Raw genomic sequence first — 136,640 nt, 5'->3', positions numbered from 1 at the left:
GCATAGTCACTTCACCCCTATCTACACGTACAAATTACCTCAACTAACCTGTACCCCCGCAGACTGACTCAAATCAAATCAAATCAAATTTTATTAGTCACATACACATGGTTAGCAGATGTTAATGCGAGTGTAGCGAAATGCTTGTGCTTCTAGTTCCGACAATGCAGTAATAACCAACAGTAATCTAACCTAACAATTCCACACTACTACCTTACACACACACACAAGTGTAAAGGGATAAAGAATATGTACATAAAGATATATGAATGAGTGGTGGTACAGAACGGCATGGCAGATGCAGTAGATGGTATAGAGTACGGTATATACATATGAGATGAGTACTGTAGGGTATGTAAACATAAGTGGCATAGTTTAAAGTGGCTAGTGGTACATGTATTGCATAAAGATGGCAAGATGCAGTAGATGATATAGAGTACAGTATATATACATATGAGATGGGTAATGTAGGGTATGTAAACATTGTATTAAGTGGCATTGCTTAAAGTGGCTAGTGGTACATTTTTACATAATTTCCATCAATTCCCATTTTTAAAGTGGCTGGAGTTGGGTCAGTATGTTGGCAGCGGCCGCTAAATGTTAGTGGTGGCTGTTTAACAGTCTGATGGCCTTGAGATAGAAGCTGTTTTTCAGTCTCTCGGTCCCTGCTTTGATGCACCTGTACTGACCTCGCCTTCTGGATGATAGCGGGGTGAACAGGCAGTGGCTTGGGTGGTTGTTGTCCTTGATGATCTTTATGGCCTTCCTGTGACATCGGGTGGTGTAGGTGTCCTGGAGGGCAGGTAGTTTGCCCCTGGTGATGCGTTCTGCAGACCTCACTACCCTCTGGAGAGCCTTACGGTTGTGGGCGGAGCAGTTGCCGTACCAGGCGGTGATACAGCCCGACAGGATGCTCTCGATTGTGCATCTGTAGAAGTTTGTGAGTGCTTTTGGTGACAAGCCGAATTTCTTCAGCCTCCTGAGGTTGAAGAGGCGCTGCTGCGCCTTCTTCACAACGCTGTCTGTGTGGGTGGACCAGTTCAGTTTGTCCGTGATGTGTACACCGAGGAACTTAAAACTTTCCACCTTCTCCACTACTGACCCGTCGATGTGGATAGGGGGGTGCTCCCTCTGCTGTTTCCTGAAGTCCACAATCATCTCCTTTGTTTTGTTGACGTTGAGTATGAGGTTATTTTCTTGACACCACACTCCGAGGGCCCTCACCTCCTCCCTGTAGGCCGTCTCGTCGTTGTTGGTGATCAAGCCTACCACTGTAGTGTCATCCGCAAACTTGATGATTGAGTTGGAGGCGTGCATGGCCACGCAGTCGTGGGTGAACAGGGAGTACAGGAGAGGGCTCAGAACGCACCCTTGTGGGGCCCCAGTGTTGAGGATCAGCGGGGTGGAGATGTTGTTACCTACCCTCACCACCTGGGGGCGGCCCGTCAGGAAGTCCAGGACCCAGTTGCACAGGGCGGGGTCGAGACCCAGGGTCTCGAGCTTGATGACGAGTTTGGAGGGTACTATGGTGTTAAATGCTGAGCTGTAATCGATGAACAGCATTCTCACATGGGTATTCCTCTTGTCCAGATGGGTTAGGGCAGTGTGCAGTGTGGTTGCGATTGCGTCGTCTGTGGACCTATTGGGTCGGTAAGCAAATTGGAGTGGGTCTAGGGTGTCCGGTAGGGTGGAGGTGATATGGTCCTTGACTAGTCTCTCAAAGCACTTCATGATGACGGAAGTGAGTGCTACGGGGCGGTAGTCGTTTAGCTCAGTTACCTTAGCTTTCTTGGGAACAGGAACAATGGTGGCCCTCTTGAAGCATGTGGGAACAGCAGACTGGGATAAGGATTGATTGAATATGTCCGTAAACACACCAGCTAGCTGGTCTGCGCATGCTCTGAGGACGCGGCTGGGAATGCCGTCTGGGCCTGCAGCCTTGCGAGGGTTAACACGTTTAAATGTTTTACTCACCTCGGCTGCAGTGAAGGAGAGCCCGCAGGTTTTGGTAGGGGGCCGTGTCAGTGGCACTGTATTGTCCTCAAAGCGGGCAAAAAAGTTGTTTAGCCTGTCTGGGAGCAAGACATCCTGGTCCTCGACGGGGCTGGTTTTCTTTTTGTAATCCGTGATTGACTGTAGACCCTGCCACATACCTCTTGTGTCTGAGCTGTTGAATTTCGACTCGATTTTGTCTCTGTACTGAGACTTAGCCTGTTTGATTGCCTTGCGGAGAGAATAGCTACACTGTTTGTATTCGGTCATGCTTCCGGTCACCTTGCCCTGGTTAAAAGCAGTGGTTCGCGCTTTCAGTTTCACGCGAATGCTGCCGTCAATCCACGGTTTCTGGTTTGGGAATGTTTTTATCGTTGCTGTGGGTACGACATCGTCAATGCACTTCCTAATGAACTCGCTCACCGAATCAGCATATTCGTCAATATTGTTGTTGGACGCGATGCGGAACATATTCCAATCCGCGTGATCGAAGCAGTCTTGAAGCGTGGATTCAGATTGGTCGGACCAGCGTTGAACAGACCTGAGCGCGGGAGCTTGTTGTTTGAGTTTTTGTTTGTAGGCTGGAATCAACAAAATGGAGTCGTGGTCAGCTTTTCCGAAAGGGGGGCGGGGGAGGGCCTTATAAGCGTCGCGGAAATTAGTATAACAATGGTCTAGTGTTTTTCCAGCCCTGGTAGCACAATCGATATGCTGATAGAATTTAGGGAGTTTTGTTTTTAGATTAGCCTTGTTAAAATCCCCAGCTACGATGAATGCAGCCTCAGGGTGTGTGGTTTCCAGTTTACAAAGAGTCAGATAAAGTTCGTTCAGGGCCATCGATGTGTCTGCTTGGGGGGGAATGTATACGGCTGTGATTATGATTGACGAGAATTCCCTTGGTAGATAATGCGGTCGACATTTGATTGTGAGGAGTTCTAGATCAGGTGAACAGAACGACTTGAGTTCTTGTGTGTTGTTATGATGATCACACCACTTCTCGTTAATCATAAGGCATACCCCCCCGCCCCTCTTCTTACCGGAAAGATGTTTGTTTCTGTCGGCGCGATGCATGAAGAAACCAGCTGGCTGCACCGACTCCGTTAGCGTCCCTTGAGTTAGCCATGTTTCCGTGAAGCAGAGCACGTTGCAATCCCTGATGTCTCTCTGGAATGCTACCCGTGCTCGGATTTCATCAACCTTATTGTCAAGAGACTGGACATTGGCGAGTAGTATGCTAGGGAGTGGAGCGCGATGTGCCCGTCTCCGAAGCCTGACCACGAGACCGCCACGTTTTCCCCTTTTTCGGCGTCGCACAGGGTCGCCGCCGGCTCGGTACCAGTACCCCCTGTATAGCCTCGTTATTATGTTATTGTGTTACTTTTTATTATTTTATTTGGTAAATCATTTCTTAACTCTTCTTGAACTGCACTGTTGGTTAAGGGCTTGTAAGTAAGCATTTCACGGTAAGGTTTACACTTGTTGTATTCGGCACATGTGACAAATAAAGTTTGATTTGATATCAGACCGTATAACACGGGTATGACAAAACATATATTTTTACTGATCTAATTACGTTGGTAACCAGTTTATAATAGCAATAAGGCGCCTCGGGGGTTTGTGATATATGGCCAATATACCACGGCTAAGGGCTGTGTCCAGGCACTCCGCCGTACATAAGAACAGCTCTTAGCCATGGTATATTGACCATATACCACACCCCCTCGGGCCTTATTGCTTAAATAGATCACTGATGGATGTATCAAAACCATCAGTGGATATATTTTATTTCGGAAGTATACATACTTGTTTTTTTATACAAAACCAAATCCAATCTGTAACTGAAAATAGTTTACACGTAATTAATCAACCATACAATCAATTGACTAAACAAGCAAAATTATTATAAATATGATTGCAAATACAGTTTTATCGACAGACATTTGACCAAAGTGCACATGACCAGGTAATATGACAGGCTAAAAGATTTGACAGAGACCAAACAGTGTCCCAGCCAGCTGAGTCATACAGCAGTAGAGAATACAACCATGAAAACAGAAATAAATATGATTTACTGTCGTCAAAATATACAATGCCTTCAAAAAGCATTCATACCACTTGACTTCTTCCATATTTTGTTGTGTTACAGCCGGAATTGAAAATAGATTAAAATGTAGATTTTGTGTCACTGGCCTACACACAATACCACATAATATCAAAGGGGAATCATGGTTGACTTTTTTTTAAATTAATTAAAAATTAAAAGCTGAAATGTCTTGAGTCAATAAGTATTCAACCCCTTTGTTATGGCAAGCCTAAATAAGTTCAGGAGAAATGTGCTTAACAAGTCACATAATAAGTTACATGGACTCACTGTGTGCAATAATTGTGTTTAACATGATTTTTGAATGACTGCCTCATCTCTGTACCCCACATATACAACACAGATTCAACCACAAAGACCAGGGAGGTCCAATGCCTCGCAAAGGGTGGCACCTATTGGTAGATGGGTAAAATAAATAATCAGACATTGAATATCCCTTTGAGCACAGTGAAGTTATTAATTACACTTTGGATGGTGTATCAATACACCCAGTGACTACAAAGATGCATGTATCCTTCCTAACTCAGTTGCCGGAGAGGAAGGAAACCGCTCAGGGATTTCACCATGAGGTGATAGGAGAAAACTGAGGATGGATCAACAACATTGGTGTTACTTCACAAAACTAACTTAAATGACAGAGTGAAAAGAAGGACACCTGTACAGAATAAAACAATATTAAAAAACATGCATCCTGTTTGCAATAAGGCACGAATGTACAACAGTTAAAAATGTGGTGAAGAAATGTACTTTATGTCCTGAATACAAAGCGTTATGTTTGGGACAAATCCAATGCAACGTCACTGAGTACCACTCTTCATATTTTCAAGCATGGTGGTCATGTTAGGGGTATGCTTGTCATCAGGAAGGACTAGGGAGTTTTTTGGGGGGGATAAAAAGGAACGGAATCGAACTAAGCACAGACAAAATTCTAGAGGAAAACCTGGTTCAGTCTGCTTTCCAACAGACACTCAGAGACCAATTCACCTTTCAGCAGGACAATAACCTAAAATACAAGGCCAAGTATACACTGGAGTTGCTTATCAAGACGACATTGAATGTTCCTGAGTGACCTAGTTACAGTTTTGACTTAATGGGCTTGAAAATCTATGGCAAGACTTGAAAATCGCTGTCTAACAATGATCAATCAACTTGACAGAGCTTGAAGAATTGTTTAAATAATAATGTGCAAATATTGTACAATCCAGGTGTGCAAAGCTCTTAGAGACTTACCCAGAAGGATGTACAGCTGTAAATCACTGCCAAAGGTGATTCTAACATGTATTGACTCAGGGGTGTGAATACTTAGCCTTGATGACAGCTTTGCACACACTAAAGGTGGCTACTATGAATAATCTCAAATATAAAATATATTTTGATTTGTTTAATACTTTTTCCCCCTCCTACATGATTCCATATGTGTTATTTCATAGTTTTGATGTCTTCACTATTATTCTAGTGTAGAAAATAGTAAAAATAAAGAAAAACCATGGAATAAGTACGTGTGTCCAAACTCTTGACTGGCACTGTATGTAAATGAGATATTTTTGTATTTAATTTTCAATACATTTGCAAAAATGTCTAAAAATGTGTTTTCACTGTAATTCTGGGGTATTGGGTGTAGATGGGTGAGAAAATCAATTTTGAGTTCAGGCTGTAACAACAAAATGTGGAATAAGTCAAAGGGTATGAATACTTTCTGAAGGAACTGTATAACAATACAGTAAGGCAAGTCTAAGGAGTCAAATGGTAACAGCTGAATGACAACACTGTACTTTCATTTTCATGATATAAAAAGAAAGACAGGATTATGAAGAGAAAGCATACAGTGTTGGTCAATTCTGAAATTCCAATACAATGATGAATCCATTTTCAATTAGGGTTTTTTCTATTCTTAAATTGGAAATTCAAATCACTCCCTGAAGTGAATGAACTGAAAATGTACTGATCACCTAAGTATGTATTAATCTATATCATGTTAATAATCAATTTGTGGTTACCAGAATGCAGCTGGAGCCAACTATATGGGTTGTATAAATGCAATAATTGTCCAATAATCATTATAAAAGAACAGCAATTAGATAAAAATACATAACACTGCATTTTTGAGTAAAGGGGGAAAAGGTTCAAGACTTCAAGAAAGTGTTCTTTGTTAAGTTCATATAGGAAAACATGAGGTTATTTAAAAAAATAGATAAAGCTTTGGAAAGAAATTCGATCCAATAAAAATAAAAGTTATTCATTCATATTTTTCAATAAATCTGACTAAATATATTAGCCAATATAATAGTCTCTTCCACACAAACAATGGATGTGTTTAAAAGGAAAAAATCCCACACAATATTCTCTGTGGGAAAAAAGTATTACATCATGGTAAAGACACATCATCATGGTAAAGCTGAAAGGACGGCTTATTAAAACATGACTGCTGAAACAACAAATGAATGCTTATAATTGTCCTATTTCACACATGTACAAGTCTATTCATACGCATTTGTGATTTATTATTATTATTTTTTTCCATCTCCCAACTCAGACACCCTTGGAGAGTGAAGTCACGGCCAGGGTCTGCCATTATCAACGGCGAACATGGACCAATTAGGGCTAAGTTCCTTGCTCAAGGGCACAGACACATTTTTCAACTTGTTGGCTCAGGGCTTTGAACTAGCAACCTTTCGGTCACTGACCGAACACTCTAACCGCTAGGCCATCTGCCGCCCGTAAGCATGATCTGTAAAAATCAAACCTAAAGAAAACAGGACGTTGGTTTCAATTAATTACACAGTACATAACACCCACATCTCTCACACCTAATATCCATATACATGATCTGGAAATGCTACAACAAAACTTGTCATTCTAATAAAAACACAACTCAACATGACCATGGGACATGAGGCAGAGGCACAGAAAGAGGCATCATAGAAATTAGAAACATGATTATGAAAGTAAAGTGTAAGGCTTGAGTAAGTATGTAACAGTGCAGTTCTCCTGGTACCTAGCCAACACTGACCTATTCAGGGACAGCGCTTTACAACAGCGGTGCAGTACATGCACACTTTGGCACTACGGCCCCCATATCCTAGTACTACAGGCCATTTCTATTCAGGGCTTTACGCAAACCTCAAAATAGAAACAAAAAGCAAGTACTCTGAAGTAGCTTTATGTACAAGCTAGACATGCCTGTCACAATATGGTGTATCCACCTTCACATGTGTCTCTCTGTACATACATGTACATAATGTACTTATGGGAATCACCATGACAACCAGGCAGGTCCAAGAAATGTCCTAATTGCTTCCACTGCCATGCTTGTTCCGGACAAGAAAAAACATATCTCTGTTTCACACAGAGGTCAGGGGACTTGGAGAGGGCAAAGGAAAATAACAATCTAAAACCTTTCAATAGTTATACTACCTTCTGACGAAAAGTGACATGTTTTTTTACAGTAGAATTTGTGCGTGCGCCAACAACTTATCAGGTATTCGGGGGGTTTTGTAGTGAAATGCACAGAAAGCAGTCACTCTTCGGGGAACAACTGGTGGCTTTGGTTCAACAACAGACTGCATTCAAGTAATGACAAAAGAGTCCCCAATCCCATCTTATTGGCCATACAGATAGAGTCTCAGCTTTGTCCTGAGTTCCTGTCCCCAATCCCATCTTATTGGCCATACAGATAGAGTCTCAGCTTTGTCCTGAGTTCCTCTAAAAGACAAAACAGAATCTATTGTAACCTTTTCTTAAAAAGGTAAGTCATTGAGAATAAATGATTTGACAATAAAAACCCGGTTAACCCATCATGTATCCTCTGCTAGCTAGCGCTGCCCAAAACAGTGAATAGATTATTCAAACGTCAGATCAGACAGGCAAAACAACAATTCTAAACATTTAAAGAGATTGAACCAGATCTTTACATTTGTAACATATTGTACGAATTGGAATACGTAACATATCATACGAATTGCAGGACGACTTTTTTTTTTTAATTTCAGGAAGGAACATATACAAAATAGTTGACGTACACAGCTGTGCACAATTTTCAGAACCAGTTTTGGCTCGTGAGCGCTACTTTCTGGCTGAAATTACATAAAACCTTTGTCTTTTTCCTGCATGTCCCATGAAGTGCAGAGATGCGGTTAAAAACTAGGTCAGACACAAACAGAGGCCCATTCCACATCTCTCTAAATAAGCTCAAGTAGATCTCCAGTTCCCGTTCCACCCAGGATAGTCCTCCTCCTCACTAAGAAGGTAGCAAGCTGGCAGGCAACCTACCTGGCTAATACCTTATGGCCCAAACAGGCTTCCGTCCTCAGCTACAACCTAAGGTTTAGCTGCCAGGAGAGGCCTCAAGGGTGGTTGAGGGGTATGAAGAAGTGTTTTAAAAAACATAATACTGTACAACTAATAACTTTAAATGATTTTTTTTATACTATCAATATTATTAAAAGTTCAAATAAAACTAAAATAACACTTAGATGAGCATGCACAGACATACAGATTGTGTGACAGAGGGAGGGATTGTGAATGTAACAAGGACGAAGGGCTGAGGCGTCAAACTCATTCCATGCAGGGCCTAGTGTTTTCAAACTCAAGTCTAGACCTCAAAGCCAGTTCCACTGCATTTTTCATAGTTCCCCTCTAATCAGGGACTGATTTAGACCTGAGATACCAGGTGTGTGCAATTAATTATCAGGTAGAACAGAAAACCAGCATGCTCGTAGAGTAAGAGTTGAATAACCCTGGCCTAGTGGTTTTTGTTTTTTCCTTTTAATTAAGACCTTGACAACAAGGTGAGAGGAGTTCTTTACTAATTAGTGACCTTAATTCATCAATCAAGTACAAGGGAGGAGTGAAAACCTGGACACTCGGACCTCCGTGGAATGAGTTTGACACGTGGGCTGGGGTGTTGTGGGGTTTCCCGCTCTCCAACACACTATAGACCAGTAATGGGCAACTCCAGTCCTCGGGGGCCTGATTGTTGTCACACTTTAGCCCAAGCTAACACACCGGACTCCAATAATCAACTAATCATGATCTTCAGTTTAAGGCCAGGCACCACAGGCCGAAGTGACATTTTTGCATCTACCTATCAATTTTGAGGTTTGTTGGCATTTTGGTTAATTAATTTTAGTATTTTCAAGAAGTAAACTTAAAAATGTCGAACTTGATAAATGTATATTTTCTTTAGTTGATCATACTACCGTCATCAACATTATGAATTTTAACCACTTTAAAATTGGACATACATCAATCATTTTAAAGTTCACTGAATTACACAATTTCGAAGCTCATTTCATAGAATGTTCCAAACTGGACTACATGTAATAACTTACTTTGAAGAGATGGTGATTTGGTCAGAATAGGCTTTTGGTATTCTTAATTCAGTGTACTTGTCTTTACCTGCCATTTCCAAAAAGTCAGACTCTTCCCACCGCCAACTTATTTTTCTCAGCTTCAGAAGCATCTGCATTCGAATTGTGTGTAGTTATCCTTAGATATATTCTCCAGACTTGCCCAGGGGGAATTGTTGATGTAACTTTTTAAAATTCTAGATAACATTTGGAAAATTGCACAAAAAAATGAATTTTTTAAATATACAAGTTTTTAAAGATAAAAAGTTTATCCAGAATCTGCTCTGGACAAGTCAGGTCCTGGAGTGTCTTAAACTGAAACAAACATTTAGGCAGAATTCATCCAGCATCTATAAAAAATTAATTTGTATGGTATGTAAATATGTATACTTATTACCTAATTTGCATATCTTAATCTTTCAAACATTTATACAAAACTTTGTCTATATTCAACTAGGAAAAGTAGATTGTTATATGATTAAGATAAAATAAAATAAAATCCCCAATAGGGTATGGTGCCTGGCCTTAATCAGTTGTGTTTGCTAGGGATGGGGAAAAAGTGGGACAACACTCCGGCCCCCGAGGACTGGAGTTGCCCATCCCTGCATCTAGTCCGACGGGGTGTCCACTTCCTGTCCAACTACAAGTTGAGTTTCTTCAGCTGCTCGAATGTGATGAAGAACTAAATAGCTCTGGTTAAGGACAACAGATGACGGCAGCCTTGAAGTATATATAGTCTTGACATTATCTCTGCCCATACAAAAATAATCATAATACATTTAAGACTTTACTGAATAAAATTAACAGTTGGTATTATTCAATATCACTGTAAATATACTGAACAAAAAAGTGTTGATCACATTATTCATGAGCTGAAATTAAAGATCCCAGAAATGGTCAATTTGCACAAAAAGCTTCTCTCCCAAACTTTGTGCAGAAATGTGTTTCCATCCCAGTTAGTGAGCATTTCTCCTTTGCCAAGATAATCCATCCACCTGACAGGTGTGGCATATCAAGAAGCTGATTAAACAGCATGATCATTACACAGGTGCACGTTGTGCTGGGGACAATAAAAGGCCACTCTAAAAATGTGCAGTTGTGTCACAACAATGCCACAGATGTCTCAAGTTGAGAGAGCGTGCAGTTGGCATGCTGACTGCAGGAATGTCCACCAGCGATGTCGCCAGAGAATTGGATATTCATTTATCTACCATGAGCCGCATTCCAGCGTAATTTTAGAGAATTTGGCAATACGTCCAACTGGCCTCACAACCGCAGACCACGTGTAACCACGCATGCCCAGGACCTCCCAAATCCGGCTTCTTCACCTGCAAGATCATCTGAGCCCAGCCACCCAGACAGCTGATGAAACTGAGGAGTATTCTGTCTGTAATAAAGCCCTTTTGTGGGATAAAACTTATTCTGATTGGCTGGGCCTAGCTCCCCACTGGGTCGGCCTGTGCCCACCATGGCTGCGCCCCTGCCCAGTCGTGATATCATAGATTAGGGCCTAATGAATTTTTTCATTTGACCGATTTCCTTATGAACAGTAACTCAGTAAAACCGTTAATTGTTGCATGTGTTAATATTTTTGTTCAGTATATAACAATGTTCTATCCTTGCATATTTTGCTTCAGTGCATGTATTTGGTGCCTTCTACTGCTAGGAATAGTGCTCTACAATGTCTATAATTAATCAACAAGACACAAGGAGGTGTGGTATATGGCCAATATACAACGGCTAAGGGCTGATCTTATGCACGATGCGTTGCGGAGTGCCTGGACACGCCGTGGTATATTGGCCATATAGCACAAACCCCCGAGGTGCCTTATCGCTATTATAAACTGGTTACCAACGTAATTAGAGCAGTAAAAATGTAATGTTTTGTCATACCCGTGGTATACCGTCTGATATACCACGACTGTCAGCCAATCAGAATTCAGGGCTCGAACCAGACAGTTTAAAATACTCAATATGACCTGAAGCAAAACTGAACTGACATAACAGAAATCGATATATGTAAATGCAGGGAGTGAGTATGAGAGGTGTTCGGATGGTTCAGTTATTTGGATCATAGTGCTGGCAACACAGTGTGTTTGAACTTTGATTCCACTGATGGAAAGGATACAATGATGTTCCATGGCCCCAGCCGCAGCCAGTTGGGCCAGAAGCCCTTGTACAGGGCAAAGAATCCCTCGTTCTTCCATGTCTGCATTACTCCGTCCAGCGTGCCTTTATACATGGGGTTCCCTGACAGCACTCGCTGGTTCATCATACGTGTCCGCACTACGTCCACTGGGTTGGAGGCTAGCGCCCCCGCCAGGCCACACATAAAACTGGAACTGCAGGAAGAGACAGAAGTGGGAGAAGCCAGAGGTTCAGGTGTAATATGCTCACTCAATATAAAACCTTTTTAAAGAGAGCATGTCGGGACATAAGGAATAACAAATAGTATTTCTATAGATGCATTATCCAATATTGATGTCTAAACTCACATAAAGTGTGTGAGTATGGTGTCTCCCATGGTGCCAGACTTGATGAGGTGCTTCTTAGTGATGTCATAGACAGGAAGCTCCACTCCCACTACGATGGCTGCCCGCTGAGCTGTAGGGATGACGCCCTGAGGATGACAACAATATAAATAATCTGAGAGTACCAGTCACTCAACGGTCTTCAGATGGCCTAAAAAAACAGCTCTCTCACTGGTCACCATCTTACACAACAACAAAGACCACAAAAACTAAATCCTAACAATATGCCTATATACTTCACCTACTACTGCTGTCCCAACCACACAGTACATGGGGGTAGTTTAGAACAGATCAGAGCCACTGTTTGATAGGTTGTGACAGAGAGAGGACCACTCACCCTCCACAGGCCACGGGTTCCCTCCGTCTGGTAGATGCTAATGAAGTTGGACATCATGCTGCCTTGTAACAGACTGCCCTGGGCCTGCATGCGGATCTGAACACAGAACATCAGGGCTTGTGTTCAGCAGGCCAGAACGTTGTGGAACGTTCAGATAGAAATCTATTATAGAACAAACATGCCTCGGACACAAAAAGGAATCACATCAGTTCTATTCATGACATCTCTATCTGCAATGTCCAGGATCTAGATCTTCTTTAAAATACGTTTTTTTTTTACCTTGACGACATCAGTGGGGTTGGCCAGAGAGGAGGACAAGACTCCAGACACCACTCCACAGAACACATTGATCACCATGGTCTCATCTGTCAGAGCAAACACAGGACAGCCCGTTACTCCTCCACATAACACACACACACACAAATAGAGAGAAATGCTAGAAAGACAAAAGTATGTTCCACGTAATAACAAGAGGCTATAATTCTGAACGAGAAGTTTTGCAAATGATCTATTATTTCAAGGTGAACATAAAATCTAAAAGATCAACACAAACATGCAGTAATTCAACTTCAGACAGAGAATCATGAGAATTAGAAAGCCTACATGTACATAAAGAAAAACAGAGAGCCATTATCCTATTCATTATCACAAGTAAAAAATGACTACCAACTACATCTATCTGCAATTTGGATTTGTCACCATTTCACAACATACCACTACTGTATTATTGATACACTACCGTAATGGGACAGAGTGAGACTGCACCCTGTCTCTCTTACAGTACGAGGTTTGAAATGGAATGGGGACCTTCATTTATTTACTACAAGTTATGACAGTTGTGGTTAGGACAAGAGATTATTAGTCACCGGCAAACAAAACAAGTCTACAGTGGAAGTAGGTGTGACACAGGCGCAGGAAAAAAAGAATGGATCAAGTTAAGAACAATAGTTACAGTGAAACCTTGATCAATGTGACCAATAGTTAGTGTGGTCCTGGCACCGTTCACTATGGCAGGAGAACGGGCACTGGATTCCCCGCCCAACCACCACCACACCAGGCAAACCACAGCCTGTATCAAAATAAGCATTCAAAACACAGTGGCACATCCTGGCAGAGTGAGGCATGCAGAGTGAAGAAGCACAACAGCAGAGAGGTCTTCTGTTTACAACACACACAATCACAAATAAAACCCAGTCCCCACTCCCTACTAACCCCAATCCTTATTAAATCTCAGAAAAAAATCAAACCCCTATACTAACTAGGTTAGTATCAACCCCTAACTACTAACGTTTGGTACGTTTCTCTAATGCAGGGGTTCAAATAATATTGTCATTGTTTGTACAGTAAATACAGATAGTCTCTCAGTGGAAAGTGATTCCTGTGATATGAGGATACATGCTGACGCCGGTTAATGTAATGCAAACCTATTGATAGACAGCGGAGGAGATTTGTTCCCTCTTGTCATGGAGGCTCCCAGTCGTCTGTTTAGATTGGGCATTAGTGACAGCAGTTAGGCATTCTCCATCTGTGTCAATGCAGGTTGTGCAGACAGGTATTTGAAAGGTTTTCCCCAGCGGTTATTTTTGCTGATGAGGGTATGAGAAAATGTCAAACTCTACTGGAAGGCCTAGAAACAAAACACTGATCTTCAGAAGAATCAGCACAATGGTCTATTTCAAAATTACAGGCTTTATTTAAATCCCTGTTGTTTCTTTGTGTGTGCAAATTAACAGTATATGGTGAAGTAAAATCAAGTGCTGACTGCTGTCCCCTCTACCCTTTCAGGTTGGCCAGCTAACCTCTTCCTTCCTCCTCCTCCCCCCCACACACATGGCTGTAAAGGGGTGACTGTCCTGTCCTGGTATGAGTATTTGGAATGTCAGTCCCTAACATGAATTTGGCTGGGAGTTCAGTATTCAATCAAAAGCTATATGGGTGGAGCAAACAAAGAGAATATGATGTGAGATAGAAAGCAGTGGGGACAGAGTCATTGAAACCCACCTTCCGGATGGGTCACAAATAACCTCTTCAGTGTGTTGTATGTCCCAATCTTGATGGTCCCGTAGGAGGCTTGCCTCAGGAGAGCTGGGGAGATGCTGCACGGAAAAAGAGAAAGACAGAAGTAATATCAGGGAATGTCACTTCTATGAACAAGTGAAGAGGCACTCTGCCTAATTTTCACATTACCTTGCCATCAGGACTGTCAAGACTTTGGAAGGCATTTGTATTCTGCCCGTGGAGCTCAGTTCCCTAAATCAACTCTTGTTTAGGTTGCACACTATTGACTATTGTTGTCATTACACTAGTTCTAGACTCCCTGAGAGCAGAATGACCTAACAGGTACTGGATTTCAAAAGCAGTTCCCTGATAAAAACCACAGCCAAGAAGAGCACTTCGCCCCTAGGTTGTGCTAAAGATCATTCCCACTTTCCTTGTCAAAGGTCACCCTCTCACAAACAAGACCAGATTCTATGTCAGTAGCTCAGAGGTCAAATGTTGATATTATCCTTGAGAATGAGAGAAGGTTCTAGTAGAGTTTATTTAGATTAATGGATAGTGGTTTACATGATAATGATCTAACTGTGTTCTAAGAAGAAAAATATTGTGTTTGATTCCATGTTCTACAATGGTAGAACTGAGAGTCTTGGACACTGTGTATACTTACAAATTAAACATTTATTGACAAGTTCACCCATTTGGCCACATAGACCTTTGTCAAAGCATGACTTTTCAAAAACAAAAATGTTGAATTTGCAAGTACAATGCGCAGTGTAGGAGTCACTTGTACCGTTGTTCAGTTCTTCAGTTGTTGCTTCTCCGATGCACCTTTGAGCTAAGATGTTGTTTTCTATTCTGTTAGTCCCTGACCTAAGCCTCTTCTAAGAACTCAGACCTGGACATTGTGTCCTGGATGTTGATATATTCAGGCCAGGAGCTTAAGCTGACCTGACAGTTTCTTGCCTCCCTACAGTAGTCCTACAATGTGTGAATACCATGTATGGATCACATATTTTGTTAAGTCTGTAAAAAGGTTTGCCAATTCACTGAGACATTTGCAACCATCTCTCTAGTCACTGATAAACTGCAGAAGATTACTACAATTCTGCATACAGTACCAAGTAGGGCCTAGGACTACATTTAGACTGACTGCCACAAATCCAGCATGAGGTTGCATTACACTGTGCAAACAGCATGAACATTAACATATGGTTATGTATGGCATAGCATTTAACATACAATACAATAGCCACTTAGAATTGTTGCTATGCAGTGTTCATGGTGTTTTCATATTCATAAGCACCAGGCAGTCATCTGATCTAAGTTGTGGCCATTACACACAAAATAAATCTTGCATGTGTACCAGTATTGCTTCCGTCCCTCTCCTCGTACCAATCTGGGCTTGAACCAGCACACATCGACAACAGTCACCCTCGAAGAATCATTACCTATTGCTCCACAAAATCTGTGGCCCTTGCAAGGGAAATAACTACTTCAAGGTTTTATAGCGAGTGACGTCACTGATTGAAACACTACTAGCGCGCATTGCTAACTAGCTAGCCATCTCACAACAGTTACACATGACGCAAAACAAGTTGTACCCTTCCAGGGATAGACGTTAAGGTCAGAAAGGCATTCCTTCATTGGGCAAGTCAGGCATATTTACTTGCCAGATAATGTAAAGTAGCTATTATTACCTACACAGAGGGGTGGAACCAGAAAGACCAGCCTACTGGAATTCTTTGCATTTTGGTTGTTATCAGGGGGGGGCTCACTTGCCTCGGGCAATAGGGCAAGCCTTAATGTCAATCCCAGCCCATCCAATCCAAACAGGTATATGTTCCAACATAGCACACCATAACGTGTGGGGCGGCAGGTAGCCTAGTGGTTAGAGCGTTGCAACCAAAAGGTTGCAAGGTCGAATCCCCGAGCTGACAAGGTAAAAATATGTTATTTTCTATAGTGTATAACATGTGTAAACCATATTATTTTTGCTCACCCAGAGTACAGTGCCTTGATGCCTTCCTCCTTGCCGATCTTGAACAGGGCGTGGAACATGCCCCGGTAGCGCACCTCCATGTACTGGGACTGGCCCTGCACCTGCAGCCGCGTCTTAGTCAGATCTATGGGGAATGTACCTAGGGGGAGAACAACAGACAACATCATGACAACATTGTTTCGTTTAGAGATCACAGGTAGTATATCAATGAAGAAAGTTCAGATGACACACAGTGACCCCTCAGTAACTAATGCCACGTTCACATTCTAGTCGGAATTAGAAAACTCAGAAATGTACGACTTGCTGATTCTTTAAAACACGGCACGTGTATAATTACAACCAGTTAGCAAGTTAGAAATTTCTGAATTTCCTAGTTCCGACTAGCACGGAAATGCAGCATTAGGTCAGCTAATAATATGCTATGCAAGTGCCGCATCATTTTCCAGGAAGTAGCCTGGCTTTTTTTATTTACTTTTGTACACTTTTTGAATGGTATTCAATGGCCAAAAATGTAGCGCAATGGTCTAAAGCGCAAAAACTTAATAAAAGGCATTTGGCAGAAGTAAAATCCTCCACAAATATAATATACGGTGCATTCAGACCACTTGACTTTTTCCACATTTTATTACATTTCAGCCTCATTCTAAAATGGATTAAATTATATTTTCCCCCCTCAACCTACACACAATACCCAATAATAACAAAGTAAAAAGTCGTTTTTGGAAATGTTTGCGCAAAAAAAAGGAAATATTACATTTACGTAAGTATTCAGACCCTTTACTCAGTACTTTGTTGAAGCACCTTTGGCAGTGATTACAGCCTCGAGGCTTCTTGGGTATGACACTACAAGATTGGCACACCTGTATTTGGGGAGTTTGTCACATTCTTCTCTGCAGATCCACTCAAGCTCTGTCAGGTTGGATGGGGAGCGTCGCTGCACAGCTATTTTCAGGTCACTCCAGAGATGTTCGATCGGACTCAGGTCTGGACTCTGGCTGGGCCATTCAAGGACATTCAGAGACTTGTATCAAAGCCACTCCTGTGTTGTCTTGGCTGTGTGCTTAGGGTCGTTGTCCTGTTGGAAGGTGAACCTTCCCCCCAGTCTGAGCTGTTGAGCTCTCTGGAGCAGGTTTTCATCAAGGATCTCTCTGTACTTTGCTCTGTTAATCTTTGCCTCGATCCTGACTAGTCTCCCAGTCCGTGCCTCTGAAAAACATCCCCACAGCATGATGCTGCCACCACGCTTCACCATAGGGATAATGCCTGGTTTCCTCCAGACCAAAGAGTTCAATCTTGGTTTCATCAGACCAGAGAATCTTGTTTCTCATGGTCAGAGTCCTTTGGTTGCCTTTTGGCAAACTGCAAGCTGGCTGGCCATTCGACTTTTACTGAGGAGTGGCTTCCGTTTGGCCACTCTACCATAAATGCCTGATTGGTGGAGTGCTGCAGAGATGGTTTGTCCTTCTGGAAAGCTCTCCCATCTCCGCAGAGGAACTCTGGAGCTCTATCAGAGTCACCATCGGGTTCTTGGTCACCTCCCTGACCAAGGCCGTTCAGTTTGACCGGGCGGCCAGCTCTAAGAAGAGTCTTGGTGGTTCCAAACGTCTTACATTTAAGAATGATGGGGGCCACTGTGTTCTTGGGGACCTTCAATGCTGCAGACATCTTTTGGTACCCTTCCCCAGATCTGTGCCTCAACACAATCCTGCCTCGGAGCTCTATGGACAATTCCTTGACCTCATGGCTTGGTTTTTGCTCTGACAACTGTGGGACCTTATATAGACAGACATATAGAAAGGTGTGCCTTTCCAAATCAATTGAATTTACCACAGGAGGACTCCAATTAAGTTGTAGAAACATCTCATGGATGTTCAATGGAAACAGGGTGCACCTGGTCTCAATTTCAAGTCTCATAGGAAAGGGTCTGAATACTAATGTAAATAAGGTATATCTCTTTTCTATTTTTAATACATTTTCAAACACACCTAAAAACCTGTTTTCACTTTGACATTATGGGGTATTGTGTGTAGATTGAGATTTTTATTTATTTTTAAATACATTTTAGAATAAGGTTGTAATGTAATGTATTAAAAAAAAAGGGAAGGTGTCTGAATACTTTCCGAATGCACTGTAGGCACACTACCAGCCAAAAGTTTCTACATTGTAGAATAATAGTGAAGACATCAAAACTATGGAATAACACATATGGAATCATGTAGTAACCACATTTTTTAAAAGATTATTCAAAGCCACCCTTTGCCTTGATGACAGTTTTGCAAACTCTTGGCATTCTCTCAACCAGCTTCATGATGTAGTCACCTGGATTGCTTTTCAATTAACAGGTGTGCCTTGTGTTGTGACAAGGTAGGGGTGGTGTACAGAAGATAGTCCTATTTTGTAAAAGAACAAGTCCATATTATGGTAAGAACAGCTCAAATAAGCAACGACAGTCCATCATTAATTTAAGACATGAAGGTCAGTCAATGCGTAAAATTTGCAGTCACAAAGACCATCAAGCGCTATGATGAAACTGGCTTTCATGAGGACAGCTACAGGAATGGAAGACCCAGCGTTACCTCTGCTGCAGAGGATAAGTTCATTAGAGTTACCAGCCTCAGAAATTGCAGCCCAAATAAATGTTTCACAGAGTTCAAGTAACAGACACATCTCAAGGAGACTGCGTGAATCAGGCCTTCATGGTCAAATTGCTGCAATGAAACCACTACTAAAGGACACCAATAATAAGAAAATACTTGTTTGAGCAAAGAAACACAAGCAATGGACATTAGACTGGTGGAAATCTGTCCTTTGTTCTGATGAGTCCAAATTGGAGATTTTGGTTACAACCACTGTCTTTGTGAGAAGCAGAGTAGGTGAACGGATGATCTCCACATGTGGGGTTCCCACCGTGAAGCATGGAGGAGGAGGTGTGATGATGTGGGGGTGCTTTGCTGGTAACACTGTCAGTGATTTATTTAGAATTCAAGGCACACTTAACCAGCATGGCTACCACAGCATTCTGCAGCGATACGCCATCCCATCTGGTTTGCGCTTAGTGGGACTATCATTTGTTTTTCAACAGGAAAATGACCCAACACACCTCCAGGCTGTGTGAGGGCTATTTAACCAAGAATGAGAGTGATGGGGGTGCTGCATCAGATGACCTGGCCTCCACAATCACCCGACCTCAACCCGATTGAGATGGTTTGGGATGAGTTGGACCACAGAGTTTAGGAAAAGCAGCTAACAATTGCTCAGCATATGTGGGATCTCCTTCAAGACTGTTGGAAAAGCATTCCATGTGACTACCTCATGAAGCTGGTTGAGAGAATGCCACGAGTGTACAAAGCTGTCATCAATGCAAAGGGTGGCTACTTTGAAGAATCTAAAATATATTTTGATTTGTTTAACACTTTTGTGGTTACTACATGATTCCATGTGTTATTTAATAGTTTTGATGTCTTCACTAATATTCTACAATGTATAAAATAGTAAAAAGAAAAGAAAACCCTTGAATGAGTAGGTGTGTTCAAAATTTTGACTGGTACTGTATGTATGTGTGTACACACACACACACACACACACACACACACACACACACACACACACACACACACACACACACACACAAAGGGGAGACAGGTTAAAGAATAATGTTTAAGCGTTGAGACATGGATTGTGTATGTGTGCCATTCAGAGGGTGAATGGGCAAGACAAAATATTTAAGTGCCTTTGAATGGGGTATGGTAGTTGGTTCTCAGGCTCACCTACTAACAAACATTCCATTCTGGCTTTAAAAGCCTGCCAAAAACAAAATGCATTGTGTCCAACTATTTGAGTGTGTCAAGAACGATGCTGTTTTTTTTTACGCTCAACAGTGTCCTGTGTGTCAAGAATGGTCCACCACCCAAAGGACATCCAGCCAACTTGACACAACCGTGGGAAGCATTGGAGTCAACATGGGCCAGCATCCCTGTGGAACGCTTTCGACAACTTGTAGAGTTCATTTCCAGACTAAATTAGGCTATTCTGAGGGCAAAAGGGGGTGCAACTCAATACTAGGAAGGTATTCCTAATGTTTTGTATACACACACACAATTAATTTAATGATATAATTGTCAAGCCCCTTCAAAAGATTAGGGGACATGATACTGAAGTAAAGAGGAAGAGGTGATTATTATCACAGGGTATATTATCTCAATACAATGAGGTGGAGTAACAATGCATTGATTGCAATTCAAACCAACATGATTTCGCTTTCAGCAAATAGGTGTGTTGCATTGTTAAGCTTTTTTTCCAAGGAGCGGTATCATTTAAGTTGGTTTATCTAAGTAAATCTATAATTGCTTGGGGTTGCACACAATTGCATCACTATAGATCTACTCCATTGGAGTAGCATCATTAATCATTTGGAGTAGCATCATTAAACATTTGATGCAGCATCCATCATTTAGGGCCTTCGCCATCACTCAAGAAGAGAGACTGATGCAAATCTCGCAGTGCTTCTCAATGTGATGGATCTAAACATACGTCTTAAATGCGTGTGACTAAAATAATAATGAAATTAATGCATGATTAAAATACATTTGTGTGAAATGGTTTGGTGCATCACTTACCGAATTCTGCGACAATAGAGGCCATCCCTCCGTAGATGAACGGTTTCCAGTTCAGGTTGGTCATTTCGGTGGTGGCCGCTTCTACGTGATGGAGCCCTGCTAAAAACAATAGCAGGCCGCCGAAATACAAATAAAGAAATTGTTGTAATCGTACAACATGTAACATTGTGCTACCTGATTTGATTCCTCCCCGAGAGCTCATACAATCAGCATCACAAAATATTGCGCCGGAAAGGAACGCCTCTCTCAAAGAGTCATTAAATTAGCCATCTCAAATATTGAGAATTTCTATTGGCTGCAATTTAAGTCAATCAACATTTAAAGGATTCCAATTGGCTTTGGTTGTTTCATTCCCCGCCCATATCACTGTGTGTAGGATAAAGCGAGTGACAGCAATGTCATTCATATTTTCACCACAAGATGACACAATGTAATGTTATCTGATACTACCAGTTCAACTTTTAAAATAAAGAGGTGAGTCCCAGTCCTATCTGAAATGTCAATCAAATCAAAGGAATAATCGTTCATTTAGCAGAACCCGCGTTGGCCGCAAGGTCCGCATGTTAGCGACAACCAGCTTGCTACTATAGTTACTGTAGCTTGTTAGCTAAAGCCAACAGTTCTAGAAATAAGTTACGAAACCCGCTACAAACTGCAACACCACATAATGACACCTACCAGTAATGTAAATAAAAGTTGTGCACTGCTATTTTATTTTAGATTCCATATCTTCGACATCAAGTGGGTTTATTCAATAAATAAAACAACACAAAAGTTATCCGGCTACGTAGCTTTCCATTTCTAGTGGATTTGTGCCGAAAGAGGAACAGAGGGCACCGGAAGTTTCCGGAACCATTTGGAAGGGTACGCGATAAAGATGCAACGCCTTTTTTATGTAGTTTGCCTTTGTTACAATTTCCCTAGGCCTACATATACATTTATCATGTAAATATATTACGTCATATGGCTATCTATTACACCAGACTTATGTTGTGAGTGATATATATATATATATATATATATATATATATAGGCATATAAAAAATATACTTACAAACATTTATGAAAACAAATGTAAAGTGTATTTTATATCAGTTTTGATAGGCCTACAGCATGAATGACAAAAGACTAAACTGTTATAACATTTAGATCAATCAAGTGGTACAAATGTATTGAACATATCTTCAATGTTGGGGGAGATACTCAGAAAATATAGTTTACTTAACTAAAGTTACTACTAAAAAGAAAATTCTTGCCTACTTCACCTTTTTTAATTTAATTTTAGCAAAAAAAGTAGTCTGTAGTTCCAGTAGTTAGCTACACCGCTACATGGCAAAAAATCCATTAACTACTGAAAACATTACCTAGATTTGAATTTATTTCAACTACCACCAAGCTAATGCAAAGTTGAACTACATGTTGTTCAATACTCCCCAACACTGCCTATCTTCCCATAATTTGCACAAGGTAAAAGCCCAGTATTATTTTATGAAGACGGCACATACTGCAGTATATGCATTCATGGAGCAGATTTAACTAAACTCAATCACATCAAGTCCAGCAGGAAATCTTTTCCATGTCCAGTGGTATTTTTGAAGCTCATTGAAAGCATTAATTTATTGACCATCATGTAGAAATAACTGCTCAGTTCTCCACAAGAGGGCATGAAATGAATGACATCTTTGAATGATCCTGTAATTGGCTTTTCCAGCACTTGCATTACAATGCAGGACATTTCTGCCACTAACACAAAGCTCATGCACTTAAACAAATGCTTCTAACATGCACTGCATTTCTTCAGCTATGTCAAAGCATGCTCATAATACTTAATACACGGCAAAAGTATGTTTATACTCATTCATACTCTGCAAAAGTAAAAATGCTCTCTGTGAATGGCATTCTGTGTGCACAACAAATTTACCAGCTACTTAAATCAGTCAGTTCTGTGGCGTCTCCCCTCAAGCAAGAGCAACCACACCCTACATCGTTATGCCTACGGAAAGCTGCCAAAATAAAATCCAGTGTCAATGGCCAGCTCATTGTATCCCATCTATGTATTACAAATGTGTTGTTTTCTGTGCTAACAATGGTGCTAACATTCAAGTTCTATAATGGAAAGATCAGTCAAGCATTTAAAAGGGAACAGCCTGAGCCACAGAATCACAGGTGAAACCTGAAAACATAATAGACGTACAAGTATGTTTGCGTCCAGGGCCACCCCTAGCCACTAAGAGACATAAGCGGCCACTAGGGGCCCCCAAACCACACAAACAAACTCAGGCAGGGTCTCAACTAACTGTTAGAATAGTAGAATTTTTGGTTGTGCATCACAGTTTTCTCTTGTCATGTCAGTCACTGACAGTCACTCAATTAGCCCATGTCAAAAAAATTTGGGATTGGTAAATTAGTCTAGCCAGCAATCTAAACTTGTAGTAATCATGGCCGAATTACCGACCAGGCACGCAGGGCACATGCCCAGGGACCCTGAACTCCAGTGGGCCCCCATTGATTGTATTAGTCACTCTCACTCAGATATCATATTATATTAACATGGCATGAGTCATGGCAAAATGTGTAGAATTGCAGGAAATTAGCTTTAAAACTGCACATTTTTATCTCTGCAAAATAAGTAGAATTCCATGAAATGAATTATAAAATTGCAAAATGTTCTCTCCGGCCCATGCAAAATGTGTAGTATTGCAGTAAATTAACTTTAAAATGTACTTTTTTTTCTCTCTGCTGTCAAGAAGGGGACCACTAAAATGTTTTGCCCACAAGGTGGGGGGCGCCCCAAACCAAATCTCGCTTAGGGCCCACAAAAGGCTAGGGCCAGCCCTCTTTGTGTCCACCACCTCATTCACATCTCACACAACAAGCCCAGTTGGATCTCAACTAAATCTATCTGAATCAATAACAATTGTTTTACTATCTCCCTCTTTATTACAGTGAACTGCAATGGTAAGAGGGATCTCTAAGAATGTTCAGGTGTTCCAAAAAAACAATCCGTGATTGTGAGAGCACTATTTGTCCTCTTGCTCTGTCTGTGGCAGGTGCTCTGCAGGTCATCTCCATTGGATGGAAAGGGTAGGGCAGTAGAGTGACTCAGTCTTGAGGATGATGAGTGTTAAATGGCTCCACAAGATCACAAAGTGGTGCGCATAAGCCTCGTGACTCGCTGGTACAGCTGCTGGACAACTGTCATGAGATTCCTAAAATGGTTTGTCAAAAGAGCACAAAAGACATGATCAGTGAGTGGTGCCAAACACAGAAAACTGTTCAAGGTAAGGTTCTGTTTAACATACTGTATTAAAAATATATATATTTATATTTGAGCAAAGATTACTAAATTATTACTTTGTTAATTACTTTATGAATACTTGATTTATTACCCTTACTGTGAGTATATTAAGACAAGAAAAGTAACTCAATAGCAATCTTCTTTTTACATCCTGTATTGTTATACTGTATATTTCATTCTCTATCAAGCGAGGAAACATATGCCAACACACACATGTAAAAAACACACACATAAAACAGAGGACATGCCACTACCTCAGATTGTTGCAAATTACCAACAGATGAACAGAAAAGACATTAACACACACCATGATTCATGACTAAGACATTTTTGCCCATCACACAAATACAAACATTTGGGCAAACATACACTGAAATACACACTCACTCACGCCTGTACACACACAGACTCACCGGGTGCTGATGGAGACACAGTTGTTGGGGTTCAAGCAGAAGAGCGAAGCCACGCAGTAGACACAGCCCAACAACATGGACAGCAGCCGTCTCTTTAAAGACATCTTTAATTCACAGTCCAAACGATTCTCAACTTCAGTGTTCAACTTCAGAGTTCAAGCCCAAGAGGAGGTACTGTAGTCTATTCAAAGAATAACAACACCTTCAAGAAGTTTCTAGCCAGGGCATGGTGGGGTTGAGAACCTGTAGGTGAGGAGTGGGCAGTGCTAGGCGTATACAGGGTGAGAATGCCTACTGCTACAGGGGCAGTGGGCACAATTACTGCTGACCAACAGAAGTTTTGAATGGCACTGAAAGGTCTAGTAGGGATGAATAACATACCCACATTGTATCTCTGTGGGAACCAGAGGTTTTTTTCCCCTCTGTGATTAAAAAGAGGATCTTTGCTCTACATGAAAAGATCACTGTGTACTTGATGTGAATCTGGTAATACTGTTTAGACTGACCTGGTTGGGTTGTTGTGGCTGAGGATGTGAGAGGAGGGAGTTGAGAAATTGTTACAGAAAGAGAGAGAAGAGAGACATGTACAGTTGAAGTCGGAAGTTTACATACACCTTTGCCAAATACATTTAAACTCAGATTTTCACAATTCCTGATATTTAATCAGAGTAAAAATTTCCTGTCTTAGGTCAGTTAGGATCACCACTTTATTTTTTTTAAATGTGAAATGTCAGAATAATAGAGAGAATGATTTATTTCAGCTTTTATTTCCTTCATCACATTCCCATTGGGTCAAAAGTTTACATACACTCAATTAGTATTTGGTAGCGTTGCCTTTTAAACTGTCTAACTTGGGTCAAATGTTTCGGGTAGCCTTCCACGAGCTTCCCACAATAAGTTGGGTGAATTTTGGCCCATTCCTCCTGACAGAGCTGGTTCAACTGAGTCAGGTTTGTAGGCCTCCTTGCTCACAAACTTTTTTAGTTCTGCCCACAAATGTTCTATAGGATTGAGGTCAGGGCTTTGTGATGGCCACTCCAATACCATGACTTTGTTGTCCTTAAGCCATTTTGCCACAACTTTGGAAGTATGCTTGGGGTCATTGTCCATTTGGAAGACCCATTTGCGACCAAGCTTTAACTTCCTGACTGATGTCTTGAGATGTTGCTTCAATATATCCACATAATTTTCCATCCTCATGATGCCTTCTATTTTGTGAAGTGCACCAGTTCCTCCTGCAGCAAAGCACCCCCACAACATGATGCTGCCACCCCCGTGCTTCACGGTTGGGATGGTGTTCCTCAGCTTGTAAGCATCCCACTTTTTTCTCCAAACATAATGATGGTCATTATGGCCAAACAGTTCTATTTTTGTTTCATCAGACCAGAGGACATTTCTCCAAAAAGTACGATCTTTGTCCCCATGTGCAGTTGCAAACCGTAGTCTGGCTTTTTTATGGCGGTTTTGGAGCAGTGGCTTCTTCCTTGCTGAGTGGCCTTTCAGGTTATGTCGATTATAGGACTCGTTTTACTGTGGATATAGATACTTTTGTACCTGTTTCCTCCAGCATCTTCACAAGGTCCTTTGCTGTTCTGGGATTCATTTGCACTTTTCACACCAAAGTACGTTCATCTCTAGGAGACAGAACGCATCTCCTTCCTGAGCAGTATGACAGCTGCGTGGTCCCATGGTTTTTATACTTGCGTACTATTGTTTGTACAGATGAACATGGTACCTTCAGGCGTTTGGACATTATTCCCAAGGATGAACCAGACTTGTGGAGGTCTACAATTGTTTTTTTGAGGTCTTGGCTGATTTCCCCATGATGTCAAGCAAAGAGGCACTGAGTGCGAAGGTAGGCCTTGAAATACATCCACAGGTACACCTCCAATTGACTCAAATTATGTCAATTAGCCCATCAGAAGCTTCTAAAGCCATGACATCATTTTCTGGAATTTCCCAAGCTGTTTAAAGGCACAGTCGACTTAGTGTATGTAAACTTCTGACCCACTGGAATTGTGATACAGTGAATTATAAGTGAAATACTCTGTCTGTAAACAATTGTTGGAAAAATGACTTGTGTCATGCACAAAGTAGATGTCCTAACCGACATGCCAAAAATATAGTTTGTTAACATGAAATTTGGGGTGTTGTTGAAAAACGAGTTTTAATGACTCCAACCTAAGTGTATGTAAACTTCCGACTTCAATTGTAAATGCATACTCTTATGAGGAAGTTGGGTAGTAATTTGTGCAGGGTAGTAAGTTATGTCACCCAATGAAATGTTTCCCATACGTAAAACGGAAGTAGTTGACTGATAACAGAGTTTCATGTCAACCTGTCTGGCAAATATTAACTCTCTCCCTATCTCTCATTCTCTCCCTATCATGTATTTTGCCTCTGTTTGTTTAGAGCTGTGTAAATACATACAGAAAACCCTTAGCCATAACGTCCAATAGGTACAGTGGTTAGTCACAGCACATTTTGTACAGCACTGTGATCGTGCAGTGTTGTGTGCCAAGATGAAGGGGCTTCTCAAGATGAAAATACCTTCTATTATATTATTTTTGCTAGGACTCACCTTAGACACTAGAGGAGCCAAGAGAGCAGATACTCTTTATTGATTCTAGTAAGTGGGAGTAGATGGTTGTTTAATCTTCCGTGTCTCTATCTGGATTTTTTTCTTCTGTGTGTTTTCTAAAGGACTCACATATATGCCTACAGATGGGTCTTCCCAAGAGACACGCCACAGCAAACTCTTCATCTCTTACCCCTTACTGCCCTACTTATTGAATTCAATGAACGGGGCTTTAAAAAACACTAAAGACTTTATGATGAAGATACAGATGGCATCAAAAGTGGATCTTAGTGTATTGTCAGATTATGTTTATACTGCATACTACTGTCATTAACCCAGATTCGGTGGTGGTGAACCCTTGTGGAAAATGTCACCAACATCCCGGATGTCTGCACCAGGGACTCTTCGAGGGGACTGGGATGACAGCCAGATAGCAGGCTGGACAAGAGTCAGATGCAGAGGAACCACAGCTGCAGACGAGAGAGGTGGGGAGATACTTTGCCCTCTCAGGAGCAAAGGCACATCAGGAGTGGATGAGTACCTTCTCAAGTTATACCTTTTTTTCCATAATAACTTTTTAATTAACAGCACCGTTTATCATTGTTTTACAAGGAGTTTGGCAGAGAAAGATATTAACAAGAAACATTTACAGAAGTCAATACAAATAGGAAAAAGGGTCTTTGGATTCAAATATCAATATACCACAGCAGGAGTGGATGTTGGTGGATATCATTTATTTGTTTTGAGGGGGTGGGGATCTCACAGATATACAGGACTTAGAGCTTGTAAATCTCAATGGCAGCTTACAATAAGACATGCTGGATAGGAGAGTCGGGTGGCAACCTCACGGCCATGATGCCTGGTGTGAGACCTATACCAACCCCTGTTGTCTACACCTCAATGACACCAGAAATTATGGGATGGATCCTGAGTGTGGCCTCCTCATTATCTCAACCAACCTGCTGGTGGCTGCTGCTCTGTTTCAGCTAATGTGCAGGAAGGGCAGTCAGAGCTGGTGCTTCGTTATCAACCTGGCCCTGCCAGATACCCTGATGTCCCTAACAACAGGGTTTCATATCAATTCAGGGGATGAACAGACTCAATTTGTGAATTCTTGATCAACTGGATAATGAACAATATACACTGCTCAAAAAAATTAAGGGAACACTTAAACAACACAATGTAACTCCAAGTCAATCACACTTCTGTGAAATCAAACTGTCCACTTAGGAAGCAACACTGATTGACAATAAATGTCACATGCTGTTGTGCAAATGGAATAGACAAAAGGTGGAAATTATAGGCAATTAGCAAGACACCCCCAAAAAAGGAGTGATTCTGCAGGTGGTGTCCACAGACCACTTCTCAGTTCCTATGCTTCCTGGCTGATGTTTTGGTCACTTTTGAATGCTGGCGGTGCTCTCACTCTAGTGGTAGCATGAGACGGAGTCTACAACCCACACAAGTGGCTCAGGTAGTGCAGTTCATCCAGGATGGCACATCAATGCGAGCTGTGGCAAAAAGGTTTGCTGTGTCTGTCAGCGTAGTGTCCAGAGCATGGAGGCGCTACCAGGAGACAGGCCAGTACATCAGGAGACGTGGAGGAGGCCGTAGGAGGGCAACAACCCAGCAGCAGGACCCCTACCTCCGCCTTTGTGCAAGGAGGTGCACTACCAGCGCCCTGCAAAATGACCTCCAGCAGGCCACAAATGTGCATGTGTCTGCTCAAACGGTCAGAAACAGACTCCATGAGGGTGGTATGAGGGCCCGACGTCCACAGGTGGGGGTTGTGCTTACAGCCCAACACCGTGCAGGACGTTTGGCATTTGCCAGAGAACACCAAGATTGGCAAATTCGCCACTGTGCTCTTCACAGATGAAAGCAGGTTCACACTGAGCACATGAGCACATGTGACAGACGTGACAGAGTCTGGAGACGCCGTGGAGAACGTTCTGCTGCCTGCAACATCCTCCAGCATGACCGGTTTGGCGATGGGTCAGTCATGGTGTGGGGTGGCATTTCTTTGTGGGGCCGCACAGCCCTCCATGTGCTCGCCAGAGGTAGCCTGACTGCCATTAGGTACCGAGATGAGATCCTCAGACCCCTTGTGAGACCATATGCTGACACATGCACATTTGTGGCCTGCTGGAGGTCATTTTGCAGGGCTCTGGCAGTGCACCTCCTTGCACAAAGGCGGAGGTAGCGGTCCTGCTGCTGGGTTGTTGCCCTCCTACGGCCTCCTCCACGTCTCCTGATGTACTGGCCTGTCTCCTGGTAGCGCCTCCATGCTCTGGACACTACGCTGACAGACACAGCAAACCTTTTTGCCACAGCTCGCATTGATGTGCCATCCTGGATGAACTGCACTACCTGAGCCACTTGTGTGGGTTGTAGACTCCGTCTCATGCTACCACTAGAGTGAGAGCACCGCCAGCATTCAAAAGTGACCAAAACATCAGCCAGGAAGCATAGGAACTGAGAAGTGGTCTGTGGTCACCACCTGCAGAATCACTCCTTTTTTGGGGGTGTCTTGCTAATTGCCTATAATTTCCACCTTTTGTCTATTCCATTTGCACAACAGCATGTGAAATTTATTGTCAATCAGTGTTGCTTCCTAAGTGGACAGTTTGATTTCACAGAAGTGTGATTGACTTGGAGTTACATTGTGTTGTTTAAGTGTTCCCTTTATTTTTTTGAGCAGTGTATATTTTTACATTAATAATCTAAATACTATAAATATAGTATGTTTATTATTCTCCTCTGCTCTGCAGCACCTTCTCTGTCATCCGTCCTAGGGGCTTCATTGTGGTGTTCTGTGCTGGCTTCTTCACCATCCTCTCTGTCTTCACCTACTTCTACCTGGAGATCCTGAAGATTGCCTGCGGCCACCAGATGCAGATCCGTCAGGCCAGCTAAAGGCTTCCACAGCGCAGCCACTACTGGGGCCACGTCAAGGCCCTGAGGACTGTGGCTCTGCTGGTGGGCTGTTTCACCATCTGCTGGTGCCCTTTGTGGTGTGTGTGTGGTGCAGGTGCTGTGTGAGGGCTGTGAGTTGTACAAGGTGCTGGAGAACGACCTGATCAACCCTCTGGTGTACACCTGCTGGCAGAGGGAGGTGTGGCTGAAGATCGGGGCACTCATCTCCGTTAAGGACAGGTTCAGGAACACAGCTGTGTTAGAGGCTAGTGAGAGATGTCAGACAGAGCTGCGTATACTGCGTACACTTACACTGTTATATCTGTGGACGATGCCCTGAGCCTGGATCCCACCTTCCCCCGGTCACCACTGAACAGGTTCACACTGTATCGCTTTCGGCCTCAACCACCTTGTAAATGACTTAAACATTTTGAGAACAACTCATTGAGGTTTAATAAACCAATTTGAACACTTACTGTGGCAGCTTAGCGCTTTCTCCATTTCTGGTAGAAACGGTTCACGTCACACATCTGGCGACAGCAACCAACTGACAAAAACAACGAAAAGTGGAAAAATAACAGTGAGATAATGGATGTGGAGACATCATGAAACCTATTTGCTGTTTTTCCCCTCTGTTTCCTCTACTAACCTAATTGATATTATCTCTGCAAAGTATGCACTTTGTCCCTCTGCATTCCCACCCAGCTAGCACATAATGCTCTGAGCGCTATATGTTTCTTAGAGTGTGATTGTTCTGGGAATGGTGCAGGATAGTTACTTGGCTTTGGAACATTCTCAGTACATTGAACTTGACAAAATAATGTTCTTTTTTTGGTATTTCATTACTTTAACAGAACGTTTCCTAAAAGTTCAAACTTGGTTACATTTAATTTTAAAAAATGGTAATGTTCTAGGAACCTTTTCCAACTGGATTGGGAATGTCATCAAATTGTTCCGAGAATGTTAAGAAATAATGTTCTGTGGGAATTTCAGTACTTCAGCTTAACGTTTTCTGTAGGTTTACACATGGTTCAATTTTCTCAGAACACTACAAATATTTTCCATAAAAACCCAATAATTGGCCACACCTGATCTTACTAAGTGCTTGTTTCCTTTAAAATGGCGTCTGTTTGAATAAACTAAAATGAACAGCTTTGTATGAGTAAAGAAAAGATGGTATCATGGTGGATAGAGAACAGAAGATCATAGCTTTAAATCTCATTGACACAGTGTTTGCATGATTAATGCCTAAGCAAATTAAATTCCATGTGTCCTATCTGTGCTTGGAGATCAAAACAGTTAAACTAAGCTAGCAGTGTTATTAAAAGTCTTATTGAAACATTCAGTGAAAATAAAATAACCTAGAATTTCTGTTCTCAGGACGTTTATAAAATCTCCCAGGAATACTTTTAGGGAACCATAGTAAAACGTCCTCAGAACCGCCCTGCAACATTAAAATGTATGTTCCCAGAGCAGCCATCGCCTGTATTGTGGGAGGCAATATTGTCAACCAATCAATAAGATGTTTTTGCTTGACCCACACCAACGTGACCAATGGCATGACTGAAACAGGAGCCAACTTTGCTGCAATTCATGTATACAGTGGATATGTACAAATGACTGTGATATTTGAGTCTCTCTCACCATTTGAGTGTACATTGTACAAACATATTTTCAGTTTGAGTGTTTTGATATGTTATTTATTTTTTATTATTGGGATTTATTAGGTTGGAGACATGTTTATTTCAACATTATAAAGGAACTTTTATAAACAATGACAACACCCAATTTGTAAGTCGCTCTGGATAAGAGCGTCTGCTAAATGACTTAAATGTAAATGTAAACACCGCCATGTTGCACTGAGCCTTGCTGTTGGAAAACAACATCAGTAGCTAGGTTTCCACCTAATTGGCGACAGATTTTCATGCAAATATTCTAAAATCTGCATAAAGAAAGATGCACCTTTTCCCACCAGAGATGTTTCCATCAAATTGACTTGTTGCAGATAAGAAGCTGTGCGTGATGATGTAGTGCATATAAAAATACTTTTGCAGTTAAATTCGAATGTACCGAATAAAAAAATACAAGATTAATGGGTTTCCATCACATTTTTAACTGTACTGATGGTTTTCTCGCAATTTCTTTTTGCGTTATATAGCGAATTTGCCCACTCTGGTATTGACACTGCATGTTTTTCTGACTAGTCCTAGTGGGAGGTTCACACAACATGTTATCGCGGTTTATTTCGATTATGATAGTTATTATATCAATAGTTGCGCATAAAAGCGTTTCCACCAACAGTTCTTGCATAATTAATTTTCCTTACTCCAAAAAATCCCACCCTGTCTAGCTGGACAGTTTACCGACAAATGTTCTGTTTCCATTAGGCCTGTCATTAAATATTTTTTCCCGACATGTACTTTACTCGCATTAAAAGGTTGGATGGAAACCCGGTTAGTGTCAGACTTGAGGCTGTCCCAGATGCACCTCCCCCGACTTCATTCTTCGACTTTTGTCTACATTCGGTTGCTTTCACCTTACCACTTAAACGAGCCCATTGTCTATGTGTGTCTGAGAAGCAGTGGTGGAAAAAGTACTCATTTGTAATACTTGAGTAAAAGTAAAGATACCTAAACAGTAAATTACTCAAGTAAAAGTGAAAGTCACCTAGTAAAATACTACTCGAGTAAAAGTCTAAAAGTATTTGGTTTGAAATATATTTAATTATCAAAAATACATGGAATTGCTAAAATATACTTATACAGCTTTTGGAAAGTTTTCAGACCCCTTGACTTTTTCCACATTTTGTTAAGTTAGTCTTATTCTAAAATTGATTACATCGTTTTTTCCCCTCATCAATCTACACACAATACCCCATAATGACAGAGCAAAAATAGGTTTTTAGAAATGTTTGCAAATAAAAAACTTAAATATGACATTTACGTAAGTATTCAGACCCGGAGGTGAACCTTCTCCCCAGTCTGAGCTGTTGAGCTCTCTGGAGCAGGTTTTCATCAAGGATCTCTCTGTACTTTGCTCTGTTCATCTTTGCCTCAATCCTGACTGGTCTCGCAGTCGCTGCCGCTGAAAAACATCCCCACAGCATGATACTGCCACCACCATGCTTCCCCGTAGGGATGGTGCCAGGTTTCCTCCAGATGTAACGCTTGGCATTCAAGCGAAAGTGTTCAATCTTGTTTTCATCAGACCAGAGAATCTTATTTCTCATGCTGTGACAGTCTTTAGGTGCCTTTTGGCAAACTCCAAGCGGGCTGTCATGTGCCTTTTACTGAGGAGTGGCTTCCGTCTGGCCACTACCATAAAGGCCTGTTTGGTGGACTGCTGCAGAGATGGTTGCCCTTCTGGAAGTTTCTCCCATCTCCACAGAGGAACTCTAGAGCTCTGTCAGAGTGACCATTGGGTTCTTGGTCACCTCCCTGATCAAGGCCCTTCTCCCCTGATTGCTCAGTTTGGCCAGGCGGCCAGCTCTATAAAGAGCCTTGGTGATTCAAAACTTCTTCCATTTAAAAATTATGGAGGCCACAGTGTTCTTGGGGACCTTCAATGCTGCAGACATTTTTGGTACCCTTCCCTAGATCTGTGCCTCGACACAATCCTGTCTCGGAGCTCTACTGACAACTCCTTCGACCTCATGGCTTGGTTTTTGCTCTAACATGCACTGTCAACTGTGGGACCTTATATAGACAGGTGTGTGCCTTTCTAAATCATGTCCAATCAATTAAATTTACCATGGGTGGACTCCAATCAAGTTGTAGAAAAATAATATGGCTGTAACGTAACAAAATGTGGAAAAAGTCAAGGGGTCTGAATACTTTCCGAAGGCACTAAGTATTAAAAGTAAAAGTAAAGTATAAATCACTTAAAATTACTTATATTAAGCAAACCAAACAATGTTCTTGCTTTTTATTTATTTACAGATAGCCAGGGGCAATCTCCAACACTCAGACATAATTTACACATTATTTTTTATGTTTAGTGAGTCCACCAGATCAGAGGCAGTAGGGATGACCAGGGATGGTCTCTTGATAAGTGCGTGAATTTGACCATTGTCCTGTCAAAATGTAACGAGTACTTTTGGGTGTAACGAGTACTTTATAAAAATGTATGGAGTAAAAAGTACATTATTTTCTTTAGGATCTAGAAACACAAGCATTTCGCTACACTCGCATTAACATCTGCTAACCATGTGTATGTGACAAATAAAATTTGATTTGATTTGATTTAGTGAAGTAGAAGTAAAAGTAGGCAAAAATGTAAACAGTAAAGTAAAGGACAGATACCCCAAAAGTAAAAATACTTTAAAGTACTTTACACCACTGTTGAGAGGTGTACGTAGGTATAGGTGTTTTGAAGTGGAACAGCTTGTTTTGTGTACAAATGGTTGTTCTCTGATCAGTCAGTGATTATATGAACAACTTTTTTTGACAAAGTAATTTCTTATGAATGTAGTGTGTATTATTACCTCCATTCAGGAGGTACATGGGAAATGTGTGTTATGTTTTATTGCCCACATTTTGCATCATCTCCAAATGATTTACTCTCTTTGTGTCAATGAAGAATTGCTTTATTGTTGTCACTTACAGTACCATAGTGGCAACATATTGAGAAAACCTTGATATGGGGTAGGTATTGTTTGAGTGTTTGTTGGTTCAAATAAATGAGACAGTGGTTGAATGATTATTATTTCATGGGCACTTCCTTGTCATATAAGCACTTATTTATAGGATAAATATATCAATTTTTCACAACTAGGCAATACAATTACACTCACTGATATGAGGGATGATGGTGCTATAAAAGTCGATATCATAAAGAGAACTGATAATACGTGTGGGCCAATGCAGTATCATTGAAGCAAACTTTTCCTGAATAAAAAAATACTCTTGGAATTGAATAACATTATATTAAAATGCATTTTTTCGGCAGGACTCTTTTGGAAAGACACTTACAAGTTTGTCTGAAGTTTGTCCACTGAGAAGGAAACATGCCTTTAAACTACACCTCCCACAATCCCCTCCGCTTAGTCTGACGCGTCGATAACGGAAGTTGTCTCTGGTCGTCACTAGTTACCCCAGCCAGAAAGTCATAATTATGGCTAAACCCCCACCTATTTCTACAATTTCTCTTCTTAAAATCTGGTTTTAAACCTAACACTAACCGTAACCCCACTGCTAACCTTAACCTTAAATTACGACCAAAAAGCTTTTTATTCAATTTTTTATTAATATGTACGATATAGCCAATTTTGACTTTGTGACTGTGGTAGCTAACTAAAGTAATGACAAACGGGATCTCCATTTTAAAGTCAGAATCGCGTTTACGTTCATGAAGATCACTTTATAATGAAGTGAGTATAAGTGACTGATTATGTGCTGTACATTTTGTATCGACTGCACCTATTATATAGTTACTCGCGTTGGTGTAATGTTAATAGTGATCATGTGAAGAGATCTAGCTAACTAACTAGCCAGCCAGCCAGCCACTAACTTTACCTGGACATCAGTCAACATGGCTAACGTTGTCTTGCTAATAATTTGCTACTGTTACTAATGTTAACGTTATATAAATACACCATACTAACCATAATAGCTGCTAGCTAACTAGTCAGATGGTATGTAGTTACTCATGGGGTAAAAAAAAAGCTTGGCCATGGATGGTCAAGAAAAGAGACAGGATCAGCAGAGAGATGATTCTGTATTCTATTGCATGTTAAACACAATTTTGTTGTCCATCTCTCCCTCCCACCCTGCAGTCCCCTGACCAAAGTGAAGCTGATCAATGAGCTGAATGAGAGAGAGGCCTCACTGGGGGTCAAGGAGACTGTGTCATGGCACTCGGAGTACAAGGACAGCGCCTGGATCTTCATCGGTAAGAGGCTGTGTCAGAGACACCTGTGGGATTGAGTAGAATTGATCCAAACCCTTGTATTACAAATCCACACCATACTAACAGCCAAGGTTGGTGTGTAGTGTACTGGCAGCTCACCAGTTGGGGGCTGAAAATGAGTGGCTTGTTTATTCACAGTTAATGGCTTGCTCTCTAGTCTCTCACCACCAGAGTTATAAGCCTTTTTTTTTTACCTTAGTGTTTCTGTTGTAACCTGCAGGTGGATTTCCTTATGAGCTGACAGAAGGTGACATCGTCTGTGTCTTCTCTCAGTGAGGCCCATACATATACCCTTTCCTCCCATCTCTCCACTCACTCACATTCCCCTTTCTCTCCCCCTGTTCTTTCTGTCTCTTGTTTATCCAATTGCATGTCTCTTTCCACCCTTATCTACCACTCTTCCCTCTGAACCTTCTTCCTTTTCATTCTGAATAAAAAAATTCTGCATTAGATTGAGTTATCCTGCTTAATGTGTGTCTGCAGGTATGGCGAGATAGCCAACATCAACCTGGTGCGTGATAAGAAGACTGGTAAATCCAAAGGCTTCTGCTTCATCTGCTACGAGGACCAAAGGAGCACAATCCTGGCTGTGGACAACTTAAACGGGATCAAGGTAATGAACAGTAATCACTCCCAGCTGAAAGAGAACAAGAGAGAAATACATTTTATGAGACCAAACCAGTAAACATGCATAAATGAAGGTTAGATGTTCCAAACACTTTTACTGGCAAAATACTTGTAAATTACTGTACCTCATTACATTGTGTTATGATCTGTCTCTCTCTTGACATCTAGATAAAGGGGCGGACCATCCGAGTGGACCACGTGCTGAACTACCGCCCTCCCAAAGACAATGAGGACATGGACGATATCACCAAGCGCCTGAGGGAGGAGGGCTGTGCCCCTAAACTACCCGACCATTCATCCTCTGAGTCCGAAGAAGAGGAACAGTATGCTGTACCAGTGAAGAAGCCCAAGAAAGGTGAGGAGGGGATACTACTGGAGGCTTAGATGGTACATGTCTGCTGCTTGTCATTCCCAGAGCCGTTTTGACTAAAGTAGACTTTAATTGTAAGGCAAGGACACTGAGTACAGCCAAGTAGTGAAGGATAACTTGGCTGTCAGTGTCTCAAATAGGCGTCTGTCATGTTCATATCATCTCCTCTTACCTGACCTCACTCTGTCTTTTCTTTCATTTCCAACCCAGACAAGAAAGAGAAGAAGAAAAATAAAAAGGAGAAAAAGGAGAAGAAGGCTCTAAAGGAGGAGAGGGAGCAGAGGGAGAGGCTGGCCCAGACTCCCCCTGGGCCTGCCCCGACAGTGAGGATGAAGCAGGAGAAAGAGGACCTGGGTTATGACAAGTACAGCCAGCGGGGGGCGGCAGAGGAGCGGCTGAGGTCCAGGGGAGAGAGACCAGGGCCTGGGGCAGAACCACGGAACCCCCGAGACACACACAGGCAGGAGGACGGAGGGTTACGAAATCGCCATGGAGACCAACAGAACAGAGAGAGGGATAGGTCCAGGGAGGATGAGAAGAGGAGACATGAGATGGTGGAGAGGAGAGATGGAGGACTGCAGTTGGAGAGCAAGAGGACAGGCAGGGAGGAGGGAGAAAGAACTAGGGAGAGAGAAAGAGAGAGGGACAATGATAGAAATAGGGAGAGCGAGAAAGACAGGGACAGTGATAGAAATAGGGACAGGGAGCGAGAGAAAGACAGGGACAGTGATAGAAATAGGGACAGGGAGCGAGAGAAAGACCGGGATAGTGATAGAAATAGGGACAGTGATAGGAATAGAGAGAGAGACCAGTCCAGTAAGCACAGAGAAAAACACAGTCGGGAGAGAGACTACAGGAGAAAGTAACAGGAAATACATGCCATGAGAAGATGTCCTATACTGTTTCCACGACAACAGCTTAGTCAACATCAGCAGCAGAGTAAATGGGAACTGGATTTCCAATGGATTGCCACCTTTAAACTGCTGTACACTGTTTAATTTGACTTACTGATTTACTGTTGTAAATAAAAATGACAATTGCTTTTGTAGAGAAGACTTGAGATTTGCTTTCAAACAAGAGTGAGACAGATGCCATATAAATAACATTTTTATTTTTGTAATTAGATTTCAAGTGATAGACACCTAACGCAAGATCGGAGCTTCCTCTTGGCTTCAAAAATATAGGTAATTTTGGGTGAAAAGAGAGAAATAGCCTCCAAAGATATAACATTGACTGTCCAAAACAACATTACACAACTTATAATTCAGTGAAGAACCAACAAAATTAGAAAATGAATAATTCTAATCAAACAAAGAGTATTTACATGGTATCACTAGCCCATACCTGCTTTACAGGATTTTAACTGTAATTCATCCGTATCACTGAACGTCACGCTAAATTATGTTTAAAAGCCACATCAACATAGTTAATCACCTAGCGAGAGAGAACAAAGCATTGCTACAGAAATATATTCCATGAATAAATTAACTTTGTGTCAAAACATGAAAGGGGAAAAAGAGGTAAAGCATATTGTGCCTGTGATCATCAGCCATTAAATAAACAATTTAATTCCAACCAAGAGGTTAAGCGTGTGAAGGAGCCTGTCGATCGTTGGCATTTGAAACACAGTACATGTAATCAGCTCTTTTAATCTCATCACACAAGGGTTCCAATGAAAATACCAAACTGGGGTACAGAGACTGAGGACGAGCCACCATTTTGTCCTTAGTAGACAGATATGAGTTAATCTCCCTCTCTCTGGGTTAACCGTTCCTTATCCTCTCTAAACTCTCCCAGTGGGGGGCCAGGCAACAGACAGGCCACACTCACTTAATCACTGGGATTTTAGTCACCATCGTTGTCTGGCTGCATGAATAGATCCTCAATGCTATGCTATCCTCTAGTCCAGTTGATGCTATCTGTTAGTTGCCTAGGTGGTGATGTACTAGACAGTTTTTATGAATTCCATGTCTGCGCTTCGCTGGTCAGACTGGGCTAGAGGTCAGAGATCAATTTCTGCTATGACCTGGGCCCCAGATGAGCAGACACTTAGCCAGGCTGGGAAGAAAAGGAGAGGAGAGCATTGCGGTGTCCCAAATATATATTTTTTTAGTTAGGGACATAATTGCAATTGAAAGGGGAGTTTTAGAGCGTGGAAGTTGGTGCAATTTAGCACTATGTGATGCAATATAGTTGAATATCATGCAAGCATCATATTTAACTGGGTTTTGACCAATTCTCTGTTGAGAGATAATAATAATAAAGTTCAGGGAGACAACCCAGATATTGACCTTCTGTCTTGGTTTATAAACTCCTCCACACTATATAGCCTCAAAGGTTTCCTACTGTATAGGAATACATCACACAAGCAGAACAAATATTTTGCCATTACAATTAACAACACTGATAGTATCAACCCCCATCATTTCCTGTTTACAAAAAACAAAGAAATACAGAAAATAAGCTCTGATCATAAACTGTAATGATCACATTTCAATCCACAATCTGACACAGATGATGCAGTCCATCCAGAGTTGAAAAGAAGTTGTCAAGAGTATCTATCACAAATAAGAAATTGTTATAGAATCCTCACAGGATCTGGCAAGACTCGGGAAGAGAGAAGTATTGGGCCTGCTGTACAAAATATGTATTTGACATGTTTACTATGAATGTACTGAATCTAAAACACTTGGGTTGTATTTCCCTGAGGTATGTCAAGAACGTGTGTACTTTTCAGGGTTGTAGAATGATTATAATGGATTGACAGGTGGATGAAAATGCCTCTGAATGAGGTATGGTAGTAGGTGCCAGGTGCACTGGTTTGAGTGTGTCAACGCTGCTGGGTTTTTCCACACTCAACAATTTCCTGCGTGCATAAATAATGGTCCACCACCCAAAGGACATCCAGCCAATTTGACACAACTGTGGGAAGCATTAGAGTCAACATGGGCCAGCATCCCTGTGGAACGCTTGACACCTTATAGAGCCCATACCCCGACAAATTGAGTCTGTTCTGAGGGCAAAAGGAGTGTACAATAATAGGAATATTGTACACTCAGTGTACAGTGGATATCATAAGTATTCCATCACCTTGGATGTCTTCACATTTTATTGCTTTAGTGGGATTAAAATGGATTTGTAATATTTTGTCAACAGATCGTTGACAAAATATTACAAACTCTCCATATTACAACAACATACTCTGAAATGCGTAAGTGAGATTTTTACTTTTTACATTTCTTAAAATGTAATGAAAAATAATATACAGTACCTTAATTAGATAAGTATTCACCCCGAGTCAATACATGCTAGAAACACTTTTGGGCAGTGATTACAGCTGTGAGTCTTCTTGGGTTAGTCTCTAAGAGCTCTTCACACTTGGATTGTGCAATATTTGCCCATTATTCTTTTAAAAAATGTGTCAAGCTCTGTCAAGGTGTTGGGGGTCATAGCTACACAGCAATTTTGAAATCTTGCCATATATTTTCAAGCAGATTTTAGTCCAAACTTTCACTTGGTCACTCAGGAACATTAACGGTCTTCTTGGTAAGCAACTTCAGTATAGATTTGGCCTTGTGTTGTAGTTTATTACCCTGCTGAAAGGTGCATTTGTCTCCCAGTGTCTTGTGGAAAGCAAACTGAAGACTGTTTTCCTCTAGGATCTATCCTGAAATATTCCAGTTTTTGCCAATGTCAAGCTTACCCATACCATGATGCTGCCACACTTGAAAATAAGGAGGCAGTTACTCAGTGATGTGTTGTGTTGGATTTGCCCCAAACATAAGGCTTTGCAATTAGGCCAAAAAGTGTATTCCTTTACCGTGTTTTCTCACAGTATAACTTTAGTGCTTTGTTGCACACAGGATGCATGTTTTGGAATATTCTGTATATTTATAGCCTTCTTTTCACTTTGTCATTTAGGTCATTATTGTGGAGTAACTAGAATGTTGTTGATCCATCCTCAGTTGCTTTCTCCCATCACCCTCCCATTCTCCTGTAGCAGTTTTAAAATCACAAATGGCCTCATGGTGACATCCCTGAGCAGTTTATTTCCTGTCCTCCAGCTCAGTTCAGAACGACAACTGTTGTGTCTGGGTGGTTTAATACATCATCCACAGCATAATTATTAATTTGACCATGCTTAAAGAGATATTCAATGTTTGATTTGTTATTGTTACTCATCTACCAATCACTGCCCTTCTTTATGAGGCTTTTTATGAGGCTCTCTGGTCTTTGTAATTTAATCTGTGCTTGAAATTCAATACTTGACTGAGGAACCTTACAGATGTCATATGGACAGAGGAAGGTGTAGCCATTAAAAAATGTATGTCAAATCTATTATTTCACAGAGTGAGTCCATGTAATTTTTGTAATTTGTTAAGCCAAAATTTACTCCTGAACTAATTCAGGGGGTGAATACTTATGCATCGACTATATTTGAGTTATAAAATGTTTATTCATTTTTGTAGAATTATTTTCACTTCGACATTGAGTATTTCATGTAGTATAATGACAACAAAAAAATCACAATTACATCCATTTCAATCCCACTTTGTAAATACATCCAAGGGGGATTAATATTTATGATACCCACTGTAATGACAGCCTAGGTATTCATTAGCATTTCTAAGACTTGGTTTTCATATGACAGTACCTGCAAAGGATTTCTATATTTCTAACTGCCATCGTATGTTTAAAGTAGCTGTCCAGTGTTTCCAGATTTCTATTAAATATTTATATGATCTATAATTAATTACAATATGAATTAAATAATGTCCACCTTTTGGAAGGGAAACTATGTTAAAAATCAGGTTGTTTTCTGTGTTTGAATGATGTGGGGGTATTACCGGTCAATAAAAGTATTCATGACAAGTAAACTGCTGATTGGCCAGCTCAGCCAATGAGACGTCTCGGCCAAAACACTGACATCCTCCTCTATGATATGCAGCTTCTCTATGATGAAATAGCAAGCATTTTTTAAACAGTCTGTTTCAGATATATGTTTTTGAAGTGGTTTTTTTCCTCAAATGTATGCTTTGGCCACAATTACAAGTATAGAACGAATCAACAACATTATTTGGCTATGAGTGAACAGATGAGCTTTTAAAAGTGAGATTTTTCCTGGACAGTTACTTTAAGTTAGATGATAGAATGCTTATGAATGTTGACAGATGTTTTTGTCAGGTAATGGTGATGTAGACCTAAAAGGTGTTTTCAATTTGCAAAGTGGAAACAAATGCACCATGAAATCCTGAAATCTCATTTTGTGGACAGTGTCTCTGCCTTAGTTTTCTTTTCACTGATTTGATCTCCTATTGCCCCATTAACAATACATTAATGAAATGCCAAACAGACAGTTTGTTTTTTATGACCATGTTTTCCTTTCTGCTTGCATTTTGTATTGATATTGATGTGTGTATTTTCTGTAAATCAGGGCTAATCTGTGAATGAGACATTGGTCTCAGTATGACTCCCTGATTAAATAAAGGTAAAAATAAATAAAAAGAAGACTGCAGTCCAATGACTCATGGCAACTGATCATGATAACTGACGCAGCATGAAAGGCTTAAAGTCCATCTTAGGAAAATATGATCGTCACAGTTAGCATTTTTTGCTGACATTACAGATAAACCATAGTGATTGCAGAGCTGTGCTGCCCAAAGGACTGTGTTGGCAGAAATGTCTGTCCAGGCAGTGGGTAAAACAGGGACACTGACCACTAGAGCAGAATGTCAGGAAGTTTCAACAGCTCAAAATAACCTCAAAACCTCTGTACAACAGTTGAGTAACCGTGAACACATAAATAGCGCTCAAATTAACAGAATATCCTCATACATCTTTTAGAAAATATGGTCATTTACATATTTCAAACATTTTTAAGAAAGACGAGAGCAGTGGAGCAGAGGTGATTGGCAGAGGGTGTTTCTGGGTATACTGCAGGGGTTTGTGGGCAAGTAGTGGGGATCCCTCCCTCCATGCAGGACATCAGGAGAGCGAGCAGGAGAGGACTGTTGGATTACAGACATATCCGTGGTCGACGTCATTAGAGGTATTTCATGGAAAGGTGGGTACTTGTTCGGTTACTATGATGCCAGGTGAGGGCGAAGGTACATGGCTAGACTACTATGGGATGTCCATTTTTACCCACTTTGTCACAGGATTTTGCCCCGAAGTCCACTCAAACCGAGAGTCTGTTCAAGACACTAAGGGTTGGACTGAGTCAGTCTGAGTTAGTCCTCAGAGATGCCCTCCCAACGCAGGGCATGCTAGTTAGGATACGTACAAAAGTAAGGCTGTGGTGGGTTGACTGACACAAGAGGAAAACTACCCCCATAATACAGTATATCAGAGCATAAAATAACTGAAGGTAAACCAGGATCAACGATTAAGAGAATTGTTACACATAGGAACAAATAAGAAAATGTGTGTATTTACAAATGCGTGCCTCCTCCATACTGTTCTCTGTTGGTAAGGAGTGTATTCAGAGAAAAACACAGCATATATAATCCCAACCGTGGTGGTACTGTAGTACTTGCTCCAGAACCTTCTCAGTGCTTTACAAACTTTGACAATAACCTAATCTTTAGGCAAACATTGAAGTATTCACAAACGCACACACACAATAAAATGTGACTTGACTTGTGTCATGAAGTGAACATAATGCTATCTAAAATATGACATGACACATCGAGACCTTGGGACTATCTGCGCAAAGCAGTTCTGAGATATTGAGCATAAAAGTTCACACATCTCAGAACTGTTTTGTAGTGAATTATTCTTTCTTAATTAACATTCATCACATTTGTTAAAGCGAAAGTTCCCCAAAATGGCAAATACACTATATCCTACAGAGAACTAGTAACATTGTTAAAGCTTAGCTCTGGATGAGTAAACTGATAATGTTCTGGTCTCTGACACAAGGTCAGTAAACTACTTGCTATTAAATCAATAAAATCTGGTAAGTTTGTAATTTCAGTGAAATACCCCTTCCATGGAGGTTTTCGTATTGATATAGAACAAGACAAAAACAGTAATGCCTCTCCTAAGTGCCTAAAATATGCTCTACTGCACCTGTATTTATTAGTTTTTACCTTAAATTATGTCCATTGTTCTGAAAAAGTGGCGAGAAAAAAAATTGAATTGAAAAAGAAGACCAGAACCTATGATATAATAATCAAGAACTTGGGACTAGAAGGTTCTATCTGCAAAATATATTGTTTTTAGATGGAGTATTTTTCAAGTCCCAGATCTCTGAACTGTTTTGTGATGTCTTACTCTTTTATGACTCAATAAGTATATCACCTTACATGCAATTATTTTTGATTGACAACCCAGCATTGTGATTGGATCGCAGATAGAACCTTAAAGTTAAAAAGGTGTTTGCGCAAATAGAACTTACAATTTATTCATTTTTTTTTCATTACAAACTGGACCTCTCTCACATGTAAAGGACCACCAAAAGAGTAACTATCTGAATAACTCATTTTTGACCAAAATGTAAGATAGAATCTTACAGTCCCAAGGTCCGGTCTTTCATTCAGGGATTTAAATGAAAAATGACCATACAAAAAAGGCGTGGGACTTCATTGTTAGCAAACAAGCTAACCTTCAATCAGTCAGGGTATAAACAACAGAACTTGTGACTTTGGAGAAGTACCGTAACATGCTTTTGTTGTTTGAGAATGTAAATATTCAACTTAAGTTTGTTTTACTTTTGTTGTTTGTATTGTCATACAGAATCCATGTGAATAACTAGGCACTAGGGTTTTACCAAACAGTGGTTATGACAGGTTTCATACCATCATTATGATGGCATTATGTAACCTTTATGATACGTTATGATGAGCGCCTATGACCAAAACATCTAATCTTTCTTTATTCTACATGCTGGACAGATATGCTTACAATCAGGATCAATCGCCTGAGTGTACAAAACATTAGGAACACCTGCTCTTTCCATGACAGACTGACCAGGTGAAATCTGATGATCCATTATTGATGTTACCTGTTAAATCCACTTCAAATCAGTGTAGATGAAGGGGAGATGGGTTAGCGAATGATTTTTAAGTCTTGAGACAATTGAGATAAGGATTGTGTATATGTATGCCATTCCGAGGATGAATGGTCAAGACAAAATACTTAAGTGTCTTTGAACAGGGTTTGGTAGTAGGTGCCAGGCGCACCGGTCTGAGTGTGTCAAGAACTGCAACACCGCTGGGGTTTTCATGCTTAACAGTTTCCCTTCTGCATCAAATGCATGGTCCACCATCCAAAGGACATCCAGCCAACTTGACAACTGTGGGAAGTATTGGAGTCAACATCGGCCAGCATCCATGTGGAATACTTTCGACACCTTGTAGAGTCCATGCCGCAACAAATTGAGGCTGTTCGGAGAGCAAAAGGGAGTGCAACTCAATACTAGGAAGGTGTTCCTAATGTTTCGTACACTCAGTGTATATTATACACACAACCTCTCAGTTACAGTGTCACCATCTTCATTTCATAGACACTCTGGACATAACATAGGCTTGTTTTAATAAGCATGACATACTTATGGAAATGGTTGCGTTTTGCAGCTTACTGTTTTGAACAGTAAGGAGTTGGTTAGTAGTCTGTGTAATCCTTTAGCAGAGCATGAGCAACCCCACAGCTCACACTAACCCAGACTGGGAGGCAGCGCATTGGTCACCATCAGGCCCCGACTCTGCCCACATGCGTCTCTGAAGCCCCGATTTGTCCACTGTCCAATTGACTGAAACTTGATTCGCTGTGAGGATTAGAAAGCTGCATCTGCAGGGGCCACTGGCTGTTGAAGTGGAGCTTCTCTGAATCTGCAGGGTGGAAGCAGATTGACGGACCGCCCCTTCTTACCCTGGGCAGTGCCCTCCTTGCCTGGCACCGGTTGGCTGGGCAGAAGAGGTGGTGGGGGTGAGCGGAGTGGGAGCAGTTGAGGGATGTGGGGTCCTGGGAGCAAGGCAAACTCACCTGGGCACAGGTAGGGAATCAATCATTACAAGCCCACCACATGTAAGCTACTGTACACTGTCTCCAGCACACACAATGAGAGAACAGGCACACACCTTGAAACTACGCTACAGGCCAGTTTCCATTCAAGCATTATGGGGAGCCAACAAGCCTCAAGCAGCAACACACACACACATATATCCTCTCGATCTCCTACCCGTCCTCTCACACACAAAACCTCTACTGCATCACACAGCAGTCAGTAACTGTACACTGGTTTGTGTGTAACTTCTACGCACGGGTGTGTGTGTTTCCAATCTGAGCAGCTCAGCACATGGAGATGGTGACGTTGATCCCCAGGTTGCCGTTGTCAGCAAACAGGTGAGCGATGGACGTGTCAAACACCAAACAGTCGCTGTTCATGATGGCAGCTGCCACGCCGTCGTGGATGGAGCGGGGCGTGGCCTCCCAGGTGAGGCGCCGCCGGTTCCCGTTGAGCTCCAGGCGGTAGGCGAAGTTCTCGGCCTGCTTCCTTGTTCCGATGAGCAGCACCACGGCGAAGAACTGCTGGTGGCCCTCGTACTTCTCCTGCTTCTCCAGGACCAGCATGAAGTGGTGGCCGAAGCAGGACTGCATCATGACCCAGTCCACAGCCCCCGGCAGGTTGATGTCTGTGGCCAGGAAGACGATGTCCTCTCCCTGCAGGGTGGTGATGGACTTGTGGGCGTGCATCAGGTGGGGCATGACGGCCTCCAGGGAGCCCTGCCACTTACAAGAAGCTCCGGGGCACGGGCATGTGTAGGGACGGAACTCACACACTTCCTCGTGTTCAGGCTTCTCACTGTGGTGGAGGGACAACAGGCAGCCAGCTGATGCGTACTGGAGGGGGGAGAGCGAGAGAGAGAATGACAATCGTTTACAATTTGGTTTTAGGTAGGTTGATTGATAACCTATTCTTGTTTATGACAATAAGCTTGAAGTGGAGTTGAATGAGCCAAAGATGGGAGAGGAAAGATGGAATGGGAGAGGGAAAAGAAAAGAGATGACAAAAGGAGATGGGGGGAAAAGAGGAAATGAAGGAATGATGTTGGTGGAGAGGGAACGCAAGAGGAACAAATTGAGAGAAAAAAAATGTGGGGGAGGAGAGAGAAAAGAGAGGCAGGGAAAGAGTGCAAGAGAGAGGGAACAAAGACATGGAGGAGGGAGGGGGTGTGAGGGAGAGCATGTGAAGAGTAGATAAAATAGAGGAGGGTAGGGAGTGGGGGGAGGAGAAGAACATGATCAAGATAAATGTTCATCAAAAGACCCATGAGATTATAATATCACCAATTACCATTCACGAGACATTACTGTCCAACCAATGTCATGCATAGAAAACTAAGGCTACACAGATGAGGGAGACAAGGTTGAGTGTAAATGCCAGCTGTGAAAGTGTCAGGGTACGAGAGTGTGATGTGTACGTGTGTGGTGTGCGTGTTTGACGACGAAGCGGCTGCCTATAGATGTTTATGTGTGCATGCTTATGAGCTGGTGTGAGGCATGCATGCTCTTTAAAGGAGGAGAGGCTCAGGTCAATCAAGAAGAGATGAATTGCATGGCTCCAGTACAGGGCTTTCTTCTTGATCATCTTCGACAGGGAATACCAATGAAGGTCATACTGGTATGCTCTCCCTCCCTCTCCTCCTCATACGGCTGCTTAATCTAGTTGAACAGCAGCAGCACCTCTCTAGACAAACCCTCTGGCACTACTACAGCTTCCAAACACATCAACGGAGATGTTAGGCAGGACAAATCTTAGAAGATTCGATGGTAATGAAACAATGTATGAAAACAATGCAATACAAGGCCATTCAACTAAATGAGACACATGACATCGTTAGCAGGGATGTTTTTAAAAGAAATGCACATACTGAATCAGCAGATAACAGTAAAGATAGAGTGTAGCAGGAGAGGAGAGACAGTATGTGAAGACATGTCATGTGCGTAGATCCTCCATTTCTGGGAGTGCTGGGGAGGTATTGAATGACTGGAGTAATAAGTGGATTATCTAATGAAAGGTGCATAGAGGGGGCGGATTTGGCTGTTTGGCCTTGATAAGGCTGGAGAGAGAGGGCTTCTGCTGAACTAGAGCTGGACTCACGTCCTGAAGGGCTACAAACACAAGGACAGGAGATCCATTTGATGTCATTAAGGTGGATAACCTGGGATAGATAGACAACCTATTGTCTATGATGGAAAGCTTGAATTTGAATTTCCTTCAGGAAGGAATTGAAGCAAATGTCACAATATACCCACTCAGTTCTGTTAGATCAGTCATTACTCCAAGCAAGGTAGGAAGGAAGAAAGGATGCATTTTTCTAAGCATTCCTATGTGCTGTGTCCTCCTTTTAACCTGGGGTTGAAAGGATGGGAGCGTGTGAAGGAGGGGGACCGAGGGAGGATGTGGGGTGACATGGTGTGAGATATGCTTGTGTTTTGGCCCCAGTTAACCAGGGTTGTGGTCAATTCAGAATTGAAAATGACTCAAATTCCAATTAAATTATTGGATTTACATTTTAAATAGTAAACATGAATTAAAAGGAAATAGAATGCAATGAAATTCAAAGGCCTCTTCTATATTAGGTGTAATCTATATAAATATACATCTTGTACATAAAACATGTCGTTATACACATGCATATAAAATATGGTTGACATTTTCCAGAATGCATTAGTAACCCTCAAATTATAATTGGCTATTCTAAGCACTAAGGTTAAAAGAGTATGAACATTGTTTCCATAGAAAAGTGATATATTCTTTGGTATCTGGAAGTGTGTCAGATACAATGAAAATCTCATGTTCTATGACAGAGTGGAATTTCTTTGAATTGCACTGAATTAAATTCTACTTCATGAACCTCAAATTCTACATCCTGTGGGGTGTGGCCAATCAAGTCAAATTTCAACTCATGAGTTGAATGGGAGTCAATTCAAAATTCTGAATTGAGCACAACCCTGCAGTTAACTGGCCTAGGGGGCAAGTTTTAATATTTGCCCCATTAAATATTCATCTATGTGGCAGATTAGAGGCTTCCCACTTGGTGTGATCGAACATAGCTATTGGACCCACTGGACCATTTGAGAGAATAGAAGCATGACCGTCAAACCGTGCGTTATAAATAGGGTAGCTGGGTAGTAAAACCATCAGGGGCCAGACACACACAACTGCAACTGTTTGGGTTAGAAAATGTTGGTTAAAATCAAATACTGATTCCCCTGTCCATTAAACATTTCCCAATTATTAACCTAACAATCTGGTTAAACGTCATTCCATTCGGATTTTCAAATGGGACAGTCACGCAGTCACGCAAATTCCTCTGTATCCTTTTTCATTCTCTCCCAGACCAAATATTTGTATAGAAGTCAGTCTGTTTCACTGGTTGAGTCCCTGGGGGAAGCTGATCCTCTTATCCACCTTTATTAATGAGTGATTGACAGGATTTGTTGCCGTAATCCTGTTGGCAGGCCGTCTGTGATAAAGCTCGCTCCCTCCTCTCCCCTCCTTGATGTGGGGTGTGTGTGCTAGGGGGTTGGGAGGGAGAAGGGGTAAATGAGGACCTCTGGTAGAGTGCCCCAATGTTGCCAATGAATTTAATTTAAATGAATGAAAAACCTTGTCCATCAAAATTGGTCACATTTCCTCAGAGCCACCAAAACATTAACACTCGCTAAACAACTAAGCAGCGCTCACTTTACATCTCATAGGATGTAGCATGTCCCTGCTCCATTTGGATCAAACCCCTTTGTTCTCCTCGTCATCTCTGAATACAATAACAGTGATTGTACACTGTGTCCTACCTCCATCTACTCCTTCTCCAGTGTGTGTGTGTGTGTGTGTGTGTGTGTGTGTGTCGGACCGGTCATAGCCCGGCCTCTCTCTGTGGGGTGCTACAGAGTCTCAGGGTTTTCATGTCAACTGCACTTCTCTACACTATCAATGACGTAGTGCACACACACACACACAACCCCCTCGAAACTTATTCACCCACACAATTTTAAAAAATCAATTTAGCTCTCTAAACCAGGGAGTGAAAAACCAACTGGTTTGTTGGCAATCCCTTGACATTAACAAAAGCTGGTAAATTTGCCCAGTGGCAGTAAACGCTATTTTCTTCCTCCTCTCCCTCGTGCTTATTTTAATTAAACCTAATCTAGCCCGGGCCTGGGCTCTGGAGGCCTGCTAAAATCCTAACTAAAGCATTATCTTTCTAGTACTGGCTGGCTTGGGATGGGGCTGCATGGTGGGGGCGATATGGCGGAGGCTGGGGGATAGGGCTAGCAATAGGGATGGGACTGGTGCTGGGCAGATCGAGATGGGGCTGAGGCGGTGGGCTGAGGCTGGGTCTGGGGAGATGGGGATGGAGATAGGTCTACAAGGGTACGTGGGCTGGAACGGAGGCAGGGGGCAAGGTCTAGAACGGGGTTTCCCCAACTGGCGGGTGGTTGTATTTAAAAAAGAAAAAGGCCTGCGACTGAATCTAGTTGATGATCCCTGGTCTAGAGAGATGGGGCTGGGTTCCTGCCAGGAAACGGGCCAAACCTTTGAAGAGGCACAAAGGTCAGCCCAGCCACTGGCTGCTGAATTAATGAACTTCCACATTTAAGTTGCAAATCATGTGCAGTGAGCTTGGCCAGCGAGGGGAGTCTGACTGGAGCTGCTGGTGAACGTTTCCTAGACTTATGTGTTCACGTTGAATCAAAACAGAAGTTCGATAAACCGCCTTGGCTTGTATCCCTCTGCTTTGACATTCTTAAATGTACATATATTTTCTAAAATTCTGTATGCTTCTTTGTTGGTCTTTGATGACAGCTTTTGACTTGAGGGTATTTCCATCGAAAAGGAACCATGAGGACCAACATGAAGTTCAAAGGAGCGTGTCGAAAAGCTAAAAGTTAATAGTTTTGGGGAGATTAAGGCATAGATAACATTTTCAACCATTTCCCATCTTAAAATTTAGGCATAATTAAAGGCTTTGATTTCTGGATAAACAGATGTAAAAAGGGTCTTGGAAAACATCTGCCAGAAAAAGTCTTAAAAAGGTATCAGAAATACATCAAAAACACAATAATGTTGACGTAAAGACCCCTGCCAACTAACATCAACACATATTTCGTTTTGGAAAAGCTGTTTACCTTCTATTAGTTAATGAAATACTCTGCCTTGTCTCAGGATGGTAAGTTGGTGGTTGAAGATATCCCTCTAGTGGTGTGGGTGCTGTTCTTTGGCAAAGTGGGTGGGGTTATATCCTGCCTGTTTGGCCCTGTCCGGGGGTATCATCGGATGGGGCCACAGTGTCTCCTGACCCCTCCTGTCTCAGCCTCCAGTATTTATGCTGCAGTAGTTTATGTGTCGGGGGGGCTAGGGTCAGTCTGTTATATTTTGAGTATTTCTCCTGTCTTATCAAATCAAATTTTATTTGTCACATACACATGGTTAGCAGATGTTAATGCGAGTGTAGCGAAATGCTTGTGCTTCTAGTTCCGACAATGCAGTAATAACCAACGAGTAATCTAACCTAACAATTCCACAACTACTACCTTATACACACAAGTGTAAAGGGATAAAGAATATGTACATAAAGATATATGAATGAGTGATGGTACAGAACGGCATAGGCAAGATGCAGTAGATGGTATAGAGAACAGTATATACATATGAGATGAGTAATGTAGGGTATATAAACAAAGTGGCATAGTTTAAAGTGGCTAGTGATACATGTATTACATAAAGATGGCAAGATGCAGTAGATGATATAGAGTACAGTATATACATATACATATGAGATGAGTAATGTAGGGTATGTAAACATTATATTAAGCGGCATTGTTTAAAGTGGCCAGTGATACATTTTTACATAAATTTCCATCAATTCCCATTATTAAAGTGGCTGGAGTTGAGTCAGTATGTTGGCAGCAGCCACTAAATGTTAGTGGTGGCTGTTTAACAGTCTGATGGCCTTGAGATAGAAGCTGTTTTCCAGTCTCTCGGTCCCTGCTTTGATGCACCTGTACTGACCTCGCCTTCTGGATGATAGCGGGGTGAACAGGCAGTGGCTCGGGTGGTTGTTGTCCTTGATGATCTTTATGGCCTTCCTGTGACATCGGGTGGTGTAGGTGTCCTGGAGGGCAGGTAGTTTGCCCCCAGTGATGCGTTGTGCAGACCTCACTACCCTCTGGAGAGCCTTACGGTTGTGGGCGGAGTAGTTGCAGTACCAGGCGGTGATACAGCCCGACAGGATGCTCTCGATTGTGCATCTGTAGAAGTTTGTGAGTGCTTTTGGTGACAAGCCAAATTTCTTCAGCCTCCTGAGGTTGAAGAGGCGCTGCTGCGCCTTCTTCACAACGCCGTCTGTGTGGGTCGACCAATTCAGTTTGTCCGTGATGTGTACGCCGAGGAACTTAAAACGTACTACCCTCTCCACTACTGTCCCGTCGATGTGGATAGGGGGGTGCTCCCTCTGCTGTTTCCTGAAGTCCACAATCCTCTCCTTTGTTTTGTTTTGTTGACGTTGAGTGTGAGGTTATTTTCCTGACACCACACTCCGTGGGCCCTCACCTCCTCCCTGTAGGCCGTCTCATCGTTGTTGGTAATCAAGCCTACCACTGTAGTGTCGTCCACAAACTTGATGATTGAGTTGGAGGCGTGCATGGCCACGGAGTCGTGGGCGAACAGGGAGTACAGGAGAGGGCTGAGAACGCACCCTTGTGGGGCCCCAGTGTTGAGGATCAGCGGGGTGGAGATGTTGTTACCTACCCTCACCACCTGGGGGCGGCCCGTCAGGAAGTCCAGTACCCAGTTGCACAGGGCGGGGTCGAGACCCAAGGTCTCGAGCTTGATGACGAGTTTGGAGGGTACTATGGTGTTAAATGCTGAGCTGTAGTCGATGAACAGCATTCTCACATAGGTATTCCTCTTGTCCAGATGGGTTAGGGCAGTGTGCAGTGTGGTTGCGATTGCGTCGTCTGTGGACCTATTGGGTCGGTAAGCAAATTGGAGTGGGTCTAGGGTGTCAGGTAGGGTGGAGGTGATATGGTCCTTGACTAGTCTCTCAAAGCACTTCATGATGACGGAAGTGAGTGCTACGGGGCGGTAGTTGTTTAGCTCAGTTACCTTAGCTTTCTTGGGAACAGGAGCAATGGTGGCCCTCTTGAAGCATGTGGGAACAGCATACGGGGATAAGGATTGATTGAATATGTCCGTAAACACACCAGCCAGCTGGTCCGAGGACGCGGCTGGGAATGCTGTCTGGGCCTGCAGCCTTGCGAGGGTTAACACGTTTAAATGTTTTACTCACCTCGGCTGCAGTGAAGAGCCCGCAGGTTTTGGTAGCGGGCCGTGTCAGTGGCACTGTATTGTCCTCAAAGCGAGCAAAGAAGTTGTTTAGTCTGTCTGGGAGCAAGACATCCTGGTCCGCGACGGGGCTGGTTTTCTTTTTGTAATCCGTGATTGACTGCAGACCCTGCCACATACCTCTTGTGTCTGAGCTGTTAAATTGCGACTCTACTTTGTCTCTATACTGGCACTTAGCTTGTTTGATTGCCTTGCAGAGGAAATAGCTACACTGTTTGTATTCGGTCATGTTTCCGGTCACCTTGCCCTGGTTAAAAGCAGTGGTTCGCGCTTTCAGTTTCGCGCGAATGCTGCCATCAATCCACGGTTTCTGGTTTGGGAATGTTTTAATCGTTGCAGTGGGTATAACGTCTCCGATGCACTTTCTAATGAACTCGCTCACAGAATCAGCGTATTCGTCAATGTTGTTGTTGGACGCAATGCGGAACATATCCCAATCCACATCATCGAAGCAGTCTTGAAGCGTGGAATCAGATTGGTCGGACCAGCGTTGAACAGACCTGAGCGCGGGAGCTTCTTGTTTTAGTTTCTGTTTGTAGGCTGGAAGCAACAAAATTGAGTCGTGGTCAGCTTTTCCGAAAGGAGGGCGGGGGAGGGCCTTCTATGCGTCGCGGAAGTTAGAATAACAATGATCCAGGGTTTTACCAGCCCTGGATCGCTGTCCCGTGTGAATTTAAGTATGCTCTCTCTAATTCTCTCTTTCTTTCTTTCTCTCTCTCTCTCGGAGGACCTGAGCCCTAGGACCATACCTCAGGACTACCTGGCATGATGACTCCTTGTTGTCCCCAGTCCACCTGGCCGTGCTGCTGCTCCAGTTTCAACTGTTCTGCCTATGGAACCCTGACCTGTTCACTGTGATTACGATTATTTGACCATGCTGGTCATTTATGAACATTTGAACATCTTGGCCATGTTCTGTTATAATCTCCACCCGGCACAGCCAGAAGAGGACTGGCCACCCCTCATAGCCTGGTTCCTCTAGGTTTCTTCCTAGCCACTGTGCTTCTACACCTGCGCTGTTTGGGGTTTTAGGCTGGGTTTCTGTACAGCACTTTGATATATCAGCTGATGTAAGAAGGGCTATGTAAATACATTTGATATATTGCCTTGTAATTCCATTAACAAAACCCACCACATATCTTTAAGATATTTTCTAATCTCTCTACCTCATGAGGGAGGATAATGAAAGTTCACAGAATTAACAAGTAATGGTTGTCCTGCCAATAAATTGGTGATTCTACTGATATACATTGTTTATTAAGTGATTAAAACTTGTAATTCCGTTACCAATTTACCAACAAAATAAATATCACTAACGCCATTACTGCAACTGAATTGGCTGCAATGGGAAATCATAAGACACAAACCCACTGTTGGGCCACCTTCTACCGTCCTTTCACTGGCATACTGTTATGGTCAGCTCATAACTGTTTTCTTTGTCTTTGTTGGTTAAACCAAAAGTGTTAAAACAGTCAGTCTCGACAACCCTTCTCTCTCGCCCCTCTCTGCCTCTCTCTCCAGTTAAATGTCACCTCTCCCAGTTCTTACTGACACCTACCCATGAGCCCCCTCTTTCCATTTACTGTAACCAGCATCCTCACCCACTGAGCACCGACCGACCGACACTGGAAGTCCATGGCCATTGAAAAGTAGTTGAAATTTGGTCAGTCTACCCTGGCCTTGATGTTAATGGATTGTAACAAATCTGAACCTATCATAGACGAATGTTTCACAAGTTTGGATATCACAGTACAGTTAAGTGAGTAGAGCACAGTACTGAGTACAGTACAGCAACTTACTGTACAGTGAGTAGAGCACAGTAGAGTAAAGTAAAATACAATAAAGTAAAGTAAGGTACAGTTGTACTGTACTCTGTGTTCTGCAATTGTCCAATTATGTCCAATTATGCATTTCTGTGTAGTACACATCAGGGACCCATGATTTAATTCCGTTAGCAGGTGTAAATCCACTTCACTTACCATAGTTCAATAGCCAAAATATATTTTTTCAAACTCAAAGTGCCATGTCATAGCAGACACCGTATTCTTTCTGCAGACATCTTTGAATCTTAAGTCGAAGCAGATATTTTGGAAACCACGGTCGCATATAAAACTGAAGGGAGATTCCGTTACCAAAGTTTACATTTGCAAAGTTCAAACACAAAATCAATTTTTTCAAATGTTTCAGTGTAAACTGTTAAGTAGTCCTTGTGCATAGAGTTGTATGGTTTGTTAAACTTTGAAATCAATGGTGTTTTTTTGGAATACATTTTAAAGTGAAAAAACAGAGTCCATGATTCTCTCTCTTAAATTCTGTCCAACACAGCCAACCTCAATTATAAGCTGGTCAGCAATCAATTAACAAATGACATGAAACCATCTCAAATTTGAGAAGATGAATAAAAACACCCAGTTGTGTGACCATTAACTGTGAGGGCATTGCTAGAAAATTAATTTACTGACAACCTCCTGAAGCAGCAGTAAAACACTGCCAACCCCACCTCAATTCAGCTGAGAGACCCAGCTTCTCTCCCACCACTACCTCTTGAGATGACCAACTCAAAGTACGCAAACTACCTCACTGGCTGTGCAGGAGTGGAACGGTCAGGCCTGTTCTAACAGTTACAAGTTGTTAGCTACACTGAATTATTGAACAGCTTCTCAGACTAAGACAACATTCGCCTGGGCAACTTCCTCACTGCTTTGCCGGGCTGGGTTGGTATCGACTGACTGGATGAGGCACTTTGGAAGCACTCCTTATGAGGTAGAGAGTGTCTTGTCCTCCCTCCAGGATGTGTTCCATCAGGCCTGTGAAGTTGCAGACTCATCAGTCCTGCTAAGTGGCTACTCTTCACAAGCCAGCAGGGCTTGCTGGGAGACCTGGTCCAGAGACTACAAGGTACCTGGGTTAATGGGCCTCAGACTAACCTGATGGAAGACTTTACAGGTCAGTCAATTAGAGAGTCTGGGATCACAGCCCTGGAGTAGTGTACATTCGTGCAATTTTAATCGTTGTGCTTAAAAACAGAACTATAAACTAGAGGTTGACCGATTATGATTTTTCAACGCCGATAACGATTATTGGAGTACCAAAAAAAGACGATATTGATTAAATCAGCCAATTGATTGATTGATATATTTGTAATAATGACAATTACAACAATACTGAATGAACACTCATTTTAACTTAATATAATACATAAATAAAATCAATTTAGTCTCACATAAATAATGAAACGTTCAATTTGGTTTAAATAATGCAAAAACAAAAGTGCAATATGTGCCATGTAAAACAGCTAACGTTTCAGTTCCTTGTTCAGAACATGAGAACATATGAAGCTGGTGGTTCCTTTTAACATGAGTCTTCAATATTCCCAGTTAAGAAGTTTTAAGTTGTAGTTTTTATAGGAATTATAGGACTATTTCTCTCTATATCATTTGTATTTCATATACCTTTGACTATTGGATGTTCTTATAGGCACTATAGTATTGCCAGCCTAATCTCGGGAGTTGATAGGCTTCAAGTCATAAACAGCGCTGTGCTTTAAGCATTGCAAAGAGCTGCTGGCAAATGCAGGAAAGTGCTGTTTGAATGAATGCTTATGAGCCTGCTACTACCTACCACCGCTCAGTCAGACTGCTCTATCAAATCATAGACTTAATTATAATATAATAAACACACAGAAATACGAGCCGTAGGTCATTAATATGGTCAAATCCGGAAACTATCATTTCGAAAACAAAACGTTTATTCTTTCAGTGAAATACGGAATCGTTCCGTATTTTATTGAACGGGTTGCAACCCTAAGTCTAAATATTGCTATTACATTGCACAACCTTCAATGTTCTGTCATAATTATGTAAAATTCTGGCAAATTATTTACAGTCTTTGTCAGGAAGAAATGGTCTTCACACAGTTCACAACGAGCCAGGCGGCCCAAACTGCTGCATATACCCTGACTCTGCTGGCACTGAACGCAAGAGAACACAATTTCCCTCGTTAATATTGCCTGCTAAGATGAAACTTTTAACTAAATATGCAGGTTTTAAAAAAATATACTGTGCATTGATTTTAAGAAAGGCATTGATGTTTATGGTTAGGTTCATTGGTGCTACGATTGTGCTTTTTTCACGAATGCGCTTTGTTAAATCATCCTCCGTTTGGCGTAGTAGGCTGCGATTCGATTATAAATTAACAGACACCGCATTGATTATATGCAACGCAGGACAAGCTAGTTAAACTAGTAATATCATCAATCATGTGTAGTTAACTAATGATTATGTTAAGATTGATTGTTTTTTTATAAAGGTAAGTTTAATGCTAGCTAGCAACTTACCTTGGCTCCTTGCTGCACTCGCGTAATAGGTGGTCAGCCTGCCACGCAGTCTCATCGTGGATTGTAATGTAATCGGCGTCCAAAAATACAGATTACCAATTGTTATGAAAACTTGAAATCGGCCCTGCCGATTAAAATCGGTCGACCTCGACTATAAACGGAACGATTTATTTCATATTGACGTTGACAGAGCAGATTGGAGAAAATGAGATGGGTGTGAGATGGTTGTACAGATACTGTAAATGTGTGTGTGTTGTCTAGGCAGATTCCCTGAGACAGAGCCCTGGGGAGGAGTGATGGTGGTGCTGAGGGGACTTAACTCCTTGGAGCCTGACTGCATCATTAACCGCCAGACTCAGAACACAAACCCTGCTAGCTAGTCTCCATCCTGCAGCTCTCTCTCTTCTCCACGGATGGTTGGAATGTCCCACGAGACAGAGAGAGGGAGGGTAAATAATGATCAAAAGGGAGAGAGAAGATGGATGAAGTAAGCAAAAAAAGGAGATGGAGAGTGGCGAGATCAAGAGAAGTGTGAGGAGGGTGGCGAGCTCAAGAGAAGTGTGAGGAGGGTGGCGAGCTCAAGAGAAGTGTGAGGAGGGTGGCGAGATCAAGAGAATAGCAAAGTGGATGTAGACGTTCCCTAAAAAGAAAAATCCCACTGAGCAAATTTCAGGTCTACTGAGCGCAAACTTGAACGTTGTGAAAATTCTGTACAACTTCCAGTGCGTGTTTACTGTGAACACTGAGGCTATACCCGCTTTAAGTTAGTTTTAACAGTGGCCAAGTAGGCTACTGTGGCTATTTGATCATAATGTAGGCTTAATAGAGTGGTCTACCATCATCAACGGAGAAAATGCATCCCAAATGGAAATAGCTTACAGTAGCAGCCAAAGTGTGGTGTTTATTGTAGGCCTACATTCCATGAGACGTTTGAACAAAACCATTCAGAGCTTGACATGAACCTGTTTATCTACTTGTCCTTCAGACAAGGTGAGTGAAAATGTTGTTTAATGCAAGAAACCACTTTACAAAATAAAATGCATTAGTATTCCCATACCATTATTATATAGAATCAGACAAATGATGCTACCCTCTACCTATTTAGCTTACTCAAGTCCATCTCAAAATACAACACGGCCCCTTTACCTGACTTGATTTTCAAAGATAGAAATGTACACGTTTTGTGCTCTTGTAGGAAGCAATCAGTACAAATGATCTATAACTGGGCTAATATCTCACACGTGACTACATGCAGCTCTCGCTTTGATCTCAAAACAAGCACATCTACTCATGACTGCTCATGCTGTAAACACAGTCCAGTTCAAAGTAAATGGCACAGATTAATATATGGCAATGGTCCATTAGCATAGGCCTACTGCAGCTCTGATTGGTTATCCTGCACCGGTCTGTGTAGAATCCTACTCCGATGCATTCTGCCTACAACAAAATATCTTGCATATTTAGTTTTGCATACTCAGTCTTGCATAGTTTGTTTTGTTTTGGTATGTTGCATTTAAAGTGGATAATATTGCGCTGATTGATCACAATTCCCACAGTAAAAGGAAATGTTGATAGTGTTAACTTCTTTACGCTAGGGGTCAGATTTTATTTTTATTTTTATTTATTTTTATTTTTTTAATAACGTTCCCAAGGTAAACGGACTATTTCTCAGGTCCTGATCGTAGAATATGCATATAATTTACAGATTAGGATAGAAAACACTCCAAAGTTTCCAAAACTGTTAATATTGTCTGTGAGTATAACAAAACTGATTCTGCAGGCGAAAACCTGAGGAAATCTAACCCGGAAGTGATTTCTTTTATTTTTTTATCTGTGTTTCCTTGCCCGTCTTTTTTCCATTTAAAGTACCAACATTCCATTCTTCCATCCTTTTCCAATGGCTTCCTCAGGCTGTGACCAGGCTTTAGACATAGTTTCAGGCTTTTATTTTGAAAAATGAGCAAGATTTTTCAAAACTAGTCAGGTGTCCTTTGATTAGTTCCTGCGCGCGAGAGGGGTAGCTCTCCATTTTCTTTCTCTCTTTTATTGAATAGGTTACGGTCCGGTTGAAATATTATCGATTATGATTGTTAAAAACAACCTGAGGATTGATTATAAAAAACATTTGACATGTTTCTACAAACATTACGGATACTTTTTGGAATTTTCGTCGAACGGAACGAGGCTTTGGTTTTCTGAACATAACGCGCAACCCAAATGGCGTTTTTTTGTTATAAAAGTAATATTTATCGAACAAAAATAACATTTATTGTGTAACTGGGAGTCTCGTGAGTGCAAACATCCGAAGGTTATCAAAGGTAAGCGATTAATTTTATTGCTTTTGACTTTCGTGACCAAGCTAATTTGGGGCTAGCTGTTCTAGCACTGATTGAAACACTCACAAAAGCTTGGATTGCTTTCGCTGCAAAGCATATTTTCAAAATCTGACACGATAGGTGGATTAACAACAAGCTAAGCTGTGTTTTGGTATATTTCACTTGTGATTGCATGATTATAAATATTTTTAGTAATATTTTGCGCCCTGCAATTCAGCGGTTGTTTAGGAAAATGATCCCGCTAAAGGGATCCGTAGCGCAGAGAGGTTAACTAACATGGAAAACTCTAGAAAGTTGAGTGAAGTTCAAGCTCATGTTTCTCTGCGGAAGCTGGAATTTCTTCTGCGCGCAGCTTCGAGGAAACATTGGATGTAGAGGTAGACAGAGGGAAAAACAGAGGGAAAGGAAAAAACAATGGTGAACTGTAGAAGAAAAGCAAGAAGCTGGTGAGGAATAGAAAGAGAGCAGGTGTGGTCCTCTCCTGTAGTTCCAGTGAGAGGCAGTGACCTCATGGTTCTCTGCCTGGGAAGCGTGATGAGGTCATAATGACAGACTACTGAACAGAGTACCCAGAGGCTCATGTGTCCCGAACAGTCATCCAGCTGCCAGACCAGGGGTGTTTGATTACCCTCTTGCCCAGGGAATGTGTCACAGAGGGTCGTCTGCATCCTCTCCATCTCCCCCCACCCCTCCAACCCCAGCCATTACACCCACCACCTCCTCTCCATTCCTCTGCCCACACTAGGATCAATAGCAATCTGGCTAAAAGTTTGGGATAAGATTGGCCGGCAGTGAGAGACTGTCTAGTAATTGGGTTAGAGGCATCAAATTTCCCGGATTGAACACCACACGTTCCATTACCTGTTCTTCTTATCCAATTGTTTTTCCTTCAGTCACACTCTTTCCCTGGCTGCAATAGCAGGCTTCAACATGAGATATAGCAACATTGTTTTGATGCCATGGTGAGAGGAGAGCGCTTCTAATTTTAGTACAAGACTTTCCTTCATCTGCTGCTAAATATTCAACATCATGCAAAACAGAGGCAAGAATTTCATCAAACGAGTTACATTGTGGTGGTAAAAACGGCTCTGGGCATAACAACCCTCACACCAGCAGCAAGACCCCCAATGACAAGCATCACACAAACTCTTCAAAAGAATACAGAACCCTCTGAGGGGATAGACACCTAAAAGACGGGGTTTATAAATTATTAATTGCTCTTTTAGCAGTATCTAGCTGATCTAAAGTGTCGTGTAAAAATACTAGGTTTAAACTGTCTGAAAGGTTGCCGAGTAAATGAAGGTACTCACCTTGCTCCCCTGTTGAGGATTGGTGCGGCAGATGGGTCGAGTCGTGCCCCCCACCGCAACCCTGACTTCTGACCCCAGCCCAGCCCCTGCCGTGACCCCCGTGCTGACCCCGTGATGGCGGTGCCACCCCAGGAGGCAGCGCCACTGAGCCATCTCCCTCAGGAGAGGCAGGCAGGATGCAGGGCACAGCATGACGCGTGAGAATGGACACACACACACCCTGTCTGACACACTATCCCTCAACCAATTTCACGCACCACTGAGTCTTTACTATACCCCCCCACGAGACCTATCAATGGCCGTGCTCTTCCTTCACAAGCGGATCCAATCCAAATCTCAATTCCTGTATACCAAAGTCCTGCTGAATTCACAGTCTCAAGTAGTTTAGGGGCTAAATCCCTTCTGCACTCTAAGGATAGAATACCTCTCCGGCTCAACCATAAGCCAGGTAAGAGAGATGAGGAGGCTCCACAACTGGCCTGCTGGCTACATAAAGCAATCTGAGTATCAGTCCCCAAAGCACACTGCTGTAATGTAACGGCAGCCTGAGGTATAAGGAGAGCTGCCTGCCTAACTGACTGCTCTAATGGTGCAGTAACGGCTGAAAATACACAAAGTCCCTAATATCGGTTTCACACAGTCAATGGTATGCATGTCTCTCTAAGTGTGAATGAATGGGTGTGTGTCTGTCCGGTCCACAGTCACACTAAGTTACCTCTAGCACTAATCCTGCCACCACCCAAGCTCAGCTCACATTTATTGTGCCTCTGACTGAACACACTGAAATCAGCCCACTGTTTCTCTCCCGCCAGGCAGCCTAAACAAAGCCACGAGGAGCTCCGAACCTCTCTGCTGTGGAGGAATTCAGCCGCTTCTCTTCTCTCTCACACAAACAGTCTGATGCTCAGCACACAGCAGCATAGAGCCCAGCTGACTAGCTACCTCACCGTCCGTCCTCTACCCAGAGAGAACATTCAGTACCGCCATTGTATGACTTCAGCCAGACTCAGGCATGTGCTGTATCAGCCACACAGCTAAACACTAGCAAGCATCTCTAGAGAAGATGAACAGACCAATGGACATGGAGGGTAACAGCTGTCTCTCACTCGTTCCAGCGCTCCCCCTTTCCTGCTCCCTCCCTTCCTGGCGGTCTCCTGCAGCAGTCAAATGCAAACAACTCTCAATGACAGCTCCACCTCGATGGCTTACCGAGCTAAACACACGACCAACAGCAGAATAGTGGCTGTCACACACAGCAAAAGCTCCTACTGAATCACCTGAAGCTGGACACAGGAATGACTGCATAACACACACACACTCTGCTGCGCTCTCCTTTCAGCTCAGCGCGGTGACAGACAAGGTTCCGCGCAAAAACATTCCCCCATCGAACAACTGCAGCACACACACGAATGGAGGAGGCGGGGAGACAGACTGCCTGTGTGTGTGTGTGTCTGGGGGGGGGAGGGCACTGTATTCGTCACAGCAGCATCCCTCCCTCTGCATATTAGGATACATCCTCAGTGTAAATCAGTTTATACTCCAGAGTTTGTTTACTGGATTTCCATTGAATGTTCTATATGTTGACTATGTGTCTATTCAGTTTGTACATTGTCTATGTCAACAACCCCCTGGCCTTCCTCTCCCATGTTTTTCTTTGTCCCTCTCTTTTTCCCTCTGCCCCTGTAGGACAGACTGTTCGGACTCCAGAGCAGACTCACCATCCTCTGGCCTTTTTCTTGCAGATTGTGTGTGTATGTGTATGTGTGTGTATGTGTGTGTGTGTGTGGGGGGGGGAGCTGGTTTCATTGATTCTGGCAGGTAGCTGATCGAAGAGCAGCTGGCCTTGGCCGACTGACTTTCCATTTCCCCAGCATCGTTTCCATGGTGTCCCCCCTATCCAAGGCCAGCCTCTAATACCTCCCTCAATGGGATGTGGATGAGAAGCCAGAGGTACATGTATGCGTGTACACTTGTGTCTGGAGGCTAGGACACACCTCAGTCTAAAAACAAGACAACAGATTCAGCAGCAGGTCCTGCCAGAGGAGAGAAGTTCTGCTAATGCAATGCCTTCAGAACACCCACCACCGCCAAGTTTATAAACAAGCGGTATGGCAGTAGGCACACATACATAGTGTGTGCAAACGCACACACTCATAAAGACACCGAAATGCATATGGATAGATGTGCAGACACAGACAACCACACGACACCCCTACATAAGCTGCATAGCTAACTGTCAGCATCCCTGCAGTGTACAGTCGTGGCCAAAAGTTGAGAATGACACAAATATTACTTTGCACAAAGTCTGCTGCCTCAGTTTGTATGATGGCAATTTGTATATACTCCAGAATGTTATGAAGAGTGATCAGATGAATTGCAAAAAGTTCCACTGCATTTCAGCCATGCCACAAAAGTACCAGCTGACATCATGTCAGTGATTCTCTCATTAACACAGGTGTGAGTGTTGACAAGGACAAGGCTGGAGATCACTCTGTCATGCTGATTGAAGCTTCCAGTCTGTTATTCGAAATCAAAAGGAAGGTGGTGCTTGGAATATTGTTCTTCCTCTGTCAACCATGGTTACCTACAAGGAAACACGTGCCGTCATCATTGCTTTGCACAAAAAGGGCTTCATAGGCAAGGATATTGCTGCCAGTAAGATTGCACATAAATCAACCATTTATCAGATCATCAAGAACTTCAAGGAGAACGGTTCAATTGTTGTGAAGAAGGCTTCAGTGCGCCCAAGAAAGTCCAGCGAGCGCCAGGACCGTCTCCTAAAATTGATTCAGCTGCGGTATCGGGGCACCACCAGTACAGAGCTTGCTCAGGAATGGCAGCAGGCAGGTGTGAGTGCATCTGCACACACAGTGAGGCGAAGACTTTTGGAGGATGGCCTGGTGTCAAGAAGGGCAGCAAAGAAGCCACTTCTCTCCAGGAAAAACATCAGGGACAGACTGATATTCTGGTACAGGTACAGGGATTGGACTGCTGAGAACTGGGGTAAAGTCATTTTCTCTGATGAATCCCTTTTCCGATTGTTTGGGGCATCCAGAAAAAAGGTTGTCTGGAGAAGACAAGGTGAGCGCTACCATCAGTCCTGTCATCAGTAAAGCATCCTGAGACCATTCATGTGTGGGGTTGTTTCTCAGTCAAGGGAGTGGGCTCACTCAAAATGTTGCCTAAGAGCACAGCCATGAATAAAGAATGGTACCAACACATTCTCTGAGAGCAACTTCTCCCAACCATCCAGGAACAGTTTGGTGACGAACAATGCCTTTTCCAGCATGATGGAGCACCTTGCCATAAGGCAAAAGTGATAACTAAGTGGCTCGGGGAACAAAACATCGATATTTTGAGTCCATGGCCAGGAAACTCCCCAGACCTTAATCCCATTGAGAACTTGTGGTCAATCCTCAAGAGGCGGGTGGACAAACAAAAACCCACAAATTCTGACAAACTCCAAGCATTGATTATGCAAGAATGGGCTGCCATCAGTCAGGATGTGGCCCAGAAGTTAATTGACAGCATGCCAGGGCAGATTGCAGAGGTCTTGAAAAAGAAGGGTCAACACTGCAAATATTGACTCTTTGCATCAACTTCATGTAATTGTCAATAAAATCTACTATACTTCAGTATTCCATAGTAACATCTGACAAAAATATCTAAAGACATTGAAGCAGCAAACTTTGTGGAAATCAATATTTGTGTCATTCTCAAAACTTTTGGCCACGACTGTACATGGCTGAATATGTATAGTGTTAGCTGTGGGTGACAGTATCAGGTGAGGTTACAATTAGGGAAAGGGAGATACCTAGTCAGTTGTACAACTGAATGCCTTCGACTGAAATGTGTCTTCCCCATTTAACCCAACCCCTCTGAATCAGACAGCTGGAGTCATGTGTGATGTAATGAGGCACACGCATGCACACACACACACAAACCCATACACTGCAGTGCAACATGGACAAGTGCCATGGACAAGGACAAACAGGATGCCTCTGAAGCCAAAAAGGACCAGGAGCCTCCATTACTGCCAAATAATGGATGATTAAAGAGTGAGAGCAAAGGGAAGGAGATGGGGAGCAAGACTAGAACAGGAAGGGAAAGTACTCCCTGTATATTAGCTTCATCCTTCTGGATTTTATTTCTCCTGTTACTATTTCTATCATTTTTCTTTCACTCCGCATTGCTGGAAGGGCTCGTGAGCAAGCATTTCACGGTCAAGTCTACTCCTGCTGTATTTGACACGTGTGACAAATAACATTTAATTTGAAAGAGAGAATGAGGCCTTTTGCCAGGCCGTCATTGTAAATAAGAATTTGTTCTTAACTGACTTGCCTAGTTAAATAAAAGGTTAAATCAATAAATTATAAATGAGTAGGAGTGATAGTGAATGAGGAAATAACAAGAAAAAGCATGAGAGGAAGAGAATGACGAGTGAGAAAAGGCATGATTAAAAGACCGACATCGTGCAGAGACAGACGGGTGATCAGTGTTCTTTAAATCACCAGGCAATTCAATTAAGTGCTGACGGGTGAGGGTTTATGGTGCAGTCAGGTGTGACCATCACTCTGGCCTGGCTGAGGTGAAGGACTCCTCACACAGGAGAGAGGGAGGAGGAGTAGAGATAAGGGGAAGGAGAGGAGAAAGGAAGAGTAGAGGACAGACACACTGATGATCTGGTCACTGATTCAGCAGTATAATAGAAAGGGACCGATGTGGTGGTAGCTGGGCTAGGAGCTCATAAAGCAGATAAATCAGGTTCTTTTGTTTTCATGATGACATTCATTCAAGTACATCTCACCCCCACTGAGCCCAGGCTGCTAATACAGCATGATGAAAACACGTTCCAGTCAATAAATTCCATTCAGGGGCTTGGTGAACACACACAGCAACCATACACACCCTATCGCAGTCGATCGCAATCAACCGGTTGATCTCCAAGGCATTTCTAGTCGCCAAACATCTGTAAAAAACCCAACGATAAAGCCTTGAGTTCCACTCAAAAAATAATAATTATCGCGCAGTTGGCGGTAGGGTGCACCCGATTCAGTCCTGCGTGTTCTGATTTTTGAACCATTTCATGTGTCTGAAGGTACAAACTCTGCCTTCCCGGCGGGCCCGGAGAACAAATCAAGTGCACTACTGTTCTCTCCCACCGCTGAGACTGACCATCAGATGCAGGCACTATCAGCCCAGTAAAATAAAAAATAAAAAGCAAATGATTTGAATATATGCTCACTCAGCTGTGCCTCATAAGTAATACGACTGATCGATTGCCAGTGTGATCAAATAGCCTACCAAAAAATGGTCAGGACAATAATGCATTGGCAGGGCAATTCAAGCAAAGCCAATATGCGGTGATAATGTATTGGGCCTATAGCCTACTCCACAAACCTCATTGCTACAGTAATGTTTTTAATAGCTTCATGTGGCATAGGATTACATTTTTTAAGTCATGTTTAAAAAAAATCTGAGCGGAAGATCTCGGTTTGTATTTTGATTCAGAAAGTGATCTTGACTCAGAAACGGTTGGTGACCACTACCGTACCACATACATCAGTAGAATGAGTTATTGAGATGGAATGGTATTTTTCAGACATACAAGACAGTTCTATACATTTATGGAAGGGAAAGCATATTACACTACTGGAACAATCAATACTACACAGGCAGGCAGGTGGAGATGTTATCATATGGCTCCGGCTAGAGACTCTCCCCTCAGCTATAACCACAAGACCGCAACACAGAAGCACATGTGTCAATCACAACGCTGACACACACACACAGGAGAGCAACACTTCAGAGGGGATGGGGTTGGATTGGCAACCTGCCAGCGTTTGTGTGGAAACACACACACACACACACACACACACACACCAACTGGAGACATGAGGAAATGTATTTGTGGATAGGATGATATTTTCAGGTTGACTGAGTGTGAAAATTTGCTGATGGCTTTGAGAAGGAGAGCCGAGGAGATGCAGGGGAAGACTGACGAGGAGAGAGGAGAGCCGAGGAGATAGAATGCCCCAGAGTCTGCTCACGATCCTCTTCATTAAATCACACACTTAACAAGACCGCAGTAGTGAGATCCAGACAGCTAATGCTGGTTTAATCAAATCCCCATTAGAAACCCCCATGGTGAGACATCACATCAGCTGTAATAGCTAGTAGAGGTCGGATATACTGACTCGCAGGGTCTACTACATCCTCCCTGCATTATAAACTCACATTTTATTGGCAATTCCATTTCATCTCCATATGATGTCGATCATTTTAAATTGATGGTCAAAAAATTGTTTTAAACACTGCAGTTCCGTTTCCCTACATTAGATAGTGGCACTACAGACATGTTGCTGTACAGAGCAGTTGATACATTCACTGAAAAACAACCACAACAAACATTGCGCCGTCCTACTTCCTAACACCTTCCTTGACATCCCAACAAATGCAAACAAATAAATAATGAATAAAGGTAACGCAAAAGTATGCAACCAACTCAAAAGACTGCTAATACAAAAACATCCAAAGTAAGGAAGCAGCGCTCACACTAATACTGTAAAACAGACCAAATGAACAGCCATTCCATCCACACCACAACTGAGCTGAACTACCATCTGTCATACATCAGCCCTGCTCTCTCTCTAACACACACACACGCCTCAGCAGGCGTCCTGCTTTATCGACTAACCACGCCACAACTTTAACCACACACAGACACACACAGACTGCATGTTTCCTCCCAGCAGAGGTCTCAGCTCGGAGGCAGAGGAGTATGCAAAGCAGATGTCACATTGCCTGCTTCTAAAAATAACATTGGGCCATAGAGGCAGAACTGAAGTGAGGAATCACATGCTCGGGAGTGACGCACCAGGCCAGCACAGCACCACCGGCCATGCAACCGCAAGGGGGATGCTGTAGGGTGGAAGGACCAGACATAGTTAGCATTTCATAAATAGTAAATCAATACAGACCTGACACATCCAATTCAAATCTCTACTTGGGATAACCAATCATGAAATAAGAGGAAGACGATTCTTGACCTGCTAACAGTTTTGCTGCTCCTAAAAAGAGAATGTCCCAACACCCGCACCCTGAAATCGAGCTTTAAGCTTAAGGTTTTTTATTGAGTGGAAATGCCAAATATCCTGAGTGGAATTAACCATGTGCGAGTTCCTCTCCATTCAAGTGTTTATTCAGTCGTCAACTCATTTCCTGAAAATGAGTAACCAGAATCCCCTAAGAGGATTTTGTTTTCTTCGATAAACAGGAAATAGTGCATCTTTCCTGCTAAGACAATTGTCTCATGGTGTGTGTGTGTGTGTGTGTGTGTCTGTTCACATGGCCCAATGCCTGATTTCGACAAAAGCTGCAAGGGCACATGGGTCACCCTGCAATCAGCGCAACGGTGAAATTAACCAGAGGCAGCAGGCTAGGCATTCTCACTCCCTCAGCCATATTATGGAGGGAACACACCTCAGAAAGGAGGGGAACAATGTGTGCATGTGTTTGTGTGGGAGAGAAAGTGATAGGCTAATGAGAGAGAGAGAATGAATGAGCAAGAATGTGTGTGTGTGTGTGTGTGTGTGTATGGGCTTTTGATCTGCTTCTAAGCTCAGCTGAAGTGTGAAATGTTGCTGATTTCTCATTAAAATCTCCATTATGAGAGTGGAGGGGAGTGGAGGTAAGTGTGTGTGGGAGGGAATGTGTGTGAGAGGGTTTGTGAGTAGGCCTACCTGTTGTGTGTGTGTGTGTGTGTGTAAGACAGACTATGAGACATTACTATTATGATGCATACGTGACTCCTAGTATGTATAATGATGCTTGTGTGTGTTGTTCCCCGTCTGCTGCAATCAGGCTCTGCCATTCTAAATGACTCAGATAAGGGGTGTGATTAGAGGGGTCCAAAAAGGTGTGTTTGTCTGTCCGCACCCGAGCGTCTGTTAGAATCAGCTTTCGTAGCCAACAACAAACCGTCGGGAAGGCAGTTGGCTGTGTGTGAACAACCCAAAAAAAACAGGAACCGGTCCAGAATAGACTGACTCCTACCGAAAATAAACTGTCAGCTCATGCAGGCAGGGAGGCAGGCCTGGGGCTCAGCATATCCATGTCTAATCCCATTACACAGTGTGCCGGTTGCAGGCCAACGCTGAGACCGTTACAACACTAACACCAGGAGGAGAGGACCTGGTTGGGAAAAGTCCAAAATACATCAAAAGTAGCTGCATAAAACAGAGCTCACTGAATAGAGGGAGGATCTCCAAAAAGCCAATCAGTGATGTAGCCTAAACATTCAGCTGCTCCTGAGGAAATGGGCATGCATAAAATCACCATATAACACCTCTATGTGCAGTGGAGCAGTGGGCTGCAGCTTCAGAGAAGATAAACACAGGCATTCAGAGGAAACACTACTGGAAGAACAAGAGCTGTAATGTTTGGGTCAAGGGTCTGCTTAGTCCTGTGCTGTTATCGGTCATAGTGATACCTGTCCTCAGTGGAAGTTAGAGAAGGTTAAGGGTTCTATGGTGTTGGTACTACTGAGAGATGAGGGCTGAAGATGGTTCGGCTGACTACTGAGGCAGGGCTGGGAAGGACAAGGAAGGACATGGCAGGGCTTCATATAGCTTTCAAATGTTCGTCTCTGCAGGCCTGGGTCCTGCAGAGTCCTTAGCACCCCGACGAAAACACTTGAGGACATATGGATGGATATACAGGCAGGTATTAAATACCAAATGACTGACCTTAGTCTCTTTATCCCCGCTTCTCTCCGACACAGCCTTTAGCCTCAGCCAGAGAGTGAGAAGATGAAGCAGGGATCATCTTTCAAAGGATTGTAGCACCACAGAGCGCTGATACATCTTTAATGCGGCCGCATTGCAATCCCAGCACCATTAAGAGGCAGGAGCAGCTACTGCCCTGGCTGACAGAGCGGGAATACATGTGTTTCACACTACCATGAAGTCGAGCGACGGGTTGACTGAGTGGATCCAAGCAAGCATGAATGAGAGTAGTGAGAGCCAATTTAATTGTACACATTAAGCCTCCTCTGCTCCATTTTGAATGTCGGAATCCAAAGGGATTCATGACCCTGGGACATTGAGGGAATTATTTTACGCTGGCCCAGTTTGAACCGGGCAAAAGCCTGTCATGTCATCAGGCGAAAGCGGGGAGGGAGGAGAGCCATTCTCAAATCAAACAGTAAGGCATCCTTTTGTCAACAAGGCAGCATGGTGCATCACCCAGAAGCTCTTTTCCATTAAATACATTTAGAATTTTCAAACTAGTTCTCACTGGGAAGGCAGATAAAGCATATTTATCAAAAGCAATTCTCTTTTGCATGGGAAAACACAGAATCTTAAATTACTACACATCCTTAATTATGTCACTTTTGTTTTGAACTGACTTCGCAGTTGAACAGAGGGGCACCTGGCTCACGCCCGGGGGACAGCCTGGTTCCAAATCGAATGCAATCATCGTTCAGCCGGTGCAAGACACACCTACACAGGCGTCCGGGCAAGGTTTAATCGAACCCCCTCATTGAGCAGTTAAGAGTGATGATATCAGCACCATCTCAGCAGGTCCAATGAAAGGGTGTGAACTACAAACTGAACCTCTTGATTTGTAAAGGTCATTTGATCAGTCATAACTGTGTGAATGATTGAGCAGATTTACAGAATGTACTGTTGATGATTCACAAAGACAATGACAACACATCTGGTCCTTATGACAACACCAGATACTTTATCTGACAATGTTAGTTCAGACAAGGGCTTCTTGTTATTTGCCAGGCCAGCATTCTTCAATGTTGTGGTCCATTCAATTCTGGTCTTCTCTGACAATTACATGACAAGTGACTAACCATGACGGCAACACAGTATAGATCATAACTACCTACTTCCCAGTAGTAAAAAAAAAAGAAGCAGAGATGCAATAGTAACCCCTGCGTGGCATCAACGTCCAAACCTTCAATTCGAATACACTTTGTTTGCTTTAGACTCATTTAAAGTAACGTTATCCAAGTACAATACACTGGAAGATATCTGATGGGAAGGATGAGACAGTATGGAGATTTACAAACCTGGACCTTGTATCATCATCCGAACTCGTTTTGATCTAGCTACCTGAGAGCACGAGGGACTCGCACACACACTTGTGAAAGTGACTGCGAGCTCTCTTTTAGCTGTCAATCTAGTTATTACCTGGCAGTAAGTACAACAAGCTAGTTAAAATCAGATATCTGCGTATTTCGGATTCAATGGATCTCTGTATTTTCTTACCTTACAAGGAAACGGTAGAGTAGAGGCAACTTTTTCCATAGCCAAGTTCCTGATACTCGGGGTGAGAGGGCCTCGACAAGTTGGACAACAACTCAGCTTTTGACGACATTGGTTGCAAACTAGATGCCCGGCCTGGCATTGCAGAATCGGTGGCAGAACGTAGTCAAAACAAACCGGGCACTCAAACAAGGCTGTAAGTTCAGCAGATTGTCCAGGTAGTGCTGCTGAGGGCAAGGAAACAACAGCGGCAGGTAGAGCCGAGACAGACCCGGCCACAGCTCCTACTCCGGCGGCCGCGACTGCAGCTGCGGCGGCCGCAGCTCCTCCCGAACCTCCGTGCTTTCCTCCTCCTGCTTTCCCGGCACCGAGTCCTCCGCCCCCGCCGCCCGCAGAGGACGGGTGGCTCATAGCGATTAGTTCAGTTCTTTAGGATAAACCCAGCGCGAAGTTTGAAGCCCAGAACACTGTTTACGCACTCCTCGGCGTGGCAGACTCCTCTCCAAGAAATCTACAAGCCCCCGGGGACAGAACATGGCGGCCTGTGTTTGACAGAAAGCAAGTAGTCCATTGGAGAAGATGGTTTGGACTGACAGCTTCTGCGCCAATTAGAAAGTGAGCCTGGGCGGTTATGTAACGTGCACTTTCTTCTGCACAGGCTTTGCTGACGCTTCCCAGATCTTACAACGCCTGGATAGGTATTTTATGTATCAGCTAACCACATATGTTATAGCAATCTGTCAGTCGCTGACAGTCGACGTGCCAAGCAACCAATGGTTGATGCATGCAACGTCTGAACAGGGGAACGCGACCGTAGTCATGGGGTAAAATGAACGTTGGGATCAGAGGTTTTGATAAACCATTGATCGTAAAAGAACATGTCGTGTAAAACATTTAGAACGCTGCACAATTTACTGGACAGTTTGGAACTCCAAGTTATTCATGTGCAATATGATTGCTGTATCCTAGTAGCTGGGTAAGGTTTGACAGGACAGTCCAGTTTCTTACTGTTCATCTCAGGACTATAAAAAAAAAAAGAGCACAAGCCTACTGCTTTGATATTCAAGTGTATATTCCCAATAAAATGATAATCAGATTAGGGAGCCAATAGACTGAAGTCTCCCTCTATTGGCTACTAACTGGAATACATCTAAACTATGCCCAAACAACTGGAAAACTCCTGTTGTATTCACTCGCTTCTTGCTTTCTTCATTTTAAGTCCCATTATAAGTTATAATGGACTAGACTTGCTATTGGAGGTGGCAGATAGCCTAGCAGTTAAGAGTGTTGGGTCAATAACTGAAAGGTTGCTGGTTTAAATCCCTGAGCAGACTAAGTGAAACAAATCTGTCAATGTGCCCTTTTCAGCAAGGCACTTAACCCCAATTGCTCCTATAAGCCGCTCTTTATAAGAGTGTCTGCTAAATGACACATTTCTTCTCGTCACAAATATCTTTTTTATTTGTATGTACAAAAATTTGTGGCAAACAGGTATAACAGTTACTCATTTTACACAATGTGATGGGAGAATTGTAAACTGGCTGGCTAACCTCAAAACTACCTAATACAATATTTACAGCACACGCTTGCTTTCATCTAGCCGACTCCTCCCTGCTTTATCTACTTATCCATGAGGTCATAATGCATCATAGTCATCGTCTTCGTGCTTCCTTTTCAGCGATTCACTGGCCAAGTTCTGTGACACCATGTTGGTGGTGATGAGGATGTTCTTAGAGCCGATCAGGGAGGGATTGATTAGGACGTTTTGAACCGTTGGGGTGGATGGTGTGGCTGTCGGAAAACAAGACAAAAATCATGATTTATTATTAACATTTTGAATTCACATTTTATTCACTGAATAAATGCTAAGACAATCCCCACAAACGACTTAATTGAAGCTTCAGAGACCTGAATTACTCTAATGATGTACAGTGCATTCAGAAAGTATTCATACCCATTGAAGTATTCCAAGGGTCGGAAACTTTACGGGAATTTTCCATGTGAAGTTAAGCCCGGGAATTTGGGGAATTTTGCTTCAATTCATCCTAAAAAGTTAGCTTATAACAGTGAACCTTTTTTGTGGGATTCACATGGAAATTCTAGGTCTTGTGGCATATTTTGGTTAAACTATCCCCAATTCAATGGAATTGCAACCCTCGCATGCACAGTGCATTCTTCCATCACATGTACAGCTGATTCTGAAGATCTTGCACACTAATGAGATGCTATCGAGCCCACACTACTACACTGTCTGAGTCAAGGACTACATGCTTTCTGGTAAGTTGATTACAATACTGGGTGGGATGAATATATTTTATATGACATACATTATTTGTTAACTAGTAAATTAGTACCCTACAGCAAAGTGTGTTTAAATCATTTCTAACTTGTTAACAATTTCTGCTAGTTAGTTTTTGCTAACATGTGGGTTTTAGCTTGCTTGAGCCTGCTAAGTGAGGAGTGTTAATTCACCTGTTTCAATACATGTTTCATTTTAAAACATTTATCTTACAAAAGGAGTTGTTTAACTGCTTAACTATTTACTTGTACATGGAATTGTATTTGGGGATTTTTACTCATTTTCTTCTAATCTTTACAGGAAAATGCCATGGGCACTATCTGATTTGTGGAGACATTTCACTGCAGCTAATGTAGAAGGAAAAGCTTGTACATTTGCAAATACTGTGCCAAATCATATGTAAAGAATGAAACAAAGATGCAGAATCATCTGGCCAAGTGCATAAAGTTCCCTCAGCGCCCACAACAAGCAACATCTGACAAAAGTTACTCTACTTCTATTCGAGGTGAAAATTATAAATCAGACACCGTATCGATAACAACAGCTCATGGTCCTCCTGGAATCAGAAGTTTTTGACTCAATGGAGGAACGTAGTCAGAGAAATGCTGATGAATGTCTTGCTCAAGCTGTGTCTGCAACTGGTTCACCTCTGATGCTCACAGGCAATGTGTATTGGAAGAGATTTCTGAACGTTCTTCCCCCAGCATACACCCCCCCAACCAGACATGCTTTATCTACTCATTTGCTGGATGCAGAGTTCAAGGGAAGGTCCAACAAATCATAGAGAAAACCGACTGTATTGCAATCATCTCTGATGGGTGGTCGAATGGTCGTGGGCAAGGAATAATTAACTACATAATCTCCACCCCTCAACCAGTATTCTACAAGAGCACAGACACAAGGGACAACAGACACACCGGTCTCTACATTGCAGAGGAGCTGAAGGCAGTCATCAATGATCTTGGACCACAGAAGGTATTTGCACTGGTGACAGACAATGCTGCGAACATGAAGGCTGCTTGGTCTAAAGTGGAGGAGTCCTACCCTCACATCACACCCATTGGCTGTGCTGCTCATGCATTGAATCTGCTCCTCAAGGACATCATGGCACTGAAAACAATAGATACACTCTACAAGAGAGCCAAGGAAATGGTTAGGTATGTGAAGGGTCATCAAGTTATAGCAGCAATCTACCTCACCAAGCAAAGTAAGAAGAATAAAAGCGCCACACTGTAGCTGCCCAGCAACACCCGTGGGGTTGGTGTTGTCATGTTTGACAGTCTCCTGGAGGGGAAGGAGTCTCTCCAAGAAATGTCCATATCGCAGTCTGCCGATATGGACAGCCACATCAAGAGGATCCTCCTGGATTATGTATTTTGGGAGAGAGTGGTAACCAGCCTGAAACTCCTGAAACCTATAGCAGTAGCCATTGCACGGATTGAGGGAGACAATGCCATCCTGTCTGATGTTCAGACTCTGCTTGCAGATGTAAGAGAAGAAATCCATACTGCCCTGCCCACTTCACTGTTGCTCCAAGCAGAGGAAACTACAGTTCTGAAATGCATCAAAAAGCGTGAAGACTTCTGCCTGAAGCCCATACACGCCGCAACGTACATGTTGGACCCCCAAGTATGCTGGCAAGAGCATCCTGTCTGGTGCAGAGATCAACGAGGCCTGTGGTATCATCTCTACCGTGTCTCGCCACCTTGGCTTGGATCAGGGCAAGGTTCTTGGCAGTCTGCGAAGTACACTTCCAAGCAAGGGCTTTGGAATGGAAATGCAATATGGCAGTCGTGGCAACATATCTCATCAGCCACCTGGTGGAAGAGACTTTGTGGATCTGAGGCTATTTCCCTGTTGCCTCCATCATCCTCCAAATCTCACCAACATCAGCTGCCTCAGAGCGCAACTGGTCCTTGTTTGGGAACACACACACCAAAGCACGCAACAGGATGACCAAGGTTGAAAAATTGGTGGCCATCCGGGCAAATTTTAGGCTTTTTGAGCCTGACAACGAGCCATCCTCAACAAGGTTGGAAGGTGACAGTGAAGATGAGGCCTCAGAGTCTGATGTTCAAGAGTTGGACATTGAGGTCATCCAGGGAGAAGACATGGAAGCCTGAGGGGAAGACAACCAAAGCTTTAGTTTCTAGACTATCATTTTACAGATGTATGTTGAAAACATTTTTGGGAGATGCGATGGATCATTCAATATTCCCTTTCTTTTGTTGTTCAGTGAAATCATCCCATGTGAAGAGTCAACTCATTTAATTAAAGTGACATTTTTAACTAAATTGTTGTTGTTTTTTCTATTGGAAGGATTTAATCATTTGTAATTATGTTTACTTATGATAATGTAAAAGGTCTATGTTTCTGTCTCCATATGATATGGTAAATATATCCAATGGAAAAAACCATCTACATTTAAATGGTATTAATATTAATTCCCATGGAAAGTTTCCACCTCTGAATATTCCCCAAAATGTGCAACCCTAGTTACAGCCCAAATTCAAAATGGATTAAATAGATGATTAGTAACCCATCTACACACTATACCCCATCATGAAAAATTCAAAACATGTTTTGAAATTTTAGCAAATGTAATGAAAATGAAATACAGAAATATCTAATTTACATAAGTATTCACACCCCTGAGTCAATAGATGTTAGAATCCCATTTAGTAGCGATTACAGCTTTGAGTCGTTCTAGAACTACAGGATTAAGATTGAATCCTACTACACCGGCTTTGACGCTCGTCGGATGTGGCAGGGCTTGAAAATTATTACGGACTACAAAATAAAACCCTGACACGAGCCTACCAGACGAGCTAAATGCCTTTTATGCTCGAGGCAAGCAACAATGAAGCATGCACGAGAGCACCATCTGTTCTGGATAACTGTGTGACAACGTTCTCAGTAGCCGATGTGAGAAAGACCTTTAAACAGGTCAACATTCACAAAGCCGCGGGGCCAGATGGATTACCAGGACGTATACTCAAAGCATGTGCAGACCAACTGGCAAGTGTCTTCACTGACATTTTCAACCTCTCCCTGACTAAGTCTGTAATACCTACATGTTTCAAGATGACCACAATAGTCCCTGTGCCCAAGGAAGCGAAGGAAACCTGCCTAAATTATTACTGCCACCTGGCACTCACGTCGGTAACCATGAAGTGCTTTGAAAGGCTGGTCATGGCTCACAACAGCATCATCCCGGATACCCTAGACCCACTCCAATTCGCATACCGCCCCAACACATCCACAGATGATGCAATCTCAATCACACTCCAAACTGCCTTTTCCCACCTGGACAAAAGGAACACCTATGTGAGAATGCTGTTCAGTGACTACAGCTAAGCGTTCAACACTATAGTGCCCACGAAGCTCATCACTAAGCTAAGGACCCTGGGACTAAACACGGGCCACCCCCAGGTGGTAAGGCAAGGCAACAACACATCTGCCACCCTGATCCTCAACACTGGGGCCCCTCAGGGGTGTGTACTTTGTCCCCTCCTGTACTCCCTGTTTACCCACGACTGCGTGGTCAAACACGACTCTAACACCATCATTAAGTTAGCTGACGACAGTGGTAGGCCTGATCACCAACAACAATGAGATGGCCTATAGGGAGGAAGTCAGAGAACAACAACTTCTCCCTCAATGTGAGCAAGACAAAGGAGCTGATCGTGGACTACAGGAAAAGGTGGGCCAAACAGGCCCCCATTAACATCAACAGGGATGTAGTGGAGAGGTTCGAGAGTTTCAAGTTCCCTGTTGTCCACATCACCAACGATCTAACATGGTCCAAACACACCAAGACAGTCGTGAAGAGGGCACAACAAAACCCATTCCTCCTCAGGAGACAGATTTTTTTTTTGCATGGGTCCCCATCTCCTCAAAAGGTTCTACAGCTGCACCATCAAGAGCATCCTGACCGGTTGCATCACCGCCTGGTATGGCAACTGTTCAACATCTGACCGTAAGGAGCTACAAAGGGTAGTGCGTACAGCCCAGTACATCATTGGGGCTAAGCTTCCTGCAATCCAGGACTTATGTAAATAGGCGGTGTCAGAGGAACGCCCATCCAGTCATAGACTCTTCTCTCTGCTAACGCACGGCAAGCGGTTTCAGAGCACCAAATCTAAGACCAAAAGGCTCCTCAACAGCTTCTACCCCCAAGCCATAAGACTGCTGAACAATTAATTCAATGGCCACCGGACTATTACATTGACCCCCCCATTTGTTTTGTACACTGCTACTACTCGCTGTTTACCATCTATGCATAGTCACTTCACGCCTACCTACATGTACAAATTACCTCAACTAACCTGTACCCCCACACACTGACTCGGTACCGGTACCCCTGTATATAGCCTCGTTATTGCTGTGTTACTTTTTATAATTTATTTGGTAAATATAGGACTTCTAAGTAAGCATTTCATGGTAAGGCTACACTTGTTGTATTCAACACATGTGAAAAATAAAGTTTGAACTTTGCACACCTGGATTGTACAATATTTGCAAATCATATTTTTTTATTAATCTCTGTGAAGTCGGATGTTGGTCAGCCAGTCTTGCCAGAGATTTTCAAGCCAATTTCAATCAAAACTAACTGGGCAACTCATGAACATTCAATGTCATCTTGGTAAGCAACTCCAGTGTAGATTTGGCCTTGTGTTTTAGGTTACTGTCCTGCTGAAAGGTGAATGTCTCCCAGTGTCTGTTGGAAAGCAGACAACCAGGTTCTCAGTTTCTTTTTATACAAAAAAACGACCTAGTCTTTGCAAAAGACAAATCTTTGCCACTTTTTTTGCAGTTTTACTTTAGTGCCTTATTGCAAACAGGATGCAAGTTGTGTAATATTTTTATTCTGTACAGGCTTCCTTATTTTCACTCTGTCATTTACGTTAGTATTGTGGAGTAACTACAATGTCGATCCATCATCAGTTCTCCTATCACAGCCATTAAACCCTCTAACTGTTTTAAAGTCACCATTGGCCTCACAGTGAAATCCCTGAACGGTTTCCTTCCTCTTCGGCAACAGAGTTAGGAAGGACAACTGTATCTTTGTAGTGACTGGGTGTATTGATACACCATCCAAAGTGTAATTAATAACTTTGGTCAAAAGGGATATTCAATGTCTGCTTTTTAAAATTGTTAACCAATCGACCAATAGATGCCCTTCTTTGGAAGGCATCGGAAAATCTCCCTGGTCTTTGTGGTTGAATCGGTGTTTGAAATTCACTGTTCGACTGAAGGACCTTACAGATAATTGTATGTGTGGGGTAAAGCGATGAGGTAGTCATTCAAAAATCAGTCCATGCAACTTAAGCAAATTTGCACTCCTGAACTTCAGGCTTGCCATAACAATGGGGTTGAATACTTATTGACATTTCAGCTTTTCATTTTTAATCAATTTGTAAAAATGTCTAAACACATAATTCCATTTGGACATTATGGTGTATTGTGTGTGGGCCAGTGACACTATCTCTAATTTCAGGCTGTAACAACATGTGGAAAAAGTCTTAGGGGTGTGGATACTTTCTTTAGGCACTGTAAATACACTGAACAAACATGTAAAATGCAACATTTAAAAAGTGTTAGTCCCATGTTTAATGAGCTCAAATAATAGATCCCAGAAATTTCCCATACGCACATTTGGTGCACAAATTTGTTAAAATCCCTGTTAGTGAGCATTTCTCCTTTGCCAAGATAATCCACTTGACAGGTGTGGCATATCAAGAAGCCGATTAAACAGCATGATCATTACACAGGTGCACCTTGTGCTGGGGACAATAAAAGGCCACTAAAATGTGCAGCGGTGTCACAACAATGCCACAGATGTCTCAAGTTGAGGGAGCGTGCAATTGGCATGCTGACTGCAGGAATATCCACCAGAGCTGTTGCCAGAGAATTTAATGTTCATTTCTCTACCATAAGCCACCTCCAACATAATTTTAGAGATTTTGGCAGTACGTCCAACCAATGTCACAACCGCAGACCACACGTAACCAAGCCAGCCCAGGACCTCCACATCCGGCTTCTTCACCTGCGGGATCGTCTGAGACCAGCCACCCGGACAGTTGATGAAATTGTGGGTTTGCACAACTGAAAAATGTCAGCACAAACTGTCAGAAACCGTCTCAGGGAAGCTCACTTGCGTGATCTGTGTCCTCACTAGGGTCTTGACCTGACTGCACTTTGGCATCATAACCGACTTCAGTGGGCAAATGCTCACCTTCAATGGCCACTGGTACGCTGGAAAAGTGTACTCTTCATGGATGAATCCCGGTTTCACATGTACCGGGCAGATGGCAGACAGAGTGTATGACGCCATGTGAGCGAGCGGTTTGCTGATGTCAACGTTGTGAACAGGGTGCCAGTGGGGTTATGGTGTGGCCAGGCATAAGCTACGGACAATGAACACCGTTGCATTTTATCAATGGAAATTTGAATGCCCAGACATACTGTGACGAGATCCTGAGGCCCATTGTCGTGCCATTCATCCGACGCCATCACCTCATGTTTCAGCATGACCTGTACACAATTCCTGGAAGCTGAAAATATCACAGTTCTTCCATGGCCTGTATACTCACCAGACATGTATCCATTGAGCATGTTTGGGATGCTCTGGATCGACAGCATGTTCCAGTTCGCGCCAATATCCACAAACTTCGCATAGCCATTAAAGAGAAGTGGGCCAAAATTCCACAGGCCACAATCAGCCTAATCAACTCTATGCGAAGGAGATGTGTCACACTGCATGAGGCAAATGGTGGTCACACCAGATACTGACTGGTTTTCTGATCCACGCCCCTACTTAAGTTATCTGTATTCTCAGTATTGTGAAATCCATAGATTTGGGTCTAATGATTTTATTTCAATTAACCGATTTCCTTATATAAACTAACTCAGTAAAATCATAAATTGTTGCACTGATATTTTTGTTCAGTGTACATAGTATAAACTTAATAGGACTACAGTAGACTCATTCACCAGCTGTCTGAAACAAGTTAGCAGTGTGAAATGAAGAATAGTCTCTTACAGGACTTGGAGGCTGCAGTCTGTGAGGATGGGATCTGAACGGTGAAGCGTTGCCCCGACAGAGACATTGGCGTCCCCACTTTGGTAGTGACTGACTGAACTGAGGGAGTGCCTGGAAACATGCAAGAAGAAAGGAGTCAATGTTTTTGTAATGAAACAGAAAATACATCAGATATGGTAGCAACAGGGCTGCACACCAAAAGGCCAACCCAAATCCCAATGTCAAATGTACGTGCTTGGGACAATGTGTTAGAAAAATATGTAACACAATGAAGAGATATTACTGAAAAGTTCATGCACTAAAGCAGAGGTGTCAAACTCATTTCGCATCGTGGGCCACATACGGCCTAGGGAGATGTCAAGTGGGCCGGACCATTAAAATTATACCATACTCTGCTATAAATAACCAAAATATCATGTCTTTCCTTTGTTTTGGTGTAAAGAAGCACAAGAACATTAGGAAAATATTGAAATTTAATGAACTATCCTTTTACAAAACATTTAATGAAACACCTCATATTTCCTTAGACAAATGTGCAATTTACTTTTATCATTCACAAATATGCATTGCAACTGATCCCACTGATTGTACAAAGGCACAAAACTTTAATTGGTACTGAAAAATATAGTAATGCACTTTAAGATTAAATGAGACTTTTAAAGAAAGGAATTTTTAAACCACTTACACATACGCATATAAAATCTAAATGTAATCCCTGCGTACACCTTACAAACTAAGGAGAGTGATTTTAAATGTGTAATGAAGAAAGTGTTCGCCTGTCCTGTAAATCTGTAAACTTCATACATGAAACATACATACACATACAATACATACTGAAAATTTATGGAGTTGTATGAACAGTAGAATTCCATCACACAACTTTTGTTTTGAAGCTGCTGACTAACATTAAAGTGCACATTTTTTTAAATCACCACAGTAAGGATTCATCTTCACAGAGCTGTATTCTTTCAATGCAAACAGTATCTAAGGCAGCATTTTAAAGGTGTTAGTCTAGTCTGGACTTGTATTTGTTCCTGAAACTTGGCATCTTTTGGCCTGTACAAGTGCATCAACACCAGGTGTCATGTCCTGACTAGCTGTCACTTTCAGAATGTCATTTAAGTGCTTGTTTGTGAGCCTTGAACGCATTTTTGTTTTATTGATATTCATCACTGAGAAAATTTGTTCACAAAGGTAGGTTGTCCCAAACATGCACAAAATTTTAGCAGCCAGGGCTGTTAATTTGGGGTACCCTGGTAGTAGATACTGATAAAATCTGTCCAGACCTACAGAGGCAAATTTGCCCTTCAAATCTGCATCACACTGCAAATCAATTATCTCTAGCTGAATTTCGACCGGCAGATCAGAAGCTTTAACTGTGAAAGGTGAGCGAAAAACTGAAAATTCTGTCTCCAGTTCACCAAATACCTGAAAACGTTTCTCAAACTCCCGCAGTAGTCCTGCAATTTTGTCTTTGTACCGTTTCATGTCCGCATCAGGTCTGGTCACACACACATCTCTCAGACAGGGGAAATGAGCAGGGTTGCCATTTGCCAGTTGCATCTCCCACAAAGTCAGCTTCAACTTAAATGCATGTATGTTGTCAGAAAACTGTGTGACAACTTTTTTGCGGCCTTGCAACATTTTGTTCAGATTGTTCAAGTGTTCAGTAATATCAACCAAGAATGCAAGGTCCCGTAGCCATTCCTGAGATTGTAATTCCAACACCGGTTTTCCTTTTTTCTCCATGAACTGTCCGATTTCCTCTCGTAGATCAAAGAAATGCCTCAGCACAGCGCCTCGGCTTAACCATCTCACTTCAGTGTGGTATGGCAGGCTGTGGGTAATGTTGCTGTCGCTGAGAAGTTTGTCAAACTGACGATGGTTCAGACCTCTGGACCGGATGAAATTTACAGTGCGAACAACCACCTCCATGACGTGGTCCATTTTCAGCGACTTGCAACACAATGCCTCCTGGTGCAAAATACAGTGAAATGTCCAGAAACGATCTCCTCCATTAAGGGCTTGAACTTTGTCTTTGAACTTTGTCGCGACACCTGCTTTCTTTCCGACCATGGATGGCGCGCCGTCTGTAGCCAGGCTGACAGCGCGGGACCAGTCCACTCCAACTCTGTCCAATGCAGCAACGACAGAGCCGAAAATGTCCACGGCTGTTGTGGTGTCCATCATTGGCACCAACTCAAGAAACTCTTCAGTAACAGTCAATGTCTCATCAACTCCTCGAATAAATATGGCCAGTTGGGCCACGTCTGTGATGTCAGTGCTCTCGTCAATTGCCACGGAAAATGCAATAAATGACTTGACTCTCTGTTTCAATTGACTGTCTAAATCTGCCGATAGTTCCGAAATCCTCTCTGCTATAGTATTCCTCGTCAGGCTAATATTGGCAAAAGCTTGTCGCTTCTCGGCACATACAAGTTCAGCCGCCTTCATCATGCATCGTTTAACAAAGTCACCGTCGGAATACGGCTTCGATGCTAATGCTATTTCGCTAGCAATTAGGTAGCTGGCTTTTACCGCTGCTTCACTGACTTCTCGGCTCTGGATGAAAGTTGACTGCTGTTTCCTCAGACCCGCCAGCAATTCGTTAATCTTATCTCTTCTCAGTTGTCCTTGCAAGCCGTCATATTTTTCGCTGTGATGAGTCTCGTAGTGGCGTCGAATATTATATTCCTTCAATACCGAAACTTGTTGCAAACACACCAAGCACGAAGGTTTTCCGTGCATCTCTGTAAATAAATAGGACGTGGTCCATTTTTCTTTGAAAATTCTACACTCCTTATCTACTTTTCTCCGTTTGGATAACGACATTTTGGCTAATGAGGTATTAAGGTATTAACAACGTCGTAACAAGCAGCAGATGGCGCATTGATACCGTCTGCTGTTTTCAGTCTGTCTCAGTGATGCAGCTTGTCTTCTACTCTGATGGAAAGAGTGCGCCCCTTAGCGGATAATCCATGAATTGCAGCGAATTAAAAATATTAATTCCATGTCTTTTATGCATTTTTTCCACTTTCAAATTATCCTGCGGGCCTGATCGAACCTCCTTGGGGGCCGGTTCCGGCCCGCGGGCCGTATGTTTGACACCCCTGCACTAAAGGGTCCCTCACCAAAGGTAGGTGTGCTGGACCTGCTGGATACAGCTCCTACACTGAGACGAGGCACTGTTATTCTCCCCGCGGATGAGGACATCTGCACAGGAGAGGAACAATCAGAAAGATTCACAAAATAGAACAGAATGGAATAGAACACAATAAAGATGAATTGCGAGTGCAGAGCAGATCATGAGGTTACCTTTCTCTGTATGGATTTGAGCCTGTAGTTAGGAGCAGTCAGACAGTAACGGTCTGGGGGCAGGCGGGGCCCAGTGTATGGCTTAATCAAAGGCAGAGGGGTCTGGTTCTTCTGCCTAGCTACCTCCAGCAGGAACTACACAAAGTCAACATAGTCAGGAGTTAGTCTTGATCATTTATGAACACCTGAATAGGCAAATAATGATGTCGGTCTTGGCACTGCTACTCAATCTTACATCTCGTGGTGGTGGGGAGGTGAAGGACTGGTCCATGCGACTCTGGATCGCCAGTCTTATGTCGTCAGCATCCACATTGTTCTTCTTGGCATGTGTTGCATAGATTTTGCCATCCTCGATAATGGTTGTCACATATCCTGTAAAATCAAATTACTTTATTTTCTTGTAGTGCTCAGTGATCAACCAACATTTTGGTTATTTTGGGGTTTTAAAAATGTATTGACCGACGTCTGTTCAATTATTTAAATTCCATTTCGTTCTTAAAAAAAAATTGTGAGCGCAACGTGCAGTTTTTCTAGAGATGAATCAGGTCAAGTCCGATCTGTGCGATGTAGTACAGTTGTAATTTCCAACAGGCCAATATTATAAATATTTTAGCCCAGAAATCGTGGTAATGAACTACAATGACCATAATCCATTGCGCGCCTACTTGTCTGAGACGGAGAGAGGAGACAGAAAAACGAGCGATCGAGATGGATAGAGCACTTGCTTGTGAAGCTCTACCTGAAAAAAACATTATATAAGAATAATAGTTGGTATCCAGCAGTCATAAAAATATGCCTTATTTACTTACTTTCAAAAACTACTAAAATAGTGATTTCGTCAGACAGCAGCTCTATAGAGATATGAAATAATAAAGTAATCAAATAGGCCTAAAACACATTAAATACACAACTGAAATATTTTTTTAAAGTAAACTAATGTGAATAAATGATGGTTAATAAGTGATAAGCAGTAATGGGCAATTACTACCATCATGAGACTTTTATTAATTGTTTTATTCTGTGTCATTACAGCATTCAACCCACATAATACATTTAGTGTGTAAAAATATTGACACCGAAACGACCACAAAAAGCACTAATCCATCAGCACTATTGTTTTGGTACATTAACGTTTGTCTTGTACGTTAGCTGCTAATATGCAATATTACACACAGAGCATAACTAACAAAGGAGAGTTGAATGTATACTTACTGTAGGTAAACTCCAGCATTTGATTAATCACTCTGGGCTCATACTCTGTTATCCCCATGTCTTTGAGGATTTGAATCATAACCTTTGCAATGGAAGAATTAGAGGATAAGAAGCTAGAAAAGCAGTATACTGTGTCATCAACTCGTCAATCCAGACATTAGCTTTGAAGTCCCTAGGGCAATTCCGACAGCTGACAGGATTTTTATATTTAAGTATGTGTTGGTTTTAATTGACTTTTTATTCTTATGTGTTCTTAATGTGTTACATTGTGTATATTTATCTATACTTACCTGTTTTATGTGCTTGTTTGTGTATTGTGCTGGGCTCATTTGTAAAAGAGACTTTAGTTTCAATATGACTTCCTTGTTGATATAAAGGTAAATACAATGCACTAGCTAGATAGCTAGCTACAACAATAAAAATTAAGTCAACTGCTGACGTTAGTTTGTCCTGATAACTAACAGGCTAACGTTAACTAGCTACTATAGCTAGTTACTCTTCCCAATACAATAGTCAAGTAGATGCATTATGTAAATATATCCAAATAGAATGACATGGAGTTATATTTCTTTACAGCACCCTACATAAATGCAGTTTGAAAAAGAAAGCCTTATGTTCTAGTTCTAACGTTATCTAGCTAAAAGATAAATAACTGTCTAGCTACCTAGCTCGCAAGCTACCATAACTTAGCTAACATTAGTTAACTTACCTAATGTTAGCCACCTAGCTAACGTTAGCTAGCGAGATAATGAGCTGAAAATCCTGCAAAAATCGACTTAAAAACTTCAGACAAAGCCACAATAGATATTTACCTAAACACTCATCATTACTGTGAATGATTGAGACTATGACATTTCACAAATTGTAACTAGGTGGTTTACTCCTACCTGTGCATCTTTAGGAACAGTTTTCGGAGAAGCCATTTTCACGTTTGTTCCTTTCCCGCGCCTCCACTTCCGCACTAAAATCTAGGTTGAAGATGGGATAATAATAATAATAATAATAATAATAATAATAATATTCTTCTTCTTCTGTATTATGCCGGTCCAGAAACAGATGTTATGGGTGCAAGACGCCACCTATTGTATCAACCTACTATTCTGCAGTATGATTTTATTACACTTTGCGAGAAAAAAAAATCCCTACCAATTTACCCTACAGCCATTAAAACCTCTCCATTATTCCACTAATTTGGCTCTATCTGATGCTACACCAGGCCAGCAGCCTGAGAGGATGTTCAATACACCTTGTAACTCTTCTGCAGTAAAATTTCGTATACCCAAGTACTTCTCTGCAGCTGCCACCACAATATCTATCCTCTGTGATTTACATTCCCTTCCTGAGGTACAGTTGACAACCATGGCCATGAATGTAAAAAATATATATTCTTATTGAATCACACGTAATTCCTATCACTTTCTATTGGCCTTGGCCTACTCACAGGGATCCTTTTTGGACCCATCTTCCTCTACTACTCAATTCAATTCAAGGGGCTTTATTGGCATGGGAAACATATGTTAACATTGCCAAAGCAAGTGAAGTAGATAATATACAAAAGTGAAATTAACAATAAAAATTAACAGTAAACATTACACTTACAGAAGTTCCAAAAGGATAAAGACATTACAAATGCCATACTATGTATATATACCGTGTTGTAACGATGTGCAAATGGTTAAAGTACAAAAGGGAAAATAAATAAACATAAATATGGGTTGTATTTACAATGGTGTTTGATCTTCACAGGTTGCCCTTTTCTTGTGGCAACAGGTCACAAATCTTGCTGCTGTGATGGCACACTGTGGTATTTCACCCAGTAGATATGGGAGTTTATCAAAATCGGGTTTGTTTTCGAATTCTTTGTGGCTCTGTGTAATCTGAAGGAAATATGTGTCTCTAATATGGTCGTACATTTGGCATTAGTTTAGGAAATGCATCTCAGTTTCCACCTCATTTTGTGGGCAGTGTGCACATAGCCTGTCTCTCTTGAGAGCCAGATCTGCCTACGGCGGCTTTTCTCAATAGCAAGGCTATGCTCACTGAGTCTGTACATAGTCAAAGCTTTCCTTAACACCTTCTGCAATACTCTGATCATGTCAACCTCAGCCTGCCTTTCTCTCACCGGACACCTCTGATCTCCAGCACCATGGGTACCCCTACAGTTTACACATGCAACTTTTCCACTGATACTACACATTCCTTTGTATCATGTCCTCCTGCACGCTTCTCACATCTAGGAATCTCCCTCCCACACATTGCTGCCACATGACCATATGCTTGACACCTAAAACACCATAATGGGTTCGGGACAAAAGCTCTCATGGGAAAACTTACACATTCTAACTTGACTTCATCTGTCAAAGACTCTGCATCAAAACTCAGTAGTACAGACAGTGTCTTATCTGATTCACCAAGCTCTTCAGCAGGTCTGTGTCGCACCAAACGACGGGTGTCACAGACACCGGGAATCTTCAACTTCAGTTGACCATCCTCAACACTTAAAGCCACTCCAGTTATCACTCCATTCAACAGCACCCTGCTCCAGAGAGGAAAGCAAGTCACAGTTCTTGTCCCCAGTCACGTGGTCGAAGCACACGCTCCCTCTGGATGACAGAAACACAAAAAATCAACACAACTCCACTTGGAGTTACTTTTACCGACCCAACATTCCCCAACCTCTTCTCCACCCAACCTGACAACACATATGGATAAGCCAGAAGGCAAGGGTCCATTCTTTTCAAAAATCTCACTCCCACTGGGCCAAAAATCACCTTTATCACCATTGGGATGAGGCTCAAACTTAGCTTCACTGCACCTGCCACTGCAGTTAATTCACCCTCATTCTCGTCATGTTCAATTTCCTTCTGCAGCATTCCATATTTACTCTTAATATGTTCCACTTTATAATTTTTTTTGCCTAACTTCTTACTGACCTACAGTTGAAATTGTACGTTTACATACACCTTAGCCAAATACATTTAAACTCAGTTTTTCACAATTCCTGACATTTAATCAGAGTAAAAATACCCTGTCTTAGGTCAGTAAAGATCACCACTTTATTTTAAGAATGTGTAATGTCAGAATAATAGTAGAGAGAATGATGCTGCCACCCCTGTGCTTCATGGTTGGGCCGGTGTTTTTGCCGCCGACACCGGACTGGGGCCCCTTGCAGTGAGCTCCGGACAGGAGGGCGACTCTGGCGGCTCCGGACAGGAGGGAGAATCTGCCGGCTCCGGACAGGAGGGAGACTCTGGCGGCTCCGGACTGGGGATCGTCGCTGGAGGCTCCGGACTGAAGGGCGTCACTGGAGTGGAGAGACAAACAGGAGGCTTCGTGCCATGGATCATCACTGGAGGCTTCTTGCCATGGATCATCACTGGAGGCTTCTTGCCATGGATCATCACTGGAGGCTTCTTGCCATGGATCATCACTGGAGGCTTCGTGCCATAGATCATCACTGGAGGCTTCGTGCCATGTATCATCACTGGAGGCTTCGTGCCATGGATCATCACTGGAGGCTTCTGACCATGGATCATCACTGGAGGCTCCGTGACCGATGGATCATCACTGGAGGCTTCGTGCCATGAGATCATCACTGGAGGCTTCGTGCCATGGATCATCACTGGAGGCTTCATGCCATGGATCATCACTGGAGGCTTCTTGCCATGGATCATCACTGGAGGCTTCGTGCCATGGATCATCACTGGAGGCTTCGTGCCATGGATCATCACTGGAGGCTTCTTACCATGGATCATCACTGGAGGCTTCTTGCCATGCATCATCACTGGAGGCTTCGTGCCATGGATCACCACTTGAGTGGAGAGACACACAGGAGGCCTGGCTCTGGGAGAAGGCACAGGACTCACCAGGCTGGGGAGACATGCAGGAGGGTTAGGCCTTAGCACAGGCACAGGACTCACCAGGCTGAGGAGACATGCAGGAGGCCTCTTCCTTGGCCGAGGCACCGGATACACTGGGCCGTGGAGGCGCACTGGCGGTCTCAAGCCCAGAGCTAGCACAACTCGTCCTGGCTGGATACCCCCCGTAGCCCGGCAAGTGCGGGGAGCTGGAACAGGCCGCACTGGGCTGTGCTGGCGAACCAGGGACACCGTGCATAGGGCTGGTGCAGGATAACCCGGGCCGAGGAGACGCACTGGAGGCCTGGAGAGCAGGGCTGGCAGACTCCGTCCTGGCTCGATGCCCACTCTAGCCCGGCCGATGCGAGGAGCTGGGATATAGCGCACCGGGCTAAGAACACGTACTGGAGACACCGTGCTCTCCACCGCATAACACGGTGCCTGACCAGTACAACGCTCGCCACGGTAAGCACGGGGAGTTGGCTCAGGTCTCCTACCTGACTCCGCCAATCTTCTCGTGTGCCCCCCCCCCTAAAAAAAAAATCTGGGGCTGCCTCTCGTGCACGTTTCCTCGAGCCAACTCCTCGTAGCGTCGCCACTCCGCTCTAGCTGCCTCCAGCTCCTCTTTAGGACGGCGATACTCTCCCGGCTGTGCCCAGGGTCCCTTGCCGTCCAAGATTTCCTCCCATATCCAGGAGTCCATTCCACCACGCTGCTTGGTCCTTTGGTGGTGGGTAGTTCTGTAACGATCGTCCTGGAAAGAAGTTGACCAAAACGCAGCGTGGTAAGTGTTCATTGTAATTTAATAAAATAACCTGAACACTGAAACAACAAAAACAACAAAGAGAGTGAACGAAACGAAACAGTTCTGTCTGGTGCAACAACACAAAACAGAAAACATAGAACACCAGACATAGAATGCCCACCCCAACTCACGCCCTGACCAAACCAAAATAGAGACATAAAAAGGATCTCTAAGGTCAGGGCGTGACAGACATCCAATAGGGGGTTGCTCAATTAAAAAATAACAAATCTCCAGGATGTGATGGATTAACCTCTGAATTTGACAAAACCTCTGAAGAAATAGCACCATTTTTACTTGAAACCTTTAAGGAGGCTAAAAAGAAGGGAGAACTACCTGCCTCTCTGAAGCAAGGGGTTATTACTCTTATACCTAAACCACACAAGGATCTCTTAAATATTGATAATTGGCGTCCAATCCCACTCCTAAATAACGACTACAAAATTATAGCCTTAATCTTTGCGAAAAGGTTAAAGTCTTGCTTGAATGGAATATGGAATATTATACATTATTTAGTTTTTCAGAAGCTCGGAGGGCTTAATTTTTTACTACAATGTCCCTATATTGTGGATAAACTTCCTGTGAAATTGGCCGGCTTTTGACAAGCAGGCTTTAATGTGCTGGGCTTTGCTGTATAAACACAACTTTTTACCTCATAAATGTTTTATATGGAATAATGGGTCGATATTACATAGAAACAAGATGTTATTTTACCGTAACTGGTTCTCGAAAAACAATGTCCTTGTCAGCCAATCAGTTAGTATTAGTGGGAATCTATATACGCGGAGAGAATTTATGGAAAGATACAACTTTGAGGTTTCAAGCAAGGAATATGACACTGCTATAAAAGCTATACCTAGTGGGATAAAATCTTTACTTCAGAATAATGCATATTTTGTAATATCTCCTATTGTAAGCAATATCCAGGTGAATGGCATGGGTTTACGAGATAAGAAATTCAACAATCGTTTATTAAGGAATATTTTCTTCAGGAAGTCTATTCCCTCTGCGAAATTTTGTTGGGCTTTATCGTTTGATGTAAACTGGTGCTGTGCTTGGCTCACTCCACACACATTTGTGGTGACTAATAAAGTAAAGGAGATCTCCTTTAAGATTACCCATAGATTCTATCCGTGTAATAGCTTGATTTCTAAATATATACCTGAAGTTACCAGAGAATGCAGTTTTTCTGAAATAGAAATTGAATCTATTGAATACTTATTCTGTCATTGTTTACATAGTGAAGTGTTCTGGACTGATGTAAAACTATATCTTGGCAACAAAATATCTAAGTTTGACATATTATTTTACTACACTGATTCCACAATTGAACGTATGTCATAAATCTCTTTATTTCATTAGGATACACAAATCAACATTTATGAAGAAAAAGTCCCTTTTCTTTATTTTTTATCTGATTTGGAAAACGACTTTAAAACGTATACACATTTTTTTCTAAATAATTTATTCACTACATGTCTGTATTTGAATTGATATAATGTGGATTTGTATTATTATTTTTCTTTCTCTTCCGTATTTCTTTGTTGAATCCCTCTGGCTGTTCTGTTTTTGTGTTTTGCATGTTACTGTTTAATTAAAAAAATACATAGCTAATTTTTTTTTTAATAAAATAAAATACAAAGGGATTTTGTTTTGTATTATTAAGTAAGCAAGCATCCTGTAGGAAAGCAACGTTCCACTCCATACTAAATCATGACATTTTAATTTACAGTTAGCTACTGTAATGTGGTAACGTCAAAGACTAGGAGTCACATTCTAGCCAAGTCAAGTGAGTAGGTTGTTCTTTGGCTGCTGGTACATTAATCTCAATAATTGTGAATCACAACCATTTGAAATGTTGATCTTTGACAGTCTGAGCACACAGTAGTTTATTTGATGTCAAGCTCTTTATACTATTGGACCTTGCTGCATTTAGCAACGCAAGTATTTACACTAGCGTTGATAGGAAATAGCTTAGATACAATTCAATTTCAATTTACTCATAGGGTTGGTCCTTATGCAGGGGGTAAATTGAAGAAAGAAAAAATTGTAATAGAAAATAAATTAAAGACTTTCCAAACGGGTGTCTGTTGTAGACCCAATTCCTCTCCATTTACCTCATGTCCAAATAAAAGTCCTACACGTGCGCAATACCTGAAAAAAAAGAACTTGTGGGGGAGTTTTATTTTGACATGAGGTAAGCAAATAGGAACTGACCTTGCTGAGGTACTGCATGGGTCTACAACAGACCCACGTTTGGAAATGCTGTTTAATTACACAATCTAGTAGATCTATTTTTTTTTAAATCTCAAATATCCCCCTGCAAAAGGACCAAGCCTAAAGAAAATCGACAAATTAAGTTGAAATTGTACTTGATGTAACTTCCGGCGGACTATTCCGACATATAGTGATTGCTCCTTTCACTACAGCCTTGCAGACCTTTGGCATTCTAGTTGTCAATTTGTTGAGGAAAGCTGAAGAGATTTCACCCCATGCTTCCTGAAGCACCTGCCACAAGTTGGATTGGCTTGATTGGCACTTTACGTACAATACGGCCAAGATGCTCCCACAACAACTCAAAAGGGTTGAGATCCGGTGACTGTGCTGGCCACTCCATTATAGACAGAATACCAGCTGACTGCTTCTTCCCTAAATAGTTTGGAGCTGTGCTTTGGGTTATTGTCCTGTTGTAGGAGGAAATTGGCTCCAATTAAGCTCCGTCCACAGGGTATGGCATTGCAAAATGGAGTGATGGCCTTCCTTCTTCAAGATCCCTTTTACCCTGTACAAATCTCCCACTTTACCACCACCAAAGCACCCCCAGACCATCATATTGCCTCCACCATGCTTGACAGATGGCGTCAAGCACTCCTCCAGCATCTTTTCATTTTTTCTGCATCTCACGAATGTTCTTCTTTGTGATCCGAACACCTCAAACTTCGTCTGTCCATAACACTTTTTTTCCAATCTTCCTCTGTCCATTGTCTGTGTTCTTTTGCCCATCTTAATCTTTTCTTTTTATTGGCCAGTCTGAGATATGGCTTTTTCTTTGCAACTCTGCTTAGAAGGCCAGCATCCCGGAGTTGCCTCTTCACTGTTGAAGTTGAGACTGGTGTTTTACGTGGTACAATTTAATGAAGCTGCCAGTTGAGGACTTGGGAGGTGTCTGTTTCTCAAGCTAGACACTCTAATGTACTTGTCCTCTTGCTCAGTTGTGCACCAGTTCCTCCCACTCCTCTTTCAATTCTGGTTAAAGGCAGTTTGCGCTGTTCTGTGAAGGCAGTAGTACACAGCGTTGCACGAGATCTTCAGTTTCTTGGCAATTTCTCACATGGAATAGCCTTCATTTCTCAGAACAAGATTAGACTGACGAGTTTCAGAAGAAAGGTCTTTGTTTCTGGACATTTTGAGCCTGTCATCGAACCCACAAATGCTGATGCTCCAGATACTCAACTAGTCTAAAGAAGGCTAGTTTTATTGCTTCTTTAATCAGAACAACAGTTTTCAGCTGTGCTAACATAATTGCAAAAGGGTTTTCTCATGATCAATTAGCCTTTTAAAATGGTTAACATGGATTAGCTAACACTACATGCCATTGGAACACAGAAGGGATGTTTGCTGATATTGGGCCTCTGTACGCCTATGTAGATATTCCATTAAAAATCAGCCGTTTCCAGCTACAATAGTCATTTACAACATTAACAATGTCTACACTGTATTTCTGATCAATTTGATGTTATTTTAATGGACCAAAAATTGCTTTTCTTTCAAAAACATGGACATTTCTAAGTGACCCAAAACTTTTGAACGGTAGTATATACAGTATATGTGTGATTGGATGTATAGACAACATGGACAGTATATGGATAGAATATATAGTATATCTGAAGAATACTATATGTACAGCAATAGTTAAATAGGATAGTCCTCGACTAGAATATAGTATATACATACGAAGTGGTTAAAACCGTATGTAAACATTATTAAAGTGACCAGTGTTACTTGACTATGTAAAGTCTTGCTTGAATGGAATATGGAATATTATACATTATTTAGTTTTTCAGAAGCTCGGAGGGCTTACTTTTTTACTACAATGTCCCTATATTGTGGATAAACTTCCTGTGAAATTGGCCGGCTTTTGACAAGCAGGCTTTAATGTGCTGGGCTTTGCTGTATAAACACAACTTTTTTTATATGGAATAATGGGTCGATATTACATAGAAACAAGATGTTATTTTACCGTAACTGGTTCTCGAAAAACAATGTCCTTGTCAGCCAATCAGTTAGTATCTCTATTGTGTTATCTGACTATACGCGTTGTTTATTCCATGTGTAAGCTACTGCTGTTGTTGTTTCTGTCGCACTGCTTTGCTTTATCTTGACCAGGTCGCAGTTGTAAATGAGAACTTGTTCTCAACCAGCTTACCTGGTTAAATAAAGGTGAAATAAAAAATAAAAAACAGTCTGATGGCCTTGAGATAGAAGCTGTTTTTCATTCTCTCGGTCCCAGGTTTGATACACCTGTACTGACCTCACCTTCTGGATGGTAGCGGGTGAACAGGCTGTGGTTTGGGCGGCTGAGGTCTTTGATGATCTTATTGGCCTTCCTGTTACACCGGATGCTGTAGATGTCCTGGAGGGCAGGCACCACCCTCTGGAGCACCCTGCTGTTGGGAACGGTCCAGTTGCCGTTCCAGGCAGTGATACAGCCCGATAGGACGCTCTCAATAGTGCATCTGTAAAAGTTTGTGAGGGTCTTAGGGCCCAAGGCGAATTTCTTCAGCCTCCTGAGGTGAAGAAGTGCTGTTGCGCATTCTTCACCATACTGACTGTGTGGGTGGACCATTTAAGATTGTCAGTGATGTGTACGCTGAGGAACTTGAAGCGTTTCACCATCTCCACTGCAGCCCTGGCAATGTGGATGGGGGCGTGCTTCGTCTGCTGTCTCTTGAAGTGCACGATCATCTCCTTCGATTTGTTGACGTTGAGGGAGAGTTATTTTCCTGGAACAACTCCGCCAGGGCCCTCACCTCCTTTCTGTAGGCTATCTCGTCATTGTTGGTAATCAGGCCTACCACTGTTGTGTCATCAGCAAACCTGATGATTGCGTTGGAGATGTGCGTGGCCACGCAGTCATGGGTGAACAGCGGTGGAGGCTGCTGAGCGGAGGACGGCTCTTAGTAATGGCTGAAATGGAGTAAATGGAATGGTATCAAACATGTTTCATTTCATTCACTCCATTCCAGCTATTATTATGAGCTGTCCTCCCCTCAGCAGCCTCCACTGGTGAACAGGGAGTACAGGAGGGGGCTGAGCACGCACCCTTGTGGGGCCCCTGTGTTGAGGATCAGCGTAGTGGAGGTGTTGTTGCCTACCTTTACAACCTGGGGGGCGGCCCGTCAGGAAGTCCAGGACCCAGTTGCACAGGGCGGGGTTTCGGACCCAGGGCCCCAAGCTTAATGATGAGCTTGGAGGTTACTATGGTGTTGAAGACTGAGCTGTAGTCAATGAACAGCATTCTTACATAGGTATTCCTCTTGTCCAGATCGGATAGGGCAGTGTGCAGTGCAATGGCAATCATTCGTGGATCTATTGCAGTGGGTCTAGGATGTCGGGAAAGGTAGAGGTGATATAATCCTTGACTAGCCTCTCTAAGCACTTAATGAGGACAGAAGTGAGTGCTACGGGGCAATAGTAATTTAGTTCAGTTACCGATAACATGGTGGAGCCATGCATGTAATAAGTATCTCCTCCTTAACCTATACTTCCTTTCTGTCCTTTCCATTTCTCTCTCTCTGTCCCCAGGCATTTAAATTGGATACTTACGTTTTAAACTGTACCAAGTCAGAAATATAATTTAGGTTTTAATATTTCTATAAGGATATACTCCAAGGATTATATATTTATGAATGATCATAAACTGATGAAATTCCTTCGCTGTTCTCCAGGGATTCCTGACGAAAGCAGACAATGAGGGAGAGATCAGAGTGAAGTGTTACATGTCAAGCTGCTCAGGTGAGCTTTCTTGTTTAAAGTCTTCATTTTGAATGAAGTGCTGTCAGAGGCAAGTACAGCCTTAAATAGGTTCTGATTCTCCCATGCCTAACCATGTTTACATTCTCAAACTCTCCTTTCTCCTCACTCTCTCCCCCTTTCCTTCTGTTCTCTGCTCCTCACCCTGTCCATAGAGATGCGGATTGTACTGAATGAAGAGTTCAGCATAGGAAAATTCCAGCTGAGAGGTTGGTACTGTTAGGTTCTAATTCTCAGAGTAAAAACTCACCAGACATTATGAAAGCTCAAACCAAGTTTATTCTTCCCAGAGGGTCAGTACAGCTATTTTAGACAAAAACATGTTTACAATAGTGGTGTTATATGTACCCCACTTTGGGTGGAGTCTCCTCCTTCTCGCTAAACATTGTATCTTTATTGCTAGGCAGGAAACTAAGTGATACGAGTAATACATTTTTCTTCTCCCTTAACGTGACCTGATCTGTCCTCGACCACCTTCACCACTAATCCATGGCTCTCTCCCCTTATCAATGCCTGCCACATGTGATCGCTTTCCCTACACTCAGTACATTTCAAGCTTAATTGCACCCACCATATACCTTCTTCATACAGATAACCATGAATCTCTGGTGTAGCCCCTCGGCTATGGCACCTCTCAGGTCTCTATTACAACTAATGATTAATAACATTTAAAGTTCAGAAATCCAAACCTATCAGTACCCTCCCCTTGCAAATGCTACATCCTTCACTGGCTAGATCAGTCACTGTGCTGGCCATATGGGTGACCTTATTACTACACTTCCTGTAAAATCCTGCAATGGATGAATATGAGGCTATTTTTTTGAAGGTCCAATGAAGCCGTTTTTGTCTCAATATTTAATCATTTTTGGGTAACAATTAAGTACCTTACTGTGATTGTTTTCAAAAATAAACAAAAAGAGCAATTTCTCAAGCAATAATTTTGCTAGGACTGTCTATCAGTGGTCAGAGTGGGGAAAACTAGCTGTTATTGGCAGAGAGATTTGGAACTCTTTCTTATTGGTCTTATTGGTAATTTACCGCTTGGGGATGTCACCAGGCAAGCCAAATCTCCAAACAGCTCCTACCTACAGAATCCAGAAAGTGTGTCCCAGCCAAGGAGAGGTGCTCATGGAATTCACTCACTCTCTCACACACACGCACACGCACACGCACACGCGCACACACACACAGTCGTGGCCAAAAGTTTTGAGAATGACACAAATATTAATTTCCACAAAGTTTGCTAGTTCGTGGTCTTTAGATATTTTTGTCAGATGTTACTATGGAATACTGAAGTATATTACAATTATTTCATAAGTGTCAAAGGCTTTTATTGACAATTACATGAAGTTGATGCAGAGAGTCAATATTTGCAGTGTTGACCCTTCTTTTTCCAAGACCTCTGCAATCCGCCCTGTCATGCTGTCAATTACAGTTTTTCCCAATTGCTAAAACACAATTTTGCAAACTAGGCTGGTTTTATCAAAATACTTAACACAATTCACAAAACCAAACTGCAAAATACCTCATATATCCTGCAAAATGAAGCACTGCAACCAAAACTACATATAGCATTATCAAAATCAAACATTTGCACGAAATGGCACACACTTCATTCATATTGCCAGATTTTTGTCTAACCAACTACACACTGTTGGGCATAATGAAAAGCACTCATCTTTAGTATGCTTTGCCATAATACTAAAATAGTTCAAATTGTAGAAAATTCTTCAGATGCACAGAAATATTTGCAGATACACACACATGCTGTTGAAACATTATTATTTATTTTTTTCACCAAACAAGTCAGTGCAACATATGCACAGCAGATATATTTACATTGAACTGAACAAAAATATGCTCACAAAAAAACAGTAAACTGAAAAAGAAAATTGCAGAAAAAATGTGCAGAAAAAATTTAGAGAAAAAAAGAGGCAAGAAAAATAATTAGGCAGCATCTTGCCGCACAGCTGGGTCTGGCCACAACGCCTCGTCCACATCACAGGCAATATCTTCCCTTGCCAGACATCGAGGGAATAAGCATCTTGAGTGCCTTATCCATCCCTGAATCGCACCCACATCAATCTCATCACATGCCTCTTCCATAGCCTGCACAAGAGGCATGCGCACCAAGGGCTGCCGGTCGTATACCTTCCACCGCCATGCCGAAAATAACTCTTCTATGGGGTTCAGAAAGGGTGAGTATGGTGGGAGGTATTGCACGAGAAATGGTGGGTGGTTAGCAAACCAGTTTTGGACTGGGGCTGCACGATGAAAGCTCACGTTGTCCCATACTACAACGTACCGGGTTCTTTGATGGTCTGCATCATTCATACGCTCTGGTGGTATGAGAATGTTGTGGAGTCTGTCCAGAAATGTGAGAATATGGGCTGTGTTGTATGGTCCAAGGTTGGCATGACGGTGGAGGACACCATGCATATTGGAGATGGCAGCGCACATTGTGATGTTCCCACCATGTTGGCCAGGAACATCTATAATGGCTCTGTGGCCAATGATGTTTCTCCCCCTTCTTCTGGTCTTTGCTAGGTTGAACCCAGCCTCATCTATAAAGATGAACTCATGTGGGATTGCATGAGCATCCATTTCCATTTCCTCCCTGAAAACAAAGAACAAAAGCAGTCAATATGGTGTTATCCAGTACACTGGGAAACAATGTTGCGTGTAGTGTACTGCAGTCAATATTGTACTTACATCCACATATGCTCGTCTGACCTCTTTGTTTCTTTGAGAGTTTCTCTCAAACGGCACCTTATAAAGTTGTTTCATTCTGATTTGGTTTCGCTTGAGAATGCGAGCCAATGTGGACAGACTGACTCGTTGAATGTTGTTGAATATGGTGTTGTCTTGGATGATGTGGCTTTGAATTTCTCGTAATCTGATTTCATTATTTTCCAAAACCAAGTTTACAATGGCAGCTTCCTGTACCCCGGTGAACATTTGGCCCCTTCCTCCACCATGGTTGCGTCTCTCAGTCCTTTAGAAAAACAAAAAAACAAAAATATAGGGCTTGGACAATGCAGCCTAAAGATATTTCCCCCACAGTAGAGTAAATTCTACAGGAAATGTGTGCAGTTAGTGTATGACATCAGCCATTCATGAAGTAAACAGGTGTCACCCAACTGATACACTATGACATGGGGTGTACTACATAGTGTGAAAGAAATGTTGGTTACATACCTGTACTCCAGTCTAAATGTCTGGATGACACAGGCAACAGTAAAACAGCTCAAATTGGGCTGCACTCTCTGTCCAGCCTCTCGCATAGTCAGCCCATGGTTGATGACATGATCAACTAAGGTTGCTCTGATTTCATTTGAAAGTTGTTGTCTTCTTTGGCCATGAACTCCTCTACCAGCTCTTCCTCCCCCTTTCATTCTCACCCTCCCTCCCCCTCTTCCTCTTCCTCTCTCTGCAACGGCTTCCAATGTTGTTGTAAAACAAAAGGTGCTCACCTGTGGTCTTTTCATAGTGCTTACTTCCTGATTGAAGTGGTAACAATTAACCATTGAGGTGTTTGGCCAGGTGGCACATGTATTGGCCAATTAGCTCATGTAGTGTCATTTTGAATGGCAGTGATTTGAAATGGCAAACATGTGACTTTATGTCAGATTGTTGTGTCTTATGCAGAGAACTGTGTGCCATTTTGAATTGCAAAATGTGTGTAAAGCAGAAAATGTGTTTAGACTTTTGGAGACTTGAGAAGAGGTTTTGCTCTCTGTGTGTCAGTTTAAATAATTATGCTGTGCATGTCATTTTAGTGTGTTAGCAATTGGAAAAAACTGTAACTTCTGGGCCACATCCTGACTGATGGCAGGCCATTCTTGCATAATCAATGCTTGGAGTTTGTCAGAATTTGTGGGTTTTTGTTTGTCCACCCGCTTCTTGAGGATTGACCACAAGTTCTCAATGGGATTAAGGTCTGGGGAGTTTCCTGGCCATGGACTCAAAATATTGATGTTTTGTTCCCCGAGCCACTTAGTTATCACTTTTGCCTTATGGCAAGGTGCTCCATCATGCTGGAAAAGGCATTGTTCATCAACAAACTGTTCCTGGATGGTTGGGAGAAGTTACTCTCGGAGGATGTGTTGGTACCATTCTTTATTCATGGCTGTGTTCTTAGGCAAAATTGGGAGTGAGCCCACTCCCTTGGCTGAGAAGCAACCCCACACATGAATGGTCTCAGGATGCTTTACTGATGGCATGACACAGGACTGATGGTAGCGCTCACCTTGTCTTCTCCAGACAACCTTTTTTCCGGATGCCCCAAACAATCGGAAAAGGGATTCATCAGAGAAAATGATTTTACCCCAGTCCTCAGCAGTCCAATCTCTGTACCTTTTGCAGAATATCAGTCTGTCCCTGATGTTTTTCCTGGAGAGAAGTGGCTTCTTTGCTGCCCTTCTTGACACCAGGCCATCCTCCAAAAGTCTTCACCTCACTGTGCGTGCAGATGCACTCACACCTGCCTGCTGCCATTCCTGAGCAAGCTCTGTACTGGTGGTCCCGCTGCTGAATCAACTTTAGGAGACGGTCCTGGCGCTTGCTGGACTTTCTTGGGCGCCTTGAAGCCTTCTTCACAACAATTGAACCGCTCTCCTTGAAGTTCTTGATGATCCGATAAATGGTTGATTTAGGTGCAATCTTACTGGCAGCAATATCCTTGCCTGTGAAGCCCTTTTTGTGCAAAGCAATGATGACGGCACGTGTTTCCTTGCAGGTAATCATGGTTGCAGAGGAAGAACAATGATTCCAAGCACCAGCCTCCTTTTGAAGCTTCCAGTCTGTTATTCGAACTCAATCAGCATGACAGAGTGATCTCCAGCCTTGTCCTTGTCATCACTCACACCTGTGTTAACAAGAGAATCACTGACATCATGTCAGCTGGTCCTTTTGTGGCAGGGCTGAAATGCAGTGGAAATGTTTTTTGGGGATTCAGTTCATTTGCATGGCAAAGGGGGACTTCATCTGGTCACTCTTCATAACATTCTGGAGTATATGCAAATTGCCATCATACAAACTGAGGCAGCAGACTTTGTGAAAATGTATATTTGTGTCATTCTCAAAACTTTTGGCCATGACTGTACACCAAGACTTGTATCTCTCTGTTACATATACAAATGTATTCTCCCTCAATGTTTTTCACACACAATTTTTCGCTCTCAAGCAAACAGTGATGCAATACCAGTTGTGTGATGACCTGCCCACAGACCCTCCATTCCAACTTTCCCTTCTATAGAGAGGGACAGTGGTTCATTCCTTTTGGGTAGAGAACCGTTTACTAGAACCATCTCAAAATATTTAGAAAACACAAATTTCACTTCCTCTTAGTCATGATGAAAACTGTCATTTTAACTACCCCATTTTACAAACTTGAGTGTTAGGAAATCAAGTCTTTAAACATCCCAACCACCACCCTCAACACACAATTGCTATTTTCTGTAGGTTAATGATGTACTTGAAGCTGCGGTGTGACTTGCCCCCAAAGAGGTCAGTTCTCTAATAACAGGGAATGCTGATATGCATGTACATTATGTTGAGAATGTAGAGTTTGCATGTATCATATGTGGTAGTCATTGAACACTTGATAATGCTTTATGAGTACTTTATAATAGTTAAGTGTAGTCTGTCAGTGTGATTATCCTTGCCTTTTCTGATTGGGCTGCAACGTAGGTTGCTATTTGTCAATTAAGCAATCTATTCTCTCTTACAGCGCTGCTATTAATGTTTCCATTACAATACCGGTCCCCATGGGCTCGCTTAGGTGAGGAGAAACTAATTTCTCTATCTCATGTTCCTTCCATCCTTCTCTTGGTCTCTCACCATGCGTACCCTCTCAGTACATAACAACCTCCCCCTCCTCGCTCTCTCCATCTCTTCTCACCCTTGTTGTTTTCCAATTTCTCTCAGGAGTTGAGCAGCCCGGACCAGAGTGCTGAACTGAAGCCAAAAAACAAGGCTGTCCACTGGGAGATCCCTCGCTTCCCTGGGGGGCGCCCAGCTCTCCGCCCTGTTCAAGGTGACTAAACATTATCAGCACAATAGCAGATAGCAGGTCTGGTAATGTGAGGATAAAATAGGTCAGTTTCAGTGATGCTGATATCAGGAATGTCTTATCATTGAGGAAGAATCACATCTCTGCACACTTGTTTGCTATAAATCAGATAGATTGTAGATCAGATCGTTAGCTATAGACCAGGTTCTCAAAATCCATGAGCCATTTGCAGGTCACATAGAGCAATGAGGCATCTGCAGACAGCATTATATGATTAACATACTTCAGTGAAAACTTAGCAAGTGCAAAATAATCCTGTAGTTCAAGGTACACTATTTGACCCTAATAGACATGTAATAGATAGACAACTATGCATAGCATTGACCAACATGCTGAGCACTTCCTCTCTCCCTGTACATTCAGCTGGAGGTCCCTGGCCTTAGCTCTGCCTCATTACACGAAGTAGGATCGATCAGTCTGAGCTTTGAGCTGTCGAAGTACACCTGCACAGGACTACAAATTAGATTCCTCTGCCTGTCCCATTTAGACTCGTATACCATCCGTATCTGATGCGGACATGCAGTGCACACAGACACACCATTGATCACTCAGAATCTGGTCTACTCTCAATATGGATGTGAACCCTGATCTTGACTGCCTGAAAAAGTCAAGGGACTTTTGTTTGACATGTTAATTCTGTGTATTGGAGTGACCCAATACAAATGCATCTACTACACCAAAAAAGCTAACCCTACATTATCATATGTCATATGGGAAACTATTCAGGAAAATCTATGAATGTGAATAGAAACATTCAGCACCCTGCCTGTTTTTTAGATGTATTTTATTTCACCTTTATTTAACCAGGTAGGCTAGTTGAGAACAAGTTCTCATTTACAACTGCGACCTGGCAACAACACAGAGTTAGACATGGAATAAACAAACATACAGTCAATAATACAATAGAAATATTATATATACAGTGTGTGCAAATGAGGTAGGATAACGGAGGTAAGGCAATAAATAGGCCATAGTGGCGAAATAATTACAATATAGCAATTAAACACTGGAGTGATAGATGTGCAGAAGATGAGTGTGCAAGTAGAGATGCTGGGGTCCAAAGGAGCAAAATAAATAAAATAAATAACAGTATGGGGATGGGTAGTTGGATGGGCTATTTACAGATGGGCTATGTACAGGTGCAGTGATCTGTGGGCTGCTCTGACAGCTGGTGCTTAAAGTTAGTGAGGGAGATATGAGTCTCCAGCTTTAGTGATTTTTGCAGTTCGTTCCAGTCATTGGCAGCAGAGAACTGGAAGGAAAGGAGGCCGAAGGAGGAATTGGTTTTGGGGGTGACCAGTGAAATATACCTGCTGGAGCGCATGCTATGGGTGGGTGCTGCTATGGTGACCAGTGAGCTGAGATAAGGCGGGCTTTACCTAGCAGAGACTTATAGATTACCTGGAGCCAGTCGATATGGCGACGAATATGAAGCAAGGGCCAGCCAACGAGAGCATACAGGTCGCAGTGGTGGGTAGTTGATGGGGCTTTGGTGACAAAACGGATGGCACTGTGATAGACTGCATGCAATTTGCTGAGTAGAGTGTTGGAGGCTATTTTATAGATGACATCCCCGAAGTCAAGGATCGGTAGGATAGTCAGTTTTGCTAGGGTATGTTTGGCAGCATGAGTGAAGGATGCTTTGTTGCGAAATAGGAAGCCAATTCTAGATTTAATTTTGGATTGGAGATGCTTAATGTGAGTCTGGAAGGAGAGTTTACAGTCTAACCAGACACCTAGGCATTTGTAGTTGTCCACATATTATTTTAATTTTTTTTTACACCCCTTTTTCCCCCCAATTTCGTGGTATCCAATTGTTAGTAGTTACTATCTTGTCTCATCGCTACAACTCCCGTACGGGCTCGGGAGAGACGAAGGTCGAAAGCCATGCGCCCTCCGAAACACAACCCAACCAAGCCGCACTGCTTCTTAACACAGCGCGCATCCAACCCGAAAGCCAGCCGCACCAATGTGTTGGAGGAAACACTGTGCACCTGGCGACCTGGTTAGCGCGCACTGCGCCCAGCCCGCCACAGGAGTTGCTAGTGCGCGATGAGACAAATATATCCCTACCGGCCAAACCCTCCCTAACCCGGACGACGCTAGGCCAATTGTGCGTCGCCCCACGGACCTCCCGGTCGCAGCCGGCTGCGAAAGAGCCTGGGCGCGAACCCAGAGTCTCTGGTGGCACAGCTAGCACTGCGATGCAGTGCCCTAGACCACTGCGCCACCCGGGAGGCCCGTTGTCCACATATTCTAAGTCAGACCGTCCAGAGTAGTGTGTGGGCAGCGATCGGTTGAAGAGCATGCATTTAGTTTTACTTGCATTTAAGAGCAGTTGGAGGCCACGGAAGGAGAGTTGTATGGCATTGAAGCTCGTCTGGAGGTTAGTTAACACAGTGTCCAAAGAAGGGCCAGAAGTATACAGAATGGTGTTGTCTGCGTAGAGGTGGATCAGGGAATCACCAGCAGCAAGAGCGACATCGCTGTTGTATACAGAGAAAAGAGTCGACCCGAGGATTGAACCCTCGGGTCAAGGCCCTCCGAACAGGCCCTCTGATTTGACACACTGAGCTTTGTCTGAGAAGTAGTTGGTGAACCAGGCGAGACAGTCATTTGAGAAACCAAGGCTGTTGAGTCGGCCGATAAGAATGTGGTGATTGACAGAGTGGAAAGCCTTGGCCAGGTCGATGAATACAGCTGCACAGTATTGTCTCTTATCGATGGCGGTTATGATATCATTTAGGACCTTGAGCGTGGCTGAGGTGCACCCATGACCAGCTCGGAAACCAGATTGCATAGCGGAGAAGGTACAGTGGGATTCGAAATGGTCGGTAATCTATTTGTTAACTTGGCTTTCGAAGACCTTAGAAAGGCAGGGTAGGATAGATATAGGCCTGTAGCAGTTTGGGTCTAGAGTGTCTCCCCCTTTGAAGAGGGGGATGACCGCGTCAGCTTTCCAATCTTTGGGGATAACAAACGATACGAAAGAGAGGTTGAATAGGCTAGTAATAGGGCTTGCAACAATTTCGGCGGATAATTTTAGAAAGAGAGGGTCCAGATTGTCTAGCCTGGCTGATTTGTAGGGATCCAGATTTTGCAGCTCTTTCAGAACATCAACTATCTGGATTTGGGTGAAGGAAAAATGGGGAGGTTTGGGCAAGTTGCTGTGGGGGGTGCAGGGCTGTTGACCGGGATACGGGTAGCCAGGTGGAAAACATGGCCGGCGGTAGAAAAATTCTTATTGAAATTCTCAATTTCGTGGATTTATCGGTGGTGACAGTGTTTCCTAGCCTGAGTGCAGGTTTATACTGGTCAAAGGCAGTCAGGTCTGGAGTGAACCAAGGGCTATATCTGTTCCTGGTTCTACATTTTTTGAATGGGGCATGCTTATTTAAGATGGTGAGGAAAGCACTTTTAAAGAATAACCAGGCATCCTCTACTGACGGAATGAGGTCAATATCCTTCCAGGATACCCTGGCCAGGTCGATTAGATGGGCCTGCTCGCTGAAGTGTTTTAGGGAGCGTTTGACAGTGATGAGGGGTGGTCGTTTGACCGCAGACCCATTACGGACGCAGGCAATGAGGCAATGATCACTGAGATCCTGGTTGAAGACAGCAGAGGTGTGTTTGGAGGGCAGGTTGGTTAGGATGATATCTATGAGGGTGCCCGTGTTTACGGATTTGGGGTTGTACCTGGTAGGTTCATTGATAATTTGTGTGAGATTGAGGGCATCAAGTTTAGATTGTAGGATGGCCGTAATAGTTGTTATCTACATTTCACTTATTTCCAGAATGTTCATATATAATAGTAGCGTAGAACAGACATGTTTCACTATATTGTAAAAAAAAAAAAAAAGGTAGTTCTGTTCTACACATTGCAATTCTGTCTGCAATGCTCTGAACGTTGCATCCCAAAAAGCAATACCATTTGGGCGTAGCGCCTTCTGATAGTGCGTAGGTATTGCGCAATGCTACAGTACTCTTCCCCAAAAGCGCATCTTTATTGCTGCACGGATCGGATGAGTTCCTGCTTTTGCGGAAGCGAAATTGCTAGCGCTAGAGAGCAAATAAGCTTGCAAGGGTTGAGGAAAAGACACCATAAAATTAAAGGGAAAAAATAAGAAAAATACATCTACCGATAGCCCGTCGAGGAGATGGGGGATAAGGCCGGCACCAGGTAAGGATTAATTCCCCCGCAATCTCGTATTTGCTGTTGCCTTGTGTGGAGGCGAGGGCACAGCGAGCTAGTTACACTAGCATTTGAGCTAACTAGCGAGATATGAGACTACTCAGCCTTTTCCACATGCATCAACATCAGATTGGTATTTACTAAAGCAAGAAGAGGACCTAGTTATTTAATGAAACATTGGGGAGTAGCTATGTTATTAAGACAAAACTCCTATACTCGTAACATTTCGTTGACCGTGTTTTTATTACACTATACAAAACAAACAGGTAGACCCGTGTGTTCCCTAGCTAGTTAGCAGCGGTAATTAGCTAGAATTGTTCGCGCGGGAGACTTCGCTTTCCTCTTGAATGTCTTGTATACAGCTTAATGGCGATATCATCTCTGTATTTTTAACAAACATGTTCTAACAGCTAGCTGCAGGGTGGGGTTAGCCTTGATGGCCAGCGTGGTGTGTGGGTTAGGTTCTCTCACACCAACAACAAGCTAGCTCAAAATGAACAAATGAGCTGACCGCATGATTGATAGCTATGCTGTTTTGAGTAAACGAGCGTATAATTAGCCGTCGTTTCTCTTGACACAAGTGTTGAATGTTGATGATTATTTGGCCCTCATCAGTGACGTATATTTGACGTAGGTTTTACGCATAATCGCCCACATTGTTATTTTATAAATATCCTGCATGGAAATGTAAACAAACAAGCACACACGTCTGTCCAGCTATTGATATCATGTGCCATACACGTGATGGTTACTGTATATAGCATGATGTTGTAAAGCCACTGCTGTGCACTGTCCATGTCAGGCCAGGGCAATTGACCATGCAACTATTCATACACTTGCCTGCCTGACACATTTGATCACTTCCAAGTATTTTGCTCTTGGTAATCAGCTGCTCGCATCTGCCTCAGTATGTACAGCTGTACTTCCCCACTAGGTTATTTTGGATCAGTGTCTTCTGCAAGTGACTAAATAATGTGGAATAGAGTTGGTGGTTGTGCAGCATGATTCACTACTGACATTAATTGATTTGATGTTGAAATTCCTTGATTATTCTGCTGTGGGCAGTCCCTTTATTCACAATAGTTTGAAATAAATGGTCAGGTTGTGTTTAGGGTCAAGGTCCTGTGGTTGAGTAAGTCCAGGTTAATAGATGATTTTTGTCTTGTGGTCTCTGAAGCATCCGCAGCACTGGCAGAAGGTAGTGGGCCTGTGGCGTGTTTGAGGGATCGGGTTTGGCTGATATCTGGTGGTGAGGTATGAAATATAGCACTGGCTCGTAAATGAAGAGACGGCAGAGCGCTAGGCCAAGGAGATCCAAACTGAGTGTTTGCAGAGAAGACACATTCACCCTGGACCTGTGCTAAGGGGATATGCACCATGTAGTCTCGGAAACCCAGACCCTAGCTTGCTAGCTACTATTTGTATCCGGGGGATGTGGGCAATGAGCGGATAAGGCAGTGACGTACACTGAATAAACCTATAAACGCAACATTTAAAGTCTTTGTCCCATGTTTCATGAGCTGAAATTAGAGGTCGACCGAATATGATTTTTCAACGCCGATACCGATTATTGGAGGACCAAAAAAAGCCGATACCGATTAATCGGACGATAAAAAAAAGATGATAATAATAATAATTTAAAAAAAAATGTGTTTGTAATAATGACAATTACAACAATACTGAATGAACACTTATTTTAACTTAATATAATACATCAATAAAATCAATTTAGCCTCAAATAAATAATGAAACGTGTTCAATTTGGTTTAAATAATGCAAAAACAAAGTGTTGGAGAAGAAAGTAAAAGTGCAATATGTGCCATGTAAGAAAGCTAAAGCTTAAGTTCCTTGTTCAGAACATGAGAACATATGAAAGCTGGTGGTTCCTTTTAACATGAGTCTTCAATATTCCCAGTTAAGAAGTTTTAGGTTGTAGTTATTATAGGAATTATAGGACTATTTCTCTCTATACGATTTCTATTTCATATACCTTTGACTATTGGATGTTCTTATAGGCACTTTTTAGTATTGCCAGTGTAACAGTATAGCTTCCATCCCTCTCCTCGCCGCTACCTGGGCTCGAACCAGGAACACATCGACAACAGCCACCCTCGAAACAGCGTTACCCATGCAGAGCAAGGGGAACAACTACTCCAAGTCTCAGAGCGAGTGATGTTTGAAACACTATTAGCGCGCACCCCACTAACTAGCTAGCCATTTCACATCTGTTACACCAGCCTAATCTCGGGAGTTGATAGGCTTGAAGTCATAAACAGCAGAGCTGCTGGCAAAACGCACGAAAGTGCTGTTTGATTGAATGCTTACGAGCCTGCTGGTGCCCACCATCACTCAGTCAGACTGCTCTATCAAATCAGACTTAATTATAACATAATAACACACAGAAATACGAGCCTTAGGTCATTCATATGGTCGAATCCAGAAACTATCATCTCGAAAACAAAACATTTATTCTTTCAGTGAAATACGGAACCGTTCCGTATTTTATCTAACGGGTGGCATCCATCAGTCTAAATATTCCAGTTACATTGCACAACCTTCAATGTTATGTCATAATTACGTAACATTCTGGCAAATTAGTTCGCAATGAGCCAGGCGGCCCAAACTGTTGCATATACCCTGACTCTGCATGCAATGAACGCAAGAGAAGTGACACAATTTCACCTGGTTAATATTGCCTGCTAACTTGGATTTCTTTTAGCTAAATATGCAGGATTAAAAAATATATACTTCTGTGTATTGATTTTAAGAAAGGCATTGATGTTTATGGTTAGGTACACGTTGGAGCAACGAGTCCTTTTTCGCGAATGCGCACTGCATCGATTATATGCAACGCAGGACACGCTAGATAAACTAGTTTTTTATAAGATAAGTTTTATGCTAGCTAGCAACTTACCTTGGCTTCTTACTGCATTCGCGTAAGAGACGTGCTCCTCGTGAGGCAGGTGGTTAGAGCGTTGGACTAGTTAACCGTAAGGTTGCAAGATTGAATCCCTCAGCTGATAAGGTAAAAATCTGTCGTTCTGCCCCTGAACAAGGCAGTTAACCCACCGTTCCTAGGCCGTCATTGAAAATAAGAATGTGTTCTTAACTGACTTGCCTAGTTAAATAAAGGTGTAAAAAAAAAAAAATAGGCGAAATCGGCATCCGAAATTACCGATTTCCGATTGTTATGAAAACTTGAAATCGGCCCTAATTAATCGACCATTCCGATTTAATCGGCAGACCTCTAGCTGAAATAAAAGATCCCTGAAATTTTCCAAATGCACAAAATACTTATTTCTTTCAAATTCTGTGCCCAAATTTGTTAACATCCCTGTTAGTGAGCATTTCTCCTTTGCCAAGATAATCCGTCCATTTGACAGGTGTGGCAAATCAAGGAGCTGATTAAATCGCATGATCATTAAACAGGTGTACCTTGTGCTGGGGACAATAAAAGGCCACTCTAAAATGTGCAGTTTTGTCACACAGATGTCTCAAGTTTTGAGGGAGTGTGCAATTGGCATGCTGACTACAGGAATGTCCACCAGAGCTGTTGCCACATAATTGAATGTTTATTTCTCTACTATAAGCCGCCTCCAACGTCATTTTAGAGAATTTGGCAGTGCAGACCACGTGTATGGCGTCGTGTGGGCGAGTGATTTGCTGATGTCAACCAGTGCTTCATTTGTAAATCGGGAGGTGCCGGAAACAAAAGGTGAGCGCGAGATGGGGGTGACCTGGGGAGCTCTGAGGTACCGGAACGCATGAGGGGAGGCGGGGTTGAGGAATTAACGAAGAGGCAACTCGAATGAATTTAGATTGAGTTTATTTGAATTTTTACATTGCACAAAGTGACAATTATTTTTAATTCCACGAGAAGTACCGGATCCGGCCAAATGTGTTCCGGAACGAAACAGTCCAAAACAGAGAGGTGCCGGATCCTGTTCCAGCAGGATATGGCTCAAATGAATCACTGATGTCAAAATTATGAACAGAGTGCCCCATGTTGGGGTTATGGTGTGGGCAGGCATAAGCTACCGACAACGAACACAATTGCATTTTATCGTTTGCAATTTTATCGTTGGCAACAGTTAATATCCTCTTTCCTCTTACACACACACTGTGTTACACCTCGCCACATTCACAATGGTTAGAACATGATGCCTGGGACTCCTGAGTGGCGCAGCGATCTAAGGCGTCACTACAGACCTGGGTTCAATCCCAGGCTATGTCGGAACCGGCCGCTACCGAGAGACCCATGAGGCGGCACACAATTGACCCAGCGTCATCCGGGTTAGGAGAGGGTTTGGCCGGCCGGGATGTCCTTGTCCCATCGCGCTCTAGTGACTCCTTGTGGCGGGCCGGGTGCATGCACGCTGACTTAGGTCGCAAGTTATAAGGCGTTTCCTCCGCCACATTGGTGTGGCTGGCTTCTGGGTTTAGCGAGCAGAGTGTCAAGAGTCAGTGTGGCTTGGCAGGGTCGTGTTTCGAGGACGTATGGCTCTCGCCCTTCGCCTCTCCCGAGTCCATAAGGCAGTTACAGCGATGGGACAAGACTGTAACTACGAATTGGGGAGAAAAAGGGGTAAAAAGTAAAAACTGTCTTACATCTGAAAACCAAAGGTTCAGTTTGTTAAATTGGCTGCAGTGTAGGTTTGTGGTCAGTTGTTATATTGAAGTGTCAAATGCATTTACTTACTTTTATGCAGGCTCCATTTTAATCAAGGTACCTTTATTCATGTAGTTTACTCATCTCTGTTTCCTTATGACAGAGTGAAGTAGTACCACAACCTGTCCAGTAGATGGCAAGGTGTAGGATTGTTCAAAGCATTGAAAATCAAATCTGGATTCTGTTATCTTGATGTTGTGGTATATGGATCAGAATGAAAAACCTTCTCATAAACAACCAGATCGCTCCAGATAAAGAGTTTGGGAAAAACTGGGCCCAGAGGTGTAAAAATCACACCCTGTACTTTATAGGGGCCTCAAACTCAACTCTGGACCTCAAAGCCAGTTCCACTGCTTTGTTTCATTGTTCCCCTCTAATCAGGGACTGATTTAGACCTGGGACACCAGGTGGGTGCAATTAATTATCAGGTAGAACAGACCCAGCAGGGTCCGGACCTCTTAGGTTAAGAGTTGAATACCCCCTGTTATAAACTAGATCTTCCTGCTTGATAATCTCTTTCTCGCTTTCTATCTTCCTTATCCTTTCTCAGAGTCTTCAAGAAGTCAAGCCCCAACTGCAAGGTAAAGGACATGAGTATTGCATTTTTAGTTGTATCCTTTGATGCTTTACTTTGTTATTCATTGTGACATATTTGTCTAAGTACCTCTACTTCCCTCCTGTCTGCAGGTCACAGTATACCTGGGAAAGAGAGACTTTGTGGATCACCTTGACCAGGTGGACCCAGTCGGTAGGTGCAAGATGATCAATGAGTTTACTGGTTAGAGCAGTGGTTCCCAAACTGTGGGTGCGCGAGGAATCAGATCTCTCCTAAAACTGCCAAATTTTTGTGTTTGTAAATAGTGTTTCAAACAATTAATTTTGTCTCATCAAAACCTCATCTCTTTACATTTTCTTTTCTTACAGATGGTGTGATCCTAGTGGACCCTGAGTATCTGAAAGACAGGAAAGGTATGGCATCTTCCTCGTTCTCTACACTGTTTTGCCTCCTCAGTTTTTTTGGCATTTGATATCACCCTCTTCTGATGTTCAAATCCCTCCTCCCCAGTGTTTGTGACCCTGACATGTGCGTTCCGCTACGGCCGTGAGGACCTGGACGTGCTGGGCCTGTCTTTCCGGAAAGATCTGTACATCTCCACCTTCCAGGCGTTCCCCCCCATCGCAGAGGAACGCAAAGCCAACAGCCGCCTGCAGGAGAGACTACTGAAGAAACTGGGCCAGCAGGCACACCCCTTCTACTTCACTGTGAGTCAAGAAGACACCCACACGCACCAGACCTGGGTTAAAATACTATTTAGGGCAGGGATGGGCAATGTTGATAGGGGTGGGGCCACATACACTTTGCCATAGGGTGGAGGCAAATGTTTGCCGTTTTTAAATGATGATCAATGAGCCTCACGCTGGTCAGTAATTCGATCATGCTAACTACAAGTTTAGATAGCTGGCCGCTAGACTAACTTTCAAATCCCCCAAAAATGAGTGACTGATGATGCACAACCAAATTTCAAAAATTGCACATTGTGTATTCTATTATTCTAACTATCAATGTTTAAATGTATTTTATTTTTTAAAGTATTTTATTTTGAATTGGTCTGTGGGCCTACGAAAGGGGCATGCGGCCTGCGTGCAGCCAGTTGCCCATCCATGAGTTAGGGTATTTAAATAGTGTTTAATATTGGAATGTATTTGGAAATACACTTGGAAAGTATTTTAAAATTCACTCCCATGCATTTAATCTAGGTATTTGAAAATAGTATTTGAAATGGGTATTTGAAAATACTTTCAAGTAGTAGGCCGTTTATAGCAAAGTATTTGAAAATACTTTGAATAGAAGTAGTTGTTTCTAGCCACATTATTTGAAAATACTCAAATACACAGAAAAAAGGTATTTAAATGATCAAATACACGTGTATATGAACCCAGGTCTGACTGACACACACACACACACGTATACTTTGAGCCTGTAAAATAATACCAACAATATGGCAACTGTGTGTCTGTCTCAGATTCCCCAGAACCTGCCGTGCTCAGTCACCTTACAGCCAGGACCAGAGGACACAGGGAAGGTAGAGAAGCTTCAGCATCACTTTATGCAAACGTACACATTATAATATATGACTCCTATCTAAACGTAGCAATTTCCATACCTATATAGTCAACTATTCAGACCCACATGACACTAATAATGCCTATTCTATAATTGATGTCCCTGTCTCTCCTCCTCTTTTCCTTTCCTCCACGTTTCCCTCTTTAGGCATGTGGGGTTGACTTTGAGATCAGAGCATTCTGTGCCAAATCGATAGAGGAGAAGATTCACAAACGGTACGAAAACCATTTTACTTTGTTGTGTGTGTGTCTTCTGCAGGAGCTGTTTAGGGTCTGCGGTCCTTGAAAGCGTGTGATATGCATGTCTATTCTCTGTGTGTTTTTAGTTAGTCAGCAAAGGTGGTGATCTGTAAAGAATAACATGTGTGTTGTGTAGGAACTCTGTGCGGCTGGTGATCCGTAAGGTGCAGTATGCCCCAGAGAAGCCTGGGCCTCAGCCCATGGTGGAGACCACACGGAGCTTCCTCATGTCGGACCGCTCACTACACCTGGAGGCCTCTCTGGATAAAGAGCTCTACTACCATGGAGAACCCATCAGCGTGAACGTTCATGTCACCAACAACTCCACCAAGACTGTCAAAAGACTCAAAATCTCAGGTACCTGTCTACCTGTCTTTAATCAAAGTTTCATCAATTATGTTTCTTATGACTCTAGGCTCTATCCACTCTTCTCTGTTGAGTTTTTTGTATGTGTGTGTGGTTAACTCTTTTTATCCCTCGCTCTCTAGTGCGACAGTATGCTGATATCTGTCTGTTCAGTACGGCTCAGTACAAGTGTCCAGTGGCTCAGGTGGAGGCAGAGTGAGTATTTTCCCTGACTATTATGCCAACATCTCTTCAGTTACTTTATTTCTCCTTTGCCTTTCCTTTAATACATGATTCCATTTATCCTTTTTCAGGCTTCCAAGACATCTCTCTTAATAACGTCTAGCTTGTGATCTTATGTTTTCCCATACCTTATTGTCCAGATCTATGGAAATTCCAGTTATGGCCCAGGTGTGCTGATAAGTGTGTGTGTTCCTCTCCTCAGTGACCAGGTGTCGTCTAGCTCTACGTTCTGTAAGGTGTACACCCTCACACCCACGCTAGACAAGAACCGAGAGAAGAGAGGCCTTGCCCTGGATGGAAAGCTCAAACACGAGGACACCAACCTGGCCTCCAGCACCATGTATGTTGACTCGCACGTACACATGTACACACACACCTGCCCTCCAGCACCGTGTTGACGATGACCGACGCACACTCACACAAACGCTGTAGTCTGGCATCCAGGACCGTGTTAGATAACAAGAACACTCACTAGCCCTCACTATGCGAGATATCACACACCACACACACACTTTAACTTGGCCACCCTGCGAGTTTACATACACATGCTAGGGAAGAAGTTGAGCTTGTAAATGCATTGTGATTTATGTTTGACCACAGCACCCTAGAAGATGCAAGAACCCATCCCTTACTGAGAACCCTTTTCATCATTCTTTCTTTCGCTCGTGTGTGTGTTTCAGTGTTAAGGATGTGACTAACAAGGAGGTTCTTGGAATCCTGGTGTCCTACAGGGTCAAAGTCAAACTGGTAATATCTCGTGGAGGGTGAGTTCTACAGGAGTCAGTGGTCAATATTAATATGCATGGTGTATGGGGGGGGGGAGATTATGTGCAGGTCCTCACACACCCACACTCACAAAACTTTTACTGACCAAAGACATGCTGTATTCTACAAACACACAGACAAGCACATACTCAAAAACACATTTACACTCCCTCCTGTGTCTCATACACACGAACACTCCTGATACTCTGCCACTCCAACTCATGTATTAACTCTGTAATGACATCACGTCTGCCAGACCCGCACTAGTCGCCATGCTTTGTCGTCTCCCCTCTCGGTTGCGGTTGCCTTGGTTTTGAGTTCTCGCCTCATTTCATCTCTCCCCTCCTGTGGCTTGTCTCTCCACTCCTGTGTTTGTCCGCCCGTCTGTGCATCTCTCTCTCCATCCGTGCGTCTGCTCCTGCGTTGGGTCGTGTCAGGCTGCTGAGTGGCGTGTTAGAAAGGTAATATGATATCCCAGCCGCCACCTGCGTGTATGCGGTGATCTTACGCCCTATCGCCATCTGTGTGTGGTGATCTTACGCCCCACCGCCATCTGTGTGTGTGGTGATCTTACGCCCCACCGCCATCTGTGTGTGTGATCTTACGCCCCACCGCCATCTGTGTGTGTGGTGATCTTATGCCCTACCGCCATCTGTGCCTCTTAAGTGTGTGTGTGTGTGATGATTTTACATACCAGCTATTGTGTGTGTCAAATCTCACCTGCAGCTGCTAAGATCCTTTATAACTGCAGCCGTCCCAGTCTTCTACCTTTCTGAGTCACAGGGTCCTAACCCTAAGGATGGTGTGAGGTTTCATAAGGCTGTTGCACAAAGCCACACTCATAATTCCATTTTGATTTATCAATGCAGTGTTGAGGGTAATGAAGCTTGAATATAATAACACTGCACATCTTGGTGTTTAGGCTTTGATTTACTAAAAAATAACTGTTCTGTAAAATAAAGTGCAACCCAGCGCGGAAGAGTTCCAATTGGGTGAGATCAACAATTGACAGCAAAGTAGGGTTGATGTGCTTTATTCCCCCTTCACTGATCGAACATGTCACGAATCACTATTTCCTGGGTTGTTTCCTGTCAGATATTGGATTATTCATGGTGCAATAGTATATCATCATATGTACAGTACAAGTCAAAAGTTTGGACACACCTACTCATTCCAGGGTTTTTCTTTATTTTTACGATTTTCTACATTGTAGAATAATAGTGAAGACATCAAAACTATGAAATAACACATATGGAATCATGTAGTAACCAAAAAAGTGTTAAACAAATCAAAATATATTTGAGATTCTTCAAAGTAGCCACACTTTGCCTTGATGACAGCTTTGCACACTCTTGGCATTCTCTCAAAGAGCTTCATGAGGTAGTCACCTGGAATGCATTTCAATTAACAGGTGTGCCTTGTTAATTTGTGGAATTTCTTTCCTTAATGCATTTGAGCCAATCAGTTGTGTTGTGACAATGTAGGGGTGGTATACAGAAGATGGCCCTATTTGGTAAATGACCAACTCCATATTATGGCAAGAACAGCTCAAATAAGCAAAGAGAAACAACAGTCCATCATTATTTTAAGACATGAAGGTCAGTCATTCTGGAAAATTAAGAACTTTGAACGTTTCTTCAAGTGCAAACCATCAAGCGCTAGGATAAAACTGGCTCCCATGAGGACCGCCACAGGAAAGAAAGGATAAGTTCATTAGAGTTACCAGCCTCAGAAATTGCAGCCCAAATAAATGCTTCACAGAGTTCAAGTAACAGACATCTCAACATCAATTCAGAGGAGTCTGCTTGAATGAGGCTTTCATGGTCGAATTGCTGCAAAGAAACCACTACTAAAGGACACCAATAAGAAGAAGAGATGTGCTTGGGCCAAGAAACATGAGCAATGGACATTAGACTGGTGGAAATCTATTCTTTGGTCTGATGAGTCCAAATGTGAGATTTTTGGTTCCATGTGTGGTTCCCACCGTGAAGCATGGAGGAAGAGGTGTGATGTGTGGGGGTGCTTTGCTGGTGATACTGTCAGTGATTTATTTAGAATTCAAGGCACACTTAACCAGCAAGGCTACCACAGCATTCTGCAGCGATACGCCATCCCATCTGGTTTGCGCTTAGTGGGACTATCATTTATTTTTCAACAGGACAATGACCCAACACACCTCCAGGCTGTGTAAGGGCTATTTGACCAAGGAGAGTGATGGAGTGCTACATCAGATGACCTGGCCTCCACAATCACCCGACCTCAACCCAATTGAGATGGTTTGGGATGAGTCGGACCGCAGAAAGGAAAAGCAGCCAACAATTGCTCAGCATATGTGGGAACTCCTTCAAGACTGTTGGAAAAGCATTCCAGGTGAAGCTGGTTGAGAGAATGCCAATAGTGTGCAAAGCTGTCAAAGGATAAGGGTGGCTACTTTGAGGAATCTCATATCAAATATATTTTGATTTAACACTTTTTTTTTGATACTACATGATTCCATATGGGTAATTTAATCGTTTCGATGTCTTCACTATTATTCTACAATATAGAAAACTATACAAATATTGAAAAGCTTGTGAATGAGTAGGTGTGTCCAAACTTTTGACTGGTACTGTACATATGGATTTTCCATAGAATAACAATCAAATTGTTATTGATTGACATGCATATTATTGATCCTATGTAATCAATGGATCTTGTTTATATTCTGTGCGTTTCCAGAGATGTGTCGGTGGAGCTGCCCTTCGTCTTAATGCACCCCAAACCCACAGAACTGCCCATATCCCGCCCACAGTCAGGTACCTACAGACTCCTACCACCTCTCCAGAAGCCCACTATCAAGGCTTTATCTTATTACTTTGGATGCATCTCAGTTCCTCTCTTCTCCTTCCCTTCATTTGCACTGAATTGAGTTGAACAAATCCTCTGACAAGCTTCCGCCATATCCTTCCACCATATTACATTCACATAGCCAAACATTTAGATCAGTTCAAATTAAGAGCGGAAGACGAGGACTTTCGAAGCTTGCTTTTTTAGACTGATTGGGAAGCAGTGAATTGTGTAGTGGAAACTTCTACTAGGCCTATACAGTGTCTGAAAAGGGTTTGAAAATGGACACAGTCTTGTGAAATATTTGTCAGTAGTTTAGTTCAGCCTCAGCCCTGAACAACAGTCTCTCACATACACAAGCCCCTCAAATACATCATCTCACTCTGGTATTTCTTGCCTGTAAGTTGCCATGGAGACACAAAGCTGTTCCCATGGTTACGTCGCACTGACATTTCATTATCTGTGTGTTCTAACAGCTGTGCCGGATTCGGACCCTCCCATCGACACCAACCTGATAGAATTTGAAACAAAGTGAGTATTCATCTGGTCTGTCTGGCCATTGTAAGCACTGCTGCTTTACTATGATCAAAGAGACCCTAACACTATTCCCTCAGATCTAAAACACTCCATGTTTTCTTGTTGCTTCTCGTCCTGCAGTAGTTTCTCCCAAGACGACGACTTTGTGTTCGAGGACTTCGCCCGCCTGCGGCTCAAAGGAATGGCTGACGACAAGGACGACGACTGCTAGAGCTCACATGTGTATATACACACACACACACACACACGGTGGAATGAAGGCATGTGGACGGAGAGATGTGGTGGCCTCGTGGTCTGCTGAAAAGATCCTGATGTCACTCAGTGTTCATTTGGGGGGTGGCAAACACAGCACCATGTAAATGGTGACTTAATGTTGTGCATTTGCGATGCTGACAATGATTGAAATGTCTTGGCTGTTCACACCGAGGAAGAAAGTGCCATTTAAAAGGGGGCTTTATATCATTATTTTTCCACCAATAATGATTTCAATAAATATTTGTACAAATATTGATATAAAACAAAGTTTAGAGTACCTGCTTAAGAGGGGAGAGAAGGGAAAACAGACTGACACCTTTCATCATCTGCCCCATTTTTTCATTCCTCTGAAATTCTACCATGTCATCCATTCTGTAAAAAAAACATGTTTTAGGGGAAGGATAGAGGAAGTTTGTGATTCACCCTCTTCTGCAATACGAGGACAGACTATACACTACCACTTAAGTAAACGTGCACCATCTGGACCCTCACTGTAAAGCCTAGGGCACGGGTATTCAACTCTTACCCTACGAGGTCTGTAGCCTGCTGGTTTTCTGATCTACCTGATAATTAATTGCACCCGCCTGGTGTGCCAGGTCTAAATCAGTCCCTGATTAAAAGGGAACAATGAAAACAAGCAGTGGCACTGGCTTCGGGGTCCATAGTTGAGTTTGAAGGGCCTAGGGATACTCCTTATAGTCCGCCTCAATGCAGCACTATGACATTCACTTCCCCATTTCGCTCAGACAGACACTTGCACATGGTCTAAGAGCATGAGTATTTTAGAATAATTTCTCGATCAGATTTCACTCCTATCCCAAATCATCAACCCCTATCATCTCCTCCATTGGCACTCCAGTAGAACTGAAAGGACTGGATAGGTATATGTAATGTAGGAAAATTCAAACTAACCAATCAGAAGGCAGGATGAAGCAATTACCATAATAGCCATACCTATCCGATCTGAGAAGTGCCTAGTGACAGGGCAAGCTATGGGTCAGTTTGAGATTCAGCTTCGGTGTCAGAGCCACAACAGTACCAATGGAGCATATTTTTCAGCAGTGCTGTGAACTATGGTCTGTTATTGTTGTTTTGCTTCTATGGGTACCTGTTCACAGCTCTAAGTGTGAATATTTGAAAGTGCTACCACTGAGCTGAGTTCCATAATATCTACAGGAAGGATGCTGATATGATTTTGGTGGAACGTGACAGGAAACAATGAATATTATTACTACTGTGTCATTACCATGATTATTCTCAATCATTTAAGGAAAAAATTGTTTGCCATTTGTTTATTTCAGAATGTAATTTTTTTTATTAAAGGCAAAATGAATTAACTTAAATTCTGTTGTAGATTGTGTACTTTCTACTAAGTCTCACATCCACAGACAGAAGTGAAGTTATTCTAGCAATTGACAAGATACAGTATCCAAAAATGGTCTGATGACTTCCTTGTCAGAAGCTCAAAGTGCAATTTCTTTATCAACAATGTTAGAGTTAAATTTGATTTGCACAGTAGGCAGTCAGATGTTTTAATCAAGATCACATGATTCACCATTTGGGTCTTAGTGCCACTGACACATATATACCTACTTTGCTCCTCTGAGACAGTGAGTGACGTTTGAAAAAGACAGTCACACACAAACCAAGGAAGCATTGCAGTCACAGGACAGAGGTGTTTTAGTGACAAATATGACTGAACAGTTACTTTATTCTCATGGTATTTGAAAACATTGACTTAGGTCTTGGGTACTAATTTACCAGTCTATACATACAGTATCTGAAATTCACAACAGTATTGATTAAAAGCCCACATTCAAATATCCTTCAATGTATACAAAAAAAATAAGTCACATTCAAGGTCTAGTTTTTTCAGTGTGTCTAACAGGAAGGAGTGTTTCAGTACAGGAGGCTTTTGGGAAAAAAGGTCAAGGTCCATCCTGGGCAGTGTGCACCACCCTCCTCTGATCAAAGCAGACATTGACATTAGTTGGGACACAAGAGTGTGCCTGCCACTGCTGTGTGCGTTTCAGGAGAATAGACAGTGGGACAGTTAAGCACACGTCACAACATATAATGCCTTCGGGAAAGTATTCAGAGCCCTTGACTTTTTAAAAATGTTGTTCCATTTTAGCCTTATTCTAAAATGGATCAAATAAATAAATCTCAGCCATCTACACACAATACCCTATTTTTTATTTAACCTTTGTTTAACTAGGCAAGTCAGTTAAGAACAAATTCTTATTTTACAATGACGGCCTAGGAACAGTTGGTTAACTGCCTTGTTCAGGGGCAGAACGACAGATTTATACCTTGTCAGCTCGGGGATTAAATCTAGCAACCTTTCAGTTACTGGCACAACGCTCTCACCACCTGCCGCCCATAAAGACAAAGCGAAAACAGGTTTAGAAATTTTACCAAATGTATAAAATACCTTCAAAAAGAAAGGAGGACCAAGGCACTCTTCATATAATTAATTAAAATGCCTTTATTAGTATGGCATGTTCAATAGAAACGTTTTTTTTTTTTTTAAACCGACGCGTTTCGGCTGCATGGCTTTCGTCAGGGAGGCCATGCAGCACTCTGGAGCAGGTTCTCAGACTAGGATGAAGGTTCACCTTCCAACAGGACAATGACCCTAAACACACAGCCAAGACAACGCAGGAGTGACTTCGGGACAAGTCTCTAATGTCCTTGAGTGGCCCAACCAGAGCCTGTACTTGAACCCGATCTACCATTTCTGGAGAGACCTGAAAATAGCTGTGCAGCAACACTTCCCATCCAACCTGACAAATCTTGAGAGGATCTGTAGAGAAGAATGGGAGAAACTCCCCAAATACAGGTGTGCCAAGCTTGTAGCGTCATACTGAAGAAGACTCGAGGCTGTAGAAGCTGCTAAAGGTGCTTCAACAAAGTACTGAGTAAAGGGTCTGAATACCTAAGTAAATGTGAGATTTCAGGTTTTTTTTTATTATAAAGGAGCAAAAATGCATAAAAACCTGTTTTTGAATTGTCATTATGGGGTATTGTGTGTAGATTGAAAAAAGGAATTTAAATCAATTGTAAAATAAGGCTAACGTAACAAAAACATTTAAAAAGTCAAGGGGTCTGAATACTTTCAGAAGGCACTGTATATCACTGATTAGAGTATGCATAAAGAGCTACAATAGCTACCACCCAATGAGGATCATTTCAGGCTATTGGAAGTCTTACTCTGTATGGTGGTTGCTGGTTCAGTTGTAGGCCTACCAGTCGTCCAGGAGTTGGTCTGCTCACCTGGTCGCAGCAGCTCTCTACGGTGATGCTTGTTGAGTCGCCGGGTGAAACGATGCCACCTGGTGGGAAAAGGTATTAAAATACTGTACCTCTGTCTAAGTCCAGTATTGAACACCACCACTTTTCTCTTAGCCCCAACCCTTTATACATATTAGTTTACCCCTAGGGGAAGGGGATAGGGGTTGAATTTAGATAGGAAAATACATTTTCAAAATAAAATATCCAGAACCCTTGGTCTATCACCTTTCCTGTGTGTCATTGTGCCTGTTCACCCTCTCCGCCTCCTCCTTCTTCTCATCCATCCATCGCTCCAGAAGCTCTTCTTTCTCTCTCCAGGCTGCTGCAAGCCCCTCCTTCAGCTCCCGCTGCTCCAACCGCAGGGCTGCCAACTCCTTTGATTGGCTCGCCAATGCAAACTCAAACTCTGATAGGCTGGCCTGCAGAAGGTTGGCCTCCCTGGCTTGAGTGACAGCTTCCTTCCGATAGCGGGAGACTCTAATAGAAGATGGTGACAGGAGTCTATGTAAGCTTATATCAGACAAGACATTAGACAACCTCTCAACTTATGATGCCTCCGTTTCATGCCTCATCTTTGTAGAACATTTCATGGATGTATTATTAAACCATATAGACTACTGTACCATAACATTAATGTATAAACAGATCTCATTGGTTGATCACTTACTGTGAGTGGCAGTATTGAAGCTCAGCATCTTTCAGGTACATGACGGTGGTCAGGTCAGAGACTGTCTGAGAGAGCTGGGGAGGAATAAGAGGAGAAGAAGATTGGACTAGTAAGAGCAGGTCAAAAATGTGATAAACAATCACTCACCTGTGTACAAGGCTATTATGTGAGTAATCTATGTGAGGGCTGGGGTTGCCAGAAGCAGCACAAGACATCAGTGAATCCAACTGATAGGATGACGTAGAACCTTAATGTAGCAGTATCACACACAACTCCATTTCCACAACCTGTGAAAAAGTGCACAATAATCTTGAAAATTGTGACTGGATCCAGTAAGATAATTGAAAGTCACCTTTTCTGTTATATGTTCACTCTCTCTGAGCTGGAGGTATAGTTCTCTGTGGTCAACCGTCAGCCCAACATCTCCTTCAGAACTGTGGAAAATATTGACATATCATTAGAGAATAGTCTTCAAATCATTGTTTGCAACACCTTTGCAAAACTCAGCATTTTCCCTAGGTGTTGCCATTGTCCTACCTGGGTCTCTGTACCTCATCCCAAAGTGTATCCCGTAAATTAAGCTGATGCGCTAGTTTGGACACTGAAAAGAGACAATCACAATATGTTGTCAAAGAACTAATGATTCAAATGTCATCAATACACAGATAACTCCGACAACTTACAGGTGTTGAAGATACCACTGAAGGGGTCCTTTTGTGTACAATCTCTCTGGAACAGTCTAGCGCGCACGTGACTCTTCCACCCTTCCATTGCGGTCTTTTCTCTGAAAATGTAAACGCCTTGTTCAAGGTTGCGATTGTTGACACAATTTAAAAACTTTAAATTGGCAAGAAACCTTGAATGAACACTGCGTCTGCCACGACATAAAACTTTATACTGTGAGCAGTCCAGTCTATCACGTAACTTTGTGATATTTTCGTCCCTCCACACTTCACATTCAATTCAGTGGCAGTCAGACCCAAGAGTGCATGTGGCAAAACATATAGCACTGACAAAACAAACAAGCTATTTGCCTGAGCGTCAGTTTATACAACAGTACAATTGATCCAGTGGATAAATTAATTAGCTAATGTTGCTGTTGTACCAGGTCATTCTGTCTTTGTCTTACCAGCAATATACTTTTATCTGAAATTCACACACGAACGTATGCGCCAACCTTAGCTGCGCTGATGAATGATTGCTTGCAGTTGCAGGGCTATGCACAAACTTCAACAGGACTGAGGATGCGGAGAAAAAGACTGCACCATACACAGGTCGACGCATAAGCACTGCTACTCATGGCTGGCTGGGCTCAGCTGCAACAGGATGTCTTCTTCCCACAGTATTATAGCGGTCTGCAAACAATCGTAGAGGTGCATGCCGCCACCTACTGTAGGGGTGGTAAACTATAGAAAAATATCCAATGTAGGAAAGGGGAAAAAACGACATCGAAATCATACAAAATACAAAAATAGACACATAAAATTACATACAAAATGGTCACTTCCTTCAGTCACATCCCTACACAGGCACCTGTGAGGGCGGAATATAATTTGTCAGGATTTCTTGCAATGTCTCGGATGTTAACCCATTGAGATCCAAAAAGTGTTCTGCTGCACTCACAAGGACTTCAATTTTCTCCGATTTCATCTTCGTTTGTGCTGTCCAGTTTATCAGCATTGCAAAAATATACTACAAAGTCCACCCTTTTCACATGTAATATATCAGGATTCCTTGATAGCCGAGAAACATTCACTTGTGTAGGCTCAGTTATCACTGTCTTCTCATGCTCCTTCCAATCTTCTCAACGCCTCCAGATAGGAGACACGCTGGAAAGCCCTTACTCTTGCCACCTGTCTCCTTCACCCTAACAGGGCAATCCGGGAAATCAGGCATATGTTTGCCACCAATGTTGCAGTATATAATCTCAGCTGGCACAGAATATTCTTCCCGTCTGCATACACTTGATACAAGACCAAATATTTTGCATTTACTGTCGTAGACACAAATATTGGCACCCTTGCACTTTTTTCAAATAATGCACATTTTTTCCCAGAAAGTTTTTGAAATGAAAACATATTTTGGTATCATCATATTTATGTGATTGGTTTGCAGTTGGAGAAAAAAAATCGGAATAATTTACTAAATGTTAGCTTATTCCACAAAGAAATCCTAAAATGACCCGGACAATATTTTTGGCACCTTCTAGAAGTAGTTAGAAATAATTAGATTTCAAGCAGGTGATTCTCCTTTGCTTTGGAATTGAACTTACCTGTGGTGAGTTGCAGGTGCCTGCAATATAAAAATCCCTCATTCAACCAGTTTTAATAAAGGAAAGGACTCATTCTCCTGTTTTGTGCCACAATGAGGATGGAGAAAAGAAAGAAAACCAGAGAATTATCTGAGGAGGTCAGACACAAGATTGTAGCCCAGCATGGAAAATCTCAAGTCTACAAGTCCATCTCCAGGGACCTTGATGTTCCTGTTTCCACCGTATGTAATGTTATCAAGAAGTTTAAAGCCCAGGCCACTGTAGCCAACCTCCCTGGACGTGGCCGCAAGAGAAAGCTTGATGGAAATTTGCAGCGAAGGATTGTTGGAATGGTGGAGAAAGCACCTTGATCAATTGCCACACAGATTCAAGCTGACCTTCAGACACAAGGTATGACAGTTTCAACTCGCACCATACGTCGCCAACTCAATGAAAGGGGGATATGGTAGGAGACCCAGGAGGACCACACTGCCGAGAGAGACATAAGAAAGCACGACTGCTATTTGCCAAAACACACCTGAACATGCCAAAATCCTTCTGGGAGAATGTCCTGTGGTCAGATGAGACCAAATTAGAGCTTTTTGGTGAAGCACACCATCTATGTTTACAGAAAACACAATGAAGCCTTCAAAGAAAATAACAGAGATTCAGTGAGGTTATGGGGTTGCAATGTCAGACCCAGTGTCAGAAAGCTGGGTCTCCGTCGAAGGTCATGGGTCTTCAAGCAGGACAATGACCCCAAACACTTCAAAAAGCACCCAGGAATGGTTCAAGACAAACCACTGGACTGTTCTGAAGTGGCCAGCAATGAGTCCAGATCTAAATCCCATTCAAAACTTGTGGAGAGATCTGAAAACAACAGTTGGGAGAAGGCACCCTTCAAATCTGGGAGAACTGGAGAAGTTTGCACAAGAGAAGTGGGCCAAACTGCCAGTACAGAGGTGCAGGAAGCTCATCGATGGCTATAGGAAGTGCTGGATTGCAGTTATTTTGACCAAAGGCTGTGCTACCAAATTTTAAGTCTAGGGTGTCAATAATTTTGTCAATGTCATTTCTGTTATTAAAAAAAATATATATATATATTAAGTTCTGAATCAAAAACAGGTTCTGTAATATTAACAGTAAAATAAAGAATTGTGGAGAACAAATACTTGGGTCAATTTCAATGTATTTTTAGCTAAAAATTGTGAGTTACTTGAAAAAAGTTCAAGGGTGCCAAAATGTTGCCCACTGTTGTATAACACTGAAGAGGCTTGTGCACAAACTCTAAAAGGGTATCTCATAAAGAAGGGAGAGACCCATCAAAAAACAATAATATGCAAGAAGTGGGTTTCCTTACTCCATACAGGACAGTCGATGCCTATCAATCACTTCACCTACTTCCTCAGGTACACTATATATACACAATAGTATGTGGACACCCCTTAACATTAGTGGACTCGGCTATTTCAACCAGACCAGTTGCTGACAGGTGTATAAAATTCAAGCACACAGCCATCCATTCTCCACAAACAAACATTGGCCTTACTGAAGAGCTCAGTGACTTTCAACGTGGCACCGTCACAGGATGCCACCTTTCCAACAAGTCAGTTTTCTGCCCTGCCAATTGTAAATGTTGTTATTGTGAAATGGAAACGTCTAGGAGCAACAATGGCTCAGCCGCGAAGTGGTAGGCCACACAAACTCACAGAATGGGACCGCCGACTGCTGAAGCGCTTAAAAATCATCTGTCCTCGGTTGCAACACTCACTACCTAGTTCCAAACTGCCTCTGGAAGCAACATCAGCACAAGAAATGTCCGTCTGTTTGAGCAGGGCTTTGAGTAGGCAAGACTAGCTATCTACAGTGAGTGAAACTGAAAGTGAAAAAAATTATCTCTCTCTCTCTCTTGCTTCATTTTGGAAGAAATTAATTTGTTCAAAACTGTTCAACTATTGTCTTTCTCTTTGAGTCAACTACTCACCACATTTTATGCACTGCAGTGCTAGCTAGCTGTAGCTTATGCTTTCAGTACTAGATTAATTGTCTGATCTTTGATTGGATGGACAATATGTCAGTTCATGCTGCAAGAGCTCTGATAGGTTGGAGGACGTCCTCCAGAAGTTGTCATAATTACTATGGAAGGGGGTGAGAACCATGAGTCGCCTAGGTATTGTATTGAAGTCAATGTACCCAAAGGAGAACGGAAGCTAGCTGTCGTCCGGCTACACCATGGTAATGTCCTACAGATTGCTGTTGAGGATACTGTAGCTCTTCATTACAAAACAGTGTGTTTTAATCAATTATTTGGTGACACACAGTAGCAGTCAAAAATTTGGACACACCTACTCATTCAATGATTTTTCTTTACTTTGACTATTTTCTACATTGTAGAATAATAGTGAAGACATCAAAACTATGAAATAACACTTATGTGAATATGTAGTAACCAAAAAAGTGTTAAACAAATCAAAATATATGATATATTTGAGATTCTTCAAAGTAGCCACCATTTGCCTTGATGACAGCTTTGCACATTCTTGGCATTCTCTCAACCAGCTTCATGATGTAGTCCCCTGGAAGGCACTTTAATTAACAGGTGTGCCTTGTTAAAAGTACATTTGTGGAATTTCTTTCCGTCTTAATGCATTTGAGCCAATCAGTTGTCTTGTGACAAGGTAGGGGTGGTATACAGAAGATAGCCCTATTTGGTAAAAGACCAAATCCATATTATGGCAAGAACAGCTTAAATAAGCGAAGAGAAATTACAGTCCATCATTACTTTAAGACATGAAGGTCAGTCAATGCGGAAAATTTCTAAAACTTTGATAGTTTCTTCAAGTGCAGTCGCAAAATCCATCAAGCGCTACGATGAAACTGGCTCTCATGAGGACCGCCACAGGAAAGGAAGACCCAGAGTTACCTCTGCTGCAGAAGATACGTTCATTAGAGTTACCAACCTCAGAAATTGCAGCCCAAATAAATGCTTCACAGAGTTCAAGTAAAACATCTCAACATAAACTGTTCAGAGGAGACTGCGTGAATCAGACCTTCATGGTTGAATTTCTGCAAAGAAACAACAACTAAACCACAACCAATAATAAGAAGAGACTTGCTGGTGCCAAGAAACACGAGCAATGGACATTAGACCAGCGGAAATCTGTCCTTGGTCTGATGAGTCCAAATGTTAGATTTTTGGTTCTTTGTGAGATGCAGAGTAGGTGAACTGGGGATCTCCGCAAATGTGGTTCTCACTCACCAATAAGAAGAAGAGACGTGCTTGGGCCAAGAAACATGAGCAATGGACATCAGACTGGTGGAAATCTATTCTTTGGTCTGATGAGTTCAACTGTGAGATTTTTGGTTCAATGTATGGTTCCCACCGTGAAGCATGGAGGAGGAGGAGTGATGGTGAGGGGGTGCTTTGCCGGTGACACTGTCTGTGATTTATTTAGAATTCAAGGCACACTTAACCAGCAAGGCTACGACAGCATTTTGCAGCGATACGCCATCACATCTGGTTTGCGCTTAGTGGGACCATCATTTGTTTTTCAACAGGACAATGACCCAACACACCTCCAGGCTGTGTAAGGGCTATTTGACCAAGGAGAGTGATGGAGTGCTACATCAGATGACCTGGCCTCCACAATCACCTGACCTCAACCCAATTGAGATGGTTTGGAATGAATTGGATGGCAGAGTGAAGGGAAAGCAGCCAACAATTGCTCAGCATATGTGGGACCTCCTTCCAGACTGTTGGAAAATCCTTCCAGGTGAAGCTGGTTGAGAGAATGTCAGGAGTGTGCAAGTTGTCATCAAGGAAAAGGGTGGCTACTTTGAAGAATATAAAATATATTTTGATTTGTTTAACACTTTTTGGGTTACTACATGATTCCATGTGTTATTTCAAAGTTCTGATGTCTTCACTATTATTCTACAATGTAGAAAATAATACAAATAAAGAAAAACCCTTAAATTAGTAGGTGTGTCCAAACTTTTGACTGGTACTGCATATATTTTGTATAGTTTTATCAAAAAAGTATAACTTCTATTTTTATGAAATTCAATGAGAAGGATGGATCTCCCCTTCCTCTGAGGAGGAGCCTCCACTGGTGGAAAGCCTTCCCATAAGAGTGGAGGCTGTTATAGCAGCACAGGGGGGAACAACTCCATATTAATGCCCATGATTTTGGAATGTTCGACAAGTGTACGTAGAATTGCAGGAAATTAGCTTTAAAACAGTATAATTTTCCTGGGGGAGGTCCCCCATTCCCCCGTCTAGGGGTTGTGGCAGGGGGCAATGAAATTCACATCGCAAATCTCACTCCAAGCTTTCTTCAAAAGTTGTTAGCCGTGGATAACACCCTTGACAGGCGCCCTGCTTCGGAAATCCATACACAAAACATCCCATTCAAAAATATTTTTGAGGTGCACGGACAAACAAAAATCAGAATAAGACCAGCTCTTGTGATTCTCACCGACGGCAAACTCACCCAATGCATACATTACACTCCTCGTGACTTCAAACGGATCCCCCAGGTAACACTGATTCAGAAGCCTCACTCCTACTATCAACACATCTAGTCATTTCTTAGTTTCCATCAAAACTTTACTTATTTTGCTTCCTTTCTTTTTCACGACTGTAGCCCACTCCCTGTACTCTCATTTTCACCCGAGCTGCCATCAGTTTCGAACACACCATCTATTTCCGCCATCTTCTGTCGATCTCCGTCATGTGTCCTCTTTCTAGAGGACGTATAGGTCAGATATCATGTGCACTGCTGCATAACAAATATACATATACAGTGGGGCAAAAAAGTATTTAGTCAGCCACCAATTGTGCAAGTTCTCCCACTTAAAAAGATGAGAGAGGCCTGTAATTTTCATCATAGGTACACTTCAACTATGACAGACAAAATGAGAAAAAAATATCCAGAAAATCACATTGTAGGATTTTTTATTAATTAATTTGCAAATTATGGTGGAAAATAAGTATTTGGTCACCTACAAACAAGCAAGATTTCTGGCTCTCACAGACCTGTAACTTCTTCTTTAAGAGGCTCCTCTGTCCTCCACTTGTTACCTGTATTAACGGCACCTGTTTGAACTTGTTATCAGTATAAAAGACACCTGTCCACAACCTCAAACAGTCACACTCCAAACTCCACTATGGCCAAGACCAAAGAGCTGTCAAAGGACACCAGAAACAAAATTGTAGACCTGCACCAGGCTGGGAAGACTGAATCTGCAATAGGTAAGCAGCTTATTTTGAAGAAATCAACTGTGGGAGCAATTATTAGGAAATGGAAGACATACAAGACCACTGATAATCTCCCTCGATCTGGGGCTCCACGCAAGATCTCACCCCGTGGGGTCAAAATGATCACAAGAACGGTGAGCAAAAATCCCAGAACCACACGGGGGGACCTAGTGAATGACAGAGAGCTGGGACCAAAGTAACAAAGCCTACCATCAGTAACACACTACGCCGCCAGGGACTCAAATCCTGCAGTGCCAGACGTGTCCCCCTGCTTAAGCCAGTACATGTCCAGGCCCGTCTGAAGTTTGCTAGAGAGCATTTGGATAATCCAGAAGAAGATTGGGAGAATGTCATATGGTCAGATGAAACCAAAATATAACTTTTTGGTAAAAACTCAACTCGTCGTGTTTGGAGGACAAAGAATGCTGAGTTGCATCCAAAGAACACCATACCTACTGTGAAGTATGGGGGTGGAAACATCATGCTTTGGGGCTGTTTTTCTGCAAAGGGACCAGGACGACTGATCCGTGTAAAGGAAAGAATGAATGGGGCCATGTATCGTGAGATTTTGAGTGAAAACCTCCTTCCATCAGCAAGGGCATTGAAGATGAAACGTGGCTGGGTCTTTCAGCATGACAATGATCCCAAACACACTACCCGGGCAACGAAGGAGTGGCTTCGTAAGAAGCATTTCAAGGTCCTGGAGTGGCCTAGCCAGTCTCCAGATCTCAACCCCATAGAAAATCTTTGGAGGGAGTTGAAAGTCCGTGTTGCCCAGCAACAGCCCCGAAACATCACTGCTCTAGAGGAGATCTGCATGGAGGAATGGGCCAAAATACCAGCAACAGTGTGTGAAAACCTTGTGAAGACTTACAGAAAACGTTTGACCTCTGTCATTGCCAACAAAGGGTATATAACAAAGTATTGAGATAAACTTTTGTTATTGACCAAATACTTATTTTCCACCATAATTTGCAAATAAATTCATAAAAAATCCTACAATGTGATTTTCTGGATTTTTTCCCCTCATTTTGTCTGTCATAGTTGAAGTGTACCTATGATGAAAATTACAGGCCTCTCTCATCTTTTTATGTGGGAGAACTTGCACAATTTGTGGCTGACTAAATACTTTTTTGCCCCACTGTAGATACTATTTTGATCTTCATGGGGGAAAAAAACAGAATTTCCCCTCAGAGATTAATATTGATTTTTCTACCTATTCTAACTCATTGTCCATATACCTCTGATGTGTGTTAATGGTCTCTCCTCCAGGGACTTAGTGCTGGAGCTTTCCAAGGAGATGCACAATGCCAGCTCAACTAGAGACTGAGCTCAGCTCTCAGAACTCCCTCACACACCTGTCTCAGCCTCCAGTATTTATGCTGCAAAAGTTTATGTGTCGGGGGGCTAGGGTCAGTCTGTTATATCTGGAGTATTTCTCCTGTCTTATCCGGTGTCCTGTGTGAATTTAAGTATTCTCTCTCTCTTTCTCACTTTCTCTTTCTCTCTCTCTTTCTCTCTCTTTTTCTCTCTCTTCTCTCGGAGGACCTGAGCCCTAGGACCATGCCTCAGGACTACCTGGCCTGATGACTCCTTGCTGTCCCCAGTCCACCTGCTCATGCTGCTGCTCCAGTTTCAACTGTTCTGCCTGGGGCTATGGAACCCTGACCTGTTCACTGGACGTGCTACCCTTGTCCTGGACCTGCTGTTTTGGACTCTCTCTACCGCACCTGCTGTCTCTAATTCTGAATGATCGGCTATGAAAAGCCAACTGACATTTACTCCTGAGGTGCTGACCTGTTGCACCCTCTACAACCACTGTGATTATTATTATTTGACCCTGGTGGTCATCTATGAACGTTTGAACATCTTGGCCATGTTCTGTTATAATCTCCACTCGGCACAGCCAGAAGAGGACTGGCCACCCCTCAGTGCCTGGTTCCTCTCTAGGTTTCTTCCTAGGTTCTGGCCTTTCTAGGGAGTTTTTCCTAGCCACCGTGCTTCTACATCTGCATTGCTTGCTGTTTGGGGTTTTAGGCTGGGTTTCTGTACAGCACTTTGTGACATCGGCTGATGTGAAAAAGGCTTTATAAATACATTTGATTGATTGATCTTGCCTTTAAATCTTCAGGTTGCAACAGGACAGTTGCACATGGCCCTAAACCGGGAAGAATACACCCGGGTCAAACTGGGACGAAGCTCTGAGGTCATGCTGGATCTTCATAAGCTAAATGTTCTCATTCAGCAGATTCTTCATCTCCTCCCAGCAGGGTTACTATGTCTTTAGTAACATACCAGTTAGGGCAATTGCCATTTTGCTATGTAGAAATATGTCTGTCATTAGCCTACAGTAATCTACCTCTTATGCAACTACCCCGTTTTTGTTACAGGAAATGCTAACGGCAATGGTGGCTTGGTTTGTTTCCTGTCACAGAATAACGCATTTTGATTTCTTTGCATTGTTTTTGACTGTCAATATCAACAAATGTTTTAAATACAAATACATGCATTTCTTTATGTAAAATGGATATTGTAATATATTGCACACTGTAGCAGGGATTGCGTCATTTCCAGCTACATGCAAGAAAGTGGCACATTTCATTTTCGCATTTGTCTGATACCACTGGCGATTATATAAAGGTTGAATTTCTGGATCTACACTCCAATTTTCGGTTTTTGGTGGTCTCTTTTGTTCCATGTTTCGTAATGTTGAGCTTTCCTTTATATTACTTTTTGACTTCTGACACCATGGAATATATTGCACACTTGAAGCGTCAGATAAACAAGCTTCATGTGTCAAGTACAAGCAGATGATCACATGTAGTAATCAGTAACAGTGCCACCCTCAGACACTACAGGTAAGTACATGTACATACATGACATACAGTGCATTCGGAAAGTATTCAGACCTTTTTGTTATGCTACTTACAGCTTTATTCAAAAATTGATTCAATAGTTTTTTCCCCTCAGCAATCTACACACAATATCCCATAATGACAAAGTAAAAACAGATGATTTTCTCTTCTCACATTTACATAAGTATTCAGACCCTTTACTCAGTACTGTGTTGAAACACCTTTGGCAGCGATTACAGCGTCGAGTCTTTACATTTTTACATTTTACATTTTAGCAGACGCTCTTATCCAGAGCGACTTACAGTAGAGTGCATAATTTTTTTTATTACATACTGAGACAAGGATATCCCTACCGGCCAAACCCTCCCTAACCCGGACGACGCTATGCCAATTGTGCGTCGCCCCACGGATCTCCCGGTTGCGGCCGGCTGCGACAGAGCCTGGGCGCGAACCCAGCCCAGCCTGGGCGCGAACCCAGAGACTCTGGTGGCGCAGCTAGCACTGCGATGCAGTGCCCTAGACCACTGCGCCACCCAGGAGTCTTCTTGGGTATGACGCTACAAGCTTGGCACACCTGTATTTGGGGAGTTTCTCCCATTATTCTCTGCATATCCTCTCAGGCTCTGTCAGGTTGGATGGGGAGCATTGCTGCACAGCTATTTTCAGGTCTCTCCAGAGATGTTAGATCGGGTTTAAGTCCGAGCTCTGGCTGGGCCACTCAAGGACATTCAAAGACTTGTCCCAAAGGATCTCATCAAGGATCTCTCTGTACTTTGCTCTATTCATCTTTGCCTCGGTCCTGACTAGTCTCCCAGTCCCTGCCGCTGAAAAAGATCCCCACAGCATGATGCTGCCACAACCATGCTTCACTGTAGGAATGGTGCCAGGTTTCCTCCAGACATGACGCCTGGCATTCAGGCCAAAGAGTTCAATCTTGGTTTCATCAGACCAGAGAATCTTGTTTCTCATGGTCTGAGAGTCTTTAGGTGCCTTTTCGCAAACTCCAAGCTGGCTTTCATGCAGTGGTGTAAAGTACTTAAGTAAAAATACTTTAAAGTACTACTTAAGTAGTTTTTTGGGGTATCTGTACTCTACTTTATTATTTATATTTTTGCCAACTTCTACTTTTACTTCACTACATTCCTAAACAAAATAATATACTTTTTCTCCATACATTTTCCTTGACACCCAAAAGTACTCATTACATTTTTACAGGAAAATGGTCCAATTCACACACTTATCAAGAGAACATCCCTGGTCATCCCTACTGCCTCTGATCTGAAGGACTTACTAAACACAAATTATTTGCTTGTAAATTATGTCTGAGTGTTGGAGTCTGCCCCTGGCTATCTGTCAATAAAAATAAATAAAACAATTGTGCCGTCTGGCTTGCTTAATATAAGGAATTTTAAATGGTTTATAATTTTACTTTTACTTTTGATACTTAAGTATATTTTAGCAATTCCATTTACTTTTTATAGTACTTTTTATAGTATATTTAAAACCAAATACTTTTAGACTTTCACAAGTAGTATTTTACTGGGTGACTTTCACTTTTGCTTGAGACATTTTCTATAAAGAGATCTTTACTTTTACTCAAGTATGACAATTGAGTACTTTTTCCACCACTGCTTTCATGTGCCTTTTACTGAGGAGCGGCTTTCGTCTGGCCACTGTACCATAAAGGCCTGATTGGTGGATTGCTACAGAGATGGTTGTCCTTCTGGAAGGTTCTCCCATCTCCACAGAGGAACCCTGGAGCTCTGTCAGATTGACCATCAGGTTCTTGGTCACCTCCCTGATAAGGCCTTTCTCCCCTGTTTGCTCAGTTTGGCTGAGAGGCCAGCTCTAGGAAGAGTCTTGGTGGTTCCAAACGTCATCCATTTAAGAATGATGGAGGCCATAGTGTTCTTGGGGACCTTCAATGCTGCAGAAATATTTTGGTACTCTTCCCCAGATCTGTGCCTCGACACAATCCTGTCTCGGAGTTCTACGGACAATTACTTTGACCTCATGGCTTGGTTTTTGCTCTGACATGCACTGTCAACTGTGGGACCTTATAGACAGGTGTGTGCCTTTCCAAATCATGTCCAAGCAATTGAATTTACCACAGGTGGACTCAAATCAAGTTGTAGAAACATCAAGGATAATCAATGGAAACAGGATGTACCTGACCTCAATTTCGAGTCTCATAGCAAAGGGTCTGAATACTTAATACTTAAGTAAATAAGGTATTTATTTTATTATTATTTTCGAAAAACCTGTTTTCACTTAGTCATTATGGGGTATTGTTTGTAGATTGATGAGGATTTTATTTTTATTTTATCCATTTTAGAATAAGGCTGTGACTTAACAAAATGTGGAAAAAGTCAAGGGGTCTGAATACTTTCCGAATGCACTGTATATTATACTATACTGTATTTCCCAGTATTACTATCCATAGAATGTAATCATAACAGAAAGGATTCCATTTTAGATTTGTTTGGTCTCAGAATTTCAATCATCCAAGCCTCATCGAATATTTGGTCAAACCAGTCTTTCAAACTTTGTGTGTGTGTCAATTATTCTACAGGACTACAGGACTTCATGAATGAAAAACTAAACTAGATTAAACATGTTTTCGCGGGCATTATTTTGAAACGCCTGTACACAAGGGAGGAGAGTGAATAATCTTTTTTTTTTTTTTTTAGCTATGTCATGATTTATTGGTCAATTTTGTTGTAAATGTTTGAATTTAGTTGACCCTGTGATTATTTTAAATGTTGATTCAATAAATGAGATTTATTGTAGGCCTATAGTATGAGCGTGAAAAACGTATTGCCTATATGGGTAACGTTAGATAAAAAATAAGAAAAAATATATATACACTGCTCAAAAAAATAAAGGGAACACTTAAACAACACAATGTAACTCCAAGTCAATCACACTTCTGTGAAATCAAACTGTCCACTTAGGAAGCAACACTGATTGACAATAAATTTCACATGCTGTTGTGCAAATGGAATAGACAACAGGTGGAAATTATAGGCAATTAGCAAGACACCCCCAATAAAGGAGTGGTTCTGCAGGTGGTGACCACAGACCACTTCTCAGTTCCTATGCTTCCTGGCTGATGTTTTGGTAACTTTTGAATGCTGGCGGTGCTTTCACTCTAGTGGTAGCATGAGACGGAGTCTACAACCCACGCAAGTGGCTCAGGTAGTGCAGCTCATCCAGGATGGCACATCAATGCGAGCTGTGGCAAGAAGGTTTGCTGTGTCTGTCAGCGTAGTGTCCAGAGCATGGAGGCGCTACCAGGAGACAGGCCAGTACATCAGGAGACGTGGAGGAGGCCGTAAGAGGGCAACAACCCAGCAGCAGGACCGCTACCTCCGCCTTTGTGCAAGGAGGAGCACTGCCAGAGCCCTGCAAAATGACCTCCAGCAGGCCACAAATGTGCATGTGTCTGCTCAAACGGTCAGAAACAGACTCCATGAGGGTGGTATGAGGGCCCGACGTCCACAGGTGGGGGTTGTGCTTACAGCCCAACACCGTGCAGGACGTTTGGCATTTGCCAGAGAACACCAAGATTGGCAAATTCGCCACTGGCGCCCTGTGCTCTTCACAGATGAAAGCAGGTTCACACTGAGCACATGTGACAGATGTGTCAGAGTCTGGAGACCCCGTGGAGAACGTTCTGCTGCCTGCAACATCCTCCAGCATGACCGGTTTGCCGGTGGGTCAGTCATGGTGTGGGGTGGCATTTCTTTGGGGGGCCGCACAGCCCTCCATGTGCTCGCCAGAGGTAGCCTGACTGCCATTAGGTACCGAGATGAGATCCTCAGACCCCTTGTG

The 136,640-nt window shown here is 42.6% G+C and overlaps 6 protein-coding genes, 2 long non-coding RNA genes and 1 pseudogene across 19 annotated transcripts; 5 read left to right on the top strand and 4 right to left on the bottom strand.

Moving 5' to 3' along the window:
- Window positions 1-8,495: 8,495 nt before the first annotated feature.
- LOC139533420 (brain mitochondrial carrier protein 1-like) lies at window positions 8,496-21,742 on the bottom strand. Of its 3 annotated transcripts, none has more exons than XM_071331458.1 (9): window positions 21,601-21,742; window positions 20,923-21,021; window positions 16,307-16,445; window positions 14,311-14,405; window positions 12,589-12,674; window positions 12,310-12,405; window positions 11,937-12,061; window positions 11,570-11,783; window positions 9,613-10,123 (listed from the first exon to the last, which is right to left on the bottom strand). In XM_071331458.1, exons 2-9 carry the CDS (start codon window positions 20,984-20,986, stop codon window positions 10,082-10,084), a joined length of 861 nt encoding a protein of 286 aa, XP_071187559.1. In that variant the 5' UTR covers window positions 20,987-21,021; window positions 21,601-21,742; the 3' UTR covers window positions 9,613-10,081. The 3 variants fall into 3 exon arrangements, with proteins under 3 accessions (XP_071187555.1, XP_071187559.1, XP_071187565.1); XM_071331464.1 differs by having other exon boundaries at window positions 9,932-10,123; window positions 20,923-21,018; window positions 21,601-21,737; XM_071331454.1 differs by lacking the exon at window positions 21,601-21,742 and having other exon boundaries at window positions 8,496-10,123; window positions 20,923-21,173.
- Window positions 21,314-24,763, top strand: LOC139533472 (uncharacterized). Its single transcript, XR_011666767.1, has 3 exons — window positions 21,314-21,396; window positions 23,869-24,203; window positions 24,628-24,763. It is a non-coding gene; the product is annotated as an uncharacterized lncRNA (long non-coding RNA).
- A 3,243-nt stretch (window positions 24,764-28,006) lies between these two features.
- Window positions 28,007-30,602, top strand: LOC139539997 (glucose-dependent insulinotropic receptor-like; annotated as a pseudogene).
- A 4,661-nt stretch (window positions 30,603-35,263) lies between these two features.
- On the top strand, window positions 35,264-38,079 carry LOC139533407 (RNA-binding motif protein, X-linked 2-like). Its single transcript, XM_071331446.1, has 6 exons — window positions 35,264-35,495; window positions 35,901-36,016; window positions 36,255-36,306; window positions 36,518-36,647; window positions 36,830-37,016; window positions 37,242-38,079. The coding sequence occupies exons 1-6, from the start codon at window positions 35,491-35,493 to the stop codon at window positions 37,895-37,897; spliced, it is 1,146 nt and encodes a 381-aa protein (XP_071187547.1). The 5' UTR covers window positions 35,264-35,490; the 3' UTR covers window positions 37,898-38,079.
- Window positions 38,080-44,420: 6,341 nt separating this feature from the next.
- On the bottom strand, window positions 44,421-72,182 carry LOC139533441 (E3 ubiquitin-protein ligase Siah2). 3 transcript variants are annotated; one of them, XM_071331478.1, is made up of 3 exons: window positions 71,651-72,182; window positions 46,295-46,874; window positions 44,421-46,016 (listed from the first exon to the last, which is right to left on the bottom strand). In XM_071331478.1, the coding sequence occupies exons 1-2, from the start codon at window positions 72,056-72,058 to the stop codon at window positions 46,323-46,325; spliced, it is 960 nt and encodes a 319-aa protein (XP_071187579.1). In that variant the 5' UTR covers window positions 72,059-72,182; the 3' UTR covers window positions 44,421-46,016; window positions 46,295-46,322. The 3 variants fall into 3 exon arrangements, with proteins under 3 accessions (XP_071187579.1, XP_071187571.1, XP_071187585.1); XM_071331470.1 differs by having other exon boundaries at window positions 44,421-46,874; XM_071331484.1 differs by lacking the exons at window positions 44,421-46,016; window positions 71,651-72,182 and adding an exon at window positions 61,368-61,679 and having other exon boundaries at window positions 46,186-46,874.
- An 898-nt stretch (window positions 72,183-73,080) lies between these two features.
- LOC139533461 (transcription initiation factor TFIID subunit 9-like) lies at window positions 73,081-86,638 on the bottom strand. 3 transcript variants are annotated; one of them, XM_071331498.1, is made up of 7 exons: window positions 86,406-86,638; window positions 85,519-85,600; window positions 84,542-84,678; window positions 84,307-84,441; window positions 84,123-84,204; window positions 80,992-81,102; window positions 73,081-73,438 (listed from the first exon to the last, which is right to left on the bottom strand). In XM_071331498.1, exons 1-7 carry the CDS (start codon window positions 86,439-86,441, stop codon window positions 73,284-73,286), a joined length of 738 nt encoding a protein of 245 aa, XP_071187599.1. In that variant the 5' UTR covers window positions 86,442-86,638; the 3' UTR covers window positions 73,081-73,283. The 3 variants fall into 3 exon arrangements, with proteins under 3 accessions (XP_071187599.1, XP_071187607.1, XP_071187615.1); XM_071331506.1 differs by lacking the exon at window positions 86,406-86,638 and adding an exon at window positions 86,228-86,390; XM_071331514.1 differs by lacking the exon at window positions 73,081-73,438 and adding an exon at window positions 75,906-76,065 and having other exon boundaries at window positions 86,406-86,545.
- A 15,009-nt stretch (window positions 86,639-101,647) lies between these two features.
- On the top strand, window positions 101,648-102,247 carry LOC139568312 (uncharacterized). Its single transcript, XR_011673574.1, has 3 exons — window positions 101,648-101,718; window positions 101,942-101,992; window positions 102,139-102,247. It is a non-coding gene; the product is annotated as an uncharacterized lncRNA (long non-coding RNA).
- A 3,962-nt stretch (window positions 102,248-106,209) lies between these two features.
- On the top strand, window positions 106,210-119,822 carry LOC139533334 (arrestin red cell). 3 transcript variants are annotated; one of them, XM_071331391.1, is made up of 15 exons: window positions 106,210-106,463; window positions 111,695-111,725; window positions 111,832-111,892; window positions 112,069-112,113; window positions 112,211-112,407; window positions 113,169-113,228; window positions 113,417-113,484; window positions 113,645-113,865; window positions 113,997-114,069; window positions 114,299-114,436; window positions 114,777-114,860; window positions 115,299-115,322; window positions 117,580-117,656; window positions 118,164-118,218; window positions 118,345-119,822. In XM_071331391.1, exons 1-15 carry the CDS (start codon window positions 106,441-106,443, stop codon window positions 118,433-118,435), a joined length of 1,248 nt encoding a protein of 415 aa, XP_071187492.1. In that variant the 5' UTR covers window positions 106,210-106,440; the 3' UTR covers window positions 118,436-119,822. The 3 variants fall into 3 exon arrangements, with proteins under 3 accessions (XP_071187492.1, XP_071187495.1, XP_071187498.1); XM_071331394.1 differs by lacking the exon at window positions 115,299-115,322 and having other exon boundaries at window positions 106,300-106,463; XM_071331397.1 differs by lacking the exons at window positions 115,299-115,322; window positions 117,580-117,656 and having other exon boundaries at window positions 106,300-106,463; window positions 118,345-118,746.
- A 335-nt stretch (window positions 119,823-120,157) lies between these two features.
- LOC139533358 (uncharacterized) lies at window positions 120,158-124,333 on the bottom strand. 4 transcript variants are annotated; one of them, XM_071331426.1, is made up of 8 exons: window positions 123,618-124,333; window positions 123,124-123,224; window positions 122,978-123,041; window positions 122,793-122,874; window positions 122,441-122,514; window positions 121,999-122,250; window positions 121,693-121,814; window positions 120,158-120,497 (listed from the first exon to the last, which is right to left on the bottom strand). In XM_071331426.1, the coding sequence occupies exons 1-8, from the start codon at window positions 123,722-123,724 to the stop codon at window positions 120,466-120,468; spliced, it is 834 nt and encodes a 277-aa protein (XP_071187527.1). In that variant the 5' UTR covers window positions 123,725-124,333; the 3' UTR covers window positions 120,158-120,465. The 4 variants fall into 4 exon arrangements, with proteins under 4 accessions (XP_071187527.1, XP_071187521.1, XP_071187514.1 ...); XM_071331420.1 differs by having other exon boundaries at window positions 123,570-123,961; XM_071331413.1 differs by having other exon boundaries at window positions 120,158-120,443; window positions 123,570-123,961.
- Between the last annotated feature and the right edge of the window lie 12,307 nt (window positions 124,334-136,640).

Source organism: Salvelinus alpinus, chromosome 1 (assembly GCF_045679555.1).
Source record: "Salvelinus alpinus chromosome 1, SLU_Salpinus.1, whole genome shotgun sequence".
In the NCBI taxonomy this organism is placed as follows: Eukaryota; Metazoa; Chordata; class Actinopteri; order Salmoniformes; family Salmonidae; genus Salvelinus; species Salvelinus alpinus.
The sequence above is the reverse complement of the archived record's forward strand: the minus strand, read 5'-3'. Positions and strand labels throughout refer to the sequence as shown.

Bases quoted from the DNA above. Each gene is read 5' to 3' on its own strand.
- LOC139533407 (XM_071331446.1), top strand. The intron at 36,307-36,517 runs GTGAGGCCCATA...GTGTGTCTGCAG, and splicing joins ATCGTCTGTGTCTTCTCTCA to GTATGGCGAGATAGCCAACA. The intron at 37,017-37,241 runs GTGAGGAGGGGA...TTTCCAACCCAG, and splicing joins AGTGAAGAAGCCCAAGAAAG to ACAAGAAAGAGAAGAAGAAA.
- LOC139533420 (XM_071331454.1), bottom strand. From the start codon at position 21,124: ATGAGCTCTCGGGGAGGAATCAAATCAGGTAGCACAATGTTACATGTT. The intron at 14,406-16,306 runs GTGAGCAAAAAT...TTTTCCGTGCAG, and splicing joins ATCAAGGCACTGTACTCTGG to CATCTCCCCAGCTCTCCTGA. The intron at 11,784-11,936 runs GTGAGTTTAGAC...CTCTTCCTGCAG, and splicing joins ACCATACTCACACACTTTAT to TTCCAGTTTTATGTGTGGCC.
- LOC139533461 (XM_071331498.1), bottom strand. From the start codon at position 86,441: ATGGCTTCTCCGAAAACTGTTCCTAAAGATGCACAG. The intron at 84,679-85,518 runs GTAAGTATACAT...TTGATTTTACAG, and splicing joins AATGCTGGAGTTTACCTACA to GATATGTGACAACCATTATC. The intron at 81,103-84,122 runs GTGAGGGACCCT...GCATGTTTCCAG, and splicing joins GTCCAGCACACCTACCTTTG to GCACTCCCTCAGTTCAGTCA.
- LOC139533334 (XM_071331391.1), top strand. From the start codon at position 106,441: ATGGGGGATAAGGCCGGCACCAG. The intron at 112,408-113,168 runs GTGAGTCAAGAA...TGTCTGTCTCAG, and splicing joins CACACCCCTTCTACTTCACT to ATTCCCCAGAACCTGCCGTG. The intron at 113,229-113,416 runs GTAGAGAAGCTT...TTCCCTCTTTAG, and splicing joins GACCAGAGGACACAGGGAAG to GCATGTGGGGTTGACTTTGA.
- LOC139533441 (XM_071331470.1), bottom strand. From the start codon at position 72,058: ATGAGCCACCCGTCCTCTGCGGGCGGCGGGGGCGGAGGACTCGGTGCC. The intron at 46,875-71,650 runs GTAAGAAAATAC...TCCCCCCTCCAG, and splicing joins CTCTACCGTTTCCTTGTAAG to TACGCATCAGCTGGCTGCCT.
- LOC139533358 (XM_071331406.1), bottom strand. From the start codon at position 123,724: ATGCGTCGACCTGTGTATGGTGCAGTCTTTTTCTCCGCATCCTCAGTC. The intron at 122,251-122,440 runs GTAAGTGATCAA...ATCTTCTATTAG, and splicing joins CTTCAATACTGCCACTCACA to AGTCTCCCGCTATCGGAAGG. The intron at 120,444-121,692 runs GTAAGACTTCCA...TGCTTTGATCAG, and splicing joins ACCAGCAACCACCATACAGA to AGGAGGGTGGTGCACACTGC.